The sequence below is a fragment of the Megalobrama amblycephala genome, linkage group LG4 (genome assembly GCF_018812025.1).
Source record: "Megalobrama amblycephala isolate DHTTF-2021 linkage group LG4, ASM1881202v1, whole genome shotgun sequence".
Lineage (NCBI taxonomy): Eukaryota > Metazoa > Chordata > Actinopteri > Cypriniformes > Xenocyprididae > Megalobrama > Megalobrama amblycephala.
Genome location: NC_063047.1, coordinates 25853032 through 25974927, shown reverse-complemented (window position 1 = coordinate 25974927; position 121896 = coordinate 25853032). Strand labels below are relative to the sequence as shown.

Sequence of the window (121896 nt, the reverse complement as noted above, 5' to 3'; positions counted from 1 at the left end):
ATTGGAGGGTGTTGGAGCCTGGCGTGTCTGTGACAGTTATATCTAGTTAGGGCATATTGTAGTTACAGAGTAGCAAAATGTGTCAATTGTCAACCCAAATTGTCAGTTGGAGTTCTGGAGCTCTGTAACGTTAAATGTAACCATTTTTGGATGAGAAGAATCCTTATTAAGAAGTTCAGCTGTCACCCAAAAGCTTTTTTTTTGCAATGGAAAATAAATTATCCTTATCTTTCTACTATTAATGTATGGTCTGGTATCAATACATTTTTGTTACCTAACAAGATGAAAGAACTTTACTATAAAATTCTTCATAATTACTATCCATGTAACTCTTTTCTTTCTAAATTTAAGTTGGACATTTCTTCACAATACACATTCTGTAATTGTAATCTTGAAACAATACCACATTTATTTTATGAATGTGATTATGTAAATGATTTTTGGAAAGAAGAAGCCTGGCGTATTTTCTCTGCTTATAGCACACTTTTTATTTTTGAAATAATTAATGTTCTGTTTTTGATGTGGGAAACAGGGTCAAAGTAGATGGACAATGTGTTAAAATTCCTAACTATATGTGGCCTATTTCATCTGCATAAATGTAAAGTTACTGAATGTAAGCCCAACATTATGCTTTTTTTGTATTGATTTAAAACTATTTTATGACTCTCTTTGTTCATTGTTCAACAAGAAAGCTGCAAAAACTGAAAGTATAATTTCATTATACCTCTCGTGTATTTCCTGAAAATGAAAGTTTTTTTTTCTTTTTTTATTAATTTTTTTGTTTTTGTTTTAGACATTTGTTAAATATTTTTTTCTTGCTTGTTTATACATTCAAATCTATTTCATGTATCCTCTGTATGTTGTTTAATAATAATAATAAAAATGTTTCAAAAAAAAAAAAAAAAAAAGACGTGAAAATTACACGATTGCATCATGGGAATGCAATTCTAGAAACCGCCACCAGCGTCACTGTTTCTTTGTAATAATTATCTCAATGAAATACTGAATAAGTGGAGGGGTGAAACGCAAGTGAGGAGGTGGAGTCGTGTTCAGAGCAGAGGAAAACCCAGCAGAAGAGCAGGAAAAAAGAGGAAAAACCACCAGACACAACAACATCGGGGGGAGGACGGTGGATTAACTGAGCCAACTGAGGCAATTCAAATTAAGAAAAGCGCCGCTGTGAAGAAGGGAGGACAGCAAGATGATAACGCCCTATTTCCTGGAAAATTTCTGGGTAGGTTGTTTATGCTGTGCTTTTATTTGGCTTTGCGGTTTAAAGACAACTCTTCAGCACTACTCGTCTGTCATTCTGTAAAACGGTTTGATATGCTTGATTTCTGGGGCTGTTCTTCGTGTTTTGATTCACACCGGCCGTTCTTGGGATAATACCGGTAAAACATGTTCGAGGCAAGCACGAGAACATACTGGCCTGTTGCCCCCTCACTTTTCTCGGAGAATGCCGTCCAGCTAGACCGGGGATTGGGCCTCATTACGTCCATCTGACAGACAGCCGACTACGTTCCACCTCCGATCAATCTGATTGGCTGTCGTCAACGTCTTGGAATGTTAATGATCCTATTCTGCAACACCATTGAATGTTACGGCTGTCGATCACAATGCTGTCCTGCTCTAGTTCTTCCGTAATGAAGTTAGATTGGAGGCCAGAATGTTTTATAAAGTTTTGTGTAGAATTATATAATTTATTCATATGTGAACCGTGTAATAATTAGCCCCTTCTCTATTCGTGTTTATCGGTTTACTATCAAGTTTATCTCGTCAAAATATGCCTCCTATCAGACATAACATTTGCTTCTTAAAGGGACAAAACCTCTAAAAATTCTGTCATTATATTATTTACTCACACCAAACCTGTATAAGTTCAGTACAACGCAAAATGAGCTGTAGTTCAACCAAAAATGAACATTGTGTCATCATTTACCCACTCTCATGTCCTTCCAAACCTATGTGGCTTTCTTTCTGCTATTTAGTATGTTTTTGTCCATACAGTGGAAGTACATTTTCACCAAAATGGTTTGATTAACAACATATATACTTTTGTGTTCTTCAGAAGTTTTGGAATGAAATTAGAGTGAGTACATGACAGAGAATGTTAATTTTTGGTTGAACTACGGCTCATTTTGCATTGTATTGAACTTATACAGGTTTGGGGTGAGTAAATGATCACAGAATTTTTAGGTGATGTGTCCCTTTAAGAAGCAAATATGTCTGATAAGGAGGCATATTTTTATGAGGTAAAACTTGATAGTTAACCGATAAACACGAATGGAGAAGGCCTGCCGAACATATTATTTTGTGTTGTGTTGTAAAATCATACAGGTTTTGGAACAACATGAGGGTGAGTAAATGATGACAGGATTTTTGGGTCGACTTTTTAAGCACTGACAACTTGTATAGACTGAGGACTGACCCTCAGTCTATATTCACTGTCATTGCTTCTTTTTCTTTTAATAAAAGTTGAAAATTTCCTTTAGTGTGCCACGGAAGAAAGAATTTTTTTCATTTTTGAGTGCACTATCACTTTAAGTTAGAATGGAGGTGTGTGATCATGCATAGTATATCTTTATCATCTCTTAAATTCCACAGGCATCAATAATCTAATCACTTTTTAAATAACCATTTCCCCATTGTACAATAAAAGTTATTGAGGATTTTTGTTCTGATTAAAGTTAATTCATTACCTAAGTGACAGAACGGATAAAGCCTAATGCAGTATGTGAGCATCCCAGAAGATTCCTCTGTTGTCATGTGCGGTATATGATCATGGTTTAACCATTAAAACAGCACCTGACTGCCACAAGTGTTGAGCTGAGTAGGCTGAGAAAGTGTGCAGTTGGAAGCCGTGACTGTCAAAACAGGAGATGGGGGGAGATGAAGAGAGATGAGGGATTGCAGAGCTGTGGAGTCTTGTTCTCAATCAGGTCTTTGTGTTGAGGCCTCAGTGAAACAGGGACGCCTATGATCAGCTGTGTGCTTGTAATGCAGGGCACAGACATACACGCATACAGACACATACCCCACACAGAGAGCCGCACTCCTTCATTGAAGCTGTCAAGCTCAAATTAATGCAGGGAAGGGGAAGACTGTCAAAATAGTCTTGATATTTATCTGCCATGAAATCATCATCATCTCTTGAAATCAATCTTATTTACCTTCCAGCGTCTGCCGCCCACAGTTGAGACTTACCCTAAACCACCCACAACAAAGGGGTGTGTGAAGGAAACCTCTTAGTCTCGTTTCCTACAGATAAATACATGTAACCACATATTTCCGCTCATGCTGAAGAGCACCGTGTGATTTTTCTAGTGAGCTTTTGACCTTTACTGATGTCTTCTATTCTTGTCTGTTGCTTTTGTTAGTGGTTGTTCAGACTTGTTACAGTCAGAAAACACCTGCTTACGGAAATGTATCTGGTTGAGTCATACTGCTGATATTACCATTTAGTTTCTAGGTGAGAACATGTGGACTCATTATTTTTGTTTTTTATGTATGGTTGTGTTAGTCATTTGTAGACTCTAAAATGTCAGAAGAGTTATTAATAACATTTACGTGCACGTCATTTTCCGATTACATTTACATTAATTCATTTAGCAGATATGGTGGCAGAGAGAGCTCAACATGCTGCAACTGAAGAAAAAACATGCAAATAAAGAACCCCCCAGCAGCAAATTAAGAAAACATCATCATTTTGACAACACAAACGGTGCTGCAAATACTCAGACCGCACCTAAATACAGAAATATGCTGCGAACACTCACAATGCAACTGAATACAGAAACATGCTGCAAATACTCACAATGCAACTGAATACAGAAACATGCTGCAAATACTCAAAATGCAACCGAATACAGAAACATGCTGCGAACGCTCACAACACAACCAAATACAGAAACATGCTGCAAATACTCACAACGCAACCGTTTACAGAAACATGCTGCAAATACTCACAGTGCAACCGAATACGGAAACATGCTGCAAATACTCAAAATGCAGCCGAATGCGGAAACATGCTGCGAACACTCAAAATGCAACCAAATACAGAAACATGCTGCAAATACTCAAAATGCAACCGAATACAAAAACATGCTGCGAACACTCAAAATGCAACCAAATACAGAAACATGCTGCAAATACTCACAATGCAACCGAATACAGAAACATGCTGCAAATACTCACAATGCAACCGAATACAGAAACATGCTGCGAACGCTCACAACACAACCAAATACAGAAACATGCTGCAAATACTCACAACGCAACCGTTTACAGAAACATGCTGCGAACGCTCACAACACAACCAAATACAGAAACATGCTGCAAATACTCACAACGCAACCGTTTACAGAAACATGCTGCAAATACTCAAAATGCAACCAAATACAGAAACATGCTGCAAATACTCACAATGCAACCGAATACAGAAACATGCTGCAAATACTCACAACACAACCAAATACAGAAACATGCTGCAAATACTCACAACGCAACCGTTTACAGAAACATGCTGCGAACGCTCACAACACAACCAAATACAGAAACATGCTGCAAATACTCACAACGCAACCATTTATGGAAACATGCTGCAAATACTCACAATGCAACCGAATACAAAAACATGCTGCGAACACTCACAATGCAACCGAATACAGAAACATGCTGCAAATACTCAAAATGCAACCGAATACGGAAACATGTTGCAAATACTCAAAATGCAACCGAATACAGAAACATGCTGCAAATACTCAAAATGCAACCGAATACGGAAACATGTTGCAAATACTCAAAATGCAACCGAATACGGAAACATGTTGCAAATACTCAAAATGCAACCGAATACGGAAACATGCTGCGAACGCTCAAAATGCAACCGAATACAAAAACATGCTGCGAACGCTCAAAATGCAACTGAATACAGAAACATGCTGCGAACGCTCAAAATGCAACTGAATACAGAAACATGCTGCAAATACTCACAATGCAACCGAATACGGAAACATGCTGCAAATACTCACAATGCAACCGAATACAAAAACATGCTGCGAACACTCAAAATGCAACCGAATACAGAAACATGCTGCAAATACTCACAATGCAACCGAATACAGATACATGTTGCAAATACTCAAAATGCAGCCGAATACGGAAACATGCTGCGAACACTCAAAATGCAACCGAATACAAAAACATGTTGCAAATACTCAAAATGCAGCCGAATACGGAAACATGCTGCGAACACTCAAAATGCAACCGAATACAAAAACATGTTGCAAATACTCAAAATGCAACCGAATACGGAAACATGTTGCAAATACTCAAAATGCAACCGAATACGGAAACATGCTGCGAACGCTCAAAATGCAACCGAATACAAAAACATGCTGCGAACGCTCAAAATGCAACTGAATACAGAAACATGCTGCGAACGCTCAAAATGCAACTGAATACAGAAACATGCTGCAAATACTCACAATGCAACCGAATACGGAAACATGCTGCAAATACTCACAATGCAACCGAATACAAAAACATGCTGCGAACACTCAAAATGCAACCGAATACAGAAACATGCTGCAAATACTCACAATGCAACCGAATACAGATACATGTTGCAAATACTCAAAATGCAGCCGAATACGGAAACATGCTGCGAACACTCAAAATGCAACCGAATACAAAAACATGCTGCGAACACTCACAAAACAACCAAATACAGAAACATGCTGCAAATACTCACAACACTACCGAATACAGAAACATGCTGCAAATACTCACAATGCAACTGAATACAGAAACATGCTGCAAATACTCACAATGCAACTGAATACAGAAACATGCTGCAAATACTTGCAATGCAACTGAATACAGAAACATGCTGCAAATACTTGCAATGCAACAAAACACAGAAACACGCTACAAATACTCACAACGCAACCAAATACAAAAACGTGAAAACTTGAGTGAATCAGCTCATGCTCTCTCAAAACTCGCAAATGGCTTCACATCACCACTTCGTGTCTGCGCTATAAGCAAGCTGCACAGTTGACAAAATTGTCACTTGTGGAGGCAGTCTCGCATTGGCACTAAAGTTTATAATTTGCACATCTTTTTAAAGGTCCTGTTCTTCGTGATCCCATCTTTCAAACTTTAGTTAGTGTGTAATGTTGTTGTTAGAGTATAAATAAAATCTGTAAAATTTTAAAGCTCAAAGTTCAATGCCAAGCGAGATATTTTATTTAACAGAAGTCACCTACATCGATCGGCCAGTTTGGACTACATCCCTCTACTTCCTTCTTTAATTGACTAACCTCCGCCCACAGGAATACACAAGAGTTGCGTTTGTATTTTTGAAAAATGTCTAAAAGAAATTTAAAAAAAAAAAAAGAAAAAAAAAAGGTGTTTGTGCTATTGGACATCTTTGTTTTTTTTAATGCATATGAATGTTATGTTTCCATTGATCCACAATGCTGTGCGTCTGTAGGACAGATGTCCCGAGCACGGAGGCAGATCACCCCGCTTAAACAGGGGGAGTTCAGAAGGTCATGTGAGGAACTCAAAGCTGTGGTGAAAGGGATTCAGCTGAACTTTGACACTGTTGATGTCTAGATATTTTGCTCTGCTTATTGTTGACTTACCATATTTGCTCTCAGATTGGCAGTGTGATTTTCAGTAACTGAGCTACTGTAAGTGTTTGTAGATGTTTTCACTGAAGTTATGTTGGGTCTGCATTTAGGTTATAAGCAGCCATTTACTGATTTGATCTGTGATGTTGCTGCAAAGTGATCTTAATCTTCCTTGTACAAGGTCATTTTTAACAGGTGTAGTTTTGCATTGGATTTATGCTTTGCAAAAATGCATTTCATCAGACTGATATTTGTTATATTGCTATTTTGTTCCAAAATACTTGTGAAAAAGATCTTTAATATTATATTAGATACTGTTACATAAAGATAATATTCAATAGAGATAACACTTCTAATATATTATAATATTTAATGCATTAATAATAATAAATTATTTTGTGTCTCTGTTAGGAAAAAGTAAATCCTTGGTGCTGTAAGTGTGAATGAGTGTGGTTTTATTTCCTAGTCTTCATCACTCAAGATACACGTAATGCATACTAATGTAATCACAGTTCAAATCTCTGTGTTCTGTTGAGCTGATTCAAACTAGAAGCCAGACAGAGTCAGCTATGCCAATTTTAGCATGCTTTGTAATGTTTATTAAAACCTTCTTGGGTTAGGTTGAGCAGATGGCGGTGGACTAAACCATGCATTAAACCAGGCAGTTAACTTTCCCAGACTGTGTGTTATCTCATACATTACTAAGCTAATGCATTTTAAACCTACTATGCAGAGTAGCCTATATTGTAAGGGTATTGCAGCATTCTGAGATGGTGTCTAAATTTGCAATGTAAATGGTGGGTGGAAAAAATTTAATATTTTGTTTTTGCATTTGCTAAATTTGCTACTTTTGAAAAAATAAATTGTGTGTGCAAGATATAATTTATGCAGTGGCCTGATGGAACTGCTAAAGGAGGGATATTTTGGTTGCCATAATGGTTTTATTTTGAAATTCAAAAATAGGGTTCCAGATATCATATTCAGAGGGTTTGTTATTAATTGTTATTAGTTGTTTGAGCTCCTTAGAGTATGTATGTACCTACTTAGCCATATTTTGGGGACAAGTTTGTACCCAGAATTAAGCTAAATCTCACCAAATCTCCCATGGACGTCCTCGCTTGTAAAAAATGGTATAAAAATTAAGTTAAAATCTTTTTAAAATTGTAAAATGCAGAAAGTGTGTGTGCTTGCAGTCAAGGTCTTTTGTATGGTCTCTGTAGTGGGAACCTCATCCAGTTTGTGAAACCAGACTTCCCAGCTGCATGAACAAGCAAATATAAGGGCTTTTCACACTGCACTTAACCCCGGGTTATTGTCATTCTAAACACTGCTTTTAACCCTGGGTAAAGGAGCATTTCACACTTGTAATTTAGAAGCAGGGTTAGCACTGCTTTTTTGTGGTGTTAACTCCACATTGCGGTGCCAGACTTGTACAGTGTGAAACGATGCAGTGTTAGAATGTTACAACTAGATGGTTGGCAACCGACAACCAATCGCATGCCTTATATTCACGTGCTTTGGGCAGGCACTGAAACACTGCGATTTATAAACAGTTGTTTCTGCGTATGATTGGAAAAATGTCAAACGGCAATGGAAAACGTGAAAATTTGGGGTGAAGAAGAGACCACCATTCTTACCTTTTTATAGTTTGAAAAGTTCACTCAGAAAAAAACTTGATATTACAGTCAGCATTGTGTAATATGAGGACGCTTAATGCTAGAACCTTTATGTAAACAGGTCACGTGCTACGTTTGTCCAGTCAGTGACACTGACACTGCAAATATGCAGATAAGGACTTTAACCCAGGGTTTAGGAATGTGCCGTGTGAAACGGCAGTTTATGAATACCCAGGATTAACTGTCAATCCCGGGTATAGTATGAGCAGTGTGAAACGTCAATAAAGATAACCCAGGATTTACCAAGGGTTTAGAATGACCCCGGGTTAACTATTTCATGCGTGAAAAGCCCTATAGACACACATTCAATCCAAGCAAACACATTTGTACCTTCATGTCTTGTCTTGTCTTGTGTGTTTTGGCTTTAAATATGAATTCTGTTTAGTTTAACCTGAGCCAGATTGTGGTTTAAACACCCTGACAGAAACACAAACATACACAAAGGCTTAACACACAACATTAAAGTCAGTAAGCATTTTCCAATGCTCAACTTAGCAACTTCCACCTGCATGTTTTGTTCCTCGTCCACTGTCTTCTCTGAACTTCTCTTTTGTCAACGTCAAGGATTTATAGCAGGTCACAGATATTTGACATAGTTTTGGCAATGCCATTGTTGGGTTATTGTGAGATTTGTTTTTCAGAAAGTAAATGTGATAATAATGTGGTCTTAAGTTTGTACTTGAATAATAGAAACTAAACACAGCATGTCATTTTCTGTGACTTTGAAGTAGTTTATGATTGGTTGTCTATTGCTAAACATCTCGCTGTAACATTCTGGCACGTCATTGTTTTACACTGTTTAAATTTCATATCAAAAGTGTGAAATGTTGCTTAACCTAGGGTTAAAACTAGCCTTTGCCCTTTAAACTTTAAAAAGAGTTTAAGCCAAGTTAAGTGTTGTGTCCTCATGCTAAGTATTAAAAGTCAATTGAGTAGAATCTGAACAAAACAAAGTGACAGTAAAATTCTGTGTGATGACAGTTTATGACTGGACTTGTGTTTAAAGGTTAGGCACAAAAAAAGTCAGGTGGGCTGTGTGGGCCAATCACAGAATGAACTGGCATGCAAGGAGCAGATGCCCAAAGCATTTTTCTGAGTTTGTTGTTAATTTCCTATTGTATTTTTTAATATCACTGCATTCCTCACGTCGGTCACTTCTGTAGCGCTTGGATTTCCTGTTGCTGTTCTTTCAAACCACATACAATCGTACAATCTCACACAGATCTCAGTTTTCTTTGCTCTACAGGAAACACGCACTGCATGATATTTGCTGTGTCCACAAAAGCTGATGTGGAAGTTACACAATATAAACCTGAGAGTAGAGATGTTTATTCTGTTTATTAATCATGTCTTTTTGCATAGTCATATCAATCTAACATGCTTTTCTACATTCTTCTCTGAAATACTCCACCAAGCTGCTTTTAAAATAAAAACTGCCATGTATATTTTCCGAAGAGGTACACGACCGTTAAAAAGTTTTTTAAAGAATTTTTTTTAAAGAACTTAATACTTTTATTCAGTAAAGTTGCATTAAATTGATCAAAAGTGACAGTAAAAACATTTCTAACAATTCTATAATTCTAAAGATTTCTATTTCAAATCAATGTTGTTCTTTTGATCTTCTATTCAACAAATTATCCCGAAAAGAATTTAATAATTTCCACAAAAATATTAATAATTATAACTATTTTTAACATTAATAATAAGGAATGTTTCTGAAAATTCAGCTTAACCATCCCAGGAATAAATTACATTTTAAAATATATTAAAGTACAAAACAGTTATTTTAAATTATAATAATGTTTCACAATATTACTGTTTTACAGTATTTTTTTTAAAATGCTGTCTTGGTGAGCATAAGAGACTTCTTTCAAAAATATTTTAAAAAAATCTTACTGACCCTACACTTTTAAATGGTAGTGTATAACTACAATTGTTATGAATAGATGATTTTTTTTTTCTTCTTTTCGTGCTTTTTTTTTTTTTTTTTTTTAATCACTGGTTGAACTCTCATGGTGTGCCAGATATCTGTGTTTTCACAGTTGGCTTTTGAGAAATAATAATAAAATAGCTTACAATTTAGCTTGTTTTTCGTTGGTTCATTAATCTGATGTATTAGATGTATTAGAGCATATGATTGATTATGTCTGTTGATAATAGACAAATTTGTAGTCACTGAAAGCAGATATGCTGAGCAAACACAGCTTTATTATTAATAATATTCAAGCCTATGTCTCTTCTGAGGCATGTACAAAGCAGGCCAGCAAAATTACTAGGTAAATGTATCTATCCTTAACTCATAGTAAAATGTACATTAAAAAGTTGCCCGGCCATTTGCCACTATTTGGATTTAAATAGGCAAGTGCATTAATGATCCAATCATAGACTCTTAAGCATTTGCCTGTTTAAATCCAAACAGCAACTTTATGCATGTGTGTGTGTTTCTGTCATTACAATGTTAGAAGAGGGATCAGACTTCACTTCAGATTTGAATTATGCATTAGTTTAGCGTTTGCATTTTTAAAACGCTGATATCGGACACTTGTAGCATTGTAACCATGGTTACTATGAAACACTTTGCACAGTTCAGATCAACCTTACAGCACTGACTTTCTCTCAAACGGGCAAAAATACAGAAAGTATGTTGCAGATGAACATGGTGGACCAGTCTGCTTTAAGAAGTCAGCTAGAAGCCATTCAGACCATGACAGCAATGATTGTTGAGAAACCTAAACTGGTAAACAAATGCCTGCATTAGTGATGGCATGCAGTTCATTTCTTAGCATTGCTTCTTGTTTTTTTTTTTTTGTTTTTTTTCTTTTATTAGAGAAAAAATTATAGTGATGTTGATCAAATGCAGTTGTTTTTAATTAATTTTATGTGTTCTTTTTGGCAGGGCGATAAAAACAATGGATTCGATGTACTGTACCACAACATGAAACATGGCCAGATATCCAGCAAGGAGCTATCAGACTTCATCAGAGAAAGGTAAAACTGTGTTGTTTGTTTGTTTTTGAGGGGATGAGGGGAGTCACCTAAAAGTCTAATGTTACATTGAATTCATTGTAGCCTATTATAACACAGACGTTCATCTTTTCTTAAAAAAAAATGCTCTGTTAGTATATTAAAAATATTTTTTTAATTTAAAAAAAAGGTAAAATATAAAATATTAGATGAAAAGCCTAAACTTAAAAAAAACAGAAACAGAAATTTGAAATGTTGCATTGACAACTAACTAAAATAAACTAAATTTATGTGACTAAAACTAAAACTGACAAAAATAAATTAAAGCTAAATAGAAATATTACAAAAACAAACATTTACTTAAATTACAAGTACATGAAAACTGAAAATATAAAATGAATTCAAAATATTAAAAATACTGTAACACTATATAAATAATACTAAAAATAACACTGTATATATCTCCTGGCTACTAGTTCTGAATCTTTACAATCAAATTATCTGTCATATACTCACTTCACACGAAGCAAAAATCTTGTCCAACTCATCGTTTTTTTGTAGACTAAACAGCAGAAACCACATAAAACCTGATCCAAATCACATTTGTATGGGATTTAAAAATTGTAAAAATGTGATATTTGGAAATGCTCATCAGTCAAGTGTTTTTTTTTAAGCAGTCAGGGATGTGAAATGTATCTTATGTGCTGTAGTGTCTATTGACCTTATTCTAAGCAGTGCCAGGTATGACAGGTATGAAAGCGAGGCTGTGAGGGATAGACTTACCATGTTTTCAATGGCATCTGCTGTAAAAAGCTGTATAAAGCTCCTAGATCACATATAATTTTCCACAGGCCACAGCTCATATTGTCGGGTATTTTTTGTCTACTGAAATTTCTTGGAAAGATATTTTTGCGGTGTTTTGTCAGCAGAACAATGCAAGAACACATTAAATAACAGTACAAACCGCTGAAGAGATGTATGTCTATCCTTCACAGCCTCGCTTTCATTCCCGTTAAAGACGGCACTGCTATGAATAAAGTCATTCATATATTTTTGGTAACACTTACTCTTTTTCAATGCCTCTGTCATTAGTATGCTGGTTAGTGTATTTTATACCGAATATTGATTACACTGTCTGAACAAATTTTGTACAGTCATAATTTAAAGGGTTAGTTCACCCAAAAATGAAAATGATGTCATTAATGACTCACCCTCATGTCGTTCCAAACCCGTAAGACCTCCGTTCATCAACACAGTTTAAGATATTTTAGATTTAGTCCGACAGCTTTCTGTCCCTCCATTGAAAATGTATGTACGGTATACTGTCCATGTCCAGAAAGGTATCATCAAAGTAGTCCATGTGACATCAGTGGGTTAGTTAGACCGCCCCCTTCTGCTCCGGACTGTGACGCTGATGACGTGTTATGTAGTGCGCCCGAGCTTCGTTTACAGTCTGAGGGAGACGCACGCTGTATTCAAGCTATTCTACATTGTTTGTATTTTGGTATTGCTATATTTTTTAAAATGGTGCGTAGGTGTGCATGTTGCGAATGTCCTAATCGCGTCACAGTCCGGAGCAGAAGGGGGCGGTAATGCACCAATAAGCTGGATGCCAACCGCCGTAGAAGAAGAAGAAGCAGCAGCATCACTGTGGATATACACAGACCCGGAAGAGAAGACAATGCTGAATAAAGTCGTATTTTTTGTTATTTTTGGACCAAAATGTATTTTAGATGCTTCAAAAACTTCTAACTAACCCACTGATGTCACATGGACTACTTTGATGATGTTTTTATTACCTTTCTGGACATGGACAGTGCACCGTACCTACACTTTCAATGGAGGGACAGAAAGCTGTCGGACTAAATCTAAAATATCTTAAACTGTGTTCCGAAGATGAACGGAGGTCTTACGGGTTTGGAACGACATGAGGGTGAGTCATTAATGACATAATTTTCATTTTTGGGTGAACTAACCCTTTAATGTTTTATTTATTGCAGTACTGTATAGTAGCTGTCAATACTTTGAGATATTCTTATTCCAAAATGCACAGTTTTCATGTTTGTTTTTTTTTTGTTTTCATGCACAGTCAGATGTTTCACCTGTGAAAGGGTTGAAGCTCTGCTACAAATCTTGCTTGTCTTACACAAGCAAGACATGTGTCAAGAGAGTAAATCTATTCAAGAGGAAACTATTTGAAAACTTTTCTTACAAAACCATCGACCATGGTTTTCAGGAATGCTGCAAGTTCTCCAAAAGCTTCAGCATCTGTCTCACCTGCTTTAACGTGGCTTTGACGGTTAAACTAACGGAAAGAATTCACACTCTGATAGATTTAAAATGTGCAGAGGTTTAAATTGTCTCATGAGCTCAATGACTGACAGTGGAATTTTGCAGAGTCATAATGCCAATGCACTTTTAGACCATTGGAAATTTTATTCCTGATTTACGTACTTTTGGCTATTGAGAGCTTATTTTGGAGGGGAGTTGGGGTGCTGATAGATTTTGGGAGAGGTTTTGCTACAAATGGAGCATGTCTGTCTCCCCCTTCTGGACACAGTGTGACGTTGTCTTTGTCAGAGTGAAACAGTATCCAGCCTAATTTGCTATTATAAATCTTTCTTGTTTGACACAACAAAAGAAGAACATAGTGATAGAGTTTTAAAAGACTCTAGGCAAGTGTCTGGAGGGATACACTACCAATCAAAGTTTTGGACACAGTTAGACATTTTAAAAAAAAATCTTTATACTGATTTTCAGATTTTGGCATAATACATCGAAACTACGAAATGAAATGACACAAATGAAAGTATGGGAATTATGTAGTGTCCAAAACACTCTGGGCTTCTCTCAGACATCTCAAAAACATCCTGAGATGTTTTTAAAAAAAAAAGTGCTGAATGAGTTCACTTGTTTGCTGAGCACACGCTGGCTGATTTTTTCCTTCAGCTTTTTAGTTTTGTAAAATTCATTTGCATTCACAATTTATGTCTACAAGACTAATTTCAGACATTTAAGCATAAGCTTTTGCATCAAAAGGTTAAGATAATGAAATGTGTAAACCTTTGACTGTTATTGTCTATGTAACCATCACACTTTCACACAAACATGTGATAACAATATGTGTTTTCCTGTTTGATGTTTTTCGTCTTCTTTACTTCATTGGTCCTTGACGTATTGCACAAGCTTTAAAGTATTAGTTCACTTTATAATGAAAATTACCCCATGATTTACTCACCCTCAAGCCATCCTAGAAAAATTCAAGAAAATGCATCCATCCACCAAACGTACTCCACACGGCTCCAGGGGTTAATAAAGGCCTTCTGAAGCGATGCAATACATTTGTGTAATAAAATACATATTTAACACATTATAAAGTAAAATAACTAGCTTCTGCCAGACCGCCTTCCATATTCAACTTACGAAAAAAGTGTTTGTTTCATAAGTTAAATACGGAAGGCGTAAGATGTAGCGTAAGCTTTTTTTGAACTGCAAGATTTTTACACTTTCAAGTTGAATATGGAAGGCAGCTAGTTATTTTACTTTATAATGTGTTAAATATGGATCATTTTCTTACACAAATGCATCGCTTCCCTTCAGAAGGCCTTTATTAACCCCCCCGGAGCCATGTGGAGTATGTTTATGATGGATGGATGTAATTTTTTTTTCAAGCTTCAAACGTGTGCACTGCCATTATAAAGCTTTGGCGCATCAGGGTGATCATTAATATAACTCCGATTGTATTCGTCTGAAAAAGGAAAGTCATATACACCTAGGATGGCTTGAGGGTGAGTAAATCATGGGACTATAAGAGAATAATAAATTAAAAATGTATTTGAGTCATCACATCCCAGTAAGGGCAGGAAAAAAATTCAGAGGCCTTTTGTTTGCCTATATGTCAGTGCATTTTAATTTGTGTAATTCGTGCAACTTTCATTGAGTAACTTTTAGATTTTCTTCAAATCAGCTTTTTTTTTTTAAAACAAAGCACAATTAATTATGGTAGCTATTGTATGCAAGTATGTGTAAATGTTTGTGAGAGTGAAAACTGCAAAGTTTTGTTTAAAGGATTTCTTTCTAAATAATAATCCGTATTAGACATTATTTGGGTTTGATTGATTGTTTACATATGGTTTTCTCCCCTCCTGTCTCAGAGCCACCATAGAGGAGGTTTATTCAAGATCAATGACCAAACTGGCCAAGACTGCCAGCAACTGCTCTCAGCTAGGGTAAGACTGTGCGTGTGTGTCTGAAGGTTTACAAGACCTATGGGTTCATTATGAACACCATTTTAATAATGTATTTATAATGAGCTGGAAAACCCACATCATTTCAATGTCTCTCAAGCTTTATTCATGAAAGCCCGAGTTCATTACATGCAAAGAAACAAAATGAATACCCACAGCTGTTCACTTACCTGCCTGGAACATTTGTGAATCTTTATTCTATATAAACTTTATTCTGGCAAACTTGCTGTACTTTCCCTGCTAATGGGAGACATATTGCCAGTCAGGCGAACCTTCATAAGCTACTTCAAAAAGATCTGCAGGAAGAAAGCAATTAACTCATTGTTATTGTTTTTATGGTCCTGAAATAACCAAAGTTTGTGTAATAACTATTCGCAAAATATGCTAGATGCAGTTGTGTGAAATGAAAGCTGGTTTTTCACTGGCCTGCGGTGCTTTATTTCACTGAACATGATTTTCACACCCCCCTCACATATCATATTGTCAGTACAGACATTATAGTGTCATTAGTGGCTGTTTCCATTAAAAACAACCAGGACCAGAGGATAAATCTGATATCGAGAGAATAAACACACCTTGGTGTTAAATCACAAATCATGTTTAACACATTTTTATGTTTTATTTGTACGAAGTGTGTTGAGTATTATGCATTGAGAAGAAAATGAAATGGCCATTTGTTCCACAGGACGTTTGCGCCGGTGTGGGATGTGTTTAAACAGTCAACGGAGAAACTGGCAGCGTGTCACATGGAGCTGGTCCGCAAACTGCAAGAGCTCATCAAGGAAGTCCAGAAATATGTGGAGGAACAAGCCAAAAATCATAAGAAGGTATGGGAGCTGCCGTCATCTTTGGTGTTTGATTAATATCCATGTAGGTTTGCTCAAAACACGCTGCATAGCAAAGTATGAACCCAATTTCTCAGCTAAATGAGTCTGTGGTACACATGTCATTCCTTAAAAAAGGTCAGAGGTCTGGTATGTAAAAAAAAAAAAAAAAATCTGCAATACATTTTATTTTTTTAATTGAAATCAGCATAATTTAAGGGTAGTACAAATAATAAAAGTTACAATCATGATTTATAAATGAATAGTTGACCTTTTAAGTAATGTAAAATGCTTAAGTAAATAATTTATAATTTTATATTTATATATTTTTATGTCCATTGTATTATATTTAAAAGCAAGACATTTAGGGCTGTGAAAATTACTTTTTTTTTTATTATTATTATTATACAAGATGAGTATAATGTTGAAGTTCTTTCTGGTTTCTGGCTTGTAGACAAAGGAGGAGGTGGCGTCTACTCTAGAGGCTGTGCAGAACATCCAGAGTGTGTCACAGGCCTTACAGAAGAGCAAAGAAAACTATGTCAGCAAGATGCTAGAGCAAGAACGTATGCGCAAAGAGGGGGCCACACAGAGAGACCTGGACAAGGTACAGACACAGACTTGTACTTGCTAGCCCAATAGTTTGGAATCTGGAAAGTGTTTGGAAGGTGTCTAAATGTGTACATTTCTCTCTGTCTGTTTTGTGTTATTTGTTTGTAGGCTGGATTGAAGGTCAAGAAAGCCACTGAGTCCTATAAGTCATATGTGGAGAAGTATGCCACTGCGAAAACAGAATTTGAGCAAAGAATGACAGAAACCGCACAAGTAAGATTGTGTAGAATGTGTGTGAGTGTGTTATTAGAGCAGCTTTTATCCAGCTAGATCTCAATTAACAATATTAAAATCAAAGACATACTTTTATACTAGCGGCCTAGTGTATCCAAGTAATATATATATTATTTTGATTAAAGATTACGAGGGAACATTAATTAAAAAAAAAAAAAAAGATGTTCACAGATAAATAAATTTATAATAAATTCTGCAATATTCCATAAAAAATAAGAAAAATAAGAATTTTGATTATGGTTTCACTTTAAATTAGTAACATTTAAATTTAAGATAAAAATGATAACTGAATGTTTTATTTTAAAAATGTTTTTTAAAATTAATTAAAAATCAAAAAAAAATTTTTAATTGTTCGTGGTACACAATCTTTTTTTTTTTTTTTTTTTTTTCTCTCATTATACTGAAGACTGCAAGCTTACGACTACAATATAATGTCTTTTGCTTAAAATTCAGTAGCGCGGTGCAGGAAACACTATAGCAGCCCCTCGCCCATCCCGCACATACACACTTAATTTCCCAAATCAGAGCCACAGAGTCCTCAGACATACAAAGCTTAAGCTCTTTATTGATGTTTCCTTACATGATCCACACACACATGCACAAACACGTTTTTTCCCTGTGGTCACACATGCTCTGACTTATTCTGTCATTATCTTGTTTCCGCTCATTTCCTTGTCTTTTTCTCCTCTTCCCCTTAAATCTTCTAAAACCCTACTGTCAGTCTGAGACGAGCATAAACAGCAAATCAGGCATGCAGCCATCCTTGACACACACACATCCCACATACACGCATGCATATTCATTTTCACTGTGTTTGTGCGTGTTACACGCTTCTTAACTGCCCAGACCACCCAAATAAGCTATTCATAGCGTTGTGCCAACAACATAAGAAGGGGAATTTGTGTAAAAGCACACACACAGGACTGTTGTGGAAAATATTCTGGTCTGATTAAGTATCATTTCTAACATCTGCTTTCAGCTTCACATTTTGAGACTGACTAAAACTAGTATCCAGTGTTTTTAAACTGCTTATTCACTCTTTCTGAAAGATAAGTTATTTAAAAGTTATGTGTGTCTACAGAAATTCCAGGGCATTGAAGAGGAACATGTCATGCGTATGCAGGAGATTATCCATTCATACTCTCAGTCTGTTGAAGAGACGCACATACAGATCGGAGAGGTGAGCAGACAAACATGCACACATTATTACTGCTGGAAATGTTGTTTCAAGATGTTGCCTGAACTCATTTACATTTGCATTGTTACCAGACACTTGTCGTTCTCATGTCGTTCTACACCCGTAATGCCTTCATTCATCTTCAGAACATAAATTAAGATATTTTGATTAAATCTGATGGCTCAGTGAGGCCTGCATTCAAAGCAATGACATTTCCTCTCTCAAGATCCATAAATGTACTAAAAACATATTTAAAACAGTTCATGTGAGTACAGTGGTTCTACCTTAATGTTATAAAGCGACGAGAATACTTATTGTGCGACTTTTCAACAATATCTATATGGGCCGATTTCAAAACACTGCTTTGGAGCTTTACGAATCGAATCACTGACTCGGAGCGCCAAAGTCACGTGATTTCAGCAGTTTAGCCGTTTGATAGGAAATCCGAGTCACTGATTCAATTCGTAAATCTCCGAAGCAGTGTTATGAAATCGCCCATCACTATATTGTTGAAAAGTCGTTATTTTCTTTTATTGGCACACAAAAAGTATTCTCGTCGCTTTATAATATTAAGGTAGAGCCACTGTGCTCACATGGACTGTTTTAAATATGTTTACTACCTTTATGGATCATGAAAGCGGAAATGTCATTGCTTTGAAAGCAGGCCTCACTGAGTCATCGGATTTAATCAAAATAGCTTAATTTATGTTCCGAAGATGAATGAAGGCATTACGGGTGTAGAACGACATGAGGGGGTGAGTAATAAATGACAGAATTTTCATTTTTGGGTGAACTAACCCTTTAAGCCTATGAGATCTGGCTGTTGTATCATCTTTTAGCTGTAGAGGGCGTCAGAGACCCGTAGATGTGCAGAAGTCAAGCAAGCAGAAATGAACTTCTGCTGTCCGATCAGTCCTTCCTTATCTATCCTTAATCCTATTGCCACTGATTCCGAGTGATTTATAACATATGCATACCCTGTTATTCATTGAAATGCACTTCCATTCTGAATGCGCACAATCTCATTCCTAGACACCCACAGCAAAAAGATCTCTGTTAGGCATTTTACTGGTTATTGACCACAGAGCTATTGCATGCTCTGGTTTGGGCTTCCTCCTAACCACACTCTCTCTTGTATTCAGCTTGAGCCTGAAGAGAAATAAGATTTGAGTTTTCTCTGTGGTTATTATGATTATATTGTTTCTGTGTGCATAAATTTGAGTTAAATCCTCTTTCAAGTGCAGAATTTACTCATGCAACAGTTGGTGTCACTGTTCATCTGTACATGAGTTTTGAGAACTTAATGTAACAAGGGGATCTAGATGTGGAATGACAGAGCAAAAGAATAGAACAATGGCATGTATCTTTTAAAGAAGAGATTAGGCCCAATGTTTTAATGATATTTTACATAAATCTTTGAAGACACACAGAACACTTCACAAGCGAGATATGAGATTGTCAATTGTAAGTGTTTAATTGAGAAAACCCTACACAACCCAAGTCGGTCTCACTATACTCTTAAACTATTTGTATATTTGTATACTATCTGAATATTTTAGATTTTCTTATAAACATTTTTACGAATTGTTTTATATTTATAAGCAAAAGTCAGTTTTTTATTTTTATTTTGGGCCATTATTTATTTTATTTTTTTATTACATCCTTAGTACTTAGTACATCCACAGTACTTCATAAGATTTTATTTTGTTTTTTTGTTTTTTGATGTGATTCATATGTTATTCAGTGTTATTTTGGTATAATTGAGGTTTTAGGAATATTTTGAATTTTTTTTATATATACAATAAAATTTTTTTTATATAGTCCAAAAGTTTGGAACCACTAAGATTTTTAATGTTTTTAAAAGAAGTTTCGTCTGCTCACCAAGGCTACATTTATTTAATTAAAAATACAGTAAAAAAACAGTAATATTGTGAAATATTATTACAATTTAAAATAACTGTGTACTATTTAAATATATTTGACAAAGTCATTTATTCCTGTGATGCAAAGCTGAATTTTCAGCATCATTACTCCAGTCTTCAGTGTCACATGATCCTTCAGAAATCAATCTAATATGCTGATTTGCTGCTCAATAAACATTTATGATTATTTTCAATGTTGAAAACAGTTGTGTACTTTTTTTTCAGGATTCCTTGATGAATAGAAAGTTCAAAAGAACAGCATTTATCTGAAATACAAAGCTTCTGTAGCATTATACACTACCGTTCAAAGGTTTGGGGTCAGTAAGAATTTTTATTTTAGTTTTTTTGAAAAGAAATTAAAGAAATGAATACTTTTATTCAGCAAGGATGCATTAAATCAATCAAAAGTGGCAGAAAGACATTTATAATGTTACAAAAGATTAGATTTCAGATAAACACTGTTCTTTTGAACTTTCTATTCATCAAATAATCCTGAAAAATACAATAAAAATTTGTACACAAATATTTTGTACAATTGTACACATTAAATGTTTCTTGAGCAGCAGATCAGCATATTAGAATAATTTCTGAAGGATCATGTGACACTGAAGACTGGAGTAATGATGCTGAAAATTCAGCTTTGCCATCACAGGAATAAATTACTTTGTGAAATATATTCAAATAGAAAACAGTTATTTTAAATTGTAATAATATTTCACAATATTACTGTTTTTACTGTATTTTTAATTAAATAAATGTAGCCTTGGTGAGCAGACGAAACTTCTTTTAAAAACATTAAAAATCTTAGTGGTTCCAAACTTTTGGACTGTACTGTATATTTTCCATTTTTGTTAGTTTTCTATTCAATTTATCTATAAAGTTTTTATTAATTTTATTTCAGTTTTAGTTACTTTAGTACGTCAAATTAAACTAAATAAAAATAGGAAATGTTGCATTGGCAATTAGCTGAAATAAAACAAGTTTTAATTCAATTAACATTTATTTTATTTCAAGTTACGCAAATGTTTTTTATGGTTTTAGTTTTAGTTAAATATATTAACCCTGTTTAAGAATTGGTTGGTTTGGTTAATGGTTTAGAAGTCTTTATTTGAGATTCTTTTGAAATTCATTTGAATGGAAAAAATGAATGCAAAAAACAAAACAAACAATGTTGAACCTAGAACCTTTAAAAAGTCTGTGATGTGATTCTGCATCACATTGAGCATCATGAATATCTGAGCATGTCTGAAAGGACAGGAATTTGCTTTTCTTTTCCCCTTCTTAAGCAAACATATATGCACAACTACACATGCTGTCAATCAGCTCCTCTCATCCACAAACAGGCAAGAAGACGGATGCTGAATCAAATTGACAATTTTTTTTATGAAGTGCTGTATGTTTACGACATGAACTAGAAAATCTGTGGAATATGTCAACTGTAAAAGGAAAGCTTTGAGTCAGTGATGGAAATGTTTGGAAGACATATTGCATTTGTCACCATCCCTTCAGGGCTATGAAAACAAGGACAGTCAAAGTGGTCACCTGAGGAAATAATGTCACATCCTCATTGCGTGCACTAGCTCTCAACCTTATCCTCCTCCAAAACCTTGATCTTGCTTACATGAGATACAGCGTGTTGGTAATGTGATGAAGCGCTGCCTGAGAGTGGAAGCAGTTAGAATCCAGGTTTCTGATCATAACACATTATGTAGTTTGTGATCATAAGGTTTTTATGGATCTCATTACATTGGTTTATTGGTCCCATTTGTTCAGTGTTCCAGAGATTAGTAGTTGTATTTTAATGTGAGATTAGTATGTTGACTCTTTTGTCATTGTTATTATTAAAATAACTGTATATATATATATATATATATATATATATATATATATTAATGCCGTTCAAACGTTTGTTGGTCGTTAAGATTTTGATTTCATGGTTTTGAAAGTGTCTTGTGCTCATCAAGCTTGCATTTATTTGATCCAATCAAATACAATAAAAACAGTAATATTGTGACAATATTATCACAATATATTCAATTTGAAAATGTTTTAAAATTTATTAAATTTATTATATTTATTATACTGTGATGGCAAAAATCTTAATTTCAGCAGCCATTACTCCAGTCTTCAATGTCACATGATTGTTCAGAAATCAATCTAATATGCTGATTTGGTGCTCAAGGAACATTTCTGATCATTACCAGTACTTAAAACAGCTGTGCTGCTTATAGTTTTGTGGAAACAGTGATACTTTTCTTTTTCTTGAATTTAAGGCATCCTTGCTGAATAAAAATATTAATTCCTTTAAAAATATCTATATATCTTACTGACCCTAAACTTTTGAACTGTAGTGTATGTGTATATATATGTATGTATTTTTCACACACTGCTACAACTGCTGTATACAACTGGAGCACAGCAGTTGATGACATAAGATTGTGTGTGTGTGTTTGTTTGTTTGTTTTATTTGGATCCCCATTAGCTTCAGCATAAGCTAAAAGCTATTCTTCCTGGGGTCCTATAATCTACCATGTGACAATACAACTTATGATATACACCATACACACCATACGTACAAGACATTACATTACATTGGAACAACATATTATACAATAAAAAGTAAAAAAAAAAAAAAAAAAAAAAAAAAACACACATCGCTCCGAATAGATCTATATCAAAAATAATGTAACTAAGAACCCTATAACAATATCTCTTTAAATTAAGTATATATTAACTGTATATGTTTCTTTGAAAATAATATTTCTTAAGTGATTTTTTGAAACCATACAGTGTTTTGTTGTTTAATAGTATTTGGAAGAGAGTTCCATTCACACATTGCTCTATACCTTACTGAACGTTGAATAGATTTGGTTTTTACTATAGGTAAAATAAAACTACATCCTACTGCCTGCCTCGTTAGATAATGATGTATATCTGTACTAAAGGACAGTTTTTCATATAGAATAAAAGGTGTTTTGTTTGTTATAACATTATATAAAAATACCATTAGTGAATACATCAATCTATTTTTTACTTTAAACCATGAGAGGCTTTCATGCATTTTGTCAACATTTGATCTAAACCCACATGAGAGAGCCAGACGTGCAGCTTTATTCTGAATAACTTGTAGTTTTTTTATATTAGTTGATGAAGTATTGGACCAAACCACAGAGCAGTAATCAAGATGTGAAAAAAACAATGCATAAAGTACTTGTTTAACAATCTGTGGTGTAAAATATTTTGCACATCTTTTAATAACAGCCAAAGTATTGCCCATTTTAGTTAACAATTTCTGAACATGTTTATCCCAACACAATCTACTATCAATCATCACTCCCAATAGTTTGGCCTCTTCTTTTTGCTCAACTGAATTTTGCAATGTGTGTGTGTGTGTGTGTGTGTGTGTGTGTGTGTGTGTGTGTGAGTGCGTGTGTGTGTGCGTGTGTGTGAGAGAGAGAGAGGTTCATGTTTACAATTTTCATACTAGCTTGTATGTATGATTTGCAACATAAATAACTCGTTATTTAGCGTTCACTTCATGTTATGATTATACTATCAAATGAATCTGAAGAATATGCAGTCCATGACCTATTTTGCCCGGTCAAGTGACTTCAGATGCAAATGCTGCCAATCCTGAACAAAGTCTTGGTACAGTCATTAAAGATAGTCAATGTCACTTTTGACCTTTCTTGGCTTTTTAATTGTACCCTTTGGTATAATTTGACAAGTAACAATTGTACATACAGTCTGTGGGAGAAACCTTTCAGTCTTTCTGTTGGCATCATGTCAATCACAAATGTGTGCTCAATAATAAGGTGCATTTTTTTAACATTGTTTAATCCAAATTTTACCATGAAATAAAAATGAACAATATTTTGACAGTATTTATTAATGTTGGTTAATGTTAATTTGACATGTATTAGTATTATTTTAAATATAAGTTTTATAAATTCACACAAGTTAATGTTTGATATGTTTGATAAGATATGTTCATTTTTAGTTTTTAGTTTGCTACCAAATGTGTTAAATATCACTTTGAGGGAAACTCAACATAAAACTAATTAATCTAAAAATAGTTTTAGGAAACCATATGTCATTGATGGTCATTTTGCTTTTATACCTACTATGTCAACTACAAAACTTTTATTATAATATATAAATATACCTTTATTTGTCTCTGTTAAGCTATATTGCAGTGCAAGTAGTGAAGAAGGGCATGTAATCTTATGCATCTATTTTTGTTTATATTGTAAAGGTGCAACAAGAGTTTGTGAACAACATGGAGAACACTTCCATCGAGAGCCTCATACAGAAACTGGCAGAAAGCAAAGGAACAGGAAAAGAGAGACCAGGTAACACAGCTAAATCACATACACAGCATTAATCCCTGGCATTGAACTACTTTGCTCTTGATATTATTAACAAGACTGGTCATAAGTTCATTACCAACTGACTAAATTATGTTTTTTTTTGTTTTGTTTGTTTTTTGGTCAGGGATTAAAAATGAGCATTAGGCAGCACTGTAAACACATTTGGAGTACGTTTGACTTGATTGCTGTAGCATAGTGGAGTTTACACTGGAGGATTTGTGGAGCACTGACCCTTACAGGGGTTTTCAGCCCAGGTCTCAGCCAGCGCTGGCTGTCACATGCTAACGCTAGCGTCACATGCTAAGTGGAATGTCAAGCTCGCCCACCTTAACACGAGATTAAGCCACTTGAGATTGATAGAGCTTGACATGACTACACTTCCCCCTGTGCTCTTGCTATTTTTCCTCACTTATCCCTCCGTGATCTTTCATTTGACCTCCTGCTTCTCCCTCCTTTCACAGGGTGGAAGTTTTTTCACATTTCACATAGAGAATATAATCTTGCTTAAAGCTAAAGGGGCGTGGAGCGTAATTACACCAGTTTAGCCAGCAATTATGTTAACTGTATAAATGTAGTACAGTAGATGCTGGATTTTGCCTTTTACATGGCTTGACAACTTTTTCCCCTCCCAGCGATGTTTCAAAACAATACTGTGGTGTTTGAGCATCCTGACATGGTGATATTGGTTCAACCAATGCCGTGAGTTTGAGGCAGGACTTATATAATATAATATAATATAATATAATATAATATAATTAATATAATATAATATAATATAATATAATATAATATAATATAATATAATATAATATTATACAGTGCCCTCCACAAATATTGTCACCCCAAATATGAGCAAGGGTGACTGTGAAAACAAATCTGCATTGTTTATCCTTTTGATAAACAATTGACAAAATTCTAACCTTTCATTTAAGTAAAATAATTGAAAGTGGGGGGAAACTCACATTATGAAATAAATGTTTTTCTCTAGTTCACGTTGGCCCCAATTATTGGCACCCAATTATTGCAACGTCCCTTTCCCAAGAGATCAGAGATCATTCCTTCATGCAGAATCTTTCCAGATCCTTCAGATTCCCAGCTCCATGTTGGTGCTGCTTCTCTTCAGTTCACTCCACTAATTTTCTAAAGGGTTCAGGTCAGGGAACTGGGACGGCCATGGCAGAAGTTTAATTTTGTGCTCAGTGACAATTTTTTTTGTTGGTTTTGATGTTTGTTTTGGATCATTGTCCTGATGGAAGATCCAACCACGGCCCATTATAGGATTTAAGCAATCAGGTTTTGTTTTTTTATCTGTTGGTTTTTGATAGAGTCCATGATGCCATGTATCTGAACAAGATGTCCAAGACCTCCAGCAGAAAAATAGGCCCACAACATTAAAGATCCAGCAGTATATTTAATTGTGGGCATGGGGTGCTTTTTATCCATGTGTGCACCAAATCCATCTGGTGGGTTTGCTGCCAAAAAGCTCTTTTTTTTTTTTTAGTTTCATCTGACCATAGAAGCCGGTCCTGTTTGAAGTTCCAGTCGTGTCTGACAACTGAATATGCTGGAGATTGTTTCTGGATGAGCGAGGATCATTTTTTTAGGCTTTCTGAGACTCAAGATGAAACAAAAAAAAAAAGAGCTTTTTGGCAGCAAACCCACCAGATGGATTGGTGCACACATGGATAAAAAGCAACCCATGCCCACAATTAAATATACTGCTGGATCTTTAATGTTGTGGGCCTACAACTAATCTCTGTAATTCTCCAGCTGTGATCCTTGGAGAGTCTTTGGCCACTCAAACTTTCCTCCTCACCACGCATTAGGACGATTTAGACACACGTCCTCTTCCAGGCAGATTTGTAACATCTTTAGTTGATTGGAACTCCTTAATTATTTCCCTGATGGTGGAAATGGGGATTTTTAATGTGTTAACTTTTTTCTTATAGCCATTTTCTATTTTGTGAAGCTCAACAATCTTTTGCTGCACATCAGAACTATATTCTTTGGTTTTACTCATTGTGATGAATGATTAAGGGGATTTGGCCTTTGTGTTTCCTCATGTTTATATTCCTGTGGAACAGGAAGTCATGGCTGGACAATTTCATGTTCATGATCACCCTGGTGTACTAAAACAACTTAAATATGAATGGGAATATACCTCAGAGATATTTTACTCATAAGAATTTCTAGGGGTGCCAATAATTGTGGCCAACATGTATTGGAGATTTATTTCATAATGCGAGTTTCCCCCCACTTTCAATCGTTTAACTTAAATGAAAGGTTAGAATTTTGTTAATTTTTTGAATGAATGATCAAAAGGATAAACAATGCAGCTTTATTTTCACAGCCACCTTTGCTCATATTTACTAAGGGTGCCAGTATTTGTGGAGGGCACTATATAATATAATATAATATAATATAATATAATATAATATAATATAATATAATATAATATAATATAATATAATATAATATAATATAATATAATATAATATAATATAATATAATATAATATAATATAATATAATATAATATAATATAATAATATAATATAATATAATAGCATTTGTTTTAAAATAAAATCTTTTGTACCATTATAAATGTATTTTAATGTGTCCTTGCTGAATAAGGTAAATATTAAAAAAAAACATACTAACCCCAAACTTCTGAATGATACTGTATGTACTGTGTGTGTATATAATATGCCATACACAGGTAGACCAATTGAACCATGTATGAATGTATAGTGACCCCCAGGGGTCTAGACTGAACATTCAGGCTTTTGGTTGCCCTCCATTTGTTTTGACAGCAGAATTAATTGAGACTAAAAGCTGTTTTGGTCAACAAAACATTCCTTCCTTCGTATCAAGCTGTTCATTAGGGATTGCGCCGCTGTCAGAGCAATAACCTGTGTGGCACGCTGATGAAATCAGAGCAGCCCTAACCAGTATATAGAGAGAGAGAGGTTGAACAAACTTTGTACCACGGAAACAATCCCGAAGTGACACGCTGGGCTGTTGGGAGGTTGCAAGAGCAGTTCAGCAATATCCAGCTGGGCTGTGAACTGGCCGCCAGCCAGACACGCAAACTCTCCTTGCTGCACACGACCCAGACCCCATGCTCAACATATGCAATTTTATAAAAACATCCTCAGTTAATGCATGACTGCATGCGCCTCTCATATACAAACACGCATGTGAATGAGCACTCACAAAAGCACACATTTACCTTGCAATCCAAATAAAGACATACCTTAAACTTCTGTTGTTGTTCTTTTAAAATAAACCTAATTATAATTACCAAAGACCCACCCTAAATGAAAATCAACTCAACATTTTTAGAGTTTAAGTAAAAACTAAATATTTGAACCTTTTTTTTTTTTTTAGGACATTCCCAAAGGATGGTTTTGTTAGATTTAGCTAACTTCTGTCAACATTTTTCAGCAATGTTTTCCTCAAAGTATTGCTAAAAACCCACTCACACAGATAAATACACACACATGCGTTCATGTAAACGAAGCAGTCTGTTTACATGAATTTAAACTAAACTTAATACCCTTTTTCCAGATTTAGATGGCATTGTTGTGTCTAATGTTTAGATTTGTATGCATAAATATTGTTAGATGGAGCCTGGAAGTGTTGTCATTTGCACCGTTCCTCGCCTGCCATCACTTAATTAGATGAAACTTTTCCCTCAGGCCTGCAGCTGCATGGAAATCTTAGAAATCAATATTCATTGTCCGATTTTCTAATCCTGTTTTGACAAACTTGCTGATTGTTGTAATGAGTAAAAAATAATATGGTTTTGTGCGTCTTTCTAATTTGGCCGTTGTTTGGAGACTAGTTTGATGAAAATGTCCTTTTGTTTTTGTTTTTGGTTTGGTTTGGTTTTTTGTTTTTATTCATTTTGCTTTTCACTTTTGCTTGTTTCATTTTATTTTGTAGTTGTTATGCAGTTTTAGTTATAGTTTCTGTTTTTGTTGTTTGCTTGTTTGTTGTTAATTCTGTAAATGCTATAAAAAAATTTTCCCCTGAATGTTAGAGTTTATTATATAGAATTATCATATTTAGCAAAACAACAAAGGTCTATGCTATGTCCCTTTTAAGACAGTTAGTGAAAAAAGGTTAGTGTGTGTCTCTGTGTGCGTGGTTCATGATATTTCTCATAAAATTAATTATGTTCTAAGAGTTTGATTTTAATTTTAATTCACGCGAGTCTTTCGTTATTCATGTGTGTGTATTTATGTACATGCGAGTGTGAACTTAGAGTGTGTGACCTTTAGTTCTGATTGTGTGATCAGAGATGATCTTAAACAAACAGTAACGGAGAGATGAGAGAGAGAACGGATCTGGTGCAGTAGAGTAGATCAGTCATGCTGTATCTACATCGGTATGATGTGTGTGATGTGGGCCTGTCGTGACTGCTCTGAACAGTGCGCATGAGGTCCGCTCACGGACGCTGTTCTCCAGGGAAACTCTATTGAACCGCTTGAGTTAAATATCACACGCTTTTGTTTTTTCAGGTCAAGGCATTTTCTGTGCAATGAAAATAGCGCCTGGGGCTCTCTTGCTGAGGTCTGGTAGTAGTAAAATGCTGTCTTTCGTTTTCTTGGACAAGCATTAGCTTTTACGCGCATTAACACAAAAGAAAACGCTCTAAAGGGCTCTTAGAGCACTGAGGGGCATCTCTCCTCTCTTTACGGCCAGTCACGAAAGCAGAGAATTAATATTTATGTGCTGTTCAGGGTATTTATTGAGAATCTATAGCCAAACTAACTGGGGTTAGTAACAGTGATCTCGGATTAAAATTAGATTTCATTTTATTCCATATTTTAACTTCACTCTGAAATAGAAACTTTGTGTGCGGACACATTGTTAGGTCATGACTGCAACACCCTGAGTAGCGAAACACAGTGAAAATGGCAGAGTTTGTTTGCTTAAATCCATGAGTCAGTGTGGAAATGGGTCACGTTAAAAGTGTAAAAGCTTGGAGGTAAATATGCAAAATTGATGAGCAAGAAATGAAGCGTGCAGTTTGTTGTTTTTTTGCAGCCGTCTGTGTGTCATTTCACTGCTATATTAGTTCATATTTTCAGTGGAGACTAGTATACAGCATTTGACTTGAAGTGCTGTATCAGTGCTGCATATCATTGCATTAGACTTGTGTATTTGTTTGATTTCTGAGGTTAAAAACAGTGCTTCCAGGCATTTGTGTGGGTGTGCATCTATCAGTGTGTGTTGCATGTTGGCTGTGAACTATGTGCTCTGGCTTAAAAGGGAAGTCAGTTTGTGCTGATTGCCACCAGACCCATTGATGACTCTGTAAATTTGCTTACCACAGAATCTGACCTACGTGTGTGTATGTGTGCTTTATTTTGAGGGCTTAAATGCAAGATTTGGCAACACTTTATTTTACATTGTCCTTGTTACATATTTTACATGTACTTACTGTAGTAATATCGGTAAATTATGCATAATTACGTGCAACTAAGCCTAAACTAAACACTATTCCTTCTATAGTAAGTACATGTTAATTAATATTACTGTGCTTAAATGTATAATTACACTGTAATTACACAGACACCTTAAAATAAAGTGTGAACTGAACTGAAGATTTTATAAAACACTGTAAAAAAAAAAAAAAAGTGTTATTATAACATTTGCAACATATAATTCTTGAATTCATGATACTGTAATACAACATCCCTTCAATTATTTGTATTTGTTTATCTGTTTTCATTACAGGGCCCATCGAATTTGAGGAATGTAATGTCTCCATTGCCACAGAAGGTCTGCATGATTTTTTTTTTTTTCTCTCTGTTCCCGTTTTCTTCTTTGTTATATACAAAAATATATAATTTCTCTTTAATATCTGTAATTACATCTCTTTTTAATAATTAAATCAGAATTTTAGTTTTGCCGCCTTTGCTTTTTATTTTAAAGGCGTTATACATCTGTTTCAGATGCAACCATATTTGTCTCGATTTGTTACAGTCATTGCTGTTTCTGTTTAGGTGCCAAACCCAGAAAAAGAAAAACCTTTGCCATACCAGGCCGACGGAAAGATAAAGACACAGATTCCACGTAAGTGTTGAATATTATTTTACTGTGACTGCACAAATTTCGAACTGAATTTTTAAATAATAAATGTATTTTAAAACAAAATTCTCAAACTTACCATTGTTCATATTATTTTGTGAGATGCTTATTTTAATTTTATGTGACATAGAGGAATATGAAAATTTCATTCATCACCAGACAGTGGTTAAGATAAGAGTATGGATCATTTTTGTAATTTGGAGCAATAGGTATTGTCTTTGAGTAATTTTAAGTTATTTTTGCATAGTAATTTTGCATTTGTGGTAAAATGAAGTATTTACTCTCATTTAACTTTTTTTTTTTTCTTCCTTTCCTTGTCTTGAATAGTGAATCAGCTGAAGTAGAAGCTGTTGTAAGTATATTTATGTTTATTTATATATAATTATGAATACATTTATTTGCTTATTCATTTTATTCTTATTATAATAGAAAATAGAAAATAATCAGTTTTGTGAATGTGTGAATTAATTCAATACCAAAGGTGTTTTCCTGTAATTTCATAATATGAAACTCATTTTCTTCAGATCAAAGTGTGCTCTTTCTGGTTATTTTGGAGAAATTCCATTTGAGTCACCCCCACAAAGCTTCTTTTGTTCGTCTCTCTTTCAGAACGCTTCCAACGGAGCTCCCCCGGGTTTCTACGGTGCTATAGATCTTCATAACGCCGTGAGTGGTGACCTAATGTTGTTGAAGGATTGTCTATAATTCTTACAATGTTAAGTAAAGACAACACAGTGTAAATACTTCTTGTGATATCGCTAACAATAGTGTGTTTTACCTCAGTCGGACTCTCCTCGTGTTATGTATTGAAGAGTGTGAATAATAGGATTTTGTCTGTGGTGTGTTCTGTGTTTTTCTGCAGAATGTGCCTCAGCTGGACGAGGAGGGCTTCTGTATCCGACCAGAAGTCAACGAGAATGATATCCTTACTCCAGATCCATCTCTTCCATTCCCCCCCATCCCTCACACATGCTTTCATCTCAGCCACAGAAACATTTTCCTTTATCTCTTTCATCGCCTCTACTCAATGTAAACTCTGAACACTTTTTTTTGGCTTGAGAACATAGTGTGATATCTTTCTTTGTTGCACTTTTTTCTGAATTGCTGCCAAGTCATTCCTTCCCATCAGATTTTCTTCGTTCTTCTGTTTTCTTTAACAAAGCTGCGTCATCACTCTGTGGACTAGAATACATGTTAAAAAAAAACAAAAATAAAATACAAAATCTGATCTTTTTAACCATTTAGCCCAAGATACTATAGATGTATTTTCAAACCCCCACTCTTTTTTTTTTTTTGTGCATGTGAACCATTTTCCTTAACGGTTCTGATCACATGCCAAAGAGAACTCCTTTTATTCATCCAGTGACTCAGAAGATGAGGATGAGCCAAGAAAATTCCACGTCCAGATCAAACCCGTGCAGACCAACAACGGCACACACCAACACAAAGCCACCATCGACGAACTGAAGGCCTCTATTGGAAACATCACCCTCTCGCCCACCCCTGCCGTAAGAGACGCATCACACAAGAACACACACCGAGTGTAAAGATCCCATGACCACATACTCCTCATATACAGACCTTGCATTCACATTCATTCATACGCAGAATAATGCACTGGTCTCCCTCTATAAAGGGTGATTGTACAGCGTCAGCAAAGAGAGTTGTGATTGGTTGATATCATTTACAGTCATGTTTCGGTTTCCCACACACTTCATCTCTTCCCACAAAACCTCAATTTGCCCAGCTGACACTAGAGGGCACTGTTTGATTGTAATATTTACAGGCAGTCCTCAGAGATGCTGTAAATGCTTTGACACTTTTTTTTTTTTTTTTTTTTTTTTTTTTTTCCTGATTTGTGTGCCTGAGTGCAATTGTATTTTTTGTGTGTGTGTGTGTGTGTCTGTGTGTCTGTGTTTGTGTGTTCGTTTTGCACCTGTAGTCAATATACGGATTTAACTGGCTCATTGAAAACAATATTATGTAGGCCCAACGGATATTAGATGTTTCCAGTGAGGGAATGAACATTTAATTAATCATAAGCGGTTTGAGTCTGGGTTAATCATCATGACATAATGGGTGACATCACACATTTACTGGTTTGTGCAAAGGTGACCCATTATTCTGTCATTTAATGTTATAAATGAAGTGTGTGTGCATGTAGAGTTGTGTGGTCAAGCAGTTCCTCCTGCACAGACTGTGAGCTGTGTGTGTGTGTTAGGCCTGTGGACCATCTGTGTGTGTGTGCTGTTGGTAAACAAACCCATGCAACTTCCTGCATGAAATCTCACCACAGGAAGCACGGAGGGACTCTGTTTCTAATGAATAAGATCACGTAGGTAAACGCGCACATGCACACGGACCCATGAAAGAAAAAGTTGTGCCTGTAACAAAAATATGTTCAGTTAATAAAGGTGGCCAAAGCCTTTTTTTTTAAAAAAATCTTTATTAAATCTTTTCAAATAACTAATAGGGCATTAACATACACACATTAACAATAAGACAAAGAAGCATCTCATAACGGATTAAATTACATTAGCCCATATATGTTGCAAGTAATTTACACTGTAAAAAAATATTTTCATGATTTGTTATCCCAACATTTTTTCTTTTGTCAAATTAACTTGGATAATTAATGTGGTCCAGTTAACATAATATTTTGAGTTTCTGTTGATTAAATCAATCGCCTTCATTGTATTAACTCAAATTTTTTATTTCAATGAACTCAAAATAAAGGCAACCAGGTAACTTACTTTTTTAAGTTAAACCAACAATTCTTTTTTTTTTTTTTTTTTTTTTATACAGTGTAGAGAGTTTTAAGGCTCTTCTGTTTTTTTACTCCCAATCTATTTTATTGGTTTTTACAGAATAGGACATCATGAAAACAGTAAACAATAAAATGTTGTCCATTATTAACCCCTTACATGATCCCCCTCCCCAAAATCAATGTCAAAAAAAAAAAAAGAAGTAAACATGAAAAAATTATACACACACACACACACACACACATACATACATACATACATATATAAAATAAAATAAATACATTTCTTAAAGTTCCTTCTAAAAAGATCCTTCTGATGAATGAAAATTATGTATCACTGCTAGTTACAGGTGTGCAAGGTAAAACCTTAATGTAATTTAAGAAGGGATCCCAGGTCTTGTGAAAAGTTTTAAGTGAACCAGAGAGTGAGCATCTTAACTTTTCAAGCCCAATGCAGTAGAAAATGTCCTGTATCCACCGGTCATATGTTGGAGGAGAAACATGCTTCCACTTAAGAAGGATAGCCCGCCTGGCCAAGATTGTAGTAAAAGCAATAACTTTACGATCTAGGGCCCTCTCCTGTTTTTTTTAAGGATTGAAATACATTTTTAAAATCATTTTTAAATGCCTTAAAACATGGAGAAAGTTTAACAAATCTATGTTTGTGTGAATAAAACTTGGCTACAATCAACATATTATTATTACACAAAAATTCAATATTTTTGTTGTCCAAAAAGACACCAAATTTAACAATGTGATAGTCAAAGGCAGATATTAAATTTTTTGTCTTCAACCCACTTTTCACATCTGTCCGAAAAGAACAGGTGGCCAATGTCTTTACATGCTCAGTGCCAGTTGGTTAAAAATAATCATGTCCCTGATTCTAATGACATGTTTGCAGCTTTCTTCCTTTTCCTTTGAAAGAAATTAACTTTTATTCAGCAAGGACGCATTAAATTTATAAAAAAAAAAAAAGTGCAATTTTTAAAAAGATTTCTATTTCAAATAAATGCTGTCAAACAAAAATCTTACCTATTTGAACAGTAGTATATATTTGTGTTTGTTTATGAGTTGATAAATATTAGACATGTAATGACAGAATAAAAACAAGTCAGTTGGGTTAGTTATCAGTAACATTATTTGTAACTATAATTTTCTCTTCATGTCCAAGATTTAATCTGTTCCGCTTCTCAGTATCGCCTTTTGTGACTGTTTTACATTCTCTATCCGCATCCCTCGCTCTTCAACCCTTTGTGACGCTTTGAAATGACAGAGTGATGTATTTCTGCAATAACACATCCTCACAAGTGCCAGCTTGTGTTTTCAGTGAGCACAGCCGGGGCGACAGTTTACTTTAGGCACCTTCGCTGCCGCCTCTGTTTGCTCTGTTTGAGATGGATTAACACACATCTTTTAGGGAGGCTCTTCATCATTCATTTCACCCGGCTTAAGCTTTCTGTCTTTTCCAAATGTGCTCAGTAATCAGTCAGATTAACCTCTGAAATATTTACACTTCTCAAAAACTATACTCACAATGCTCATTTTGAACATTTGTCTTTGTGTCTCATATAATAGTTGTGTTTCCTTTCTTTCTCAGTCTCTCTTCTTTTTTTGTTGCCTTTTTTCATTTTTAGGCGGATATGTTTTATGGCAGTTTTGGTCAAGTAAGGAAATCTAGGTGATGACGAATGCCATGTCATCTGTTGTAGATTATTGGTATTATTGAGCTTTCCATTTCCCCTAGTCTTCTGTTGTCTCTATTTCCCCTTCATGTGCGCTCTCTCTCCTTCGTTGGCGGGTGTGTGGCCTGGGTGCTGTAATTGAACCCATTTGCCAGTCTCTGCCTATGGGACTAAACCATGCCTTCGCTTTTCTTAATGCGCGCATGTGCATTTGTATGCATTTGTGTATTTCCACACGTTTTTCCTTCACAGTTTAATTTATGGTCTATATGTTGCTTTTCTGATGCGTTTCTTTTCATCGAACACTTTAACAAAATAAGTTATTTTCCATCCACTCTGACGGAGCCTTGTTCAGAGAATGCTTCATATGAGTCACTTTGCATACACAATAAACCAAGCCCATCTTTGTGCGTTTGTTGCCGTTTTGCTAGCTGACACTTGTTGACATTTCTCAGCCTCAAAACAATCCCGGTAGTGAATTTGGTTGAATTATCTGCCACTCACGTCCTCATGTTTAGACTGCCTGCACAATATTGTTACTGAACTGATGGTTTGAATATGCAGTCTCTCTAGTGCGGTTCTCTGCTCCTTCTTGTGTGTGTGCTTTTCGTCCTGTGAGGCCAATATCCATTGAATGAATGTGGGGATGAAGCACTTCATGTCTTCTGGTGTTTTTATAACTCCTCTCACTCTCATTAATAAAAGCCTGTTTTTATTTCCAGGTTCATATGAAGAAGAACCAATCCAGTGAGTATTCCTTTTTTTTTTTTTTTCATCCTCCCTTCATCCCTATGTCACACTGAAGGTTTGGCTCTGGAGAACGCCTGCCATTTTGACTTCTCTTTTTAGTTTTTCTTGGCCATGACGTTTCTCGCCAAGCCTCCTTCATGTTGCTCTGGTGACCCCTCCAAAGCCAACTCATCCCATGAGAAAATAAACATCTTCTCCCATTTTTTCCTCATCTGAGTAGCACAGCGTTGCCTCCTTAAGCCATGAGCAAGATTAACTGCTTAATTGTGTGTTTATGTTTTTCTATCCATCATAATTTTACATTTTTCCAGTAAATTGTGGCTTAAACGAACACAGATGCATGCCAGAATGTAGTGTTTATACTGCGGCATGTTCTCACATCAAGAGCGACGATTTCAACCTCCCAGGAAAGTTTTACATACTTTAAATCCGTAAGACATAGTAATTGAGATCACAGTAGAAAAGTTTTGTTATTCTTGCGCTGAAACGGTAAACATTTCTTCAAAGAGCGCATTTGCTGCAAACTCCTGCACACGCTGAAATTGATAAGATCTGGCTGATCATTTTATCCGATAAGTCCTTAAAACACAACATGTATTGGATTAATCTGAAATAACACCAAGATTCTCTTTCAAGAATATTTATTCTCTTTATGTTAAGGGAAGTTGTTTAAATCCAGTTTACAATTTTGTGGTCAACACGTATTATGCTTATTGGCTTATTGGTGTTGGACAGAATTTTATATTCATGTTATGGCAAATAAACAATAAATGGCTTATATTAAAATTCAACACTATTTTGTCTAAATAAATAAAAAAATGCTACAAGTGCTGCAGTGCTTTTAGGCATCATGACATTATAATTTACAGTATAAAAATATGTATTCATTGTGAGATTTGCTAAAGATTATATTTAACATTGTTATTAAATTATTAGGTGTTTTTAAAGATTAACTTTAGTGAGCATTGGATGACGGCATAGGTAAAGTAAATGTGCTCAATATCCAATATCATCTGATACTGTTAAAATAAAATGTAAAAAAAAGTCTACTTTCGGCCACTATTAAATATGGTACAAATATATCGATTATAGATCAGATCAGTATTGCTGTCAGTCCATAACCTGATGTGTGTCTTATATTCTTTTCTGTGTAAAATATGAGGCATGTGGGCAAATTGGGCATATAGAATAAACTGAAGAATATTAAGAACTGAATTATTGTTATTATTATTGTAAATGTGGATCTCAAACATACTTACTGTAGGAATGACACGACAACACACATTCCCATCTATAAATCCAAAGACAGGTGAGTATTCCTCAGGAATCTTAGCCAGCGTACTCGCTCTCTTTTGGTCCACGGCTGCATTTGTGTTGGTGGGAATAAGGGATTCCTGTGGAGCTATAAAAAATGAAAAACAAAATGTGAAAATTACAAAATTAATTGTTTGTATGAAAATTAGCATTACTAATTTATTCTGTTGTCTTTAACACTGTCATTTCTCCTTTGTGTATAATATACTGTATATGTCGTTGGGTTTGGGTCTCAAATACATACCATTTCAAATACTATGCCGATCATTTATAGCTTGTGATTTTAAATGTATGTATTTGATGTGATAAATGGGATTGCGTGGACATGTGTCTCATGTAGCAACTGACATGGCACTTTATGGTCAGAAACACTATCCTTGCTAAAGCAAGTGACTATTGCTTCCATGTTTTGTGCCTATGTCTTAAAAATCTAGTATTTCATTTGTTAACATCATATTTACTTCATGAAACACATGGGCTGCATTTTTAATCAGGACCTAATGAGCAGTGCCAAGTTACAAGAACCCCTTAAATTAAGAAAAGTTATAAATGTAAAGTGATTCATAGACTTAATTTAATTTAAAGGGTTTCTTGCAACTAGCTCCAGTTGCATAAACTTAGCCACTATGTTAAGACTGTGTCTAAAGAACTAGCAGTAAGACGAGAGGTCTTTCTTTTCCGATTCAAATTAGACGTCCTACCTTTTTATGTAACCGACTTTAAAAAGTTTTGAAGAAAAAATTAGATGACTAACTTTTAAGACTAGTCTAAGCAGTTTATGCAACAGGCCACCAGCAGATCCTGAATAAGGCCTGAAGAGTTGCCCCATTAATTGTTTTCTCATTGATCTACAGGTGATGAACTGACTCGACCCAAGATACCGCAGCCATCCTTTAATGAGTAAGAGAAATTCTGCTGTTAACCATTATTTGTTTCCCTTTTTTGATCAAAAATGTAACCATTTATACACGATGTTGTACAACTTTCATAAGTTTATTTTTATCTTCAAACAGTAGATTTGCCACTAATGACCTGCTGTCTTTGGATCCGTTTGGCCCGACCAGCACCGGCTCCAGCTCTTCTCTACCCCACTCATCAGGTAATACTCATCTGTTGTAGTACAGCAAATGCACACTCTTCTGGGTACAGCTCTGCATTAATGTCATGACTATATCAGTGATCTAAATCTAAATCCTAAAGGTCTTTTTCCTTATATCTCAGAGCTTCACAAAACGGCATGTAACGTATATTAAGATACAACCACATTTCAGTATAGTATGGGTTAACATCTACACTAATCTCAATGACAGAGTTCAGCTTGACAGTGATGGAGTCAGAACGTTCTTCATTGACTACACACACACACACACACACTGTATAGGCAGACAGTCGTAAGTCATTTACCCCTCCACCTCCTCCATCCCCCAGCCTCTGGGAGGCTTGTCTTAGGTCTGACCTCCTTCATTATTGATGATGCTTACAGGCTGGTGAAAGTGTCTGGGCTTTTCCAGTCCACAACAGTCGCCTCTAGAGAGCTTGCTCAGGCTGCTGTTGTCACGGAAACCCTCATATCCCACAGCGACTTCATATCTCACTCAGTCTATCCTGTGTTTTAGCATGAAATCTTTTGTGAATGCCATGGGGAAAAATGTGTTTTTTGTATATTTTTGTGTTTAGTTTTTATTTTTGTTCACTTTTTTTTTTTTTTTTTACATATTAGTATTATAGGATTGGCACTTTAAAAAAAACATCTAAATTATTTGCTGAAACTTGAATATTGGAGGAATGCTGTTTCTGAAGTCACTTCATTCTTCCCCACTTTTTTGACAGAATTTTACTCACCCTGGACTTTATTTGTGAAACACAAAACAAATTTAATTCCTTGTAAATCATTCATACAGTAAATCCATTCATACATAAAATTTCCCATTGAATTAAATGTCAATTTATGTAAGAATGGGTTTTATGTACGATTTACATGTGCATTGGATCTTGTGTCATGAATAAGATCCCTGTGTGTATTCCGTGAGTACAGTCGGTGTTTCCTCACGCTCTACTCTCATCTCTGTCTCTCTCTCTCTCTCTGAAAGCCCTTGACCTTGATTGTTGAAATGAAATGTTATTTTCACATCTGAGAATTAGGAGCTTCCTCATCTTGGTCAATAGTGCAGTTGACAGTATGCAGTTTTGACCAAATTTAAATATTATCTTTTAGACGTACGTTAACAAAAATAAGATGCGAAGTAATTGTACGTAATATATGCAAATTTATTTTTTGTGGTTGTTTTGAATTATTTTGTAGGAAATATGTTAGGCTGTTTTTTTTATTTACTAGTAATATTACTGTAATACTTTTCTTTGGAAGAAATTATGTGGGTACATTTTCGTGTGACTTTAAGGCGTTGTTTGCAAACAAGTGAGTGCTTTACTCTGATAAGCCACTCAATGCAGTCACTACAAAAAGCCAACCCGTCATTCAAGCTCTGACCTTAGCCGCAAGGGCCAATCATAATCCAAAGTTAATTGGCACCTTCAGAGGTCAGAGGGCGGAGTTTAGAGTCCCCGTGTCACAGACGTTGTCAAACATGATCTTGTTATGGTTCTGACCTGGCAAAGGAACAAAAAGAGCAGTGAAGAGGATATTAGTAACATAGCGAGGTATTGCACTTGCTTTTTTATTAGGTGTTTTTGCATAGTTTTTTAGTTTTTTATTTCTTCCATGACTTAATATGTTTTAACTGAGCCTCATTTACATTGATTTCTTTCTTTTCTTATTCTTGCTTTGTATTTGTTCAATGCTCTTTTTCTTAGACCTGGCTTCTCTCTTCTTAACATCTTTCCCTACATCTCCCCCACTGCAGTTAAATGATGAGGTTTTTGAAGACCCAGGTAATGCTTATGACCCATGCCTGCAGTTTGATCGTCAGAATAGATCTCTTCCCATAACAGACACTGACCCTACTGGCGCAGAAAGAAATATGCAGAAATGTGAATGATGAGAGGAATGTTTTGCTTGAACTCACCCGCAGCTAAAGTTCCTAATATTTCTTAGAGACGTATTTGTGGAAATGAGTGTTTTTAACATTTTCTGCACACAGAAGATGAGCACAGAGCCACACTTCATTGTACTTAAAGTATAGTTCACTAAAAAAATGAAAAATTGATCATCATTGACTTACTCTTGTGTGAAATAAAGAACAACATAAGAGTGAGTAAAATGATGGCAGAATTTACACATTATAACAATTTTGTGTCATTTTGAATATTTGATGCTTGTTTATGTCAGTATTTTATTTATTAATGTATTTTATGTATTTTTACTAGTAAAGACTGACAGCGGTGCATGAAGGTTTTCTTAGGATTACCATCTTGCAGTATTTTCTTGTCTTATATGTTTTAAGGGATATTTCAGTAGGATTACACAATATTATTTTATAATAATTTTTCAATTATGTTTTTATTATTTTTTTAAATGTATACTTATAATATTTTGTTTTGCTTGTTTTTTTATATTTTCATTGTTTTTTTATTTTTATTATTTTTATTTTTTTTATAATTGTATACTTATTATTCTACTTTAAATTGTATTTTATCTATATTTTGATTATAATTTAGCTTTCATTTTTCTGATTTTCTGTTTAAGTGACATTTTCTTATGTGAAATATAAAGCTGTATTAAACATTCAGATTAAGAGATCAAAGTAAGTACCTTCTCGGCATAGACTCACATCCAGGTCATCTGTGCTTCTTTCATATTTTTTTCATTTTCTCCATGTAGTCTTTTCAGCTTGCCTGTCAGTATGTGGTAAATTTTTACAAGCGTGCATTACTCTTTTCTCTCTGATGACCCCTGTAACAGAAGTGGATTTACAGTCGGAGCCCACCTCTCCTTCGGCAGTCAGTCTTGAGGTTACCGAGCCTCCTGCTTTGCCCCTTCCCTCCAAACTCCCTCCTCCTGCCGGTCTCGCCAAGCCGTGCACCCCATCATTTCCTGTTCTCCCCTTTCCTCCCTCCACCTCTCTCCCCGATGAGGCTGTTGCCCCCCTCCACCCTGGCCCTACTCGAGCTCTGAGCGTGCCTCCAGCCCTACAGGCTGTTCCTAAGGACTACGCTACCCACAAGCCCCCTCTCAGTGCTCCCGCCACTGGTCCAGACACGCTTTCATCCTGGGCCCAGAGCCAATGGATTGCCTTCAATGATGCCTTTGTGCCATGCCGTGTACCATCCCATCAACCAGCGAGACCTCGGTCAGTGCCCGTGTCTCAACAGCCCAAGCTTTTCTTCAGAGAGATTGGTGACCCATTTGGCAGCATTGGGAAAGAGGAGAGCACATCCTCTCTGAACGAAGCACCAGCCCGATCCATGCAGGATGGTAATATTGAGGAATGAGTTTTCATAAGCATGTTCCAACACTGTCCCATGGCTACATGACAGTGAGATAAATGTTCTGAGATTTTAACAAACCTGATGTTTTTATTCAACTTATTTAAGTTCATTGTAATTGTTTGGATTTTTTTTAATTTTTTTTTTATTCAGTTTGATTTTACATTTTTTGTTTGATTGGTGACAATTTATTTTTGTATGTTCTGCATTGTTTATTGATTTGAATAATACAAATGTAACCAAATAATCACATGTAAGCCATCATAGTCTTTATTACTGTTTAGCTGGATACAATAAGAAAATGTGTGGCCTAAGTTTGGTCTCATTTTGTTTTGTTTTATACAGTATTTTTTTTTTTATATATATAAAAAATTTGCTTGTAGATACTCAAAATAACTCTTAAAAATTACTTTATTAATTAATATTTGTCCGCAAACTTGGTCAGAATATCCAGCTTTTTCTAATTTCAAAACTTAATGACTAAGATGGTTTAAAGTGTGCATGTTTCTTTTAGGTTCCTTACCTGATCTTATCATTTCTTATTCTTATTTTCTGTTTGTTTATAATTTTTTTTATATATTTATGTTTATATTGTGACATTGGCCTTTGCATGTGACTGTACATCAGATGTAATCTTTGGATTTGACCGTTAACTTGTTTTCTGTGTGACGTCAAACCCAATATAGCAACTTTTTGAATGTTTTTCAGCATTGGTGATTTTAATTATGCTCAGAGGGTGCTGTCTCCATATTTCTCCCCTTTTTTCATACATCTTGTGGTTCTAACATTTGTCTTTTTTTTCCCCCCATGCACAGTACCACCTCCAAACAGGCCAACCACTCCCCTGGGCACAGCAGCCATAGTCCCGCCTCCAAGACCATTATCTCGGCCCAAACTGCCTGCAGGCAAGCTGACGGGCATCAATGAGGCTGTGAGTAAAGAAGATATTTCCTGATTCCCCCTGAATGAAGGTTGAATGTAGTGAATTATTGATCATTTGGTTGTTTTCTGCAGGGCCGGCCGTTCAGCCCTCCTAAAGTGTCCAACTCCAGCCCTCCTCCCGCTGCTCCTCTGGCTCGTGCCGAGAGCTCCTCTTCTCTCAGCTCCAACACCTCCCTGAGTGCCAACAACACACCTACTGTCGGTAAGTCTTCAGTCTCAGACTCTCATGTGATCACAAGCTGCGCAGACAAAATCTTTCTTTACGTCATCCACATTCACATCACACTTACTTCATATTATTTATCATTTAAATCATTTAGCACATATGTGCTAATATGCACAAATAATATTCTACACATTGTATTTCATCACATGGTCAACACATCACTTACCAGATCATTCCATCCTCATCCTTCACTGGTGAACTGTGTTTTTGCCCTCTTTTTTTCTTTCCCTTTTGTGGTTTCCTTCCCTTCATTTTGATTTAAGAGGATGATCTTTTCGTGGGGAAACTGCCCACATTTGAGAAGAGATGTGAGACTCCTGCAGGTAGAGTGGAAAGAACTCAAGAACATTTTGTTCTAACTTACTAACTCGAAAATGATCATCTGTCCTGGGTCAACCAATTGCATTGCCCGATTTGCTAAACTCACACCTACTCCCTGACTCCCTGATTCTGTGACTCACCATTTGATCTTCAGTGCATTTTACCAGCCTAAAACTAATGTAAATAATTCTAGTTGTGAAGCTGACTATTGTGTGTCTCATGCATTGTGGCTGATGAGGATGCATGGCAGAAATAGTGCGAATGATGTCTTTTCCTTTTTCCTGTCGACCTGTCAGTGTTTCTCAAGGTTTAAATGATCTTAACTGAATCACATTCCTCAGAACGCCTTGATTATTTTTGATTCCTACTTGGATGTCTGTTTTTATTGGTTTTTTTTTCTTTCTGTCTCTCTTTCTCCTTATCCTTTCCCTCATAGGAACATCTCGTGGGCCCAGTCCAGTGACACTGGCTTCCCAGGATGCATTGCCCATTGCTGTAGCATTCACAGAGTCAGTTAATGCCTATTTCAAAGGAGCAGATCCCAGCAAGTGAGTTTTTATATCATCTGCCTTGTTAAGACCATACAGACTTTACATAATATACACATGACAAAACCTTGAAATATCAGAGATATTGTACAATTGTGATCTCCATGCCTAGAAAAGTCATAGAAATTAATTGAAGTCTTAGAAAGTAATGGGAAAATTCAGTTTTTCTAAAATAATTCATTAGTTAATTGTTCTAGATATGTTCAGCTCTGACATATCTCATTCAAATGTGATTTTAGGTGTATTGTGAAGATCACAGGAGACATGACCCTGTCTTTCCCCAGCGGTATCATCAAGATTTTCACCTCTAGTCCGTCTCCTGCTGTACTCAGCTTTAAACTCTCAAACACTAGCAGATTAGAGCAAATTATGCCCAACCAGCAACTACTACACAGGTGAGTGTGTGCCTTTACACTGAAGTGTTTCTGCTAATGTTAAGCAGAGGTTTTGGGTCAGTATGTTTTTTTTGTTTGTTTGTTTGTTTGTTTTTTAAAGAAACTAATACTTTAATTCATCAAGGATGCATTAAATTGATTGAAATGAAACGGTACTTTTTACAAGACATGTATAATGTTATAGAATATTTATATTTCAAATATTCTACTTATCAAAGAATACTGATAGAACAGTTTTCACAAAAATATTAAGCAGCACAACTATTTTCAACATTGACCAGCAAATCAGCATATTAGAATGATTTCTGAAGCATTATGTGACACTGAAGACTGGAGTAATGGCTGTTGTAAATTCAGCTTTGCCATTGAAAAAAAATTACATTTTAAAATATATTATGATGGAAAACAGTTATTTTAAATTGTAATAATATTGCACAATATTACAGTTTTAACTGTATTTCTGATCAAATAAATGCAGCCTTGGTGAGCAAAGAGACTTTTTTTCAAAAAAATATTTCCAACCCGAAACTTTTGAACAACAGTATATATGAGAAAGTGATAAAAGTGGCTTGAAACATTTTGTATATTTGTAACAGCCTTCTTACTTTAATCATGACTCCATTTAGTAGCATCTTGATCGCTAAAGTGCTCAGGCTAAACTCAACCTGCTCTCACTCACCCACATCCTTTTTCTTGTTGTGTGAGTTCGTGCCAGTAGTTCCCAGGCATGAGTAATCAAATCAGGAGGGATTTGTGATTTAATAGTTGAGCTGCTGGAGTAGGGTTAGTTGTTCCATGCTGTTACAATGACACGCAGCATTGAATTATTGAGCTCCTAATACTGTTTTCTTTATATGTGTGTGTGTGACTCCAGTGACTCCTCCCAGGGTGACACAAACACTAAGGACTTTTGGCTGAACATGTCTGCATTGACGGCGTACCTCAGGAAGAGCTCTGAGCAGAATCCTGCTGCATCCTATTACAACGTGGACATCCTAAAATACCAGGTTCATAGCTTTCCATTCTGTTACCTTTGGGATAATGCTCTGTTAGTCCATGAATTCTTCAAGAAACACGTGAGTAAAGCTTGTTAGTACTAGCTTTTCTAGTATGCTATATAAAATAATATTAGAGCTGCACGATTCTGGATAAATTGAGAACCACAATTTTTTTATTTATTTAAAAAAAAAATAGATATCAAGATTCTCCCACGATTCCGGATGGACAACTAAACAAAATACCATGTCTACTAGAGGCTCTGACAAAATGTTAATTGCTGCAGTCTAATTAAAAACTAATTAATTAATTTGTATTATTTGTTATTAAAAAAAAAAAAAAATGGGTTAAGTAAATGATTCAATGACTCACTCGTAAAGACAGTTGGTTCATTACTGAATGTATCAGCATTTAAAAAAAAAAAAAAAAATCTCTTGAATGAATGATTCAATGACAAATATAATTTTTTTTTTAATGATCACTTGTCGCCATCTACTGGTGTAACGGTAGTAAATACTGTTTTTATTTAAGGCAAGTTGCTTTCAAAAGGGGATTTACTCTATTTTGATCACTACGGTAGACATAAGTGTTTATATCCAAACTATAAACTTTCATCCCATTACTTCTGTGATAATTTGCCGAATCGTTGTCATTTAGAAATAAGATCGCATCGGTGTTTGAATCAAGATTGTGATCTTTTTACGACTAATCGTGCAGCTATATTGCATATGTACAGTTGCTATTTAGTTCGCCTGATTATTGTTGTGTAAATCAAGTTGATGATAAGCCATTGTCCTCATGTGGTGAGCAAAGATCTTTTGGCCCTCCTTTCTCAGGTATGTTCAAATGGCATTCAGTCGACGCCTCTAAACCTTGTGGTGTACTGGAAATGTGCCCCTACAACTACAGACCTGCGAGTGGACTACCGATACAACCCAGAGTCCATGCAGCCCCCTGCTGCGCTCACCAATGTACAGGTGTTGGTGCCTGTTAATGGTGGGGTCACGAATATGCAGTCACTCCCCAACGCCATCTGGTGAGTTGGAGGATGTAGGCACATAAACACACAAACAAACACACAATATCTTGTGTAACAAATAAACACTGAAGTATGGACTTAATTGCTGTAATATTAAATTATATACAAAATGTACACTACCTTTCAAAAGTTTAGGGTTGGTCAGATTTTTTTAATGTTTCTTTTGCTCACCATGACTGCATTTATTTGATTATAAAACATCAGTATTGTGATATAATAATATTATTATAATTTGATATAATTGTTTTCTAATTTAATATATTTTAAAATGCAGTTTATTCCTGTTACATTTTACAGTTGTGCTGCTTAATATCTTTGTGGAAACTGATATCTTTTTTTTCAGAATTGTTTTATGAATAATACAGAAAACAGCATACATTTGAAATAGAAATGTTTTGTAACAATGTAAAAGTCACTGTCACTTCTGATCAATTTAATGCATCATTGCTGAATAAATATAGTCATTTCTTTTACATTTCTAAAACTTTTACTGACCCCCAAATTGCCAAATGGTAGTGTATGCATAATCTAGGTCACTTACACAGCTCAGTTTAACTATTTGATTGTTACTGTGTTTTAATTAGGAATGCAGAACAGTGTAAGTCATTATGGAAACTGAGTGACATCTCTGACAAGTCTGAAAATGAAGGTAAGCACAAATACACCACTGTCAAAAAAGATTTTGATTCACTGCTTCATATCATTGTTAAAGTAGCATCTTTATGTGTACATGGCTCTTTTTAAAAGGGTAATATCATATAAAATAATATTTTCAGTGATCATTTGAAATAAAAGTTCATTGTACCATGTATAATATAAACAATGTACAATATAAACATAAAAAAAACATCAAAATGATTTCTGAAACTAAGCTGCAAAAACATCCTCGTTTAGATATCAATCTGCACATCGACGGACATCGGTTATGCTCATCTTTGCCCGCTCCTTTGAAAGTATATTGAGTAAAACGGCTCTATATTTAACGAAGCGCACGAACCGGATGCAATGCGACCTGTTTTACAGAATATGGAAGTTTGTGGTGTATAACCCCCATTGAATTCAATTGCAAATCCTGAGCTTGTAATAAATTAAAAATGAATTGGAAAATGGTCTCTATCTATTTTTAGAAAGCTGTTATTTATTCCACAGATGTCACAGTGTCATTTTCTATATTATCTTGTAAAGACTGAAAAGTATTTTGGCCCGGAGTACTTCAGTGTTGACTGTGTGTGTGTGTGTGTATATGTGTCAGGCTCTGGTACTTTGAGGGCAAAGTTTGAGCTGTCTGATGGTCCATCCATCCCGGCCACCCTGGCTGTTCAGTTCTTCAGCGAGGGCAGCACTCTGTCTGGTGTGGATATGGAACTAGTTGGCTCCGGTTACCGGCTCTCCCTCAATAAGAAGAGATTCGCCACTGGTAAGAATGATTTTGGACTTCACTAAAGCACCAGATACAATATCACCAGAAGATTTTCTGATTTGACTTCATAATGAGATTTGAAATCTCAATACAGTCTCAACACATGCATGACTTTTCAATCAAGAGTTGACAGGAGATAAAATGTCAATATGTGTTTGTGTACATTCACAGGCCGCTATATGGCTGACTGCTGAGATCTGAGCAGAGGCCTGTCCGCTCTCAAACGCAGGGAATCTGGAGGTTAATTTCTGTTCATTCATTAATTCACTGGTTCTCAATGATATTTATGGAGGATCGATAGAGGGGGTGGAAAAAGAGGACTGTCTGAGTGAAGACCTCTCATGCTTCTGTTTCCTCTCTCCGTTCCTCTCTGAACGACCCAGTTCCAGTGAAGCACCTTTCTGGAGACTCGAGATTTTTATACTACACGCTAACGTAGCACTGAGTATCAAACACTGTGTACAAAGAAAAATAAAAAAAAAAGAAAAGAAAGAAGAAGGAATGTCAGGATACTGGTGAATGAAATCATTAATCTTTGATACTTTTTGATCTATTCAGACTTTTATAAAGTCAGAACGGTAGTGTTTGTTATTTTGATATGTATAGTTAACAATTTGTAATATGATTTATATGTGTATAAACATTCAGCATATCTAAACAAAAAAGGACAAAAAAAACTGCACTAACAATCTTTCTGGAAATTTGTTGAGCATTAATTTCTCCGTTTGTATTCACAATGTCAGTTAGTCACAATGACAATGAGGAGAACAAAAGGAGGAAAAAAAAAAAACAAGGAAAAAAAGGAGAGACGAGAGAAAATGCCTCAGCAATAGATCACTTCATGCTCACAAGAAAGCCTTACTTCTTGTCCAGAATGCCATGGTCTTTTTCATAGCTGAGCATTGCACATCCATCTGCTAAATTCAGATTGTTTTCCCCTAATTTCTATTGTCTTTAGTTTTATTTTTTTCTTTCAGTTGCTTTTTTTTTCATTATGAATGTGCAATGAAGTTATAAGCTTTCAAAATTACATTTATGGATTGTTTTTAAAGTTTAGTGCCATTTTCACTTTAACATAAGAGAACCTACTGGTTAGTTGTGTGTCTTGCTTAACAGCAAAAGGAAACGTATACACTGACCTTAGTGCCTCTTTTCGGTTACTTAAAATTATTGTACAAGAAAAATTGCATGTTTAAGTCTAAAAGAACCTATGTTCTCCCCATTTTTTTTAGATTACGACCTTTCCTCTTCCTTTTTGAAGTGCCAGTTCAGTTCTTTATGCTTCCTAATGGGATACTGAAGGGAAAACACTGCCTAAACTTTATCCTTTATCCTTCAATCAGTTCACTGCAAAGCGTGCGCTGTTCCCGTTATAGACATCATCCAAATATTTGCTATAAACTCAGGCCTTATAGATGGCATATGTGGAAATCTGTGCAGAAATGATACCAAAATACCCTGCGAAAAAATTCACTGTGAGATGATTCTAATTACAAAAACTGATTTTTTGGAGTATTTGGAGGGATCCTTGTTGATAAACAGACCAAAATGTTTTGAATATTAAGATTATATTTCATTTTATGAACATACACACTTTTCAGTGTAGTTTATTATCAACAGACTACCAAATTTTTAGGTAAATGTAATTTTAAGGGACACTCTGTATATGTTTTCACCAAATGTGCCGTCACGTCTGTTTTTGAGTGTTTTGTGTTAATAATAACCTGAATTCGTTTGTTTCTTAAAGTTATGGCTCAGACGAGCTAATTGCTTTGAGCAAGTTTGCCAAATACAGATCAAAGCACAAAATTAAATGATTTTAATTCTTTTAATGTTAGATATTTCATTCGTTTTGTACCACAGCAGTTCACCATCATTTTAGTACCGTCAATTTGTGCTGGAAGCCAGTGGTGAGCATTCGCAGTGCTTTAAGGGGGTCTGTCCCCCATACAAGGGCTATTTGCCTTGTCCTCCGTGGAGGACCACGTCTCCAAGGGCTACCCCGATCCCAGCCATAGCAGACACCATTTGTACCTTAAAATGAAAAACACTAAACACTAAATGCCAACAATGAAGGATCTTCATGAATCTGAAAACGGTGGCGTTCTTTAGAATTACGTCTTGTTTTCACCAGAAACTTTTTAGCTCTTTGATAGCAGCCTAACAGTTTTGTGAAGTAACAGAGTAAAGATTCAGAATCCTCACTGTCTTTATGTACATTTTTAAAAAATATTTGTGATTTTAATTCATTTGTTTTCAGTATGAAATGTGGTGTTGGTGTCATTACAGAGGCAGAAATCAACTGGTGAACATCCAGGTCAATGTAGCATCCAAATACAATATTGGCTTCTATAGTCCAGGCTTTATGAACTAGTGAAACAAGTGAATATGAACTAAATGTGTAGTTAGCGAGCTGGTTCTTGCTGCCTCTACAGCCATCACGTCATCACGTTCAAGTCATTTTTAAACATTTAAAAATAAGTCTTTTTTATTTCCTTCTTTTTATGTCCACATCCAATGGCATGTTAAAACATTTGTGATTTTTCTTTTTTTTTTTTTTCCTCACCTAATGTAAATTTTTACAAATATTTCTGCCATGTTTCTCTGCTTTATGACGCTCTGTGTCAGTAATAAATGTGTAATATATAAATCTATACAAATATAAGAAATACTACAGAAAGCTAGCTTGTCTGTGTTGTTTTTTTCCGTTTGTATATCTATTCAGAAATTTTCTTCAACAACATTTCAGTTCAATTTTCAACCAATTATACGTAATTTTGTCATGATTGCACAGTGAAGAAAATAACTAACTTGTGGCATACCTTTCATCCGAGTCATTTTAGAGAAATGTTGGTCTGTGATGATTGGACTTAATTGTTGGATTTTTTTTCTCCTATGTGCACTAATCTTTCCAATTAATATTGAAGGATTAAAAATCCAGCTGTTTAACTAAATTGAAGCCTGAAGTTGAAATCAGAAGTGCGCGGTCACAATTTGTACAACATTCCCCCAAAAATAACTTTACACATTACCCTCTTGAAAACCGTCTTAATACTTTTAGTACTAAATACATTTTCAGTTTGTCCACCCAGAGCATGTATCTATACTGATAACTGAGTGCTACAGACACAGATTATAGTAGCCTACTGATTTGTAGACTGTTACTTATCATTTTGGACTTGTTTCCACGTATTTGTGCATTTTTCATGCACTTGATGGTTGATTTCTAGTATGGATAGATTTAACGATAAAGCAATTCAACATTCTGATGTTTACACAGTCATGCTTCTGAACACATCTGCTGCACTTCCAGTGCTCCTTGCAAAGTGAAATAAAACTTACCCACATGTGCTAGCCATTCGGCTTTCTTACGCACCTCATGTGTGTCTTTTATGTGTTTACGTATGTGTCAGGGTTGGAGACCCCTTCATGAACCCTTTCGAAAAAGTCCTCTGCACGCTTCACAGTTTCATCTACATCAGACCTGCTTAATTCTGATTACACTACTTGATCTGAATTGAATGCTGTTTAGACACCTGTATACAAGTCATTTTCGGTCCTCTGTTTTTTTTTTTTCAATGATAGTACCACTCCATTTATCTGTATTTGTGCGTACCAGACATATTTTTTTCAGTGACTGTTTCTGCAGGCTACATCTTTACACCAGTAGTTGGCAACAATGACTGTCTGTCAGTGTCTTTGCGTTGAATCATTCAATCAACCAATTTGTTCAAAACACTGAATCATTCAGAAACAAACCAATACTGATTTCAGAACTGCATACTATTCTTACTATCTTTCAATGGCAGGAATAGGAAGATTAGGAAGCTAGAATGCGGTTCCAAATTCAGCAATAGTGTATCCACCTTATTTTTAACATAAGAACGGGCACATTGTAAATTAAATGTGCGAAACTTACAGGTTATTTTAGCTTTATGAAAACAACCTGTTAACTTGATATTGCAAACTGTATTTCTTATCATATTGTTTTAATTTGTTATCATATTCATAAACACACACTGGTTTGTAGCGCAAATAGCTTTACCGTTTACTAGGCTACACATCGTTATTTTAGCTATTTACTAAATTGGCTAATGGATCATCTCGCACATATGAGAAAATATTGCTATTTCATAACAAGAAGGACAACTATAAAAATAGCTATAACAATAATTATATTAACCTTCATGTCTACTGATAAAATTATGTTCTGTTTATCATAAACTCTTGCAGCAGTTATGTAGTCTGTCGCGGTAAATGCTCGAGCTCTTCAAAGTGAGGTGGATTCTGATTGGCTGAAAAGTTTCATGGTTTCATCATTAATCGGGCGGGGGAGACATTTTGAAAATGATTCCAATGGTATATTTCCTCTGTGTTGTTGTTATCGTTAGCTGCGGTGTCGACCCTATTCTTATAGTATTAGAACGATAATTAAAACCTTAGAGTTATCGACTTTGGTGTGAAATGGCCTTAAATCAGGAACGTCGTCGTGATGAGACTCGTGATCGGTAATTCAGCGATGGTTTGGCTTTTTTCAGTGGCAGAAAAAAATAGACAATGGAACTGGCAATCATGTAAAATGTAAGTTGTTCGATACCAATTTCTTGTTTATTTAAATGTATATAACACAGACACACACACTACCAGTCAAAAGTTTGGAAACGGTAAGATTTTTAATTAGTGATGGGGAGTCGACTCCAAAAGAGTTGCTTCCTCGACTCTGAATAGCCCCAGAGTTGGGGTCGACTTCAGCACAGGAATCGACTCTCGGTGTCGACTCTGTTGGTGTGTCCGGAATCGCTCACTTGTTTACTGATTCTCGAATCCATAGCCTACATAATGCATGGCAGTGAAGTGCATAATGGTTAAGTGCACTAAGCAAGGAGTGAACGAAATGAAGCGAGGAATTCGGACACTGACGAATCGCGTCAGAAAGCTGTCGCAGAACCTTTGTCACATACATTTATGTAGCTTACTTTAGAAATAGATAACAGTCATAGTGAGTTTGTGTAACGGAGGCCAGCTAGTAGTTGCTGTGCGAGTAAACCTCACTCCTCTGATCTTAAGAGATGCTCTAGCGACTGACGCTAGGGGTTGCAGCCTTTAGCCTCCTTGTTAGAGCGTCCGACTCCCATGCCGGAGACCCAGGTTCGAGACCCGCGTAGGGTGGGGTGAGAGGGACCTGGACAAGAGGGGTTACATTGGTGCCGTGACCCGGATGGGAGTGAGGTTTAGGGGGGTGAGTGTAACGGAGGCCAGCTAGTAGTTGCTGTGTGAGTAAACCTCACTCCTCTGATCTTAAGAGATGCTCTAGCGACTGACGCTAGGGGTTGCAGCCTTTAGCCTCCTTGTTAGAGCGTCCGACTCCCATGCCGGAGACCCAGGTTCGAGACCCGCGTAGGGCAGGGTGAGAAGGACCTGGACAAGAGGGGTTACATTTGTAATTATACATACCTCCGTGTCAGCTTTAGTAGGCTTATTGATGGTAGCTTATATTATTGCAATAAATATAGATTTGATTTTCCATAGTTAACCGTGTTCATTAAACTAACCATACATAAAAATAATAAAAAACTCACATCAATAATAAACACATTCATAAGTGTACATTATTGTATGCATTTTTATGTATAGTATTAATTTTAGCATCTTTAACTCTAATGTCCTAGCACTTAACTTAAAGACAATAATCATGTGCGTTTAGCGCCATCCCCCGACCATTATAATGAGATGAATTCATTAAAGAATCTCTGCCTTCTCGTTTATTTAATTCTAACATAATATTCGACCACAGATGTTTTTCGCGACTTTTCGCTCGGTAAAATTAGGTATCGGCAATTAGCAATGTTGATATGCTAGCCTATCATCAAGTCATCTCTAAATTGGACTAATTTAGACAGTCTCGCTGAACGTGTGTTGTTTTAATGAGGGGATTTTAAGGCTTCGCGTCGGGGAAAAATAAATTAAGTGTGTAAGGACTGCCATCTCGGCTTATTTATGACCGTTTTGATGTACAGTAAATGGAGTCGAGGAGTCGACTCTAAAAAACCTGGAATCGAACACCGTCTTGCGTCTGCTCACCAAGGCTGCATTTATTTAATAAAAATACAGTAAAAACAGTGATATTGTGAAATATTATTACAATTTAAAGGTGCCCAAGAATGCTTTTTCACAAGATGTAATATAAGTCTAAGGTGTCTCCTGAATGTGTCTGTGAAGTTTCAGCTCAAAATAGCCCATAGATTTTTTTTAATTAATTTTTTTAACTGCCTATTTTGGGGCATCATTAACTATACAATGATTTTTTTCAGCGCGCCGCCCCTTTAAATCGCATGCTCCCTGCCACACGAGCTCTCGACTATATTACAGCGCATTTACAAAGTTCACACAGCTAATATAACCCTCAAATGGATCTTTACAAGATGTTCGTCAAGCATGCTGTGTGCATACATCGAATCATGTGAGTAAAGTATTTATTTTGATGTTTACATTTGATTCTCTATGAGTTTGAGGCTGTGCTCTGTGGCTAACGGCTAATGCTACACTGTTGGAGAGATTTATAAAGAATGAAGTTATGTTTATGCATTATACAGACTGCAAGTGTTTAAAAATGAAAATAGCGACGACTCTTTTCTCCGTGAATACAGTAAGAAACGATGGTAACTTTAACCTCATTTAACAGTACATTAGCAACATGCTAACGAAACATTTAGATAGACAATTTACAAATATCACTAAAAATATCATGCTATCATGGATCATGTCAGTTATTATTGCTCCATCTGCCATTTTTCGCTGTTGTTCTTGCTTGCTTACCTTGTCTGTGCACAGATCCAGACGTTAATACAGCCTTTCCTTGTCTAATGCTCGAACATGGGCTGGCATATATGCAAATATTGGGGGCGTACATATTAATGATCCCGACTGTTACGTAACAGTCGGTGTTATGTTGAGATGCTCAAAAGAAAGTGTTTATTTGAAATATAATCTTTTGTAACATTATAAATGTCTTTACTGTCACTTTTGATCGATTTAATGCAACCTTGCTGAATAAAAATAGGCTATTAATTTCTTTAATTTATTTAAAAAAAAATAATAATAATAAAAATTCGTACTTACCCCAAAACTTTTGAACGGTAGTGTATAATGTTACAAAAGCTTTGTATTTCAGATAAATGCTGTTCTTTTGAACTTTCTATTCATCAAGGAAAAACAAGTACACAACTGTTTTCAACATTGATAATAATAATAAATGTTTCTTGAGCAGCAAATCAGCATATTAGAATGATTTCTGAAGGATCACGTGACACTGAAGACTGGAGTAATGATGCTGAAAATTCAGCTTTGCCATCACAAGAATAAACTACATTTTCAAATATTTTCAAATAGAAAACAGTTATTTTAAATTGTAATAATATTTCACAATATATCTGTTTTTACTGTATTTTTAATTAAATAAATGCAGCTTTGGTGAGCAGACGAAACTTCTTTTAAAAACATTAAAAATCTTACCGTGTCCAAACTTTTGACTGGTAGTGTATATATAAAATATATGTCAACATCTCTCTTGCTCACAACTGAAATTAATTTACCGGTAGTAGTAGGCTGCTTCACCTGATCTGATGGCTACTGTATTTGTCAGAAACTACCGTGATGCAAAATAGGCTCCCGCCATTTGAGATCAACACCAATCGATGTGTCTCAAAGTGATCCAGATTAAAGATATTATGCTCTATATAGAAGGTTAAAGAGGAGAGGGTCTTTCGTCTCTTTAGCTAACTGATTTCAAATGTTCTTTGGATGTTGTCACAGGCTGTGTTTTTGCAGAGACTCTGTGGGGTAATAGAGTTGAGTTATTAAAGAAGGAGAGAGCAGGAGCAGCATCACTTACGTTTATGCTCCATTACAGAATGACATGGCCTTTTGATCCAACGCCCCCCTCTTCAGTATGAGCAAAACCATCTGAGCAAACACACTAGCTGGACCTTCATAACTTAAAAATGTGTTTGCTTTTCTCCTCCATCTCACACTGTTCCCCTCATTTACTCCTCTTTAATCCTTTGGCTTCTCTTTCTCTCTCCATCTTTCCACATTTCCACCCGCACCCATCTACTGACTGTATTCTGTTTATTTTCTTCTCCATTCTGAGAACATCTATCCTCCTGTATCATCTCTTTTCTCTCTTCCTCCTCTCTTAACCACACCTAATATCATTCTTGATCTCCGTCCACATCTGCCGGCTCCTCCCTCTCTTCAGACTTTGGTAGGTCTCCCAAAACAACAGTACACGAGGAGCTTGCTTCATACCATCTGAAATCCTTCAAATTCTCCAGACGCTCATATTTCACCCTCTAGAATCCATATGATGAAAGATGTTTTAATAGAAACCTTGTTTTAGTACCATGTCATCTGTCCAGTGACATCTCTGCATCTCGTAATGCTTTCACTACTAATTCTAGGCTCTTTAGGTGCCACATTAAGGTGATTATTGAAGCCATGGAGCCTCGCCGGTGCTGCAATGGCGAATTGGGTCCTCAAGTTGTGGAGATAAATCTGGACATGGGAAGAACTCTGTTGATTTTGTGGAGGTTTACGTGTGTTTACTTAGCTATAGCAATATTGTCCCCAAAAGTGAGCTAAAGCTGCAATCACAGTAGACTTTCAGTATGTGAAATTACGTACTTCAGGCTTCTCTGCAACATATAGATTCCTTGTTGCTCACTAGAGGTCTATGATTTGTTCCCATTTAAATAGCTGAGTATATGTTTGTGAGTAACTATGTTTTGGGGACAAATATGTGCCCAGCAGTTCTAGTCTCACTTCTTGTTAACACATTTGCATAATGCCAGCCTATGATCTTCATTGGCTGCCCGCGTACAGTGTCTGCTTTGAACAGCCTTCAATCACCGAAGTTGTTGTTGAGGCATGGAAGAGTTTGGATCGTGCTGTCGACATGTCAAGAAGACGCTGTTTTCTGCACTGCCAAAGCAAATCCACTTTGCATGCAGGGCTCAACGATAAAACCAAAACCAGCGTTACTGTTCGTATCACTGTATATCAAGTGCTGAGGAAGCCTCCGGAGTTGAAATTCTGATATAGTAATGACCGTTTAGTTTCCAACACGCACTGTAAGCGGTAGACCAATCACAGCAGACTGAGCCATCTGACCAAACAAAGCAGAGTAGGCTCTCGGAAAGGAGGGGTTTAGAGAGTTTCATACACTGTGACAAAAGAGATGATGCCGCATTGTATGTTATGAGAATATTAAAGTGTTTTTTTGACCTTGGATGCATGTAAACCTATTCAGTTTCTTTTTACGTGACTTCACACCCTTATAGGAATGCCCACCTGGAGGGCAAAGGCTTTCCTCCATTGTCCACCAGTCATTTTTACAAGTTTTAGGCTAAGTACTAATGTAGAAAGACAGTGATATTAAAAGACCAAATTCAGTAAACACCTTATTGATGACATACTATGTACACGCAAGCAGATTAACTCAATATACGTTCATAGTCTGGGTTCATCTGCTCGTCTGTATATATACAGTTGCATGAAAAAGTATCGGAACCACTTGCAGAATCTGTGAAAATGTGAATAATTTTAACAAAATAAGAGAGATCATACAAAATGCATGTTATTTTTTATTTAGTACATGCTTGTTATTTTTTATTTAGAGTAAGATATTTTACATACAAGATGCTTACATGTAGTCCACAAGACAAAAAAAAAGCTGAATTTATTCACATAACCCAGTTCAAAAGTTTGGGAACCATTGATTCTTAATACTGTGTGTCATTATCTAGACGATCTACAACTGTTTTTTTTTTTTTTTTTTTTTTTGTGATGGTTGTTCATGAGTCCCTTGTCTGTCCTTAACAGTTAAACTGCCCAATGTTCTTCAGAAAAATCCTGCAGATTCTTCAGTTTTCAAGAATTTATTTTGCATATTTGAACCCTTTCCAGCAGTGACTGTATGATTTTGAGATCCGTCTTTTCACATTGAGGACAATTGAGGGACTCAAACATAACTATTAAAAAAGGTTCAAACATTCACTGATGCTCCAGAAGGAAACACGATGCATTAAGATTCGGGGGGGTAAAAACTTTTGAACAGGATAAAGATGTCCAAGTTTTTCTTGTTTTCTTGAAATCAGAAGATACTTGCATGTTTCCCAGAAAACAAATTAAGTACATTAAATTATCTTGATCTTCAAATTCAAAAAGTTTTCACCCCCGAGTGAATCTGACAAAACCTTCTTAATTTTTTGAAAACAGTATAAAAATAAAGTAAATAGCCTACAATTTTTGATATTGTAAAAATGCAGAAAGTGTTCTGTCAGGGTTATGGTGTGGATTAGGGTTAATCGATGGAATGACCCCATTTAGATTTAATTTGTTAAGTAAGGTGTGTGTGTGTGTGTGTGTGTGTGTGTGTGTGTGTTTGTGACATATCAGGACACAATTATAATGACATGGGTATGACATAAGTATTACAAGGAGAGGGTAACTTATGAGGACATTACCCCATGTCCCCATTTTTCAAAAGGCTTATAAATCATATAGAATGATTTTTTTTTTTTTTTTTTAAGTAAAAATGTGCACAGATTCCTGTGATGGGTAGGTTTAGGTGTAGGGGTAGTGTAGGGTGATAGAAAATACGGTTTGTACAGTATAAAAACCATTACGCCTATGGAATGTCCCCACAATTCACAAAAACAAACGTGTGTGTGTGAGAGAGAGAGAGAGAGAGAGAGAGAGAGAGAGAGAGAGAGCTAACCTCAGCCTCAGACACTAAACTGGTTGCTAACCATTTGAAAAGCATTTTCTCAATCTTGTAAGATTTATTATGATATTATGGTTTCCTTCCAGGAAGTACCAGTTTGATACAACAAGTGCTTTTGATAATGAAATAATCACTGGATTTGACACTACAGGTTTTGTGGCATTAAATCTTTAATATTCACAGTTTGTTTGAGACTGATGGAGTTATATGTCTTGTCATGTATTTTGCCCAAATGTTTTTAAGTCATAAATATAGTGAAATGTATAGACAACAGACAAGTGAGGACATTTGTAGTGCTCTCACTATTTGAAAGGTGCATAAAATAGCTAAAATCATGTCACAAAGCAACCATAATGCTAAGAGTGAATGTTTGGTCACTAATTTAGTCTCATTTTGTTTACAGACTGACAGATACAATTATCCATCTACTGCCTGGATTATTATTGTGATCATTGTGATTGGTTCCCTTCAGTTACTCAGCAGCAGAATTTGTTTCTCTCCTTGTGTCTTTCTCCCCCTCCTATCCTGTCTATGTCTCTAGAAACGTTGGTTCGAAATCAGAGTGGTGAATGGACACGTAAAAACTATTCCTCCATACTGAGCAAAAGAGAAACGGTACATGAGAGCTCAGAGCAGTGAAAGGATGGAACAATGGGCAAACAGGAGAAAGGCAGGTTGGAGGGAATGCGAGATGCGAGAGAGAATGGGCTTTCGTGCCTGGCGAGCAGAGCCACGTCATGGGCAATTTGTCACAAGGTCGGGGACCATGATGGAAAATGGCGACATTTTAACTCCCATGGAGCAGCCCCCACAGTGTCTGCTATACTATCTGCCAGCCAAAGATGAGGTAATATTGCTTGCTCCAGATCACACCAAAAATATTAAGGCTTGTGTCCTGTATTGCAGATAATCATATCTAATCACATAGCATGGCGCTATGGATTAGTTGATTCCAAATGAGCAATTGCAGCATTCAGTGACATTTTCTAATATTCACTGTCATCCATGGCAACTCTGTATATCAGACTGTAACTGAAACTTCTGCCACGTTCACGTCTCACCTATTACTCCATGGACTCGCTCTCTTGTTTCACACGAACGCAACTGGCACCATTTTGTGTCTCAACTAGAGAAAATCACTTTGGAGTGTTTTAGTGTTAATGTTACTATGTAATCTTGTTGCAGTGTTCATCTTGCTAGGCTGATTGTTTTGTACAGTGTAATTAAATTTTTTGTCTTAGTCTGATCTGTCAGATTAAATAGGTCAGGTAAAAATATTTATATTTAAATATTTAATTTCAGGCCCGGCACCATGAGGGAGCAAAATGAGGCATTGCCCCCTCAGATCTGATTTGTGCCCCCTCAGTTCCAATTTGTTCCCCCTCCACCTCCGAAACGCAATCGATTTTAACCCTTTGACGTGTACAACAGAGGGTTGCCAGGTTTTCACAACAAAACCCGCCCAATAGCTACTCAAAACTAGCCTAATCGCGTTTCATGGGGGTCCCACAGTAAAATCAGCGTATTTGGCAGGGTTCCCCTGGGGCTAAATATCATGTTATTTGGGGTCGCTTCAACCCGCGGCAACAATGTAAAAGTAGCCCAGTTCCGCGGAAAAAACATGAACTTGGCAACACTATTGTACGATCACACCGGTGTGATTAGAACATTCAGCACGTCACATGATAAACTGCTTAATTCAAATGTACTTTTTATGTTTGGCTGGTGGAGAAACTGATCCAGAAACAGTGCTTTTTAGCGTTTTTCAAATGCTATATGACAAATATTCAGTGTTTTCAACCACATAATGTTTATTTTTAGATATTTCAGACATTTAAATAGACATTTAAATTAAGTCCTAGAAAAAAAAGTTAAATACATACTGCTGTCTATGAAAGCGGCAATAATAATCCTTGATGATGTGTTTTATTCATATGAGAGATGGATTTTAAATTGATCAAAAGTGACAGGAATGTTAAATCAACAAATCCTGAAAAAAAAAAAACGTTTTCACAAAAATATTAAAGGGGGGTGTAATGCTATTTCATGCATTCTGACTTATTTACACTGTTAAAGAGTTGCATTCTCATGCTAAACATGGCCAAAGTTTCAAAACACAAGTTGGACGTATGAAAAATACACTATTTACGGTTTCGGTACTGAGAGTTTTTTTCGAGTGTGTCCTGTATGACGTCAAAAGAGAGCGGAATTCCTTGTATAGGCACTTCTCCCTGATAAGCGTGTGCACACACATCACCCTGAACAAGAGCACACCCATCAACGCGTTTCGTTCGGGATACGGAAGCCGAGAGATTTTTCAACAATGGCTGCACCCTTTGAAAACTGCATACATCATCGGTCTCATTTAAGAAAAATAACCGTTAGATTGCAAAGTAAGAAAGAAATTACACTATTTTACACCTCACAATGAATCACAAAGATTACCTTTTTCAGCTTCCAAAAGAACCCAGTGTTAAGGGAAAAGAGGATGAAGTTTGTTTTAAGGGGCAGCAACAGAGTTGTGCACCTATGTTTGTTTGTTCCCGGAATTACGGTGACGAATACTTTGTAAACAAGTCCTAGTTTGGTGCTGGATTTGCAGATCGTGGGTGGTGAGTAAAGCTGCATCAGATGTCTGTGCACAAGTGCATATAATGTAAACAACACAAACGTTTTTGTTCCCTTTTTATTTATAATGATGTCGCAGCTAGCATGAGATCTCTATGCAGAAGCTGCGCACGCTTGTGACTCTTTAGCTCCGCCAACAGCACTGATGCTCCGCCCATGTATCTATCTTTTATAAATATGACAAAACTAAAGACTTTTCAGAGATATGAAAGATACATTGTTACTCTTTATGTACTCAAGATTAACATGAGATTGGCAGAAGATGTGTGTAACCCCCCCCCCCCCCCCCTCCTTTTAAGCAGTACGACTGAATGAAAACAACACTAACAAATAAGAAATGTTTTGGTAATAATAAGATAATAATATGAAAAGGATCATGTGACACTGAAGACTGGAGTAATGATTCTGAAAATTCAGCTTTGCATCACAGGAATAAATTACTTTTTAAAACAACTTTTTTTAATCATTTTATAATGTAAAGTTGTTTTGTAAGTTGTAAAAAGTTTTTAAAATGTAGTATTATTTCACAATATTGCTGTTTTCACTATATCTTTGATCAAATAAATCCAACCTTGGTGAACATAAAAGACTTCTTTCAAAAACATGAAAACATTTTACTGACCCCAAACTTTTGAACAGTAGTGTACTGTATGAATTGTAAAAGAAAGAAGAAAAAAAAAGTTTTTGCCACTGACCAGATTCACATAAAGTTATAATTTTTGAATTAACAAATTAATGAATGAAGTAGAACAAAATAATGCTGGTGAAAACAGATGGGTGGTACATGACTATGGCATGAAGCAAGACTGAGATGAAGGGGGTGGTCAGAGCGAGAGAAAGGGAGTGCAATGGAAACCTATTAAGGCCCCTCTTATGATTACAGATGCGCTTTTCCTATTGGAGGACGTGGATGCTCATGCAACCTAGCGTGCGATCAGGATATTGTGCTGCATAGGAACCACTGGAAGGAAGAGGGGAGATGAGGTAAACTAGAATGAGAGCAATCTAAAATCAGCAACAATTCCAAATATTAAAAGATTTAATTTGGTGGCTAATCATTTAGAGCTGAATCATTCTGAGCAATCAGTTACCGAGGTTTGTTAATGTTTGTACAATACTGGGACAATGTAGTCTCTACAACTAATAATTAATCCAGTGCAGCATCATATGAAGAAATTCTCTACTTTTGTTTTGTCACTGCATCCAATGCAAATAGCTAGAGGCTAGTGCAATTCAAAAGGAAACCAATCAAACAAAGGCTTACCGGGAGGTTGTCCAAAGCATTCACACTGACAGTATTTGAGCTTTGCGAATGCCCAGATATCATTTAAGCAGACCTATCCTACACACACACACACACACACACACAAGCACACACATTTGTTATTCACACGCATACTACACACACCGTGATCACAAAGAGAGAGACCGAGAGAAAGAGGAAATGTTCTCCTCATAAATATTTGGACTCGGCTTAATTGAAAGAGTGTGTCAGGCCCAAAATCTGGGCTGATTTTAAACATTCTTGTGCTGGAATCTATTCTCTTCCTAAATGTCTCTCAGGTGTCTATTCGAGCTTTGGGAAAAGAATTAAGACAAAGTCTTCAGCATGGGACAAACTGCTTGATCTTCTTGAAGAGTTAGAGGAATTTAGCACAATACTCACAAATCTTATTGTTAAAAAACTTGATTGAGGTGTAAATGATTGAATTTCAAACTCTAGCTGAATTGCAGTGTGTCTAGTTCTGTTCAGTGAGTTGAAGTATGTCCAATATCACATTTTCTTTCCCCATCATCTCCTATAATTCAAACCATACTGGTGTCTCGAGCATCCTGTCCCAGTTAGAAAAAAAATCTGGGACATATACACCTGCAAATTTGATTCATATTCCACTCCACAGCACCAGGTAAACAGTGGACTGTGAACATTATAAAGCCTGCAGTAAAACTTGTCATATTCATATATGATTCAGTAGTGAGAAATAATAATTGATTTTTTTTATGCATATAATTTTTATGCAGTTTCTCAATAGTTAAAACATTAATCAAGTATCACAGTGAAATGTTTAGTGTGAGGTAAATGTGTCATCAAAGTTAAGTGACAGTTTGTGTTTTTAGTGAACTGGATTTTATAGTTGAAATTTGCTAGGTCCTGCAGTGCTCTGAGTGAAACATTGTTTTGCTAAACAAATCCATTAGGACTCCGGAGAGGGCCTTGAAATAGTTAAAGTGATGCAGAAGTCTTTTGATATTGTATAAAACAAAGCTTTTGATCTCTCTCTCTCTCTGTTCTGGCCCATTTAAGGAAGCTCCTATTGCAGTGTTGTTGCGTGATTCCCCTGTGTTTGAAAAGGCTTTTTTTTTTTTAAGTTGTGTGCAAAAATTAAGAAACTTTTATATTTTAACATTTATGATAAAAAAGTGTCTTTTCCTCTGGCCATAGACTTTGCTCTTTTGATTTTGGTGATACATTAATGGAATATTTCACCCAAAAGTGAACATTCTGTGATAATTTACTTTCTTTCTTCTGTGGAACAAAAAATAAGATATTTTGAAATATGTCTTCATGTTTTTTTGTTTTGGAAATCTTTAGTAATAAAATTTCAAGTTTTGGCAAAAAGCCATTTTAGATTTAGTCTTTGGACCGGCCAATTTCCTTCATGTGGCCTGTCATGCAACACAGAGATTTCACATTTCAGTGCTCACACACCAATATGATGACTGAGTGGTCAAGATTCCAACATAGCAGTAATGATCTGTTACCTGTTAACTAAGCTTCTGAGCCAGTGTCCAAAATAGCTAAACAATGTTCTTAAAAGATCCTCCAGGCACAGATGAGTGAATCTTCCCCAGTGTCTAAATCCTGCTGCTACCATACAAAATCAGTGCAGTTCTGGCCAGATGAGACATTACAGTATTCTAGGTCTTTGGAAGAATGTAACGGAGAGTAGGAATCAAGGGACAAACCCGCTTGCCGGACCAAGTGATGCAGTTCCTGCAGGTGTTTGTAATACCATCTCAAACAGCAACCAGAGTCCCAGCGTTGCCCCTGTGAACGTTGCCTCTTTGATGCCAAGCCAGGCACCAACCTCTTCAGACAGGCAGGTGTCAGATGGAGACAAAGCTGGTGCCACACTACTTTTCTCTGGAGTCTGCTTGGGCCTGGTTGGCATGACATTCACGGCTATGGGATGGACAAATTACAATGTCAGCCACAGCTATGAGTGGACACAGCTTCTGGGGCCCATTCTGCTGTCAGTAGGAGGTACGTTTGTGCTCATAAGCATCTGCAAGTTCCGAATGCTCTCCTGCCTGGGCTGCAAACAGATTGATGTGGAAGGAACACCTGAAATGGACCCTCTGCCGCCCCTTTCAGGACCATCGTTTGTCTTCACTAGACTCAATCAGCCTATTACCTTCCACAGGGCCACGGTGGTCCAGTACATTCCACCACCGTACACCTCCGTAGTACCGGACCAAAGTCTGGGCCCTGTTAATGGTTTCCATTCCAGTCACCAGCCTTTAGCAGTCACTGTGAGCACACCACCACAGTATTACAGCGTGTATCCTATGGAAAACCCCAGTTTTGTTTCTGGTGAAGACGACAACACCACAGCAGAGCAAAGGGAAAACAGGTATGATGATGATGAATACTGATGGTGGTGTGCGTTAGATTAATTTAGATGCCAGTCTAGATGTCTAGAAACAGCTTTAATATCAGCTCAAGATGATTTTTTTTATTATTATTACTAATTGTATCTAAAGTGATGGGTTTATTAAAGCATATTGTAAATCAGTTTTGGTATGTAATATCTAAATTAAGAAATTTGTATGCGTGAACTCTTTAGTTTGTACCACGCACTTAAGATTAATTTAATCTGTGTCTTAAAGTTTTAATAAATCATTCGCTTATAATAATTCAAATGTAAGGCAGTATTGTTCAAGCAAAAATTTGGCATTCAATTTAAAAGCTCAGGGGAGAACAGGAAGTGCAGTAACTTTAGTTAACTTTATTATAAAGTTTAACTAGGCTAATTATAAAAGAGTAGAAATCACTATCGTAGGCTACATGAGCATGTAATAATATAAAAGTGATTAAGAACAAAAAATATTCTGAGGTAAGAAAGTAGGCTATAACTTCATCTGGTTTATATTTCGATTTAAGATCATGTTAATTAATTTTAAATGGCGGAGTAGGATTGGAAGTGGGTTAGGTGGGGATGACCTAATTATTTTAAACAAGTAAATTTAATAACCACAAAAAATGTTAGCTCAAAATTTAAAATGTCAGTGTTTTCTATTGGTGTTACGACGCTAAACAGGTGTTGTGCCGAATTTCGACTGCCTGACAAATTATTACCCCTCGTTCAAGTCGCTACTTGATTGCCTAATCCTAACCCCACCTCTAATCATAACCCCTTCCCAAACCTAATCCTAAACCTACCCAATGCAAGGGGGGTAATTGGAGGGGGGCTCAGAATTCGGCACAACACCGGCAGTGTTGCACAATCATTTTTGTCACTCTCAGTAAAAAGGTAGCATATATAAAATCTCAAAGTCGTTGGGGCGGTACCCTCTCAAAAGGTAGCCTACTAATATGTACCATATACTAATATGTACACTTTTGGTACAGACATGTAGCCTACCTTTTAAGTACTAATATGCTAAAGTACTAATTCTCTTAATTATCTGCTAAAAGTAAGCATATTAGTAAAGTAGCCTACTTATGCGGTACCTTTTGAAAGTGCCCAGTGACCGCTTTTGTACTTTTTTTTTCTGAGTGTAGGCTGACTTTAATTTAGACGCGAAACTGAATTACAGACGTAAAGAAAACGTGTTACAACACTAACCGGTCTACTCTAAAATCTTATGTAACTCATATAAAATAACGTAGACCAAGTTAAAAAAACAACAACAACAAAAAAACGCCAGCACCTTTACGTTATTCTTTGCACAAAATACCAAGGGCTGGCAAAAGTAGATTATTTGACATTTGCTGGTTTCGTTGCAGGAATCACAGCGTCTCAGAGGAAGATGAAGAGGGGAAAGCGAGTACAGCAGAGAGCGCCTCTTCTCCACCTGCATACGAGGAGCTTTTTGCCACCTCCTCATGTGACTCTTACTCCTAATCAAGGAATTTAACTAAGAACTTTCCAAATAAAGTTAATAGGTTTTCTGCAAGGTAGCCTATCCATTTGCGTAGTTGTATTACATAATTTTGTATAAATTCAAACCAGTTTCCATAGCTTATTTGAAAAAAATATAGCCTACTTTTTACTGCAGTTTCAATGTTTAAAAATTCTTTTATACACAGATAATGTGTGCTGTCTTAGTCTTATTATATTATGAGCTCTCTTGTGTCCTCTTGGGCTCCTGAGAACTTCATGGCACACGTGAGCGTCCGGTGAGGGCCACATGGGGGCAGAAAGAGTGAGGAATAAGACAAAGTTCGGAAGGTGGTGTATTTTAGTTTGTGCATTCGTTTTAATAACTGAAAGTTTGACAAATAATTTTAATCACGTAATCCCCATAGTCCAGCTGCAAAACGTTGGCTCTGAAGGCTAACCAGTTTAACCTTTTGCGTGAACGAGGCTGTCTGTGAAAGGTTATTCTCTCTATAGCTTTTAACTGGAAGTAACATGGGCATCTCTGTCATTTTAGGAAATATGAAACTATATATTTGTTTATTTTCTATTTTTGTGGGTAGATAAAATACCGACTTAAAACAAAAAAGAAGAAAACTTGATCGATTTAAAATATAAATCCCATCATATGCTGTTGGGTAAAAATGTACCCTGCAAAACATTTATTTTATTATAAATCAACACAACTTTTGAGCCATTAAAATAATGGTTGTGATACAAAGAAGTCGAAAAGATTTCTTCTTTTACAGTTCATGATGTTCATTTATTATGTTTGCTGACTTTTGATCAAGTTCGTTAAACCTTGTTGTATTTTGCCTGCATGCTTTGTATCAAACTTATATAATTTGTATATAATATTCTATTAATTGTTTGCTAAAAATAAAGTTATTTAATAATCTACAACTGATCCCTAAACAGTGTAAATTAATTCCAAATATTCAAACTGTGATGTAACCTACTAACATTCGAAATAGTGGACATAGGCTAAATCTAAATGATTTAAGTTATATTAAATTGGGTGCATGGATTTATTATGGTTTAAAATACTCACTATGCCCTCATTTCATTTTAATTATTTTCATTCAGAATGGCAAACATAGGAGAGAAATAGAAATATATAAAACATAGTCTCTAAAAACATAGCAGACTGTGTGTGTGTGTGTGTGTGTGTGTGTGTGTCACAGTGTGTGTATTAAATTTTCTCATTTTGTGTAATCTTTGTGCTGTTGGTATAGAAGTCCACTGAGTACAATCCTCCCGTCTGCTCGGACGAAATATTTACTTTTTTTAATTTATTTTTTTATAACACGATGAAAAGCTTGTGTGGATGAATTAAACGGAAAAACCTTATGACCTATCATTTAGCCTACCTTTATATAAAAATAGAAATTTTAGTTTCTTCGTTTTTGTTCTGTAAATCCTTAGCCTATATTTTTTCTGTGGTTCGAAATACAACTTTTGTTTAGTTTGTATTGTAGACTGTACCTATATTGGCGTTTATATTTAATAAATTACTGTAAAGTTAGTAAATAATTCTAAATGTTATTTTAAACTAAACATCTTTTGGCATGACGTTTCATTACAATGACATTTAAACGCACGTTATGAAAACCGCATTTTGCATTGTACAAATAGCCTAACTACACAACAACCACGTTTTTTTTTTAAGATAATCAGACTTAGATGTATTGTTTAGATACTTTTATTCAGTGTGTACAAACGGCAGAAGGCAAATATACAAATAAACTTTCTAAACAAGAATAACTGAGGAGTTGCAACCGGTAATTTCCGCGTAGCATTGGTGCTTTTAACATTTGCCATCTCTGCCTCAGAGTGTAACAGCATCTGCTCAGCCAACCTTCCTTCGTAAAATGGGATTGAAGGGCCAATTCGGGTACTGCTCAAGGAGGTCTATTAAGGCCATGGCCAATGCCTCAAACTACTCAAGCGTCGCGATGAGGCTGATACCAAAGACCAACTTCATCGCCACGCTTGAGTAGTAGGCTATATAATCACTCTGTAGGATAAATTCAGGTTAATTGGGACACTTTTTTTTTTTTTTTTTTTTTTTTTGCCATTTACATGACTGTTGTCCCAATTTGCTACCAAAGTGAAGTGCTTAATCTGTTTTACAATAGTAAATGACTGCTTGAATTTTATCAAAGAAAAAAAATAGTCTGAGGTCTGACGAGCACAATTCCCCTTCCAGTTTATGTGTCTGTACTTTTTAGGTAACTTTCAGCCGGCCATTGAGTCTTTGAATAAACACTTTTTCCGCTTTTTGAGCCATGACGTTTGTAGCCCTTTGTGCTGAATTGTCTATCAATGTCCAACATTTTAATATTGAAATATAAATTTTAAGTGAGCGCCTGATGGAAAAGAATGATTGAATAAACAAATAATTAGGCAGCATTAAGAATTCTATTATTTTTTTTCCTCTTCTTGATGGAAATGTTGACATTTAGGCAAACACTGTCTTCACTGTTTTCAAAGTTATAACTTAGCTATAACCTTAAATAATGCCCTCCGCATGTATCTTTTTACGATTGGTTCACTAAATAGCTAACTTGAAAAAGTTAAAATTCTCCCCAAAAATGTGCCCAAAAGTGCTTTATATCCAATACATTTTTAAACAGTGTACCAGAATTTGTATTGTGCCTTTATATCGAGACCGCAGTGCAATGTGAATTTCATTAATTTCACTGCGCAGTAAATCGCGGGTGGCCGACAGCGCTCATTATTGGAGAGCACCGCTTTATTTATTACAGAACACGTCTAACATCTTAACTTGTCCAGATTAACAAGGAGGAGGAAAGTGAACGCACAACCGTAACAACATGCCTCCACGGTTGTCTGAACTTCAGAACGACATGCACAGCTTACAATATCTAATGCCAAATTGACAATGCAAGGAATCACAGATACGCTTCTGAAATGGCATTTAGGTGTCTTTACACAGACTATTTAATGCTGCTCAGAGGTGACATGAACGCATTTACACAGCTATTTCAATAGCCCGCTTTGATAGTAGGGGCTAGGGTGGGTCAGAGCAGGCAGGTTGCACGCTTTGTAGCCTACTAATCAAATTATGATATGGTTTGCAGATCCAGACTTTACAAAGCCGATGCAGTAGATAGCATCTCTGAAACAAGAAGGTCTATGTTATCTTGAGGAACCTATCTGTTAGCATTCCTATTTATCGAGTAGCACTTGTTTGTCAGGGCCCCGAATGCAATTCGAAATCTTATGCTAACTCGTGGGCTTATGCTTTAATGTAACTGATAATTAATGATTAAACTGTTCATAAGATAAAAATAATAGGCTAATTCAATTTAAATCAACATTTAATATAAAATAAAATATAAAAGTGGCGCTCAATTGTGTTGCCAGGTGTATGTGAGCCAATCACCTGAAGCTATAAATACCAGGGCATCAGATATTGTCTGTTAGCATCACTCCCTATAGCCCCTGCTTGATGCTTAAATTGACATAATCATCACTGTGGAAAAATGTTTCCCCATTGGCCATTTCATATTTTTTTTCCCTATTAGGCTTGTGTTGTTCAATTGATGTTGTACCAGTGATGGGTTAATTTTTATAGAGCTCTTTAAAGCAAAACATGACTCAAATTCGTAAAACACATTCTCACGGCAATTTCGTAACTATTTTACGTTTTGGCGAATTAGGGTAATTCGTATTAATTCGTACGATCTCATTTGCGTTTTAGGGTTAGGGGTGGACGTTTATGCGTAGCCTATAAAAAACAAACAAACAAAAAACAAACAAACCCTACATTCCGTACAAATCAAATCGTATAAACTGCCACTACAATAGTCCAAAATCCTTCACTAGTGACCATCTTGAGCAGTGACGTTAAAAGCATCAGAACAACCAACATATAAATCGAAAGTATTTAATTATATTAGGCTTTTATTGTTCAATTGATGTTGTAGCCTACCAGCTCTTTAAAAGAAAAAATGACTAAAATTCGTAAAACACATTCTCATGGCAGTTCGTAACTGTTTTACGTTTTGGCGAATTGAGGGCTAATTCGAATGAATTCGTACGATCTCATTACGTTTTAGGTTTGGGGTGGACGTTTATGCTTAGCCTATAAAAATAAAAAAACAAAGCCTACATTCTGAACGAATCAAATCGTAACTAAAATAGTCCCAAATTCTTCATTAGCGACCATCTTGAGCAGTGACGTTAAAGGCATCAGACTGACCCTGCGTTCCATTCAGGAGGGCTCATCCCTATTCCATAATCCCTTCAAAGGGTTTACCCTCTGGAGTGAAAGCTTCGAAGGTATGAAGGGTGTAGGGGTCAAAAAAACGATTTTTTTTAACGCACTTAAGCGTCATCTTAACGAGACAATCAAGGAGGATAGATTCTGCAAGCTGCGCCTTTTGTTTAACGTTAGTTTATATATTTATTTATTTTTGGTTTATTGCACCATATGGTATATTGTGCGTATGTATTTGAAACATTTGAATGGACTGATAAAGGGAGCTGTAAAGTATTTTTGTTGAAGTACAATGTCGTTTTGATATATGTTATATATATGAATGTACTAAATCTAACTCGTATAAATATTACAGTAGTATAGAAAAAATTATAGGTAGGTTATACATTTATAGGTAAAATCGAACTCCGAGCCTCCTGTAGTACCACTTCACTGTGCAAAGGATCATGGGGGCCCGAAGTGTCCATCAGTTGTACCCTTCGAAATCCTTCATTCCGAAGGGCCCTTTGAAGTGGTTTGGAACGACCCTTCAATATGGCGGCCATGATTGTTTTCACTCCGAAGTGCCCTTCGGAGGGCGATATATCCCGTTTGGAACACACCGAGAGAAAAATGTCAGTCCATATCTGTTTCACGCTGTATAGTCTACTCTTTCGGTTTCCTTTTTATTTATTTATTTTCTGTTTATATATATATATATATATATATATATATATATATATATATATAAAATTATATTAGGCTTTTATTGTTCAATTTATGTTGTAGCCTACCAGTGATGGGTTATTTTTTTCTAGAGCTCTTTAAAAGAAAAAATGACTAAAATTCTAATATATATATGACTATATATGACTATATATGACTATATATATATATATATATATATATATATATATATATATATATATATATATATATATATATATATATATGCTTCACTGTCATCAATTCGATTAATATTTCAAACAAAAGAGTTTTCAGTGCAGCTTCAAAGGGCTTTAAACGATACCAGACGAGGAATAAGGGTCTTATCTAGTGAAACGATCGGTCATTTTCTACAAAAATACAACTTTATATGCTTTATAAACACAAATGATCGCCGTGCACGTGCTTCCGCTTTCCCTATTCTTCAAAAAGCTTACGCTATATGTCCTATACCTTCCCTATTCTACTTACAGAAAAAAACGAAACTGTTCGTTCCGTAAGTTGAATAGGGAAGGCGTGTGACTTTCAACCGTTTGGAGGCCATTGAAGTCCACTATAAGGAGAATAATTCTGGAATGTTTTCATCAAAAACCAAAAATCTTTTCAATTGACGAAAGAAATTGAACATCTTGGATGACATGGGGGTGAGTAGCCTAAATTATCAGGAAAATTTATTTGAAAGTGGACTAATCCTTTAAAAATTGCGCACTGGTGAAATGAATATTATCTATCTATCTATCTATCTATCTATCTATCTATCTATCTATCTATCTATCTATATCTATCTATATCTATCTATATCTATCTATATCTATCTATCTATCTATCTATCTATCTATCTATCTATCTATCTATCTATCTATCTATCTATCTATCTATATATATATATATATATATATATATATATATATATATATATATATATATATATATATATATATATATATATATATATACTACATTTCACTTGGAAAAATTTCATCTCAATACACTGATTTTGAATGAAGTAAAATGGTCTCAGCAGTTGGATGGTGCAGTTTCTGAATGTACCAGCAGGGTCAAATGGGGGTATGCCAATCTGCCAGACATTGTAAATTATGGATTTGGATAAAGCTATCCCTTTAGCATTCCCATTCATCTCAAAGGGAGTTGGGTGGCAGTTTTGAACACAGCTTTTGACTTTAATCAAACAGAGAACCTTTGGATGAGGTGAATTAGAAGGCAATTATTCAGAGACATTAGCTCAAAGAAAGAAGACTTCTCTATATAACAGCACCAGGTTTAAACACCTTTTATCAAACATTTGTATTACAAAGTTGGTGCAACTTTAACCTGACATGTAAATATCCATACCAGACAGAGCAGAATGTGTGTAATCCATTGCTTATATCTGAGTCTGTGGGCAGTGTGTTTTGCTAAATGCCAGTTTACTAGTGTTACAGTCTGTCACCATAACTGAGATGCCCGTCGTGCTGGTGGTCTGTTCAACACGTGACACGCTGCTCAGTAATGCTAAATACCAAAGAGGGGAGAAGGGGACAAATGGATTCCATGTTTTCAGCCAAACACAGTGGAGCAAAACGAAGGGAAAGAGCTTTGTTGTTTATGAAAAACATGTGAAACCAATCAAATCCAAATTATCCTCCCGCTGTTCATGTTGCTAGCAGAGCCAGACACCCCCTCTAGAGGTACTGCCACCCAGATAGAGAGAGCATCACTCACACTCTCTTTATTACTCCATACAGGTTTAAGTATACGTACGCTATATTCTACATACGTACGCTTGAACTAATGACGCTTATAGTTATACACACACATGTAGTGCATGAATGGCTAGGGTATGCACAAGTGATCATATGCCTTAACTGAACGCTAACACACACACAGTTTGTTTGGGGTGCATCTGACAGTAAAACCCCAGGATGATTAGATCAATATGGCAAACAGGAAATGATTCACAGACACTGCAGACTCTTGCAGCTCATTTACATACAGCCTCAAACACACACTGTACGTATATATAAACACACGCACACAAACGGATCTGCTGAACACATTGTACCACTGCTCATTTACATTACTTTTTTGAAACAGGAAGGCTGTTATTGAGACAAGTGTCCCCCAACACACACGTTATTGCATTTTTTTCCACTCCATTTTCTCGATGCTACGATCAAACAGGGAAGAGTGCTACCTTTTGAGATTCTGCGCGATGATATAGCGAGTGCCAAAATGAATGTTTACTGTGTGCAGCCTGTTTGATGTGTGTTAGGGCCTTAAGTAGCTCTGATGGCAAATCTATCAGCAGTCCCCAGGCCCCCATTCAGGTCTTATTCACTCTGGCCGCCAGTTGCTCTCCACAGCCTGAGAAAGCCATTGACTCGTGTGTTACTGTGTCTTCTGGAGCCAATATGGGTCCTCCTCTCCACACGGTTTTAATACTGCTCACGTCTGGACTTTTATACTCTGGCCTCTGTTACCAAGCAGGTGTTCCACCGATTCAGATAAAGAACATGAGACGGTATAATGGCTATAGAAATCTGAATTATAAAAATGGATTATGAACAGCTGGACTGTGGGAAACATGGCTAAGAGTGGAAAAATGTAGCTGTTTAAAAGTGATGAAAATGTCTAAATTAAATCAATATCTTCTTTTCAGAAAACAATTAGTAATGAAAAGTCATTTGTGGTTGGGAATCATAAAACTTCTGAAAACGTTAAAAAGTTATGCCAAGGTTTCAAGATCCATTTCACTTATGGTCCTGGACAAAATTCAGGATTGTCTTCAGATACTTCTTCATTGCAAAGCAGGCTTCATTTTGGTCAGAAAAACTGCCCTCCAGAGTTCAATTCATTACCCCTCAATAAATTTAATAATGTAACGCCCAATGCAATGAACCTCATGAGCCGTACATGATCATATATATGTTCTGAATGGGATATTGATTGCCATTTTTAGGCTGCGGTCCAGTGGTAATACTGTATCTGATGGAGAAATCATGTCCCTGTCTTTAATAAAACAGAGAGAGACCTAATGAGGCTCAGATGAAGGCCCAGATGATCTTTGCAGATGTTTGATTGCTGTCTGGAAAAAGAAACGCAGCCCAGTCCAGAGAGCATCAGTGAGATGCCCCTTTTTTTCTCGTTTTCTCTCACTTTTTCTTGCTGTGCAAACTGTACACAAACAAACACTCACAAGCCTTGGAGAACACTCCATTCCTCACAGAAACTTTGCTGGTCCAGAGGATTTCACTGCAGGTTGTTTGAGGAACGTTAAAGCGCCAGTAAAGGTGTTGTACTGAATTACTTTACTAGATTTATGGGACTGGTGTTTTTAATGAATGGCATGTGTGAGACAAGGAGAAAGTGAATAAGAGTTGCTCTGTCACAGGGGGACTGTACATCTGGCATGTCGTGTATGTTAACCTGATTGAAGTTCCACAACATTTTCATGAAATATTTCCCTTTTTAAACGAAATGGCCATGGCATCTTGGCCTCATCCCGCCTCTTCTTCCTAACGTAATTCTGCCTCGTGCTCAAACTGGAATAGTTTTGGTGAAGAAATATAAACAGAAGCAGCATTGGGAGTGCGGATATTTTGAAACTGTATTCCATTGTTTACATTAGTATTTTCCTTCAGGGAAAACTTCTGTCACTGTCAATTTTGCAGGGCGGTCAGCCAATGTTCCGTCAATGCCTCTCTAACATCAGTGTAGCACTTCTATTTATGACTTAATTCAATTTGGATGCAGTATGTCTGCGGTGGGTCTGTCTGTGTGTGCCTACATAAGGGTTAGAGGGGATGGAAAATAAGGGGTTATTTTGGTTTCAAATGTGTATCTATTCACATATGGTCCTTGTTTTGGCCCATATACCCCAAGATCTCACCAATGACCTTTGACATTGCTCCCTCAGACTGACATGATTTTGGCTGCCTCATTCTGGGTTCAGTTTGACCCCCGTGGACCTCAAAGTTCAGAGGTCACAGTTGCAAAGCAGCAAATTAACCCAATGCGTCAAACTTTGTGTGACACCATGTTCAAGTGAGATTTTCGGGTGAAACTATTTGCCTCACTTTGACTGCTTTTGATTTTTCAAAACATTTCAATTCACTCAAATTTTCATTCTCTCTCATTCCGTTTCTCTCTTTTGTTTCCCCTTACCTTTTTTGTTTGTTCTTCTTTCTCAATTTTTGGATGCATACGAAGTCCTACATGAGTAACTATTATTTTTTTTGTCCTCTCTCTTTTGTTTCAATAATTCATTTTCTTTCCACATTCCTCTATCCTCTTCTCTCTTCTGCCCCGCAGTCTCTCACTCAAACCCCCCTTTTCTCCTTTTCCGTCTTGTTTAAAGACGTTTCAGTTCAGCTGTCACAAATTATGTTCGCCTGCCCAGCTGTCAAAACAGGGGTGTGTTTTTCTCTTTGCACCCGATATACTACCAAAAGAGAGAGACTGGGAGATGGGGGGGTCAAAGAAAGAGAGAGAGAGATAGGGAGGGAGGGGGCTTTAATGTTCATGTTTGGACACAAGCAATTATCTCTAATTATTGTTTTTCTTTTCAGTTTCCCTGTCCTGATGGAGGTCCCAGCCAGACCAACAAGCAGTAATCCGGCCTCGTTGAAGAGGCCCAGTGGGCCCCATGGTGCAGCTCGTCCGTGGGACTCTCGGGCTTTCATCTCAATGTGAGTCTGGAGTTGATTCAAACACAGAGCGATGGGTGAATTAACCCCAAAGCCCTGGCTTTCAATGGGCTCAGCTAAGAGATTATATGTGTTGATGGCAGGCCTTTTATATAAGAGATTATATGTGTTGATGGCAGACCTTTTATATGTTCTGGGCTTTAAAAGAAACTTCTGCTAGATACTCTAGCAGATACTAGATACTAGATAGTGTGCTTGTAGTAGGCATCCTCAGCCCTTCATTTCTGCTCATCTCTTTGTCCCCTTCTCTTGTCCATCCCCATTAATCTATGTGATCACTGTGTTAAGCTGCATATTGTGGTTACAGCAAATATTCAAAAATGATATTCAAGACAGATTTCCATTATTCCTCATCACATGTATAGTAGAAATCGGGACAGGTATTGAACTAGAAGAGACCTGCCTGTACTAATCCCCAATTAAAAGTGTGTCAAGTGATCAAAATTACACTACTGTTCAAAAGTTTGGGGTCTGCAAAATGTTTTTCATGTTTCTTTTGTCTCTAATGCTCACCAAGGCTTTATTTGATCAAAAATACAATTAAACAGTAATATAGTGAAATATTAATACAATTTATTTATTTATTTTGCTATTTTACAATGAAATGTTGAATTTTCAGCATCATTACTGCAGTCTTCAGCATCACATGATCCTTCAGAAATCATTCTATGTGCTGATTTGGTGTTCAAGAAACATTTCTTATTATTATCAATGTTGTGCTGCTTAATATTCTTTGTGGAAATAATGATACATTTTATTTTAGGATTTGCAAAAATCTCCCCCACTCCAACTGAAAAATAAATAAATAAAAATAAAAATTTAAAGTTTTTACTTCTGCTTGCTGTATAAAACTATTAATTTCTGATGGGTCAGAGGTGGCACATGTTTGCTCACCTAATATTTAGCATTGCGTTGTGACACAACATTTGCAAACATGTTTGTCGTGTATTTTGTTTTTTTAAGGAATTGAATGAATTTTGAAAAGACACACAGACATACACACATATACAGTAGTGACCAAAAATAATGTCTGGAGGGAATATTTGCACAATATTTGCTTTTAATGACACTTCAGGTTATGCCATAAAAAACAAAATGCTCACAGGAATAAAGCATTACAAATAAAGCATACATTGACTACAGTGTAATCAGATATTAATATTTATGTTGGTTCTCCCTTGTTTTTTATTACAGCAGCCATTCTCCTGGGCATTGACTCATGCTTAAAGGGTTAGTTCACCCAAAAATGAAAATTCTGTCATTTATTACTCACCCTCATGCCGTTCCACACCCATAAGACCTTCATTTATCTTCGGAACACAAATTAAGATATTTTAGTTGAAATCCGATGGCTCCGTGAGGCCTCCATAGGGAGCAATGACACTTCCTCTCTCAAGATCCATAAAGGTACTAAAAACATATTTAAATCAGTTCATGTGAGTACAGTGGTTCAATATTAATATTATAAAGCGACGAGAATATTTTTGGTGCGCCAAAAAAAAACTAAATAACGACTTATTTAGTGATGGCTGATTTCAAAACACTGCTTCAGGAAAATTTGGAGCACAACGAATCAGTGTGTCGAATTATGATTCAGATCGCGTGCCAACGGCTGAAATCACGTGACTTTGGCGCTCCGAACAGCAGATTCGATACACTGATTCATTCATTTGCTCCAAAAATATTCTCGTCGCTTTATAATTTTATAAAGGGGGGGATTTCCTAAAGGTTTTCAGTGGCTTTAAGATCAGGGGACTGAGGAGTCCACTTGAGGACTTCAAAATGCTGAGCATGAAAACTGTCATTGCGTGTACCTTTACAGATCAAGATGAATTTGGAGGTTGAAGGTCTTATCCAAATCTTTAGAGGCTGTTTTAAGATGGTCCCCCTCTTGTCAAAATGCTCACTAGTCTTCCTTGACCAGCCACAGCCCTTTACATTCTGCATGGTAGTGGTCTCACTGTGCTTTGAAATAATTCTGTGGACATTATGACCATTCACATCCAGCACAAGAGCAATAGCCAACGCAGATTGACCAGATTGATCCATTTCAATATCCTCTTTGGTTGCAGAGGACACCTCCCTCCATCTGCCCATTTTCACTAAAGCCCACAAAATAACATCTAATAATAAAGCTAATACCTGCCACATAGTGATTTATTGAATTATAGGATGGGAATAATGAGTGCAAGATTGGTATGACCATTTGGCCAAAAATGGCATCCACACAATTCTGTATGTTTTATTGAGTCATGACAAATGGTACAATTGAAACATGAAACACATTGGTTTTTCAATCCAGGCACAACTTCATAACATGAATGCAAAATATTTAATAAATATTTAAGAAAAGGTTTGAATAAAGTGGGAAGCAGACATTTTTTATCCACATCACTTTTAGCCAGTATACTGTATAGGCAAATTTCAGTGCAATTCAAGATTTATGAATTGAACACCAACAAAGAGATTAATTGCAATTATTTTATTCTGATGACTGCTTTCTACTTTCTTATTCTACAAAAGCTTTAATGCAACCTTTCTGAGAGCCTTTTCATTAATCACAGAGAAACAGTTTTCTTGGTGGTCCCAAATTGGCCCATATACCCCAAGTTGTTCTTTTCTTTACTAAAAAACATTGTAGAAAGAAAGAGGAAATATGACTAAAAGAGAAAAAAATTAACAGTGAAGAGTATGCTGTCATTTATTCCTTCCACCTGCAACTAATGACCCACTGAAAGTTATTCAAACACACTGACCCCAGATTTTTTTTTTTAGTCTCGCCTCAAGCTCACACTCAGATTTGATGTCTCTCCTGTATATGTGTGGGTGTACAGTATAGCTTCATCCACATCCTGAACATTTCACTAAGCAGTTTAATGCAGTGTTTTTGGCACATATGTGTTTTAATCGTCATCATGTAGTCTCTGGTGAAATGTGCTGTCTGAGACTGTCGCTCTCTCTGTAATGAAGAATGGCAGACATGCTGGGTGTGAGAGTGTGTCTTGTTAGGAGCAGATCTGAAAGTCTAGTATTAATGTTGTGGGAGACAAAAGAGAGGGAGAGTGTGTGTCAGTAAGGCTCCAATAAAGCAGCTGACCTGCGACCTAGCTGGAGCTCACGGCCCAGAGCACAGTGACACGGCCACCTGCGAGCTGGGTTAAAGATGCCACCCTGATTCTACACGCACATCCACACACAAACACAGCAGTGTGTGCTTATTGTCTAGATTAAATTTGTTGCACTAAATGAATTTTTCTCTATCAGACTTTCTTGATCGGGATCTATAGAGATTAGCTCTCCTAAATTACAAGGGATGATCTGTGCATGTCTCCAGCCTTTCCAATCACTACCAGCACGACCTCTCACCCATGACCCCTCGCCCTTTCTCTGTCTGCATGAGCACACAGTTTAGAGATTACAGCAGCTCAGGCCTGTGCTCTTTTGTTGTGTTTATGAGTCTGTGTATGTATGCAGATAGAATGAGGCTTAGGCTTCTCTTGTGATGCTGTCATTGGCTCTTTAAATCAACAAGACCCTCTAATGGCCTCATCTTATTCTTTACAGTCTGTAAGGAATCCTCTGGTTTTCTAAAAAGGCTATGTCTAGCCATGGGCTGTTAGCTGTTTTAGCATTTTTGAAGTAATACACACTACTGTTCAAAAGTTTGGAGTCTGTAATTTTTTTGTTCACCAAGGCTGCAGTTATTTGATAAAAATACAGTAAAACAGTAATGGTGTGTATTATTACAATTTAAAACTAGATGAGTAAAGTTTGATGACAAACTTTGATGTTGGCTTGACAAAGTTTGAAATAGCTGAAAAGCTTGAAGTTTGAAGATTTTACTCGGTCAATAAAATGTTGAAAACATGTTCTAATGCATTGTTAACATGTTTTAGCATGTTGCTAACATATTTTAGCATGTTGTTAGCATTTTTTGCATGAATTAACATGTTGTTAGTATGATTTAGTACATAGCTAGCATGATCCTAACATGAATTAGCATGCTGGTAGCATGAATTGGCATGTTAGCATGTTTGTATTGGTTAGCATGTTGCTAGCATGTTTCTAGTATGATTTAACATTGCTAACATGTTGCTAGTATGATTTTGTACATTGCTAACACATTTTAACATGTTGTTAGCATTATTTAACATGTTTTAGTATGTTGCTAGCATGATTTAGCATTTTGCTGACAGGTTTCTAACATGAGCTGCTTCTCATTTCAAAGGCTGCATCCTCTGGAGGTTACAATTGAAGGCTGCATATGTCATCGAGGCGGTCTCATTTAAGAGAAGTAACCGTTAGATTGCAAAGAAAGAAATTACAGTATTTTACACCTCATGAGGAAAAACAGTCAGTTTTATTACGGTTACTTTTCTTAAATAAGACATCCTTGATGACGTATGCAGCCTTCAAATGCGACCTCCGGAGAACGCAGCCTCTGAAATGAGACGCAGCTAGGATTTTACACTTTGCTAACATGTTTTAACATGTTTCTAGCATGGTTTAGGATGTTGCTAGCATGATTTAGAATGTTTTAGCATATTGCTAGCATGATTTAGCATGTTGCTAGCGTGAAAACTCTATAGGAGGAGATACTGTTTAAAATTTAGTCTCAGAAGAAGAATCTATTAGATTAGTATGTTGGCTTTGTCAACCTAACATAATAACGGTTTTAAAATAACTCTATTTTAATGTGAAATGTAATTTATTCCTGTGATGACAAAGCTGAATTTTCAGCATGTTTTGCTGTTTTGCTACTTAAGAAACATTTCTTATTATTATCAATGTTAAAAAAAGTTGTGCTGCTAATATTTTTGTGGAAGCCCTGATACATTGAATTGAAAAAACAGCAATTTATTGAAATAGAACTCTTTTGTAGCATTATAACTAGTATTGCATGCGTCCTTGCTGAATAAAATGATTAATTTAAAAAAAAATTTTACTGACTCCAAACTTTTGATCGGTAGTCTACACAAACATTAAATATTATATATAGTTTTTTATTATTGTTATTATTATTAGATGTTACGGTTTTATTTTTAAATTATCATTATTTTATTTTATTTTATTTTATTTTAGATCCAAACATTCCTTTGGATTTAATTTAAATTTAATTCTTCACAGTTTTTTAACTACCAACACTGGCATCACATGCAAATAAGTTCTAATACCTGATAGTTCAGAGACATCCTTGTCTAGGATCCTTGTCTCTGTGCTTGCTCTTGCCACCTGCTGACCATGAGCAAACTCAAATATCTTGCATGGCTTCATTTTTTGGATAGATCATCATAGTTGTCCAATCCAACCAACACATCATTTGAAAAATGTATTTTTGTATCTTTTAAGTTTTTTAAGTACTATAATACTTGATCGACTACCAGATATTTTATACAGTATTTCAGAATTCCTCTATAAAAAGTGTTACAAGTTCCTGAATAAACCTTTCTTGTACCTTAATTTTTTTCAATGGATACTTTTGTGCGTTATAAATAATTTTCGTAATCTGTGAATAGGATATAATAATGAGCATTGGGGGGTTGTTTATGAGAAATGCCCCTTTGGGAAGTCTTTCAGTCTAAATCTTTTAAGTCAATTTTTTACTAAATTTGTACAGATTCAGTCAAAGCATTTCAAGATTAGACAATGGACTCCATTCCTCTCCCTGTCTCTCTCTCGCACTTGCACACATACTCACTTGCATACACAGACAGTTTGATATTCCTGATGAGGTTTACGTCAGCACAGAGTGATGAGTGTGTGTCCGCCGTCCACTCTAGCCCTTGCAGCAAAGTCCTGCGTGTTTTTGAAAGGAGTGAAGGAAAAACAGAGAGGTCTGGGTAATTTGGTGACATGGGAGGCCCCTGGCGTTCTGTTATCTGAAGACCACCCATCCGAGTCTTGCCTGGACAAACAGAAGAGCTGACGAGTGTAATACGTAGCAGATGCAGAGATCGAGAGAGAAGAGAGAGCGAGTGAGCAGGAGTCACTGGGAATGAGAGAGAGAGAGGGAGAGACATCAGAATGGATCCACTATGGTGGTGGTCATTTGGTCATCCTGGTCTCCCATTAGCCACCTGGGCTCACAGTGTTTAGTCAGCCTACACTGCGGCTTGGGTTACATTTACATTGCTTTGAAAGAGCGCGCCTGTTCTCTCTCACACGTGCACACTTTCTCCTTCTCTTCCCTTCTATCTTTTCGCATAGATTTAAACAAGGATTCGTATACAGATTGTCAAGTGTGAATTGTGGTGCATTGTGGTTAATTGAGGTTGGATGGGCAGAATGAAGGAGGAAAAAGCATGTAGATGTCCCAGTTACACAGATCTCTTATTTGCTGTCATGTAGAAGGAAAGAACAGATACTGTCTCTGAATACTTGTGTCAGTACAGCAGTTCAAGTAGGCAACTAAATCAAACAAGTTTATTAGATTCATCCCTTTGTTCTGCACAGCAGATGTCCCAGGATATTGGATTCATCTGATTTTTGTTCCTCTTCTTTTTTATGAACTACTGTATGTGTTTAAGTGTGTGTGTTTGTAATCTGACATATAGATGATATCCACTGATTCTGGACTAATGTTCGGGTCATAAAGTCATGGCAATTGTAAGGGAGGAACTGAGCTTTAAAATTAGTCAATATACAATAAAACACTAGTGAGATTAAGAACATGCAGATCGGCCATGTTAACCAGGTGGCCCAGTTCATTTACTGTCTCTGTGAGATTAGAAAGACATGTTTAGGTACTTTCTACGGAAATACTTATGCTTTTTTACATACACTACCATTCAAAAGTTTGGAATTGGTTATATTCTTACTTTTTTTTTTTTTTTTTTTTTTTTTTTAAGAAAAATATCACTTGATCCTTCAGAAATCATTCTAATGCTGATTTGGTGCTCAAGAAACATTTCTTATTATTATCAATATTGAAAACAGTTAATATTTTTGTAGAAACCATGAAACATTTTTTTCAGGATTCTTTGAGGAATAGTAATTTCAAAAGAACAGCATTTATTAAAATTTAAAATTATTTGTATCTATGTAAATGTCCATTTTGATCAATTAAAAGTACTGAAAACCTTAAATTCTTTACTGACCTCAAATTTTGAATAGTGGAAATCATATGAAAGTGGAAATTAGATAAATTGGTAAGAAACATCTTTATTGTTTCAAAACAACATTCTTCCAACATTTTTGTCCTGCAGGTTTGAAACAACAACAGGGGTAAACTATTTGTTGAAATCTCTATAATGCAGTGGAGATCATGTATACAAGTAGTTTAAAGGTACACTATGTAACTTTTTTTGTTCAAAATTAACTAAATTTAAATAATCAGTCAATACATCATCAAACTGTCTTCCAAAACGTGTTTTTGTCTTACTCTGGTTCACTATGGTAAGCCTATTATAAGTGATTATATTTTAGACTAAGCTGGATGGTTTTCGCGGGAAATTGCATAGAGAAAAGTTGCACCGGCCACTTTGACGTGAATGGAGTGGGAGTGGCATAGGTTAGTTGTCACCACCAGAGAGAAAGGTTTACATGGAGCAGCTAAATCTCAAACCTCCGTGGAATCACCCATTTAAAAAAAAAAAGAGAAAAAAGAGAACGAGTCAGAGATCGTAATAAAACAAGACTCAACATTGGCTTGGCTTTTCGAAGATTGTGAGAACTGAGGGATTTGAAATGTAAAAGTGACACAGACATTTTTATTACTCAATAGGTAAGGTATTTTACAGATACATTGCCATTGCTTTCCAACAGAGTTCCTTGTAAAGCATTGTTTATTCATATTCATATTTATTCATATTATTTTATTTCAAGTAAGTAACATGTCTATTAATGGGTATAGACACAGTGACATCTTCAGCTAGTCACCTTGAGATCCTTTCCATCTAAATTGGTTATATCTCTTAAGCCTAGTTGTGAATGATTTCTGAGCAGTAGGATAAACATATTCATCCACAAATGCATGCAGTTTTGTTTTTTAACTGCTAGGGGGCCAAAAGTTACATAGTGTACCTGTTAAAATATAAATTATAATAGTAATAATAATAATAATAAAATAGTGTACCTCTATGACAGCCCATAAATTGTTTTGAAGCTTTTTTTTTTTTTTTTTTTTTTTTTTTTTTGGCACATTATTAGCCTTTTCTGCTTGTTTCCACTGACCAGCTTATCACTGAAGATGCAGGACTATAGCTATAAGGTTATGGTAAGACCTGCACAGTGGGTAGAGTAATGAATATCTGAGTGACATCAACAAGCATATCTAAAGTATTATTGTCTCTTGCAGATTATTTAACTGAGGAGTGAGATGCTTATTTGAACTCATCAGTCAGCAGGAACCGACTGGAAGTCCATCTGCAACACACTGAAGCTGTAAGAAACATGAGCAAAACATGCATGTAAAAACAGTTTTGGTAGGTGATATGTACAGTAAATTTGTTCGACCAAGCCTCTGAGAAATACATAATGATGCAAAAAACGGACAGATTTTACACATGATGCTGATTATTGTATTTGTTGAGAGGAGCTTGGTGATCTTGGCCAGAAAAAACATGGCATCAATCTTGCTCACAGTGGAAAGATTCACATAACAAGTTTTCAAATATTCGACTTGCAAACCAATCTTATAATTTTTAACTGAGAAAAGTAGGTTCATACCTTATTTTTTTTAGCCTTACTCCGCTCCCCTCCACCACCCCACCTCTCAGCTCTGTCTTTTTACTTCTCTGGGGATTTCCAGTTGTTCATAAAGGAACCATGCTGGTTTCCGTAATGGGAGAAGCTGGTCTTTGATGGTCTTGGCTTCACTCTAAACATTGGAGCTGTGGTTGCTCAAAGTATTTCCTCAGGTAAAATGCAGTTCAGTGCCCATCATAAAATTGTTTTAAAATTACAAGTCTAAACAACTGTAAGACTATAAACAATAATTGCTTCACAAACACACATTAGAACAAAAGAACAGTCAGAAAGTAAGTCTTTTCAAACGGCTGCTGCCAGCCCTGGCAATCTTAGAGGTTTCAATGAAGAGCAGTTTGTTCAGCCAGTCAGCACATACTTGTATACTGAAAGCAAATTTACTGGATGGCATAGACTCATTTTGAGGATTGTTTAAAAAATAGAGCTTATGTTTTTGGATATACAATTACTGTGACATAATAGGGTCTGATATCCTGGGACGTCTGCGGTGATGACATCTTTATATCAGCACAGCTTCAGTGCTATAGATTCTTTGGAAAATTATTAATTACGATCTGACTAATGTTGTGCTGACTAAAGATAAAGAATTTATCTTAATTGTTTATTTTAAAACTAATAATGTATGACAGTGAGAATGCTTTGGTGTTTCACACTATAAATCACATCTTGGCAAAGCAGTGTTTGAGTCGTGAAGGCCGAATGACCAGCAGCGCTGAACCGATGCTCAGCACCTCGTAAATTGATGAAAGACTCATCTTCACTGAAACACAGGAGCAAATCAGCATGTGTCCCACACATTTTCCCATCCCTAACCAGATGTCTGTGCCTTAACCTGTCATCACTTATAGTCTTTGCTTTTAATTAAAAGTGTAAAGTGATTTTTACACTTGAAGAGCTCCTGAACATTTTCCTCAAGATAAGCATGATTGAGTTGCATTGTAATTCAAGCTGTTTTTGGTAATAATTAATTGCCCATTAAGTAAATGTATTTTTATTTTATTAATGCTGCTACCTTCTTACTTGTCGATAAATGTTTTGACTGATTTTAATTATTACCCACTATTTCTGTAAAGCACAAAGGTATAAGCTCACCAAAACAATCAGTATAAAAAAAATGTTCATTCATTCTAATAGGGAACCCTAAGAGAGGAGAATGAACCTTTTCTTCTGACTGACTGAAGGCTAAATTTTCCCTGACACCTGTGATGACCATGTCTTTTGTGCTTCAGGGTCCAAGGCAAATGGGGGTAATTTCTGCTATAGCTCATTATGAATGTGTGTTGGAAATGAGAGAGCCCCGCTCCCACCTCCACTTTTTTCATTCAACGTCTTACAGATGTTGGACCACACCCAATGACCATATTCTGACACTGAATGCTTTCTCTCTCATCTCACTCAAATATATTAACCTAAGATTGCTTGTCATCAAGGTAAACCTCAAATTATATCATAAAGCAATGGACCATACTTGTTTTATATTCGGCGAGAGAAGAAATAGGCTAATTGGTGTTAAGATATAGTCATTATCAAGGTCACTCAGAGAAATGTTTGTGAGACACACATAATATATTTTTTACATTATTGAATTCATTAAATATTCTTAGTAGCCTATTCAATAATAATAAAAAAAAAAATTCAACGATTCAGCAATATTCAACGACATAATTTTGGGAGAATTCGTTAAGAAATAAATGATCTAGTTCAAGCTTATCGAATATAGTTATAGAATAAAATAGATGTAATTTAAGCATTTTTTAATGACAATATATAGCACAAACATTAAACACAGAGCGCCTCCAAACCAAATCAGAGAAAAAATGTGACTTTCATGCTTTGTCACGCATAACATTTCTTTTTTATAAACACTCGAGTTCTCACCGAGCTAAAAATCTGTGTGTTATTGAATCACCCCTTTTCCTAAACATCTGGGCTTCATTATCGCTGGATCAGACTTTGGATTTTACATATAAAATTATGATAGTTCACGGATGTCCATCACCATTATCGCCTCTAATATGCTCTGACCTGATTATCTTGGTAGATTTGCATTGCTCTGAGGCATCATACAAGCCTTGAAGTCGCAAACAGCTGAATAACTTTCAAAGCTAAACCCTGACAAATAAAACCACATAGAAGAACATTGATTTTATAACCGGAGCCAACTCCCCACCGCTGGGCTGGGTATTGGTGAAAGGATGGAGACAAACACGGTGATGATTAAAATAAGATTTTTTGGCTGAGTAAGTAAGAGATCAATATCAAAAGATTAATAATGTGTATGTAAAAAAAAGACCCATATTACACACCTGCTGGTGTATTTTATATGCCACATTTCAGTATTTAGAATTTAGGCCTAGTGTTATGGGGTTGTGTAGCTATTCAACAACCTGTTAGGGCCAACATGCCAACACACTCTCATGCCACGCATCCATTCTCATGCAGTGAAAAAAAGGACATGGACAATGCGCTCACAGACAAAACAGAACAGGTTTTTTGATATAATTTTTGATATATTGATATTATATTTTGATATAAAACACCTCAGTTCAGGCGAACCAGGAGCACACTCTTCCTCTTTACTACTAGTTACAGCACAAAATAAACATGATTGAACATCAGAGGGTATGTTGAAAGAACCAGTACAACTTACTGAATCATGTCTCATGTAGGCTAATCGCTCAGTGATTCAACCACGGATAAAACAGCTTGTAAACAATTACATTTACCTCAGAAAAGTCATTCAAGAACTAGGCCTACATATTCATTATAGCACGTCCTGATATTGCTGAGTTAGATGTGTTCCTGGGTCAGCATATTTTGTTGATCCTGGAACAACATTCTAGTCTGAAAATTTAATCTTAACCCTATTCCTACCCCTAAACCTAACCCTACCCAAAAGTTATCCCAAAAATCTGAGGGAAATGATAGATGAATAACACTGATGTAGAAGCACCAATTCATAATTTTAAGCCTAAACTTGACATAATCTGTAAACTTGTCCATGAAATCTGATTGGTTGATTTGAATGTTGTTCCAGGATCAACAAAAATGTTGACCCAGGAACATGTTGAACTCAGCAATATCAGGTTATGCTTCATTATATTTTTACTTGAATACCATTAAAAGTTATTATATACGTATTATAATGTTGTTATTATTATAAAAACTGCCTTATATGCAATATACAAATCAGTTGTTCATTAACCTTTAATAATGCTGACAGGGTTCCCTGTAGCCTAGTTTACAACATTACACTCTAAAAATTGCTGGGTTGTATCAACCCACAGTTGGGTTTCAAAATTTAATTTAAAAATTTTAACCAACAGTTGGGTTTGTCCATATTTGACCCAAAGGGTTGTAGAGTTTAGAAAACTTTGTTTTCCTTGAGAAAAATGATCATGTTTAATCGAGATTGAAATCGTAAGCTCATGAATCAATTCGTGTCAAACATTTGTGTCAATTACACAAATAGAAATAGCCTGTATGTTTAATTCTTGTTCTAGTCGACATTTTCTAGCTTGTTGACAGCCGTGACGTTTTCTAAATGCATACCATAAACCCTGACACTCCTTTCGGCAACTTTCAAGGGGCCGATCCATGAAACCTAAAGCCAGTGTTTTCAGGTCTGAATGTTTTGGCAAGGCAACCTCTAGTGCCAATAAACCAAATAGAGGTAAACCGTGCAAAACGGCCGCAATGAAATTCAGGCTAAATAAACGAATCAGAGTTTACAAGAATTATTTATGCTAGTAGAGGAGAAAATGTGTAACAAAAAGGTGGACGAAAAATGCGTAAAGCTTTAAAGAAAAACAGGTGATTAGCCTAATTTAAGTATGGAGTAAAATGCAAATTTGCTGTTGGTTATTTGAAAATTTCATTTTTTGAAATACCTACTCACCTACTTAAAAAAAAGGCTAGCCTACTAGCTTTGCAGGCTTATTTAAATATTTAGAGTGCATCATCATCTCTAGCCTATTTCTTGATTAGGCTATATATCTATAAAAATCCTAAACATTAAAAAATCAGCAGACTGATTACAAACGTTGACCTTTTTGACCATTTTAACAAACAAGCTTCTATGTTGTATGGCTTTGCATACTATTATCAGTTATCCAAAGAGAGGCGATTTTTCCTCTTTTTGTAAAGTCAAAAAGCCGTGGCTTTTCCCTTGGAGCAAAGCCTTTCAACGTGAAGAGCGAACACACTGCTCGTGGACACGCTCCAGAGAAAACACCCAGCCTAAAAACAACAACGGGGCTCTTTTTAACTTCTTCAGACCACATCTCAATAAAAGCTGAACAAACACAACCTGCCACCGGCGACCGCGCGATGTCCAGCGCGCGGCACCATAACAGATCGCGGATGGGGGAGATCTAGACACTAAAAATAAAAAACCACCACAGAACAGCAAATATAAAAATTGCACCTCACGGGAACAGCGTGATCCGTTTTCGGTGATGGTAATTTAACAAGCTCCTTGGTCATCCGTAGTATAAGCCTACTGAGAGAATAGAAAAACAGCCCAAGTGATTTTTATCAGTCGAATTACCCTGGCTGCACCCATCTCAAGCTATTAAACGCGTTTAAAGATAAAGCAACATCAAAACTTTTTCATGCGCAAGACAGGATAAAATAAATAAGCCAGGGAGTACCTCAGGAGGAATTAAACAACATCTAGGCCTAACTTTTATTGTAGTCTCCCCTCAAAGGAAAAGACAAAGTGACCTGAACGTCGGCGTGATGGAACGGGTCTGTGAATGGTTACTATTCAATTTGTATTTCGTTCCCCGCTGGTCACGGAGGCGAGATCAGAGGAGAAAGTGAAAACACATGGCTGAGGTCAGTCGGATCGCAGGACCACCAAACTTGTACTATAGAAACGGAGAGAAAGGGAGAGAGAGAGAGAGAGAGAGAAGATGAAGAGAAGACGATAAAGAAGAGAAGCTAGGAAGAATTGGTGTGAAGAAATCGTCCTAATAAACATAGGCAATCATCGCCTGGTCTCCGTTACAAATAATTTACACTGCATGGAAGCGAAGACGCCTCTTTCCGACCATCCGGACAGCGTATGTTTGAAGTGTTTCGCCGAGCAGCCGCTTCGTGGCGTCAGTTCCTCACGCCAATCAAGGCGCTCGTGCCTTATACTCTGAGACAAGTTTTGAATTCCTGGAGCCTAATGTGTTTATTTTAAATATCCCAGGGAAATTATTGCATCAGCGGTAAACTATGTCCACGGAAACGGCCTCTCTTTTGAAGTTTTCAGCAGTGAAACCTGATTTTAATTACATAATAAGTTTTAAATTGTATTTGCACAATAAACGATGTGGATTAAGCTAGGAAGTATGTGAGGCAGGGCCCGGAAAGTCGACCATACCTCCCCAAACTGCTGGAGCAAAGCAGTTAAGAAAGAGAGAGAAGAGGTAGTGGGGGGTTATGCAGATGCAACACATGCCTCAAAATGAATAATTAATCTGACGTTATTTCTCTTTCTCTTTTTTTGGCAGAGCTCGTTAGTGTTGGCCGCTGAATGGTCGCATGATAAATGACGGTGTGGCTCTCCCGGCTCTCTCTCACTAATTAGCGCTCTGTGAACTCCGTCGCCTCCGCGCGAACACAAACCAAATCCTATGAGCTCAACGAGAGTGAAAACATTTCTCTTGGTCTGCCCTTAGAAGTCTGTTGGCAGATCCATATATTTCCAGTGAACCCAGGCTGCCTGTTTCCACGTCAACTCATTTCACTCCAAATGTAACTGTGAGATAGGTCATTTATTTGCCTCTGGACATGCGGCCAAGTACTATATTGCACACCAAAAGACAAACTTAGATCTAAGTCATTATGTAATGTTAAGTGAATGGCACAAATCTGTTTAAAGTGTGAAATATTGAGGTTGGGGTCTGGGCCCACTAATTAGCCACTCCTCCCTTAAAAATATATATTCTCATGTTAGGTGTAGAAAACATGTATTGACTTTACTGTTGTATAAATATGTTAAATATGCCTCTATTATGCTAATATAAAGTAGTGCATAATGTAAGGTAATAATAGCCTATATGTAGGCTACCAAGGTTCAGGGTTTAGCTATTTAGCCCCTGTTGGAAGATGCCGAAAAAAGCCAGTTTCTGTATTCTATTCATGGCCAGAAGTAGTACCCAAATGCTGTGTTCACTGCATGCCATGTCGTAATTACTGTAATTTCAAAATGACAACACGTGACATTCTACTCTGAGCTATTCACATCCTCAGACTGGGAATTATGTGTTTCTGTGGCAACACTATCAACACCTAAATGAATCTGCAGTGGTCAGGTGGTACAAGTAGGAGCTTTCAGAAAATTCCCAGCTTATTTTTGTGCTAACCAACCAAACCTTATGCTGCTTTCACGCGTTTACTACTTTCCACTCGTCGTTCAAGTGCAAGTTGTCGGAAAGAATAGGAATCATGGAGGACACAAGGTTTTTTTTTCTTGCCTGTTTCTTGGGGAAATCCTATTAAAGCCAAAGTGTATTAAAGATATTTAAATTTGAATAAATATAGCGACAACCATAACATTGAAATCATATAAACATTCACTATCTAGATAGTCAGCTTGCTGATGATTTTGGAATTTTGGTCTGGTCAAATACATGCTATGTAAATATGCACTAATTTTACAAAATTAAATATATATATATATATATATATATATATATATATATATATATATATATATATATATATATATATATATATATATATATATAAAAAAAATACCAGTGACACAAAATTAATCATTCTCCCCTCTGCCATGTTTAAAGTTTATGGCATGCCCAACTCATAAACTTGAGTATCAAAAATATCTCAGAATGTCCCAGTAGTAAATACGACTTGAGAGGGTGTTTATGTCCAATTTCCAACTAGGAAACACATATTTACAATATTCTGTAGCACTTGAAGGCAGCATTAATCTTGTGGAGCAACAGCAAACGACATTATTGGGAATGCTAATGGACAGCGTTCTGCAGGTAATACAGATCTTATTAATGTATTATACTACTATCTCTGACTTTTTATTAACTGTTATGACTTTTTAATTGAGTTGCACACAAAACGCCTCAGGTTACGACTTTAACCATGGTTTCCTGAGAAGTGAACAAGACGCTGCATCTGACGTGAACACTATAAGGGAATGCCTCAGCATGACTGCGTCTGAAGCACATGTGCAACTAATCTAATCCTGATTGCCAAAATGTCACCCTGTTTCACAAAGTGTACCACTGAAACTATAAAGGATACATGGAACAATGCAGTGTTAGCTTCTGATTGGCAGAAGCAAGCCGCTCACAGGCAAGCTCGTCAGTCTTACACCACTGGGCAGTCCATTGGACATATGTCTGAAGGGCCCTATCTGGTCAAAGCAGATTGAGCTTCTCTTGGTCCGCTGACATGAAAGGAGGAAGATGAAAGACCTGCAAGATCTTAGAACATGCTATATTCATGGGTACTTTAGGCATGTAGCCTGGTCTAGGGTGTAAGTTGGCTTTGACCCTACCCAGGGCAAATTCCAGGCAGGAGAAGGCAACTGACAGGGCCTGCAAATCTCCTACCCTCTTAAGAGACGTAATAGCCAAAAGAACTTAACAACCATTTTAGTATTAAGAATTTCTTAATTGAATTCAGGGGCTCGAAGGGTGGCAGGGACAACCCTTCTAGAACTACGGCCAAATCCCAAGCTGGGACTCTCACAAGAACTGCAGGCCTTAACCTTAAAGTGCCACAAAGAAAACAGGTTATTAAATGGTTTCTCCCCAAAGACCCATTGCCTAATGGTGCTATGGCTGCCACGTAAACCTTAAGCATAGAGGGAGACAGACCAGAAGAAAAACGACCCTGAAGGAACTCCAGAACTGAAGACACTGGGCAGTTAACTGGGTCCAATTGGCGTTCTCTGCACCATAAAGTGAAGACTCCACCTTAGAGTGTAAAGTTTCCTAGAGTTTAGGATGGTCTCAACAACCTCAGCTGAGAGACCAGAGTTAAAGAGTTGTTCCCAATCATGGACCAAACCCAAAGCTTCCACATCTCTCACCGGGGATGGTAGATTTAGCCTCTGACAAGAGATTCCTCCTGATGGGAATCTCCCAAGGAGAGCCGTCCAGGAGTGACATCAGTTCCAAAAACCACACTTGAGCCGGCCAGAACGATCAATAAATAGGATGGACAGAAACACAGAGCTCTATCTGAAGAAACAGAAATTAATGCTGCATTGTTCCGGGTATCCTCTATAGCTTCCGCGATATGCCATCACGTGTCACGGCGTGGCCAAATAGGATTGGATTAGTTGCGTACGTGCTTCCGAATCAGTCATGCTGAGGTGTTCCCACATAGCAACGACGTCAGATGTAGCATGGAGTTCCCCCAAAAAGGAAACAACATACAGTGCAACTAGTCCGATTCTGACTGTTTGTCCATATGACAATGTGTCATTAAAGACACACATTTGAGTTGAGTAAGTGGTGAGACCCATATTGAAGTAGACATTCTTTTGTTCATCTATCATTTACATTAACCAGCACGAATAACTCCTCTTCCACACTATTGGTCTGACTCTCACTCTGCCCCTTTTTAGGTTGAGCATTTTCCACTTTTCAGATAAAGTAGTTTTTGTCATTAAATGTTTAATGTTATTTTTTGAAAATAAATCTTCAAGATGTAAGGTTATTTATTTAATTCATTCATTTATTTTTTGCTTAGGGTATCAGGCAGTTAATTTTGTATTTTTCTAACACATTTTATATGTTGTAGATCTATATAAACAGACATTATGTTTGTGTCTTAGAAAAAGCTGTTTTTGTTTGTGTGTGTCCTGAGCACGAGTCTGCCTCTCTGTCTCTCTTTCTGTGGCATTAGTGAAAGTCAGGGTGTGTGGGAGAATCTTTCTCATAAATCACACTGTTGTGCTGTATGATTATAGGAGTCCAAGAGTGGTCAGTATGACAGTTTGTCATTTCTGTGGTGACAGTGTGTGTGTGGTCCCCACAGTGTAGTTCAATAGAGATCCAAATAGCCAACATCACTACAAATACAGCTTCCAGTTCTTTGCTTTATGATTAAAAGAGCACAAATATATGCAGGCAAACTCTTTATATATCTTTATGGTACATCTCCTGTATCTTTATTTTGTTTGCATTACATAGAGACACACTCATTCAGAGTGACAGTTGACTTTTATTTGGAGAGGGTGCATGTGTCTATGTTTTACTTCTGCGGAATAATCTGTTTGTGTGTGTGTGTGTGTGTTATATATGCTTGGCTGGGTTACACTTAACTGAAAATTGCCACAAATGATTTGAGCTGTCATATTTTCCCTCTCATTGACCAGACCACATGTGTTTTTCATAGACATAGATGCTCGCCATAAAGGATGTGTAACAAGGGCCCTCCGTCAGTGGTAGCCACTCCACCCCAATATGCAACATGCACTCCACAGTCTTCCAGCTATTACTATGTCACCGAAGGACCACCAACGCTCACTGTTTCATAACTGTATGTGTTTGTGTACATGCTTGGTGATTATAGTTGCAGGATGCATTTCATCCACCACATCATTAATCATAACACCCCATCAGTTACTAGAGTTGTGAAAAATATATGCACATGGCCACATACAATACACCCTTCGCGTTTAAAAGATTTGGATCTTTCCTTCCCCCACACACATAGTGTGTCACACCAGTCTTTTGAGCTATTTGGGAGGTTCCACTTTACCACCAACACAGAGAGGGTTGGAAACACCCAGATCCTCCCACCTGTCATTTTCTCCTGGTAGTCTTACATTACAGCATCTGTGAAGTTGCTCCCAACACTATGTCACCATTTTAAGAGAATATTACGGTTATTACTGTTCACCACAAATGTCTAGCGTTATGACCGTTAGTGTCATAATCATAGATTATAGGATTTAATAATGAATTGTGCATGATCAGTTTGGTTAAATTAGTGTGTGGTCAAATTGTAAAAATTGTGGGGGAAAAATCTAGAGGGTGGAAGAGGAAATAGAATGTTTCGGTACAAACTTGCATTTAATGTGATCAATTGGTTGCATTTGTTTTTTGATTTGATTACAGGACTGTTTTGTATGATTGTGAGGACTGGCAGACTTCCTCTGAACTGAACGCTCTGTCCTCACGTCTCCTTCCTAAACTAGGCATACCCCGTTTTTGTGAGTGTGTTTTAAGTCTGGAGCCGATTAACTTGATCGTTTTTATGGCATTTTGCTGCATGTGTGGCAGCTATGAGACATTTTTGGATAGGAACCGAACCCAGTTCTATTCCCGCTGGCCAAATCTCTGTGTGGCATTCATACATATCAAAGCCAATAATAAGGACCTTAACACACATCTGTACCAGAACATTCTGCCTGATAATATCCTTAGGATACATAAATGCTTGCTTCTATTCTATTCTATTCTATTCTATTCTATTCTATTCTATTCTATTCTATTCTTCTGCTTGCCAAAAAGTGTTGTGTAGTTGTTAATTCAGATGATAGATTTGAATGATCATCATTTGAAACATTGCACCACAGGCTATATTGCCTTCACAAAAACATGCTTATGTTTGCACAACCATCCAACTTAAATGTACTAGCTATTTTTCTGAACGTCCCTATAACTAGTTTCCTCTAATCATAAATCATATTGTGTTTGTTTGTGTTTTTGTGTGAGAAGGAGAGGGGCAAAGGGAGTGAAGGAGATCACTTAATGAAAACGAGCGAGGTAGTTGTGGTAGCTGAATGGTGCTATATGCTAATACAAAAGTTGCAGGTTAAGTGTGAGTGAGCCAGATGTTGTATCAATCTCATAAAAATGTCTTTTGAAAACGGGGAACATGATATATTGGAATCATATTAGTATCAGCCTTTGTTGTATAGTTATCATTCAACATTGATTTCTACTTGTGAATGCCTGTTTTTGCGCTAGCTTAAAGGGATATTGCTAGATTCACTTGTACTATTTCTTGAAGAATGCTTTATAGGGACTTTCTTATCAACTTTTCCACTTTCTCATTGTCATACTTCATTTTGTTTTTAGTGTTTTTTTTAGACAAAAATCTCTCAGATTTTATATATCAGACATTTGGTTATTGGCCATACATTTTAAATAATTATCAGTATTGACCAGAATTTTAATATTGGTGCATCCAGTTAAGACAATTAAGTTCACAAAGATGACAGTCTTTCCTTCTGACACAAGTTTTTATTTACACAAATGAGCTGAAATGTACCGATTTAAGAAGGCAGGTGCTTGTGAGGATTTGTTGTCTGGGGCACATTCCTTATTGGGTTAATTGCAGTAACTGTAGATGTAATAAAAGTAGATCGTAAGAGGCTTCAGCAGTGCAACAGGGCAACCTGACTGATCTACTTATGGCATTCTACCAAAACCAGAGAGGCTGAGGGCAACCCAAGGCATTAGGGTTTCCAGAGACAATAGAAGTTTGCTCTTGCACACTGTCAACAAGTTTGTGAGAGGGTGACAACAGTGTAATCTCCCTCTCACTTAATCAAGTCTTGTGTAATTAGCTGTATAGTGTAGGAGCTGACCCTAGTGGAATGCATGACATTGCTCTCATTATACACATTTATATTGAAGTGAATATGTTTATAATAGACTATACCTCGGTTTAGTACGATTTGGAGCTCAAGAAGTTTTGTTCAGTTTATGTTATGACCATTTTACACTCTGCATTAACATGTTTAATGTGTATGAAGGTTTATTATGGCTTATTAAACATTATTAATATTTCATTTATTATGCATTAAATATTCTTTTTACAAATACACTACCATTCAAAAGTTTGGGGTTGGTAAGATTTTAAATGTTTTTGAAAGAAGTCTCTTAGGCTGCATTTATTTGATAAAAAAATATTGTGAAATGTCTTTACAATAAAAAAAAAAAGAGAGAGAAAAGATTTCTATTTTAAGATATTTAAAACTGAAATTTAATGGTAAAGCTGAGTTTTCAGCATCATTACTCCAGTCTTCAGTGTCACATGATCCTTCAAAAATCATTCTAATATGCTGATTTGGTGCATATTACACTGCATTGTTCCATGTATCCCTTTATAGCTTCCGTGGTACACCTTGTGACACAGGGTGACGTTTTGGCAATCAGGATTGGATTAGATGCACATGTGCTTCAGACGCAGTCATGCTGAGGCATTCCCTTATAGTGTTCACGTCAGATGCAGCGTCTTGTTCACCTCTCAGGAAACCATGGTTAAAGTCGTAACCTGAGGCGTTTTGTGTGCAACTCAATTAAAACGTCGTAACAGTTAACAAAAAGTCAGAGATAGTAGTATAATATAAGATCTGTATTACCTGCAGAATGCTGTCCATTAGCATTCAAGAAACATTTCTTTTTATCACGGCTAAAAACTTAAAACTTAATACTGCTTATTATTTTTGTGGAAACTTGTACATTTTCCACCAAGATTTTTCAATGAATATGTAAAATAAAAATCTTTTGTACAATTTTAAATGTCTTTTCTTTAACATTTGACCAACATAACATTTCTTTTCTAAATAAAAATATTCATAAATTTTTTTTTTTTTTTTTAATCTTACAAACCCCAAACTTTTGAACGGTATAGTGTTTATGATATTTAAAAATAAGTGTTTCATATTTAGTATGTAATATATGTAAATAAGGGTATATTTAATCTGAACTTTGCAACTCATTAATGATAGATGTATTTACCCTTGTGGGGTTCAAATCTAAAGTCCTACCAGCCCAAATCTTTAAAACAAATATGCATATGTATGTTCATAGGAGTGAAAATCACAGCCCCAACCCTACTATTAGTGGTGCATAATTTCTTAATTGTTCTTCACATAATGTGCATGGCTTGTGTAAATGCAACCAGAGATTCCCATGTGATTACAAGGGTAGTAATGATTGTCTCTAAAACCCAGTCATGCAGCTGCATTTGCATGCAAGCTCTTAGATTTGTTAAAAGATATACTGTATTTTCAGTCCTATGATGTACTTAACATACAGACCCCCACCATTTATCCCTGTCTATCTGTATATCTCTCTCTGCGGCAAGGGTTCACTGAGCGTCTGAGAAGACACACTCCGGTTCAGTGGCTCCAGACTAACAGTGAGTTGGTGGTCTGTTCTGCCTGATCACTGTGCTACACACTGATCTCAGGGTGCTGGGCTCTTGTTAGATGTTTTAGATTAAGCCTCATATACCACAGATCTCAGGTCAGTGAAAACACATTGTTTATCAGAAACTGATTACAGCAGATTCAGGGTCACTGATCCCAGAACAGACTTAAGCACCCCTTTGTGAATGCAGATAATGGTGTCAGTGAGCAAGGCCTGATCTCTGTACAGATTCAGCATGGTCACTGCACCTGCCACAAAGACTGACCAGCTTCTGTCTCTGTGAGCGCAAGTGTTAATGAGGAAATCTGTCCGTGTAGTGAGCGAGAAAGTGAGTGAGCAAGAGAGAGCGAGAGGGAATGTGTGTGGGTTTGTGTGTGGGGGGTAAACCCTGAAACACTGAAAGGCACTGACTGTCTGTGAATAGAAGGATTATCTCATTGCTCTTTAAAGTGGTTGACAAAGGGTTTGTGGTAAAACATTCACATCTCTTGTCAACACTTATTCATCCATCAGGTTATACTCTTCGATTAAAGGATTAACCTTGCTCCTAGGGTTCATATTCAAAAGAGAAAGCTCTTTATACAGCCACTAAGAGATCATAGTTAGAGTCAGTCACACACATAATTGAGGCATTTATCCAATTTTTAGTAATCAGGTATTTTTTACGATTTATTAGTGGGACGAAAAACGTGGTTGAAGTTTGAAATCATTGCCAAGAAAGTCTCACACAAGCTGCTCAGCTGCTCGACGTTTCCCTCAACTTTCCCACGCGGAGACGTCAGTGCACATTTGGGTGGCAGCCGTTCTCCTGTTCCTGTGTGTTCTCATCTTCTGACATGAATCGTGGCATCTTGTTGCACACATGTTGACGTTGCTAAGTGAGCACCACCCAAACAGAGCTTGTGCTGTACAGAAATGGAGAGCCTATTGTTTGCAGCCCAGCTTCAGAGGGCATTCAACTGCCAAGACATGGAGTGTGTCTGTGTGTTCTGGGGTGTATATGCCACAAAATGTGCACACAAGTTTTTTATGAATTCGTAAAATCTCTGAAATGGCTAATTAGCTCAAGCCGTTGTAATCGGTTAGCAGTGCTAGTGAACACAATGGGTGGGCAATGATTGACAACTACAGTGCACTTAGTCATTTACTGGCTATTATTTGTGTTTTACACAGTCAAAAAGATTCAAAGTACAATATGTAGACATAGATCGATCAAACTCAAACTCGTCAAACTCGTTTTTATATATTCAAAAACATAAAAAAGGCACTTCATACATGCAAATGACTTGAATACACATCTTCTATATGCATGTTTTTCTTTTCTGAATTAAAATCCATTGATTTATTGTGTTAGTTCAGGTTTTAAAACAACATGCGACTCTACCAAAAAGCATTTTTATGAATTAATAAGTCATGATTTTTGTTTAAAAAATAAATAAATAAATCAAAACTTACATGTTACCTTGAATAATGTATTTAAAACAATAATTGTTTTTCACAATAATTAAATAAATAATTAAATAAAATAAAGAATAATTAAATAATTCAGTTAAATCATAATAAAAATGTACACTCGCACGTTTAAGGTATAAGGAAAATATGTGACAAAGTTTACACGAAGTCGACCCCCCGTAGTCAATATTTTTATCCTTTAAAACTCATCTTTTATCACCAGAATGACATATTTAATCATTTTTTCCTTGAAAAAAACGTCATGCCTTAAAATAGCTTGAATGTAACACCTTGCCTCATTTAGTATTCGTGGTTCTATGAATATGCAAATTAGCCCCACCTCCACTCACTCACACCAGTTCAGAGATCCACTCATTGACGACCACACGTTGACGTGATTGGTTAAAGCTGCCGTAGAACGTCTTTTTAAAAGATGTAATATAAGTCTAAGGTGTCTCCTGAATGTGTCTGTGAAGTTTCAGTTCAAAATACCCCATAGATTTTTTTTAATTCACTTTTTTAACTGCCTATTTTGGGGCATCATTAAATATGCACCGATTCACCCCTTTAAATTCTAGTGCTCCCCGCCCCAGGAGCTTGCCTTAAACAGCATAAACAAAGTTCACACAGCTAATATAACCATCAAAATGGATCTTTACAAAGTGTTCGTCATGCAGCATGTCTAATCGCATAAGTATGGTATTTATTTGGATGTTTACATTTGATTCTGAATGAGTTTGATAGTGCTCTGTGGCTAAAGCTAACATTACACACTGTTGGAGAGATTTATAAAGAATGAAGTTGTGTTTATGAATTATACAGACTGCAAGTGTTTAATAAATGAAAATAACGACAGTCTTGTCTCTGTGAATACAGTAAGAAACGATGGTAACTTTAACCACATTTAACAGTACATTAGCAACATTCTAACGAAACATTTAGAGAGACAATTTACAAATATCACTAAAAATATCATGATATCATGGATCATGTCAGTTATTATTGCTCCATCTGCCATTTTTCACTGTTGTTCTTGCTTGCTTACCTAGTCTGATGATTCTGCTGTGCACATCCAGATGTCCTGCCCTTGTGTAATGCCTTGAACATGGGCTGGCATATGCAAATATTGGGGTCATACATATTAATGATCCCGACTGTTACGTAACAGTCGGTGTTATGATTCACCTGTTCTTCGGAGGTCTTTTAAACAAATGAGATTTATATAAGAAGGAGGAAACAATGGTGTTTGAGACTCACTATATGTCATTTCCATGTACTGAACTCTTGTTATTCAACTATGCCAAGGTAAATTAAATTTTTAATTCTAGGGCACCTTTAAAAGGTAGTTTGTATAAACAACATTAAAAGCTCGATTTTTACCACAGGGGTACTTTAAATTAAATCAAACCACTTTTTATAGGTACACTAATATTATAGATACATCTCTGTTAGCTCTAACTTTTTTAAATTTCGTAACTGTCTTTGTTGTTACGAGTTGCTGTAGTAAGCGCTCGACACAGGAGATCCAAAGAAATAAACTGTCTTTAATAATAAATCCAAGAACTGAACAGAAACAGGTGCGGGATTAATTAGAAACTATGGAAACAATGAGCAGGAACACAGGCAAAACGGGAACAGGGAAAACGAAACCAAAACACACCAAGGGCTGTTTACACCACACCGTTTTCAACCAAAAACGGAAAACTTTTTATGCGTTTTGGACATTAAATCACGTTAAAGCATTTTGGGGGCCTGAAAACGCAAATTTTTGAAAACAACAAAAATGCAAATTTGTGAAAACGGTGAAGTCATGCACATGCGTATTACGTGTTCGGTCTATAGGTGTGTAGTGTTTCTTTACAAATTGACATCACCAACTACTGGCATGGCAACATAATACAACATTTTTAATTGTTTTCTTGGGTCCGTGTGAATGGGGATCATTTTGACAACGTTGCCGTCTGTATGCGAAAAACACAAGGGAAAAACATTTCCGTTTTTAGTGCATAATTGTTGTGTAAATGTACCCTAAAACTAAACAGACATAGACATAACCCTGACAGCTGTGTGTGTGTTTTGTTACAGGGTTTTCAGGTATGTAGCGGATAGCTATCTGGTGTTCTGGACCAGCTCTCTGTGCCCTCCTCAGCGGGGATTCATTGGGTCTTTGTGTTCTTGTTTTCCCACAAAGGGACTTCGGCATAAATCCCTCTGGCACGGAGGGGCCATAGCAAAGTAAACAGAGATTTATGTCTTTAACCTTTGGACCCGCCAAGTGTTTTTGAGAGGTAATCACACACGTTTATGAGTTATGGGTCGACGGGTTAAAAAATGCACAGCATTGTTGCTGTAGGACTAACCGGGAGCCTGTGATTGGATGATTGGTCTCCAATTACCCAGTGTGCCCTCGTGCTGTAGGAATACTGTCTGCAGGTTAATCCTCGCTTCCTACTTGATGGAAAAAGTGCGTTAGGAATATTTTCTCCATGAGCAATTGCGAGAATAGCTACGGTATAGTCTGTGTTTGATTGTAGCAGTTACGTTATATGTTTTGTTTGTATGGTGAGCAATGATGACTCTCTGTTTGACATTATCCAGAGAATCCTTTGACTCATTTGAAAAGAGGCAGAAGCGGAAAAAGTGAAAGAAAATGAAAACACAACAATTTCAAGACTACATCACTTCGGTCACAGAAGCCAGGGTCTCTTTGAAGTTCTCGTGGTGTGTGTGTCCCATTGAGCAGACCCCCTCCTCACTTCCCTTTCCACCCTCCTTGTGTCAGGAAGGTTACAGCGCATACGCTTGTTTTGTGAGACGAATGCATTCGTTCTCTATTGTAATATGAAACACTCCAGGCCTATCCCCTCCCTCGCTCCCTCTCTCCCTTTCCTTCTTCTCCCCTGAATGGAGAGACACAATTAAAAGCACATTAGATCTTTTCAAGTGCTTGTAATTTCATAAGTGAGGGTCCCCAGCTCTGCGCAGGGCTTAGACGAGGGAAAGCCGTGATATTTAGAGGGGCCTGGGGGAAAGATGGGAAAGAGATATTAACCTCGCCAGGGACAGCTCTCAAAGAGGCCACTGCTAGCCACACAGCAGCCCACCCACACCGACACCTGCAGCTTTAAAAACACTCACACACATAAAGACGCTCTCGCACATGTACACGGTCACACACGTCTTGATTATCCAGTATGTCAATGGAAGCCGGTTGGTTTCCTCACAATGAATCAGTGAGATTTATAGTTATAGTGATGTTTAATGAAGGTTGATGAGTATTTGATTGATAGACCTCAACAGTAGTAAACCAAAGAAAAAGCACCACGCAGACCTGTTGCGTCGGCTTGGTCCCTGACATAAAGCAGACAGCTTTCTGGATAAACATGGGGCTGAAAATAAATGGCAGTGGGTGATGATATACAGCTTTTATATAACATAAGTATTCTGAATGTCAGAATATTGTCTGGAATTAAGTGTGATGCATGTATAATTATGTTTTTAAGAGTCTTTGCCAGTGTTCACCACACTTTTCCATTCACAACACAATTATCTACTGAAAGGAGTTTCTTTGCAGAATAGGCACTGTTATGTGATGTGTGTGCGTCTTGCAATATTGGTATTTAATTGAGGATAAATTTAAATTTAAAATTTAAAAATTTAAAAATTTAAAAATTTAGATTAACTTCTATTGCACATTTACAGTTAATCTGTTCATCACTGTATATATAACAAAACCAAGAAAATAAGAGAGAACCAATTAAATATTGGTTTGGATGCTTCTTTCTGTGAGCTTTTTATTTTTCCTGTTGCTTTTTTTTTAAACTTTTTTTTAGCTGTAGTTTGCCTTTTTTGCCACATAATAATGTTGTCAGATAAATGCCTTACAGGGTTAGTTCACCCAAAAATGAAAATAATGTCATTTATTATTCACCCTCATGCCGTTCCACAACCGTAAGACCTTCGTTAATCTTTGGAACACAAATTAAGATATTTTTGTTGAAATCTGATGGCTCCCTGAGGCCTCCATAGCCAGCAATGACATTTCCTCTCTCAAGATCCATAAAAGGTACTAAAAACATATTTAAATCAGTTCATGTGAGTACAGTGGTTCAATATTAATATTATAAAGTGACCAGAATATTTTTGGTGTGCCCAAAAAAACAAAATAATGACTTATATAGTGATGTCCGATTTCAAAACACTACTTCATTAAGGAGTGTTATGAATCAGTGTGTTGAATCATGATTCGGATCGTGTGTCAAACCGCCAAACTGCTGAAATCACGTGACTTTGGCACTCCGAACCGCTGATTCGACACGCTGATTCATTATGCTCCGAAGCTTCCTGAAGCAGTGTTTTGAAATCGGCCATCACTATACAAGTCGTTATTTTGTTTTGTTTTTTGGCCGCACCAAAAATATTCACGTTGCTATATAATATTAATATTGAACCACTGAACTCACATGAACCGATTTAAATATGTTTTTAGTACCTTTATGGATCTTGAGAGAGGAAATGTCATTGCTGGCTATGCAGGCCTCACTAATCCATCGGATTTCACCAAAAATATCTTAATTTGTGTTCCGAAGATTAATGAAGGTCTTATGGGTGTGGAACGGCATGAGGGTGAGTAAATGACATAATTTTCATTTTTGGGTGAACTAACCCTTTAACCAAGTTATTGTTTTGTTCTTCCTTCATATTTAATATATTTAAAAATATGAAATATTTTCCTTATATTTTGATGATTTAATCAAACTTATAGGGTCAATAAAAAAAAAATATCCCCTCCAGACATCACCTTTGGCCACTACTGTATATAATTGCATAATTTGTACTGTTTAGCCTAGATATATATTTTAAAAAATAGTATAAAATTTTAATATCATTTTTCCATTATCAGTTAAGTCAAGTCACCTTTATTTCTATTGTGCTTTATACAATGCAGATTGTTTTAAAGAAGCTTTACAGTGATAACAGGAAAATTATTCAATGATGCAAACAGAGTCTGTTTCAGCTGTACATCAGCTCTAAAAGAAAACTTTGTCATTGTTCAGCTGAAGTCAGTTCAGTGATTCAGTTCCGTTGTAAAGATCATCAATTATTAAATGAGTTCATTTAATTTATAAAGCAGTTCTGCAGATTACAGTGATGTAATTGTCCAGCTCAGTTCAGTTCTCATCCAAAAGTGTCAGTGCAGTCAAATCAATAATATTGATGAATATTAAGTGTCCCCAACTAAGAAAGCCAGAGGCCACAGTGGCAAAGAACCCAAACTCCATCAGGTGACAGAATGGAGAAAAAAACCTTGGGAAAAACCAGGGTCAGTCGGGGGGGCCAATTCTCTTCTGGTCAGCGAATGAACACGGTGTTATTATGATTCAGGCTGCATCACAAATCAGAAATCAGATTTTGGATTGGTAGTGTTCAAATGTTTCATCCAGTTCCTTTTGCTTGAAGATCAGATTCATCATGCCAGTATGGAGACGAAGCTGGTCATAGGTCTGTGCAGAGGACCTGTCTGGTTCTTGTGGTCATTGCTAAAGGATCTATGCCAATGGCTGTCATGTTGACGAGGCCTTCACAGGGGACTGTCTAGTTGACAAGATCTCTGCTGACATTCAGGGCTGTGTTGTGGTCATGTCTAGGTGCAGGTCCACCATTTGATCTGGATATGGTCCCGATACGGACGACTACGGTTACCTCGGGATAAACAGAGATACTAATATTAGCATAGATGCCATTCTTCTTATGATGTAACAAGTACATCAGGTGTTATGGGAATTTTTCCTGGGTTCCAGTTGACCTAATTTATTCAGCCTAACAATCCTTTAACAGATGTGAGTTATAGAAATGTTATAACGTGTTATGTGTGAGATGTGTTTTTAGTCTAGATTTAAACTGACATAGTGTGTTTGCTTCCCAAACAAAGCTAGAAAGAATGTTCCAGAGTTTGAGTGCTAAATAGGAAAAAGATCTACTGCCTGCAGTTGATTTTTATATTCTAGGTATTATCAAATGGGCAGAATTTTGTGATCGCAATAGATGCGAAGGGCTATAATGCGTTGAGAGCTCGCTCAGGTACCGAGGAGCTAAACCATTTAGTGCTTTGTAAGTAATTAGCAAGATTTTAAAATGTATGCAATGTTTAATAGGGAGCCAATGCAATGCTGACAGAACCGGGCTAATATGGTCATACTTCCTGGTTCTAGTAAGAACTCTAGCTACTGCATTTTGGACCAGCTGGAGGTTGTTTATAATATAAAAGTAATTATTGGCTTATTAATATCATACAGAAATTTAATATTGGTTCATCCCTAGTGCTCAGCAGTGATACAGGGTCAATTACTTTTTATGTCTTAACTGTCTTATTTGTGTGTTTGAGTGAGTGAGTGAGTGAGTGAGTGAGTGTGTGTGTGTGTCTGTGTGTGTGTTTCTGTGTGTGTGCAGAAGCAGAAAGGGCTTCCTCTCTTGCTGTAATTTATTTCAGAAATTCCAACCATAACCCATCTGTGTGTGTGTCTTTGTAACGGGATGATATATTGGCTTAATCAAATAGGAAAATATGAGTAACCCAGGTCCTGACTCAACGGCAGCTTGCTTTATTATTGTAGCTTAAGGTGCAGCGTGGCCCTGCCTTCTTTGATCCTGACTGTTTGAGTGTGTGAATATGTGTGTATGTGCATGTGTGTGTTTATTGTTTTAGGTGAGGGTGGTACTCAGTGCTATTGGCTTTGATTACAAAAGGTTTAACCTTCTGAGGAACAGAGGAAAGATATTTAGACTGTTTTCCCTGAGAACATTAACCCTTTGTGTTTTTCTCCAAAAAGGAGTGCTTAAGTCTGTGTGTGTGAAATCAGAGACAAGGGAGCCCATTACCAAGATCATTATAAAGCCAGTGCTTCTCGGGACACAGAGTTCAATAAGACATAGTCCTAGTCATCAATCCTGTGTGTGAGAGAAAGTGTTCAAGCGAAGGAGAGAGCGTACCTTGAAAGCAGCCCCAGGCACAAGCTATGTCATGGCTGCCATTTGCTGCTGATGAAAAATGTAAAACACTTTAACCGGCCATTACCGAGATGCTTTGATGTACTTTCAGTTTGACAAGACCCAGCTGTCATGATTGTTTTGTTTGTTAATAAACATGTAGCCTACCACACTTCGGGGTCAAAAAGAGTTTTTTTATTATATATATATATATATAGTATGTGTGTGTGTTCAGAAATAATTTGATTTTATCAGCGTTGATATTTAAGTTTGAGTTGTACATTTTTGCATCATTTAACTATTTAAGCCATTTTGTACAAATTATTACAACATCTCATTTGAACAGTTTGGATTGCACAAATGAGTCAGATTGATTTTGACTTTTCTATTGACTTTGTATCTCTCTTCTTTTTTTTTTTGTTTTGTTATGTATATTTGCTCCTATGTTCTATCACTAAACATGGCCTAATGATCATAAAAAAGCACTGGAAGAATTGTTTAGAAGGAAGGCAGTAGATAAAGATGCTGATGTGGTAATTTCTTTCAACTGTAAGAGAGAGAAAATGAGTTGACTCTTGTATAAGTTTGTCTAAGCATTTACATATTCAGTGAGAGTGAATGCTCCACAGAACTCTGAACCCAATGTAATTTCATTTTCAAAAGCAGGTACATCTGTGATTTACATTAGCCTGTGTATGTGGGGTTTGTGATGGTGTTAAAACTCTTTTTTTTTTTTCTCTTGAACAACCTTTTTACCCCAAATTTGCTACACATTCACCCCTCTGCAAAAACATGATTATCACTGCAGCGTGAAGCTGCCCACCATCATTCACCCGGCTTAGGCTTTCTGAAGTTAGCAAATCACCGAGAAAATTGGAGAGGTCTGCAAAGTGTTCAGCACTTATGATCCCATCCCAGATCTCTTAAGTGTGTGTGTGTGGTTGGGGAAACCCCACACCAGAGAGCTGCGTTAGTTCTCCGACCGTAACATAAACCAATTTCCAAAAGCAGTTTTCTCCTTCATGGTGTAACTAGGAACAATAATGCATGTTTAAGAAACAAGACATTTATCAAGTTTTCTCAAAAAAGGCACTCAAAAATGCTATTAAACAGATAAAAACAGAAAGAAAGAGAAACCACAGAGTGAGGAAATGTTTTGAAAGCATTCTGAGAGTGTTTTGAATGTGTGTGGCGAACCATTTTTCTAAATTATATATTAAATAATCGCATGCACTGAAGGGGATGCAGAATTTTAAAGAGCATAAAAGATGATCAAATATCCAGGGTGTAATATTTCTGAAGGAAAAGCTTGTTGTGTGTCTCTCTGTCCTTGCATTGGTATATCTAAACTGCATGTAGCACAAGATATGCATTTACAGTAAATGCATATCGTAACACTTAATTGATTTAACACTTAATTTGTTTAACACTTAATTGATTTAACACTTAATCTGTTTAACACTTAATTGACCTGCATGGATATTATATTAATTGATTTATATAATTAAAATGAATGTAGAAACATGAAAATAAGAATCTTTGTTATGACAGTGATTCAGTTTAAAGCTACTCTGGTTCTTCATTTAATTTACCCTGAAGCAAAGCAACATCGGAACTGCCTTTGATAAGAGACTGAGATGGGTCAGATTTTATGTGGCATTGCATCTTTAATTTGGAGCAGGCAAAGCAGCCATAAGTCGCCTGTGTAAAGATGCCTTAAAATGAAGAGTTCAGATGCAAAAGCCTCTAAGTGCCATCTGAAATTTTCTTCTAAAATGAGCATTTTTATCAAGCTCGTATGTTTATTTTTAGTTATTTCATTTTAATGGCAATGAAAATGACCTATTAATTGACATTAAAGTGAAATTACTGAACCTGAACATATGAGCTTGATAAAAATGCTCATTTTAGAAGAAAATTTCAGATGGCACTTAGAGGCTTTTGCATCTGAACTCTTCAAATATATATATAAAAAAAATAAAAAAAAATATATATATATATATATATATATATATATATATATATATATATATATATATATATATATATATAATCAAAAAAAGAAAGTTTGTAGACCAGAAAAGAAAAAACATTTGTTTAAAAAGCTATAATGAAGAGTAGGTCTATTGTTTTTCAAAGTCCAGACTTTAAGGTTCCAACACAGAGAAACAGTGTGTTTGCATTGTATTGTATTTGTGTGTGTGTTTTTGTATTATTGTTATGAACGTGTGTAGATTCGGATTATTGCCACATCCACTACACTTACACATGCAACTGACACTGTCAAACCAAAGAGGTAATCTAAAATAAGTGGATATGCTGCTGTGTGGTTAAAACCAATGACAATTGCTGCAACAAACCACTAATTGGAACTTTTCTTCACTATCTACTTCAAAATATAACTTTTTGAAGAAACTGATATGTAGGTTTGTTTCACCTTAAAACATTTACCTTAAATACTGTATGTTTAAAGGTGTTTTTTTCTTATTGTATCTGAGTTTGCCAGAAAATAAGGTAAGCACAACAACTCTGTTAGACTGAGTAAGAGTTAGACTCCCTTCTGAATTGGCCTATAACATTGTCTTCTGTTTTTATGTATGTTATGCATTGTGGGTTAGCAAAATAATTTTATATGCCTTCTCTGCATCCTCATATGTCATGGGTTTTCAGGTCTTTTGATGTGCTCTTGAGAATAAGTCATTGTGTGAGTCTTCTCTTGTTCACATCCTCATGAACACTGATGGTGTGGGGGTGTTTCATCTCTTTCCAAGTGTGTGTGTGTGTGTGTGTGTGTGTGTGTGTGTGTGTGTGTGTGTGAGGCAGAAACAAGGACTCGAGTGTAAGTATCCCATTTTGTCCTGTGTGTTGGGATCCCTCTGTCACCGTTTGTGTGGGTGGTTGAGTTTTCTGGTGATTTGTGAAGTGTTTGCACGCCTCCAATCTTGTGCAGAAACCCAAGCTCTTAAGCACATCATCAGTATCTCCCCTCAATTACTGGGCAGATTATTCACAGATTGGAGGAGAAGTCCTGAATCACTCGAGGTCTCGCGTGAGAAGGGAACAGTCCGATGTTGTTGTTTATCTGCGTTTGTGCTGTATATGTGTTTGCTGTGATGTAAACACACGCACACAAACACACATTAGACCACTGTATCCAGGATTCTTTCCAGTTTCTGTATAATAATTTTAATTACTGTGGTTTTCCAGTAACACACAACACAGGCAATGAAAATGATTTACTGCAACAGCAGAGATTTTTACAAAATTGTATCATGACTTTAGAAATCTTCACTGAAAACAAGAAACATATTATTTACTGCTCTCCCTCTTTTTTCTGTTGTGGTACCAGCTGTCTTAGTGTCTGCGTGAGTGTGTATGATTATCATATCTGCTTTAGTTTTGTGATAACAAACGGAGCACATTATGTTCTCAAAACATCTTCACCCTAAAGAAAAAAATACGCCATTTAATGTCTTTGTATTTTTAGTATGTTCAGAGAGATGCTGGTCTGCAGGAACTGGTCATTTGTTTTTTCCCTCTCATTGCTCAAAATTGGTTCGGAAGAATAGTGTATGTGTTTTCTGTTGTTACAGTTACAGTGCAAAAGTCTAGGTGCCATTGTTAAAAATCCAAGAAATGTAAAAACATATGCAGTTATTTAAAGCACAGGTGTAGTCTATTACTCTGCAGGGAAATCAAGACTGTAATGTAAAACATATGCAGCCATGACCGTTTACATGTAGCTCATGCACCTTTCACACTAGTCACTGTCTCTCTCTCATACCAGCTTATACAGCTGCCTGTTCACAGGTTAAAATCACCACATTGTCATTTTCAGTAAATAAATATTATAAAAGTATTTCCACTTGTGGTCTCAGACCTTTGGACTCAGCTGTACATCTAAAATAAAATATAGCCTAAGTAAACTCCAGAGTCCACTGGTTAAAGTTTAGTTCAGCACCTTTGGGCCTGACAGCTCCCGTGAAGATGCACTGTAGGTCAACGTACGATTTATGTGCTGATATTGGAAACAGGCACTACTCCATCGTAAAATAGGCAGCACGACGTTTGTTAAGAAGATTTAAGAAACCCCCGAAAACCCAGTCAGGACTCGTCTGTGAAGCTGTAGTCTATGTATGTGGGCTGTAGATGCAGCGTTGAAATGAAGCCTCAAATCTACTCTCCTTTTACTTCTCAAGCATCCTCTCAGGGTCTTGGTTGAAGTGTTTTGGTTGAAGCCGCGTCAATAGAACCCATACGGCAAAGAACGCTGGTTTGAGGGCGGCCTCTTGAATGTCCGGACGCCTGAAAAGTTTTGGAGTGGAAGGTTCCTCTGTCTCATTAACGGTGGCCTAGGTGTTAATTGGCGATGGGTTGGTATGAAAGAATGAGTATGTGGACATAAGTGCTTATTCGACAAGGAGAAAGCGAAGGAGGTGGAGGTGATCTGATGACGGTTAGCTAATCATAGTTCGGAGCTCGCCTTTTGAGAGCGCGAGAGGTTAATTACGCATGTGGAGAAAGTCTGACATCACCTTTCCGAAAGCTTATTCGCTGACTAGAAGTTCAAGTGGCTGCATTTCCTTTACTCCAGTTAGCCTCTTGAAGGACTATATATATATATATATTATATACCGGGTTCATAGCTGTTCAGCAAAACTTATATTAGGCTAATAACTATATAAAGTTTTGCTGAACAGCTATGAACCCGGTCTAAAAAAAGACCAAATAAAACCAATTAACAATTAAAACCAAATAAAAGTAAGATAAGGCTATGTAGCCAAACAATAGCCTATATTTCAGCAGATTTCTGTTTCCTGTGCATTTTGCGCCATCATAGCTTAATATGTCCAATTATTTTACAATAATAAATAATGTTGCTTAAGCAAAAGACGTAGCCTATAGTCTATTTGGAATATATTATTGTAAGTGATTTTAATTGGGATTTGTAGGACAACATTTCCGACTTTCTGTAGGCATACAGCATTCGCGTTCGAAAAACACACATCATTCAAATCACCACTCTGGGATTTCGCCACGCAAATAGTTTCGATCTGTGTGCAGCGAAAGCGCCTGGAAATCTGCAAGAAAAATATTATCATAACTCCATTGTGAGAAATATCGTTAAGAGGGGACCTGCTTTTGGTGGACTTTTGAAGAATTTTTCCGCTGGCAGGGTCGACTGGCCCTTCGGGTCAAACTCCTGCGCTTTATCCTTCGACTTAATCCTCAATAGTACATAAATAATACAGAGACCTTGTTTGCTCAGAAAACATGCCCCCGTCGGAAAGACTTCTATGGTATTGTAATGTCATCCAAATTATCCTGGAAATCAGAGAAACAAAGATTCACATAGTTTATTGAGGAAGCAGAAAAAAAAGCATTTCAATCAAGCCACATGCCTTGGTCTGTATAGACCTAGAGAAATATGACCGCGTAGTTGTTATGATTCTTATGAATAATAATTATTATATTATAGACGTGCAGACTTGTACTGTAATAGGCTATAGTTATTAATAAATTATTTTGTCAGGTAGCCTAAAACATGTTTCATGTTGTATCATCTGTGAACTGGTTTTATTCAAGTCCAAATATATTGAGTCAACCTTACTAACAATGGCCCAGCCGATGTCACAGACCTGTCATTCCCATTTCTGTTTTTCAAACTCGGCTCAGATTTGAATCAGAACAGTTACAGTCAGAATAGAACTTTGGACCACACGCAGTTTAAAAAGAACTTTTCCCGTTTCATTTCCCCTCTTAAGATTTCAGTTGCACGGCGGTCTCCCAGCCAATGTATTCGTGGCCTATCATTTGGATCATTGTTCGGTTTTCCACGCCAAAAGTTTCAGTGAATACGCGCTGTGAAATATAGTTAATATATGGTATGTTGGCATCTGCTATTAACATTATCTAGTTACAGTTTACAACTACAATTAGACGACCTGAGATTTTATGGGAGTTATTTATGTCATCGGATATAATTGGTTTCAGGAACTTATTTGCCATGTGCAGATCACATTTGCACCGAAACATCTGCTGAGCAAAAAGTGAAAAATGAAAAGGAAGGGTTAATCAAACTTTTCAGACTTGCAATTTCACTTGGATGATAGAGTGAGGTAATTATAACAAGAAAAAAAAACCTTTGTGGAATTGAAAACGGGAGTTATTAAAGCTTTAGCCTTGTTAATGAGAAGCGCTGGAAGTGATGTAAGGTTTTGGGCCTGGTTCCGATGTTATATGCATCCGCAGGTTTTATGGCGTTCTGGTGGGCCTCTGAGGCGTAAGTGGCTGGCATAGCTAAATCACTCGCGCCTTTCATGTTGTTGGGAATGTTTGCCAACCTCTTAGTAGGTTATATTTAGACTGTGCATAATAGCTCAAGCACACCGGTGAGCCAGATTTTTTTCATCCAAACTTTAGAGAGATTAGCGACAGGTGGATTCCCTTAATAAAACGATCAGTAGGCTACTGACCTTGCAGTTTCATTAAAATTTTTATACATCGATTTTGATACACACGCCCACGCACAGAGGCACACCTCATCTCAAACACTAACGTTTTGAATGGCATGGCTGCATTAATTCTGACAGCTAATTATCTTAATTATCTTACACAATATCTTTTATATATTTTTGCATAAAGCAAATAATAATACATAAATAAATAAATTAGGCAGTAAGAGCATTGTTGAATTAATTCAACGTTTTTTGAAAATATTTGAACATTCGTAACTGCTTGCTAAATAATATTGTCGTTATTAATTTATAATGCGTATCATGTGCATTTCAACAACATTAATTTGCATAATACTACACATCTGATTGACATTATTTAATGTCGCGTCTCTGCGGTAGATTATTTTAATGAAAAAAGGCTCATGCTAGTACGTTTATTAAGGAGAAATTCAGGGATGGAATCTTTGCTGGAAAATTAAGATCATAGATGAATGGAAGATAGGTTGTAAAATTGTTTTTCCTAATCTATCCTTACTGTTAATTACTTGGCTGCTCAATACATTAGCCTACTATAATTTAAAGCAAGACGTGCAAGACAAATTTTATGACGTATTTTATGACAACAGGTGGGATTTATTATTTGAGCAAGAGAGTGAATTTCTCCGCACATTTTTTTGCCACCAAATTCTGCGACGTTCTACAATTAAATAATTTTTTCCCCCTTTCTTTTTCATTTCAGGTGCTAGTGTTTCGCGCGTAGGCTACTTAAATTTTTAAGTTATTGGAGTTGTTTTAAGGTTCTTAGCGTGAAAAAAACTATTTGGAGCCTAAAACGGACTTGAATTTCTGAAACATTTAGCTTTATTTGAATGTATTTCTAAAGAAATTGTAACCACCTCATATCAACGAGCTTGGTTATAGTGGCCTATTTTGATCAAAATTGCCGTAATTATTTGTTTAGCAAACTGATCTTTTTAATGAAAAATACTGTATTTTAATACTGTATGACTGAAATATATACAATACAATCATTTCAGTGTTATGGAAAATGTTATTAATTTAAACTGTATAGACAAACAGAATCATAATCAATATGCACTGAAACAGCTAAAAGTTTGAGCACTATGGGCTGAATATTTTTTACAAAATACAAAATGTAAATGTTAGCCTGTCGGCAGTCTTAAAATATATTTATCTTTTAAAATTTTTACATTAGCCCTCAAATATAAAATTGTATATAGCCCAATTTAATCTAAAATAAAGTATTTTATACAGTGATGAAATAGCTATGAGTGGTAAGACAATTCGTCAGAGGCGCATTTGGAAAAAGTGTGAAAAAAAAAGAAAAAAAAACACTGGGCAGGTAGCAGGAGACTCCTTTCTTATTGCACACATAATTTCTCTCTGCATTCTCTCTAAAATCGGCTCGAATTTGCTGTCATATTTGGTGTTGCTTGCTCTCGGGTCTCGGGATAGTGTGAGCTCGAAACCAGATGTTAAATAATGTCTCTTTCTCTTTTTGATTCTCAGAGTTCAAATGATTGGAGAGAAGTTTGTGACACGGGCATTCTTCTCATATTTCAGCTCGCAGAAGAAGCTTATTAAGATATCGATTATATGATCTCACCCTCACAGACGCAGTGTTATAATCAAAGCCGGGTCTGTGAGAGATTCGAAAAGCTCACTGAACACATGTGCACAAGTGATGGTGTGTGTTGTCTGTGTGTGTGTGGCTCTCAGTGACAGGGACCCGTGGTTGTGTGTGCGTTGTGGAGTTAAAGGTCGCTCAAACTCCTTTTCACAAGCGTCTGGTTAGGTTAGTGGTCACAACTCCATAATCTTAAGTCTTGTCACAAGGCTAGGCTACTCGCTTTGTCTGGTCCGTGAAGACATTCAGATTTGTTACAAAACGCATTAAATATTTCGGTCACTCGGTATAATAACTTAACTTAACCAAAATCAACGAAAAATAAACGAATATTCAAATATATATACAAAATATGACAATCGAAGTTTCATGCATTTCTAACGTATCAGATCTAAATGATCTGATATATACGCGATATATAGCCTAATTATTAAATTTATTATAAAATAATAGTAACTGAATAGTGCAGCTTATAAAAGTCATAATCATAATTAAGTCACCTGATCAATATTAGATCTATATTTTCAGTTAACATAGCCTATCCTTTATCCTAGAATCTCCCTGGTCCTACTGGAGATTGTCATTTGTTTCTTGTCACATTTTTCTAAAAAGTTTGATACAGATGTGTCGGTCTGGTAAGTGTCCATGCTGTGAAAATCTAGCGTGCGTAATTCGGACTGTGGTAGACAACACGTGAGCGGCATCATCCTGAAATGGCACAAATAAAAAAAATAATAAAAAATACAGGCATCTCATTCACGCTTGAACGTAGAGGGTGGGAGAAAGCAGAAAGAATTTCACTGCTGCAGGCAAAATAGAATTTTCTTCCCAAAAGCTCGCCTCTACTTTTTGAGCCTGGACCAACATTTTTTCCACTATATGGCAAATAAAGCTATTTAACCATTTAATACTTTCCATGGTATCAACGACCAATATAATATTTCATTTTAAGCTGTAAATCTGCACTACTCCACAGTCAAATAACACGTTTTAAGAATAAATATGACAGGAACTCAGTAGAAAATTGTAGCTACACACTGAAGCACTAATGTGGAAAAAAAAAACCTATGCCGGAAACTAATATTAGACACATCAGACTAACATTAACAGTGCTCCGAATTAAGATATCTTTGTTAAAAATTGCACACAATATACTCCAAATCATCTGCTCAAGAGAACCAAAAATACAGCGCACCCCAATCCCCTTAATCGCGACCAGATGTGAAGACCGAGTAATTGATTTACCGCCATTCAGCGGCCCTAATGCAGACTGAGATGGATAATTGTGTATTTACTCATTTCTTCGGGGGAGAAGGTAGGCGGCAGGCCCATTTTGACACATGAATATTCCTCTGGGTGAATTACAGGAACTTTTACCATGGTTTACCATGATGGCTTAGCTCTCTCTATCTCTCTCTCCCTCTCCCCAGGCTACCTGTCACTAACATCTGAGCGCCACATGCTAGCCTCCTTATCCGTCTTCTTGCGCGAACAATCTCCCTCGCTTCCTTTGCCCCTCCAGGTTCTCTTCCCAACGGATGCTGCGTTCCAGTGACCCCATGCGCTCTTTCACACGTCCTCCAATCTATCTATCTATCTATCTATCTAGCTAGCTAGCCTATCTATTATTTATTAATATCACTGGTTGCCTAATTTTTTTTTTATCTTTTTCATGTCATTTAATGCTTTAGAAATGTTGTATGCAAAAAACAAAACAAAAAAACAAACAAACAAACAAACAAACAAACAAAACAATCATGTCTGTAAAATACTACTTTAAAAACTGAAATTCAGCACCGGAAGTGTAACATCTGCGCGCGTTTTAAACGGAGTTCCCGCTTCTGTACATATTGCACGCGACCTTGACAAACCCACAGCAAGGCATGATAAACTGAGAGGAAATTCCAGACCATTCCTCTGGGATACCATCGGGAGAGTGTCCCAGTAATTCGCCTTTCGTATACAAAAGGGAAAAATTCTCTAGATTGTAATCGTAAAAATAGGTCGCTATGCTGCTTTAGCTAACACAGATGGCAGTCCAGATATCAGATGAAGTTCAGTAATGTATCTTTACGCTTTGCCAACAGATAAGTCCCTGTTGGTGAAATGTTTGCTTCTGTGTACAATCTGTTTTAATGACATCATAAACTTATCGTGACACCTATAATGAATAGCCATTATAGTGCACAAAGCTTTTCAATGGAGCGCAATAGTTCAAGGGAGTACTTTGGTGTCACGTTGCAATTCCTGCCCAAATAAACTAATTTTCCCTGCCGGACTGTAAACACTCGCCTAGCCAGGGCGGCAGCATCAATAGAAGAAGTGCGCATGGTATATCACAAACATTTTCCCAAACTGCTGCAGACTTCCAGACCAATTAGGGGCATTTTGCTTTGCATGGTGGAGGAAATAGCTCTCCACGCTGCAAAATGTCACAGAAAAGTTCCCGGGGCAATGTGAGTGTAAGCGTCTCCCAGAAGTTCTAGTTTCCCATAAAACAGGCACAGAGAGGGTTTGAATGTTCATTGTATGTTTTCACATCCTTTGCTTTGAACAGGTTCACAAGTCTGAATAGGAGCTGTCGAGGAATGCATTTGGCTGATTTTATTCTTAAAGCAACACTTAGCAAAGACACCTGATGTTAAAGTAATAAAGAAATGTGAAAATAATAGTTTTTTTTTATTTCAGGGAGATGCCAAACACAAATGGCAACTGGCAGTTCCCTGACCTTATCTCCAGCTCTTTACTCTGCACTTTGAACTTGTGGATTTGTGCACAATGTGAAACACATATTAGAACATCTGGAGACATTCCTGGCAATTTAACGCCATGTCACGGTTTATTTATTTTGACTTTAATTGTTATTTAAGTTTGTTTACGTGCATTTATCTATCTACTTATGTAGCCCCAACTTGGCTGCTTGGCTGTGAGTGAATCCGTGAGAAAGTGCAGGATTAACCAGATGGGATGTCAAAAATGGTAATGCAAGTCTTAATATCTAATCTCTCTCATCCTTCATTTAAAGAGTAGCAGTAAGGAAACTGTGGTGCATTTGTTTAGCGCAAGAAAGGAAAACATTTGAGAAATTCAGTTATTCTGGGCCAGCGGCTGCAGCATGTGTGTGAATCCTGAGAATATCATTTACCCTTTTTGCTGTCAGTCAAATCTTATGAAAGGCTCTTGTCTTGTCAGATTTTCACAGCAGTAAAAATACACCATATGTTAGATTTATCCACTCTTCACCCACACAAAACACACTTTTTTTTTTATCATAACCTGTTTTACATTCTTAAAAATAAAGGTTCCATTTAGAACGAATAGGAGTTTTATTCTGATGTCAGAATTTTTGCTAGTGCTGCAAAAAGCTTTTTATTGTAGATTATTTTTAATATACTGTGACATTTGTTTTTGTGAATTGTGGGGACATTCCATAAGCGTAATGGTTTTTATACTTTCTATCACCCTACACTACCCCTACCCCTAAACCTACCCATCACAGGAAACTGTGCACATTTTTACTTTCTCAAAAAAACTCATTTTGTATGATTTATAACCCTTTTGAAAAAATAGGGACATGGGTTAATGTCCTCATAAGTCACCCTCTCATTGTAATACCTTTGTCATAACAATAACAGTTCTGATCTAATCAGCCTATAATGTAATATCAATAACTTTTTAAATTCCAGAAAACCTTTTAAACAACCCAATAGAACAATCAAGATAATTATTGACATGAGGAGAGAGTGCAGCAAAAAATAAATAAATAAATAAAAATTTAAGTGTATGGAAAACAATGCATAGGTCATCACAATCTACTTATATCACAAGAGCAGAAAAGTTCAAGAAAATTACATCTTCTTCAATGTCTAATTTTTAAAAATAACTTTAAATATCTGCAATAAAACCCTCATTCTATAATTCCTCTATAATTTTTAAAATCATTTACAAACAATCTCTCAGATTATTTAATTTCAGCATTTTATGTCAGGACAGTTGTTGGATTTCTCAGTAATCTGATACTGTCTTCAGCATGTTTTCATATCTACTTTTTAGAATGCATAAAAATCCATTACAGAACAAAGACAAAATTAATATGGCAAAAGCAGTTGTTCTAAAATCTGGAAAAGTAGTAAAAAAAGTTGCTATCATTAAGAACACAAACATGCCGAAAATCTGAACAAGTACTCTAAGCAGCATTATCGTGTTCCTCCGTGACCTTTGTGTTTATCTTGTCGAGATTTAGCTTTAAGATTGTGAACATATGATGAATATCCATTTGAAACAGATTCTTAGTCCCAAAATAGATCTTAGGGCTTAATTGTGAGTCAAAAAAAAAAAAAAAAAAATAAACAGCTGTTAAGATTTAGGATAACCGTGTGCCGGGCCACGCTGCCATCGCGCTATTGAAACAATTTGCCTGAGGTTAGCTGCTAACTCTGCCAGGGGGGTTCCGCTCTTTTACACCCAGCCATTTAGTTAATGAACGCAGCATTAGGTTTTCTTGTGTTGTTTCTTTCCGCATTAGAACATCCGCTCACCTTTTTGTGCTGCGTCCTCCAAGAGCCTGGTGGTCAGATGTGTATTGATAATGTTGTGTGACTCACGCCAGCTTCAATGTGCACACATGAGCAGATCTTTTGCAAAAGAGTCTGCTTTTTAAGTGCGATCTCTGCCCAAGTCAATCACTATGCACAAGGCTATCTCACTTCAAAAGCCTGGGCCTATACTTTAAATTAATAGACCGAGTCTATTTGAAGGCAGAGAGAAAGAAAAGACGTGAAAAGAAGTGAAATAAGCCTTTGATTGAACGTGTGATTTTACGTGTTATTTGTAGCTAATGTGTGTACAGAAGGTTTCCAGTGTTTGCCCATATCCAGCTGTTTTGTCGCCCCCCACCCCGTACTCCTGCCGCTCCCAGTCTTAGTGCTCCATGGAGAAGTTCATCAATATTTTGGGCGACCTTTGACATAACCTCTACAATTCAAACAATGAGATTCTGGGTACACTAAATGGCCATGTGGTTGGCAGGGCGGCGGGACTAATGAGGGAATGTCGTCTCGGTTTTACAGTTCAGGCCGAAAGCGGTCAAGTGGAAAAACGGCCCTGGACTGCCTCACGCAAACTTTCAAAGAAGGGGAGCACACAATCCCCACAAGGGCTTTTCTTTCAGTCCATCACTTCAGCAGCTCACTCTCTCTTTCCCACTCTCTGATCTCTCTATGGTGTCCTATTCATTTTCAGTTCTATCTACTCAGCCTATCAAGGTCTTTTTTCTCTCTTTTTCTGCTTCTCTCACTTCTCTCTCTATCTCTCTCTCGCTCACAATCACATTCTACTTTCCGCATTCTCTCTCTCTCTCTCCCTGGCTCTCTTTTATATTTGGCCAATTATCAGATTAAAGAACACCCAACTCAATCTTTTTTGATATAATGAGTGTGCACCCTCCCTTGTGAATCCATCATTAAAGAGACAGTTCACATTGAGTCTGTCATCAGCCCTTCTGCTGTCTGTCTGTTGTGACTGAAGCCCGGTGAAGTTTTGGTGGGTGTTTACAAATGATGGTTTTGTTTTGCCTTTTTTTATTAAATAGTTCCAAACAATGGCTACACTTATTTCTCAAATCAAATTGTTAAATATTTTTTGACATTTTGAATGTTCCACAAATTGTTTCAGTCAGTTCCTTTTTGTGCTCATGCATTTAAAGACACACACACACACACACACAGACAGACTCTCATAAATGGAAGATGATTGTAGATCATCGCTTACAACAATATTCTAACTCACTCTCCAAGTTCCAGATTCAAACCCTAATGGGCAGAGCTGATTCATTCATTCATTCATTCATTCATTCATTCATTCATTCACTCACTCATTCTTTTACTCCCTCACTCATTCAACTATTCACTCACCCACTCACTCATTCCCTCATTCATTCATTCATCCACTTACTCATTCATCCATTCACTCACTCATTCGCTCACTTATTTATTTATTCATTCACTCACTCATTTATTCATTCATTCACTCACTCACTCATTTATTCATTCATTCACTCACTCATTCCCTCACTCATTTATTCATTCATTCATTCACTCACTCATTCATTCATTCATTCATTCACTCATTCATTCATCCATTTACTCTCACTCATTTATCCATTCACTCACTCACTCACTCATTCACTCACTCATTCATTCATCCATTTACTCTCATTCATTCATCCATTCACTCACTCACTCACTCATTCACTCACTCATTCATTCATCCATTTACTCTCATTCATTCATCCATTCACTCACTCACTCACTCACTCATTCACTCATTCCCTCACTTACTCATTTATTCATTCATTCACACTCACCCATTCATCCATTCACTCACTCATTCATTCATTCATTCATTCACTCATTCATTCATCCATTTACTCTCACTCATTTATCCATTCACTCACTCACTCACTCATTCACTCACTCATTCATTCATCCATTTACTCTCATTCATTCATCCATTCACTCACTCACTCACTCACTCATTCACTCATTCCCTCACTTACTCATTTATTCATTCATTCACACTCACCCATTCATCCATTCACTCACTCATTCATTCTTCCATTCTCTCACTCATTCATCTATTCACTCACTCACTCACTCATTCATTCTTCCATTCTCTCACTCACTCATTTATTCATTCACTCACTCTTTCATTAATCCACTCACTCATCCATTCTTCCATTCACTCGCTCATTCATCTATTCACTCACTCACTCACTCACTCATTCACCCACTCATTCATCCATTCACTCACTCACTCACTCACTCAATCATTTATTCATTCATCCATTTACTTATTCATTCATCCATTCACTCAGTCATTCATTCTTTCACTCACTCACTCACTCACTCACTCATTTATTCATTCATTCACTCATTCATCCATTCACTCATTCTCTCATTCACTCACTCACTCACTTACACACTCTCACTTACACACTTGCTCACTCATTCATCCATTCACTCACTCACTCACTCACTCACTCACTCACTTATTCATTTATCCATTCACTCCCCCCCCCTCCCTCATTCCATCACTCACTCACTTATACACTCACTTACTTACACACTCACTCATTCATCCATTCACTCACTCACTCACTCACTCACTTATTCATTTATCCATTCATTCACTCCCCCCTCCCTCCCTCATTCCATCACTCACTCACTTATACACTCACTTACTTACACACTCACTAATTCATTCATTCATTCATTCATTCGCTTGCTTGGCAGAAAAAAGTATTTCAATGGATAATTATGTCAGTGTATAAATGTAATTATTGGTGGATCTGCTCTTTTTTCTTTTTTCTTTTTTAATTTTTTTAACATAACCATTAAATTTTTAACATAACCATGCTGATTAAGTGATTTACAATGCTTTGAAATTTGCTTTCTCATTCAATCATTAAAACAGAGCGAGAGAGAGAAATCAAAGAGAGAGATCCTCTAAAACTGCCACTGGAGTTTTCTTGTCAAGGAAATCCTACAGGGAGGAGGTGATATTCCTCTCGCTCCAATAAACACTCACATGAACATTGTGTGTCCGTATGAGTGTGTGCTTCTCTTTTGAGGAAAATTAGGAGATTTGGAAAGTGTCTTGTAGCCTGCCATTATGTCTGTTCACAAGTATCCTTTTCCAGTTGTCTGTTTGGCCTTGACTGATTTGGCGATCGCA

General features: G+C 36.5%; 2 protein-coding genes and 1 long non-coding RNA gene across 12 annotated transcripts; all 3 read left to right on the top strand.

Annotated features, from left to right (window-relative positions):
- Positions 1-990: 990 nt before the first annotated feature.
- Positions 991-49963, top strand: fcho2 (FCH and mu domain containing endocytic adaptor 2). 9 transcript variants are annotated; one of them, XM_048188565.1, is made up of 29 exons: positions 991-1234; positions 11211-11302; positions 15433-15507; positions 16211-16352; positions 16804-16956; positions 17070-17174; positions 18277-18375; positions 24550-24646; positions 30412-30456; positions 30681-30750; positions 31093-31117; positions 31375-31431; positions 31628-31685; positions 32098-32273; positions 35934-35958; positions 37226-37270; positions 38130-38175; positions 38292-38374; positions 41135-41647; positions 42474-42589; positions 42673-42802; positions 43090-43149; positions 43584-43695; positions 43935-44090; positions 44965-45097; positions 45923-46122; positions 46710-46774; positions 47378-47542; positions 47717-49963. In XM_048188565.1, exons 1-29 carry the CDS (start codon positions 1202-1204, stop codon positions 47737-47739), a joined length of 3099 nt encoding a protein of 1032 aa, XP_048044522.1. In that variant the 5' UTR covers positions 991-1201; the 3' UTR covers positions 47740-49963. The 9 variants fall into 9 exon arrangements, with proteins under 9 accessions (XP_048044522.1, XP_048044521.1, XP_048044524.1 ...); XM_048188564.1 differs by having other exon boundaries at positions 38289-38374; XM_048188567.1 differs by lacking the exon at positions 37226-37270.
- A 3995-nt stretch (positions 49964-53958) lies between these two features.
- On the top strand, positions 53959-84166 carry LOC125267189. 2 transcript variants are annotated; one of them, XR_007184633.1, is made up of 5 exons: positions 53959-54005; positions 58870-59175; positions 61840-61940; positions 75620-75739; positions 84054-84166. It is a non-coding gene; the product is annotated as an uncharacterized LOC125267189 (long non-coding RNA). The 2 variants fall into 2 exon arrangements; XR_007184632.1 differs by lacking the exon at positions 53959-54005 and having other exon boundaries at positions 58717-59175.
- Positions 61952-66964, top strand: tmem174 (transmembrane protein 174). Its single transcript, XM_048188580.1, has 2 exons — positions 61952-64591; positions 65968-66964. Exons 1-2 carry the CDS (start codon positions 63858-63860, stop codon positions 66083-66085), a joined length of 852 nt encoding a protein of 283 aa, XP_048044537.1. The 5' UTR covers positions 61952-63857; the 3' UTR covers positions 66086-66964.
- Positions 84167-121896: the final 37730 nt, after the last annotated feature.

What these genes read in the sequence shown, in the direction of transcription:
- tmem174 (XM_048188580.1), top strand. Translation starts at nt 63,858, where the DNA reads ATGAGACATTACAGTATTCTAGGTCTTTGGAAGAATGTAACGGAGAGT. An exon ending in GCAGAGCAAAGGGAAAACAG is followed by an intron (nt 64,592 to 65,967) that starts GTATGATGATGA and finishes GTTTCGTTGCAG; the next exon opens with GAATCACAGCGTCTCAGAGG.
- fcho2 (XM_048188564.1), top strand. Translation starts at nt 1,202, where the DNA reads ATGATAACGCCCTATTTCCTGGAAAATTTCTGG. An exon ending in TGGACATCCTAAAATACCAG is followed by an intron (nt 45,098 to 45,922) that starts GTTCATAGCTTT and finishes CTCCTTTCTCAG; the next exon opens with GTATGTTCAAATGGCATTCA. An exon ending in TAAGAAGAGATTCGCCACTG is followed by an intron (nt 47,543 to 47,716) that starts GTAAGAATGATT and finishes GTACATTCACAG; the next exon opens with GCCGCTATATGGCTGACTGC.